The sequence below is a fragment of the Manis pentadactyla genome, chromosome 11, assembly GCF_030020395.1.
Source record: "Manis pentadactyla isolate mManPen7 chromosome 11, mManPen7.hap1, whole genome shotgun sequence".
Lineage (NCBI taxonomy): Eukaryota > Metazoa > Chordata > Mammalia > Pholidota > Manidae > Manis > Manis pentadactyla.
In genome coordinates this window covers 50,004,268-50,142,551 of record NC_080029.1, presented here as the reverse complement: position 1 = coordinate 50,142,551, position 138,284 = coordinate 50,004,268, and the positions used below count along the sequence as shown (strand labels likewise).

Genomic DNA, 138,284 nt, shown 5'->3' with positions numbered 1-138,284 from the left:
GCTTTGGGGGAAGCCAGCTGCCCTCAAGTCTATGGAAAGGTCCACGTGTTACATCAAGTTCTTTTGCCAACAGCCAGCACGAACATACCAACATACTGTGTGTGAGCAATTTTAAAAGCAGACCTTCCAGCCCTAATGAAATCTTTAGATGACCACGGCCCTTGCCAATATCCTGACTACAACTTCGTGAGAGACCAGAGACTGAACCACCCAGTCAGGCTGTTCCCAAATTCTCAACCTACAGAAACAGTGAAAGATGATAACCATTATTTATTTATTTATTCCTGATGTAATTCAGGAGTCTTGAATATGAATTGGATATTGAATTATATGAAATAATAATTGTTAATTATAAAAGTGATAACTTAGGTGTGATAATGACATTATGGTTGTGTATGTGCATGTCCCTGTTTTTAGGAGATGGGACTGAAGTGTAACCTTATACACGGGGAAGTATAACATAAATGTGCCTGTTTTTAGGAAATGCATGCTGTAGTGTAACTTTCAAATAATTCAGCAAAATGAAAAATACATACAAACAAGTATAAAGCTATTATGGTACTATTAATAATTATTAAGTTTAAGTGGAGGGAATGCAGGTATTCCTTGAACTATGTTTTTCAATTTTTCCTGTATAATTTTCATATTAAGAAATTGAAGATAAAAGAATTTATCCCAATTTCCCAGCTTCCTCTCACAATCTGAAAATTCTCTTTTTTCCATAAATTTTTAATTTCTGCCCCTATGACTCCTTCACCTGGTCACCTCATGAAGTCCTAATACTTCAATGAACAGCTATATGCTGATGACTTGAAAATCCCTATTTCTAGCCTCTGTTTTTCTCAGACTTCAAATCCAACTCAACATGCCCCCAAATGAGTTCCCATCAATCCTCCCAAATCTACACCTCTTCCCCTGTTCACTACCCTACCCCTTCACCTGGTGACCAGGCTGATAAAGTAGGGCATCCCTGATTGCTGCTTCTCCTTCACCCCCATAAACCAGTTAGCCACTAAGTACCTTCAGTTCTGCCTTTTATGTTCAGTACCTTCAGATCCCAAAGCTGCCCACTTCTCTCTGTACCCATGGCCAGAGGCCTCGAACAGGACACTAGCTTCTCCAGCCAACAATGACTGACCTACTAACTAGTCTCTTTGCCTCAAATCTTGCCATCAGAATAAACTTTCTAAAACAGTTTGGTCACTTCCCTGTTTAAAACACTTCAAAATCTCCCCACATTAGGATAAGGTGAGCAAGTCATCTCTTTCTTCCTCTCGTCTTCCATCTGCCAGGAGGAACACTTACTCTCTCTCCCCTCCATTTGCCTGAACAGCTTCCACTCATGCTTCAGTTCTTGGCTTAGGCTCTTCTCTCAGGAAACTTCCCTGACTCTGCCAGATCTGAGCTAGGGACCCTCCTCTGTAGCTCCAGGATGCCTGGACTTTTGTTATCATCACACTACTGCACAGTATGATAGTTGTCTGTTTGCTGGTCTCTAGCACCCTCTAGACTTTAAGGTGCAGGAGGACATGTGGGCCATTTCAAAAATGCAATATCAATATTACAAATAACAAGAAAATGATAGCGTGGGGACTTAAAATTTTTTTTTGAGATATAACTTACATTGCACATATCTGAAGAATGCATTTCAAAGAGTTTTGATGAAAGTTTAAGCCCATGTAAACACCCCCCAAAACAACATGTAGAAGATAGAACACTCCATCACCCCAGATTCCTTTGTACTCCTTTCCATATATCCTCTCTCCAAACAACCACGTTTCTGCTTTCTACTGCCATAATTAGTTTTGTATGTCTTCATTTAAATGAAATCACAAAGCATGTATTCATTTATATCTGGCTCCTTTTTACTCCTGCTTTATGAAGAATAATTGATAAATAAAAATTATATATGTTTGAGGATACAATGTGGTGTTTTCATATATGTACACATTGTGAAGTGATTATCACTATCAAGCTAAATACGACACCCCTTACCTCGCATAGTTACCATTGTGTGTGTGTGTGGTGAGAACACTTAAGATTTAATCTCAGCAAATTTCAAGTATACAATACATTATTATTAGCTCCAGTCACCATGCTGTCTAGGTATCAGAATTTATTCATTTTATAACTGAAATTTTGTACCCTTTGACCTATATTTCCCTTTCTCCCACACCCCTCAGTCACTGGTAATCATCATTCTACTCTGTTTCTATGAATTCATCATTTTTAGGCTCCACATGTAAGTGAGATCATGCAGTATTTGTCTTTCTGTATCTGGTTTATTTCAATTAGCATAATGTCTTCCAGGGCCATCCATATTGTCACAAGTGGCAGGATTTCCTTTTTAAGGCTGAATAACATTCCAGTGTATATATATATATGCATATGTATGTACATACCACTTTTTCTTTATCCGCTCACCCATTGATGCACACAGGTCACTTCCACAGCTTGGCTATTGCGAATGATGTGGCAGTGAACATGGAAGTGCGGCTGTCTATTTGAGAGAGTGACTTTATTTCCTTTGGACATATACCCAGAAGTGGGGTTGTTGAATGATATGGTAGTTCTACTTGTAATTTTTTTTGAAGAACCTCCATACTACTTTCCATAATAGCCGTTTATATTTACCAATTTACATTCTCACTAACAGTTCACAATCATTCCCTTTTCTCCACATCCTCACCAGCACTTATTATCTTTTGACTTTTTGAGAATAGCCATCTTACTAGGTGTGAGGTGATATCTTATTGTGGGTTTGATTTGCATTTCCCTGGTGATTAGTGATGTTGAACAATTATTCATCTACTTTTTGGCCTGTATTTTTTCTTTGGAAAATATCTATTCAGGTCCTCTGCCCATTTTTAAATCAGGTTATTTGGTTTTGTGCTATTGAGTTGTATGAGTTCCTTATATATTTTGGATATTAACCTTTATCAGGTATATGGTTTGCAAGTATTTTCTCCCATTCTGTAGGTCACCTTTTCATTTTGTTGATACTTTCTTGTACTGTGCCAAAGCTTTTTAGTTTGATGTAGTCCTTCGTGTTTATTTTTGCTTTTATTGCTTGTGCTTTTGGTGTCATCTCCAAAAACACACTGCCAAGACCAATGTCAAGGAGATTTCCCCATTTTCTCCTGCAAGTTTTATGGTTTTAGATCTTCTTTTTAAAGCTTTAATCACTTTCGAGTTGATTTTTGTGTACATTAAGGGTTCAGTTTCAGTCTTTTTCATGTAGCTGTTCAGATTTCCCAACATTTATTTTCCGTTTATTAAAAAGGTATATACTTTTACATAAAATTTATAGCCTTTTATTTTTAAAAAAGATATCCTTTCCCCATTTTATATTCTTGACTGCTTTGTCATAAATTAATTTACCATATATTCATGGGTTTATTTATGGGCTCTCTGCTATTGATCCATGTCTGGTTTTTTTTGTTTTGTTTTTTTTTGACGATGACTGATTTTTTTTTATTAAGGTATCATTGATACACACTCTTATGAAGGTTTCACATGAAAAAAAATGTGGTTACTACATTCACCCATATTATTAAGTACCTCCTATACCCCATTGAAGTCACTGTCCATCAGTGTAGTAAGATACCACAGAGTCATTCATTACTTGTCTTCTCTGTGCTACACGGTCTTCCTCATGACCCCCCCACCACACCTCATGCTTACTAATCATAATACCCCTCAATCCCCTTCTCCCTCCCTCCCCACATGCCCTCCCCGACACCTCCCCTTTGTTAACTGCTAGTCCCTTCTTGGAGTCTGTGATTCTGCTGCTGTTTTGTTCCTTCAGTTTTCCTTTGTTCTTATACTCCACATATGAGTGAAATCATTTGGTACTTGTCTTTCTCCGCCTGGCTTATATCACTGAGCATAATACCCTCTAGCACCATCCATGTTGTTGCAAATGGTAGGATCTGTTTTTTTCTTATGGCTGAGTAATATTTCACTGTGTATATGTACCACATCTTCTTTATCCATTCATCTACTGATGGACACTTAGGTTGCTTCCATATCTTAGCTGTTGTAAATAGTGCAGTGATAAACATAGGGGTACATCTGTCATTTTCAAACTGGAGTGCTGCATTCTTAGGGTAAATTCCTAGAAGTGGAATTCCTGGGTCAAATGGTATTTCTATTTTGAGCATTTTGAGTAACCTCCATACTGCTTTCCACAATGGTTGAAGTAATTTACATTCCCACCAGCAGTGTAGGAGGGTTCCCCTTTCTCCACAACCTTGCCAACATTTGTTGTTGTTTGTCTTTTCGATGATGGTGATCCTTACTGGTGTGAGGTGATATCTCATTGTGGTTTTAATTTGCATTTCTCTGATGACAAGTGATGTGGAGCATCTTTTCATGTGTCTGTTGGCCATCTGAATTTCTTCTTTAGAGAACTATCTATTCAGGTCTTCTGCCCATTTTTTAATTGGATTATTTGCTTTTTGTTTGTTGAGGTGCATGAGCTCTTTATATATTTTGGATGTCAACCCTTTATCGGATCTGTCATTTATGAATATATTCTCCCATACTGTAGGATACCTTTTTGTTCTATTGATGGTGTCCTTTGCTGTACAGAAGCTTTTTAGCTTGATATAGTCCCACTTGTTCATTTGTGCTTTTGTTTCCCTTGCCCGGGGAGACATGTTCATGAAGAAGTTGCTCATGTTTATATCCATGAGATTTTTGCCTATGTTTCTTTCTAAGGGTTTTATGGTTTCATGACTTACATTCAGGTCTTTGATCCATTTCGAATTTACTTTTGTGTATGGGATTAGACAGTGATCCAGTTTCATTCTCTTACATGTAGCTGTCCAGTTTTGCCAGCACCATCTGTTGAAGAGACTGTCATTTCCCCATTGTATGTCCATGGCTTCTTTATCATATATTAATTGACCATATATGTTTGAGTTAATGTCTGGAGTCTCTATTCTGTTCCACTGGTCGGTGGCTCTGTTCTTGTGCCGGTACCAAACTGTCTTGATTACTGTGGCTTTGTAGTAGAGCTTAAAGTTGGGGAGCGAGATCCCCCCCACTTTATTCTTCCTTCTCAGGATTGCTTTGGCTATTTGGGGTCTTTGGTGTTTCCATATGAGTTTTTGAACTATTTGTTCGAGTTCGCTAAAGAATGCTGTTGGTAATTTGATAGGGATTGCATCGAATCTGTATATTGCTTTGGGCAGGATGGCCATTTTGACAATATTAATTCTTCCTAGCCAGGAGCATGGGATGAGTTTCCATTTGTTAGTGACCTCTTTAATTTCTCTTAAGAGTGTCTTATAGTTTTCAGGGTATAGGTCTTTCACTTCCTTGGTTAGGTTTATTCCTAGGTATTTTATTCTTTTTGATGCTAGTGTGAATGAAATTGTTTTCCTGATTTCTCTTTCTATTAGTTCATTCTTACTGTATAGGAAAGCCACAGATATCTGTGTGTTAATTTTGTATCCTGCAACTTTGCTGAATTCTGATATTAGTTCTAATAGTTTTGCAGTGTAGTCTTTAGGGTTTTTTATGTACAATATCATGTCATCTGCAAATAGTAACAGTTTGACTTCTTCTTTACCAATCTGGATGCCTTGTATTTCTTTGTTTTGTCTGATTGCCGTGGCTAGGACCTCCAGTACCATGTTGAATAACAGTGGGGAGAGTGGGCATCCCTGTCTTGTTCCCGATCTCAGAGGAAAAGCTTTCAGCTTCTCGCTGTTCATTGTGATGTTAGCTGTGGGTTTATCATATATGGCCTTTATTATGTTGAGGTACTTGCCCTCTATGCCCATTTTGTTGAGAGTTTTTATCATGAATGGATGTTGAATTTTGTCGAATGCTTTTTCAGCATCTATGGAGATGATCATGTGGTTTTTGTCCTTCTTTTTGTTGATGTGGTGGATGATGTTGATGGATTTTCAAATGTTGTACCATCCTTGCATCCCTGGGATGAATCCCACTTGGTCATGGTGTATGATCCTCTTGATGTATTTTTGAATTCGGTTTGCTAATAATTTGTTGAGTATTTTTGCATCAATGTTCATTCAGGGATATTGGTCTGTAGTTTTCTTTTTCGGTGGGGTCTTTGCCTGGTTTTGGTATTAGGGTGATGTTAGCTTCTTAGAATGAGTTTGGGAGTATTCCCTCCTCTTCTATTTTTTGGAAAACTTTAAGGAGAATGGGTGTTTATGTCTTCTCTGTATGTTTGATAAAATTCTGAGGTAAATCCATCTGGCCCGGGGGTTTTGTTCTTGGGTAGTTTTTTGTTTACCGATTCAATTTTGTTGCTGGTAATTGGCCGATTTATGTTTTCTGTTTCTTTCTGAGTCAGTTTTGGAAGGTTGTATTTTTCTAGGAAGTTGTCCATTTCTCCTAGGTTTTCCAGATTGTTAGCATGTAGGTTTTCATAGTATTCTCTAATAATTCTATGTATTTCTGTGGGGTCTTTTGTGATTTTTCCTTTCTCATTTCTGATTCTGTTGATGTGTGTTGACTCTCTTTTTCTCTTAAAAAGTCTGGTTAGCGGCTTATCTATTTTGTTTATTTTCTCGAAGAACCAGCTCTTGCTTTCATTGATTTTTTCTGTTGTTTTATTCATCTCAGTTTTATTTATTTCTCCTTTGATCTTTATTATGTCCCTCTGTCTGCTGACCTTAGGCCTCATTTGTTCTTCTTTTTCCAATTTCGATAATTGTGACATTAGACTATTCATTTGGGATTGTTCTTCCTTCGTTAAATATGCCTGGATTGCTATATACTTTCCTCTTAAGACTGCTTTTGCTGCATTCCACAGAAGTTGAGGCTTTCTGTTGTTGTTGTCATTTGTTTCCATATATTGCTGGATCTCCATTTTAATTTGGTCATTGATCCATTGATTATTTAGGAGCATGTTGTTAAGCCTCCATGTGTTTGTGAGCCTTTTTGCTTTCTTTGTACAATTTATTTCTAGTTTTATACCTTTGTGGTCTGAAAAGTTGGTTGGTAGGATTTCAATTTTTGATTTTGCTGAGGCTCTTTTTGTGGCCTAGTATGTGGTCTATTCTGGAGAATGTTCCATGTGCCCTTGAGAAGAATGTATATCCTGTTGCTTTTGGATGTAGAGTTCTGTAGATGACTATTAGGTCCATCTGTTCTAGTGTGTTGTTCAGTGCCTCTGTGTCCTTATTTATTTTATGTCTGGTGGATCTGTCCTTTGGAGTGAGCAGTGTGTTAAAGTCTCCCAAAATGAATGCATTGCATTCTATTTCCTCCTTTAATTCTGTTAGTATTTGTTTCACATATGTTGGTGCTCCTGTATTGGGTGCATATATGTTTATAATGGTTATATCCTCTTGTTGGACTGACCCCTTTATCATTATGTAGTGTCCTTCTTTATTTCTTGTTACTTTCTTTGTTTTGAAGTCTATTTTGTCTGATACTAGTATTGCAACACCTGCTTTTTTCTCTCTGTTGTTTGCATGAAATATCTTTTTCCATCCCTTGACTTTTAATCTGTGCATGTCTTTGGGTTTGAGGTGCATCTCTTGTAAGCAGCATATAGATAGGTCTTGCTTTTTTATCCATTCTATTTTTCTGTGTCTTTTGATTGGTGCATTAAGTCCATTTACATTTAGGGTGATTATTGAAAGATATGTACTTATTGCCATTGCAGGCTTTAGATTCGTGTTTACCAAAGGTTCAAGGTTAGCTTCTTTACTACCTTACTAACTTAACTTGTTTATTGAACTAATATAAACACAGTCTGATGTTTATTTCTCTCCCTTCTTATTCCTCCTCCTCCATTCTTCATATGTTGAGTGTTTTGTTCTGTGCTCTTTTTAGGAGTGCTCCCATCTAGAGCAGTCCCTGTAAGATACCCTGTAGAGGTGGTTTGTGGGAGGCAAATTCCCTCAACTTTTGCTTGTCTGGGAATTGTTTAATCCCTCCTTCATATTTAAATGATAATCATGCTGGATACAGTATCCTTGGTCCAAGGCCCTTCTGTTTCATTGCATTGAATATATCATGTCATTCTCTTCTGGCCTGTAAGGTTTCTGTTGAGAAGTCTGATGATAGCCTGATGGGTTTTCCTTTGTAGGTGACCTTTTTTCTCTCTCTGGCTTCCTTTAATACTCTGTCCTTGTCCCTGATCTTTGCCATTTTAATTATTATGTGTCTTGGTGTTGTCCTCTTTGGTTTTCATCTGTTGGGAGTTCTGTGTGCCTCTGTAGTCTGAGCAACTATTTCCTCCCCCGGTTTGGGGAAGTTCTCAGCAATTATTTTTTCAAAGACACTTTCTATCCCTTTTTATCTCTCTTCTTCTTTTGGTACCCCTATAATGCAGATATTGTTCCTTTTGGATTGGTCACACGGTTCTCTTAATATTGTTTCATTCCTGGAGATCCTTTTATCTCTTTCTGCATCAGCTTCTATGTGTTCCTGTTCTCTGGTTTCTATTCCATCAATGGCCTGTTGCATCTTATCTATTCTGCTTATAAATCCTTCCAGAGATTGTTTCATTTCTGTGATCCCCCTCCGGACATCTGTAATCTCCTTCCGGACTTCATCCCTTAGCTCTTGTATATTTCTCTGCATCTCTGTCAGCATGTTTATGATTTTTATTTTGAATTCTCTTTCAGGAAGACTGGTTAGGTCTATCTCCTTCTCAGGGGTTGTGATTTTGGTCTGTATCAAATTTTTCTGCCTTTTCATGGCAATAGAGATAGTTTGCGGAGCTGGCACAAGTGATGGCTGGGAGAACATCCCTTCTTGTTGGTTTATAGCCTTCTTCTCCTGGGAGAACAGCGACCTCTAACGGCTTGTGCTGGGCAGCTGTGCGCAGATGGGACTTCTAATTCTTGCTGACCGCTATGGAGTTTAGCTCCACGTTGCTGTGGGCATGGCCGGCCTCGGGCTGTTGCTCCGATATGGCGGAGCCACATTAGAGGTGAAAGAGCCCGGAGGATTTTTATCTCCGTGAGGAGCCTCCATGCTCCCTGCTGCCTAGGGGGTTACAGTGCCCAGAGTTCCCCGTGATTCCCAGCTGTTCAGCTAAGTGTCCCTGGACACTTCCGTCCAGCTGTGGGGTCCCTGTCGCTTTAAGACTTTCAAAAAGCACTTGCTTTTCTTTGTCCCGGGGGTGCCGGCTGCGGGGACCTGCTCACAGGTCTTACTGTCCTGTTTCCCTAGTTTCCAGCACCCCATGCACGCCCTGTGTCTGTGGTCCGGTGCGGATGGCTGGGGCTGGGTGTTTAGCAGTCTTGGGCTCCCTCTCCCTCCCTGCTCCGAATCCTCTCCTCCTGCCGGGAGCTTGGGTGAGGGGCGTTCAGGTCCTGCCAGGCTGGGGCTTGTATTCTTACCCCCTTTGTGAGGCTCTGGGTTCTCACGGGTGTGGATGTGGTCTGGCTGTTGTCCTGTGTCTTCTTTTCTCTCTTTTAGGGATAGGTGTATTTGTTGTATTTTCAAAAATGTGTGTGGTTTTGAGGAGATTTCCGCTGCTCTACTCATGCTGTCATCTTGGCTCCCTCTGACATGTCTGTTTTTATGACAGTATCATACTGTTTTGATTACTAAAACTTTGCAAAATAGTTTTAAATGAGAAAGATATACAATTTTATAGTCATGAGATTGACAAAAATTAACAAGGCAGATAATATCAAGGATTAAAAGCAGTTGGATTTGTTACCCACTGCTGATGCGCATGTAGATTGTTATGATTACTTTGGAAAACAGCTTAGTATTATCCAGTAATCCATACCTTATAATCCATCAAGTACAATCCTAAGTATATTTTTTAGATGAAAGATTAGAAAACTACAGCTGTGGGCCAAATTTTGTCCTCTACCTGTTTTCATACAGCTCAAAAGCTAAGAATTGTTACATTTTTAAATATTTGAAAAAAAATCAGAAGAATAATGTTTTGTGATACATAAAAATTATATGAAGTTCAAATTTCAGTGTCCATAAAAAAATTTTTTTAACACAAACTTGTTTGTTTCTCTTGTTTATGGCTACTTTCATGCTACAAAGGCAGAATTGAGTAGCTTTGATAGAAAGTATGGCATGGAAACCCTAAAATAACTACTATCTGGCCCTTTAGAAAAAAGTTTGTTGACCTCTGATTTAGAGAAATTCTTTCATATGTCCACAAAAAAAAACATGTCCAGGAATGTCAACGCCAGCCTTGTAATAATACAAACTAAGAATAATCTAGGTGTCCTTTAATGGTATAAATGATAAATATATGGTGAAATATTCATACGATAAAATGCAATAGTAATGGAAAAACAGATTGATACTTCTACATATGTGAATTAACCTCAGGCACACACTGAGTGAAAAAAAGCAAATGTCAGAAGAATAAATATGTAGCATTCTACTATATCAAGTTCAAGAACAGTGAACACAACACAGGGTAAAGCTATGAAAAAGTGCTAGGGAATAACTAATGTGGAATTCAGCTAGTAATTACTGTGGGGGTGCGATGGGATGAGAAGAGGAGACAGCAAAGGGGTTCTGCTCTTTTTCTGAAAGTGAGTGGTGAGTACCAGAGGTGCTTATTTTGTCACTATTATTTTTGCTTTTCAACTTAGAATATTATTTGTCCCTCCTCATTATTAAATGCAAACCAATCGTTAAAAATTGTAACTGCCCCGAAAGGAAGTTGGATCATGTTAATGCCTTTTTGTTCTCCAACACTGATGGGTTTAGACAAGGAACTATGCCCTTACACCCAAATTAGGGAGTTTGGAGAGGACTTTGGTGACTGAATAATAGAGAGAGAAAAACTTAGCATTCTTTGGGGACAATCTTGGAGGGAGGGAATGCTAGAGAGGAGTCAGCAAAATGTTCTGAGTCTGGGGACAAAGGGGAAAAGGCCAGTGAAAAGGTGATCAAGACCCTTCTCTTGACCGAATTTTAGCCAGGCTCCTCTGAGCCTTCTCAACAAGTCCTCAACCTCGGCTTATAAAGACTGCAGACTCAGCAGAAGTGATTTTGTCCTCTCATTGCCTGCTCCTTCACACCAGGAGACTTGAACAAATCCTAGCAGAGTTCCTAAAAGCCCGAGGCCACACTCCCTACAATGGACCCAGTCCTCCTTAGGATGCCTTCCTTAAAAAGCTTAAAGCTGAGAAAATAAAATCACACCAAAGAAAGCAGACCAACCAAACACTAACTAAAGGCAAAAAGTAAAATCAACTACTCACAAAAGCAGTCAAAGGAAACACAAAAGAGTACAGAATAAAACAGCTAACATAAAGAATGGAGGAGAAAGAATAAGAAGGGAGAGAAATAAAGAATCATCAGACTGTGTTTATAATAGCTTAATATGAGAGTTAAGTTAGACGGTTAGATAGTAAAGAAGCTACCCTTGAACCTTTGGTAAACACGAATCTAAAGCCTGCAATGGCAATAAGTACATATCTTTCAATAATCACCCTAAATGTAAATGGATTGAATGCACCAATCAAAAGACACAGAGTAACAGAATGGATAAAAAAAGAAAACCCATCTATATGCTGCGTACAAGAGACTCACCTCAAACCCAAAGACATACACAGACAAAAAGTCAAGGGATGGAAAAAGATATTTCATACAAACAATAGGGAGAAAAAAGCAGGTGTTACAGTACTTGTATCAGACAAAATAGACTTCAAAACAAAGAAAGTAATGAGATAAAGAAGGACATTACATAATGATAAAGGGGTCAGTCCAACAAGAGGATATAACCATTATAAATATATATGCACCCAATACAGGAGCACCAATATATGTGGAACAAATACTAACAGAATTAAAGGAGGAAATAGAATGCAAAGCATTTGTTCTATGAGACTGAAACACACCACTCACTCCAAAGGACAGATCCACCAGACAGAAAATAAGTAAGGACACAGAGGAACTGAACAACACACTAGAACAGATGGACCTAATAGACATCTATAGAACTCTACATCCAAAAGTGGCAGGATACACATTCTTCTCAAGTGCACATGGAACATTCTCCAGAATAGACCACATACTAGGCCACAAAAAGAGCCTCAGTAAATTCAAAAAGATTGAAATTCTACCAACCAACTTTTCAGACCACAAAGGCATAAAACCAGAAATAAATTGTACAAAGAAAACAAAAAGGCTCACAAACACATGAAGGCTTAACAACATGCTCCTAAATAATCAATGCATCAATGACCAAATTAAAACAGAGATCAAGCAATATATGGAGACAAATGACAACAACAGCATATAGCCTCAACTTCTGTGGGACGCAGTGAAGGCCGTTCTAAGAGGAAAGTATATAGCAATCCAGGCCTATTTAAAGAAGAAGAACAATCCCAAGTGAATAGTCTAAAGTCACAATTACAGAAACTGGAAAAAGAAGAACAAATGAAGCCCAAAGTCAGCAGAAGGAGAGACATAAGACAGTTCAGAGAATAATTAAATAAAATTGAGGAGAATAAAGCAATAGAAAAAATCAATGAAACCAAGAGTGGGTTCTTTGGAACAATAAACCAAATAGATAAGCCCTTAGCCAGACTTATTAAGAGAAAACGAGAATCTACACACAACAACAGAATCAGAAATGAGAAAGGAAAAATCACAATGAACCCTACAGAAATACAAAAAATTATTAGAGAATACTATGAGAATCTATATGTTAACAAGCTGGAAAACCTAGAAGAAATGGACAACTTCCTAGAAAAATACAACCTTCCAAGACTGACTCAGAAAGAAACAGAAAATCTAAACAGACCAATTACCAGCAAAGAAATTGAATCGGTAATAAAAAAAACTAACCAAGAACAAAACCTCCGGACCAGATGGATTCACCGCTGAATTTTATCAGACATATAGTGAAGACATAATACCCATTCTCCTTAAAGTTTTCCAAAAATAGAAGAGGAGGGAATATTTCCAAACTCATTCTATGAAGGCAGCATCACTCTAATACCAAAACCAGGCAAAGATACCACAAGAAAAGAAAATTACAGACCAATATCCTTGATGAATATACATGCAAAAATACTCACCAAAATATTAGCAAACCATATTCAAAAATACATCAAGAGGATCATACACCATGATCAAGTGGGATTCTTCTCAGGGATGCAAGGATGGTACAATATTCGAAAATCCATCAACATCATCCACCACATCAACAAAAAGAAGTACAAAAACCACATGATCATTTCCATAGATGCTGAAAATGCATTTGACAAAATTCAACATCCATTCATGATAAAAACTCTCAACAAAATGGGCATACAGGGCAAGTACCTCAAAATATTAAAGGCCATATATGACAAACCCACAGCCAACATCATACTTAACAGCGAGAAGCTGAAAGCTTTTCCTTTAAGATCAGGAACAAGACAAGGATGCCCACTCTCCACACTGTTATTCAACATAGTACTGGAAGTCCTAGCCACGGAAATCAGACAAAACAAAGAAATACAAGGCATCCAGATTGGTAAAGAAGAAGTCAAACTGTCACTATTTGCAGATGGCATGATATTGTACATAAAAAACCCTAAAGACACCACTCCAAAACTACTAGAACTAATATCTGAACTCAACAAAGTTGCAGGATACAAAATTAATACACAGAAATCTGTTGCTTTCCTATACATTAACGATGAACTAATGGAAAGAGAAATCAGGAAAGAATTCCATTCAGAATTTCAGCCAAAAGAATAAAATACCTAGGAATAAACCTAACCAAGGAAGTGAAAAACCTATACTCTGAAAACTACAAGACACTCTTAAGAGAAATTAAAGAGGACACTAACAAATGGAAACTCATCTCATGCCCTTGGCTAGAAAGAATTAATATTGTCAAAATGGCCATCCTGCCTAAAGCAATCTACAGATTCAATGCAATGCCTATCAAAATATCAACAGCATTCTTCAATGAACTGGAACAAATAGTTTTAAAATTCATATGCAACCACAAAAGACCCTGAATAGCCAAAGGAATCCTGAGAAGGAAGAATAAAGCAGGGGTGATCTCACTTCCTAACTACAAGCTCTACTACAAAGCCACAGTAATCAAGACAATTTGGTACTGGCACAAGAACACACCCATAGACCAATGGAACAGACTAGAGAGCCCAGATATAAACCCAAGCAGATATGGTCAATTAATATACGATAAAGGAGCCATGGATATACAATGTGTTAATGACAGCCTCTTCAACAGCTGGTGTTGGCAAAACTGGACAGCTACATGTGAGAGAATGAAACTGGATTACTGTCTAACCTCATACACAAAAGTAAACTTGTAATGGATTGAAGACTTGAATGGAAGTCATGAAACCATAAAACTCTTAAAAGACCACATATCCAAAAATCTCTTGAATAAAACATGAGCAAGTTTTCCTGAACGCATCTCCTCGAGCAAGGAATACAAAAGCAAAAATGAACAAGTGTGACTACGTCCAGCTAAAAAGCTTCTGTACAGCATAGGACAGCATCAGTAGAACAAAAAGGCATCCTGCAGTATGGGAGAATATATTTGTAAATGACATATCTGACAAGGGGTAACATCCAAAATATATAAAGAACTCACATGCCTCAATACCCAGAAAGCAAGTAACCCGATTAAAAAAATGGGTGGAGGATATGAACAGACACTTCTCCAAGGAAGAAATTCAGATGGCCAACAGACATGAAAAGATGCTCCACATCGCCAATTATCAGGGAAATGCAAATGAAAACCACAATGAGAAATCACCTCACACCAGTTAGGATGGCCAAAGTCGAAAAGAGTAGGAACAACAAAGGCTGGCGATGACGTGAAGAAGGGGGAACCCTCCTACACTGCTGGTGCAAATGTAAACTAGTTCAACCATTGTGGAAAGCAATATGAAGGTTCCTCAAAAAACTCAAAATAGAAATACCATTTGACCCAGGAATTCCACTCCTAGGAATTTACCCAAAGAAAACGATTTCTCAGATTCAATGACTTTTGCACCCCTATGTTTATTGTAGCACTATTTACAATAGCCAAGGTATGGAAGCAACCTAAGTGTCCATCAGTAGATGAATGGGTAAAGAAGATGTGGTACATATACACAATGGAATACTGCTCAGCCATAAGAAAGAAAGAAATCCTACCATTTGCAAAAACCTGGTTGGAGGTAGAGGGTATTATGCTCAGTGAAATAAGTCAAGCAGAGAAAGACAAATACCAAATGATTTACCTCCTTTGTGGAGTAAAATAACTTCAGTAAAGTAAAACTGAAGGAACAAAATAGCAGCAGACTCACAGACTCCAAGAAGGGACTAGTGGGTACCAAAGGGGAGGGGTAGGGAAGTCCAGGTGGGGAGGGAGAGAGAAGGAGATTGTGGGGTATCATGATTAGTGCACACGGTGTTTGTGGGGTCATGGGGAAGACAGTGTAGCACAGAGAAGACAAATAGGGACTCTGTGGCATCTTACTACACTGATGGACAGTGACTGCAATGTGGTATGGGGGTAGACTCGATAATAAGGGTGAATGTAGTAACCACATTGTTTTTATTGTGAACCTTCATAAGAGTGTATATCAACGACACCTTAATTTTAAAAAAGTGAAAAGGAAAAAAAATTATCATGAACATGTTTTCAAGGGCATTGTAAAAAAATGGGCCATTATTTGTTAGCATCTCTGATAATTGTAGTTAAATGGATCTTAAAAAAAAAGACACAGGTAAATTTTTTACATTGTGCAAGAACTCAGGGAATATTGCTCAAGTGAGCCTGTACTAATGAGTCTCCTAGAGGAAGAGCTTCAGACAATCAAATGATTAGAGAGTCATTGACATAAGAACTAGTGGTAAATATTAATTATAAGGTTCTTTTTGAACCAAAGCTGAATGAAGTGAAAGGAGATAGATTATAGTATGTAATAGCTACATGATCTGACAATGTAAATATAACATTATTAAGAAGTACAGAGAGAATGGGGATAATGTAAGCAAAAAATTCTTTGAAATATAATTTCAGTAATCATAATTTGGTGGTGGTAGTGGTTCTGTATCACTTTCATGTAACTTGTGCGTGAATAAAGTAGATAAGGCAAATGAGTAGTTATAGGATATTCTACCACCCCCTGTGTCCTTAAGAAACAGAATCTTTATGTGGAAAGGAGATGCAGTTGAAATACGATTATCAGGATGACCTTACTTTTGGAGACAAGCTGGGGACTATGATTAAGTTGGGCCATAAGGATGATCTTCTAAGATGTCTGGCAAAGTTCTAGTGCATGACCTGGGTGGTTGCCATAAGACTGTTCACTATATTTTACCAAGCTATAAAAATGTGTTTCTCCTAAAAATAATTATACATATAAATTATTGGCTAGAGAAATGTTTAAATTAATTTGTGGTTGATGAATGCAGTTCAAATGGTGCAGTTCCTCAAAGAGTCAAACATATGACCCAGCAATTCGACTCAGGTATGTATATACTCAAGAGAAGTGAAAACATGTCCACATGAAAACTTGTACACAAATGTTTACAGCAGCATTATTCATAATAGCCAAAAAGTGGAAACAATACAAATGTCCATCAACTAATGAATGGATAAATAAAATGTAGTAAGTCTATAGAACACAATTTTTTAAAATTAAAGTATCATTGATATACAACCTTATGATGGTTTCACATAACACAGTGGTTTCAACATATACAATACAATGTTATCCAGCAATAAAAAGGAATGATGTACTGATGCATGCTACAACATGTATTATCCTTGGAAATAGTATGCTAAGCGAAAGAAGCCAGTCAAAATACCACAATGTGTAAGTTTTCATTTGTATGAAGGTGGTTGCTTAGGTCTGGGGAGAGGTGGGAGATTTGAGGAATGAAAACTAATGGGTACGGAGACAAAAAATGTTCTAAAATTAGATTGTACTAATGGTTGCACGGCCCTGAGAACATTCTAAAACCTGAACTGTATACTTTAAACACAATAAATTGCATAGTACATCAAAACAAAAATAAAAATAAGAAAATAAAAACATTGGTAGTTAACACACACGCACACTGTTCTTGCGGATAACCAGCTCTGCTGGAGGTTGAACGGAAAAGGCAAACCCTCAAAAGCATGTTTTTACTATACTGAGTTGAGTCATAGCAACATCAACCCCGTGGACCGTGAGTCTGTTTATCCAGTGAGTGAGACAGTTGGGTTGTACGGCCAAACCAGCGCAACCCCAAGAGAGAAGAAATCGGCAGACTGCAAAGGGCTGCGCGTGAGCCCCAGCACCGCCTCGCGGCTCAGACCCAAAGCATCTCTAAGCCGCGCCGCCGCCCTGGGCCGGGCTTCCCTGGCCGGTTGCCAGGCGGCGCAGACGCACTGGTTGCGTCTCCCCACCAATCTCGACCCTCGACGCGTTCCGTTCGTGCGCGGAGGAGCCGGGCGGAAGGCGAGGCAGCTCGGCGGGCAGGGGCTGCGACGCGCCGACCAGCTGGGCCCAGCGACGGCGCGGATGGCGGACTCGCGGCTCTTCCGCGTGGCCGAAGAGCGCAGCGGCCACTGCGCCGTGGTGGACGGAAACTTCCTCTACGTGTGGGGGGGCTACGTGGTAAGGGGAAGAGGCAGGCGGGGCGGACTCGCGCCGGGAGGCCGTCCGGCCCGAGGGGACGCCGAGCGCCCGCCCACGCCGGCTCGTGGCGAGCGCCTGTCACGGCCCGGGTCCGCTCGCCCGGCGTCCGCGGCGCCCCGCCCGCCCCTCCGCCGTTGGCCGTTCTCCCAGCCCACCAACGGCTTGACGCCGCGCCGCCGTTGCTTCCACTGTGACAGCTTCACACCCGGGTTCTGAGGCTCTTCCCACCTCCAGCCTCCCCACCCGCGCCACTGTCCAAAGCCCGGTTTGCCCAGCACAGTCAGTTACTGCGCGATGGTCATCTTTAAATGGTTGGCACAGAGTTGAAAGCACGCTATGCTGTATTATTTTGTCAATCATTCCTTATTGTCACGGCGCGATTCGAAATAAAATGCCGAAATTACTGAAGCACTTAAATGTTTCTAAGCAGATTTGCCGGCATTTCTTCACCAGTGGGTAATTACCAATTTTTTTCGAGTCTCAGACTCAGCAAAATATACTAGAGTATTATGCTTAACAACTTTTATTATAATGGAGGCATTTGTTTTGTTTCTATAACCATAGGATTCTAAAATCAAGGCTTCTAAAGCTGGAAAACAGTTGAGGAATATATACCAGCCCGTTTAGTTGACCGATGGCGGTGGCGGGGGGGTTGGGGGTGGGGGTAACGCCATCTGGAAGTTTTGCTGGAAGTAGAACCTACATTTGTTGACTGTCTCAATACTGTGATGTGACAGATGTAACATGACTGAATCACTCCCTGAAATAAAGTATATACTGTCTACTTTAAATGATTCTCAGATCCAAGTTGGTTTTTGTTCTGTGTGTTTATTTTTAACTTGGTGCAGTGACTGTGCAGGAAAATTAGAATTTACCTTTAAGTACCTACTATACCTAGCATGTTCTAGGAGCTCTCATATCCCTAATCTTATATAATCATTACCATACCTTGTAAGGTAAGTGTATAGCCATTTGAAAAATAAGAACGATGTGTAATGAGAGTGAGTGACTTTAATTTGACCTCTAGTTATATTGGATTTCCAGAGGCCAGTTTTTTCTGATAAGTTAGGTGACTATGCTTTCTTAATGTCTAATATTTCCACCTTTTGTTCTTGGTGGAAAGTAGGTATAATAATGGTTTTATGCAGAAGATTGCTTTTGAACTCTGCCACTTGAAGATGTAGGAGTGCCAAACTTCATTTACCATATTGATTCCTGATATTGGAGAAGTTAAGTGAAATAAATTTTTCATTTAAAATAGTAATCTCTAATATCTTGTATCTGGTGTAGTACAGAGAGAAGGATACAAAAAATTCAGACATTTCATTCTGGACCCATAAATGAAATGTCTGAATTTTTTGTATCGCATTTTAATCTTGGAAATTATAAAATTCATAAGATTCCAGGTCTTCTTCAGGCAGCATCATTGTATAGAAATCCTTCTCTCTCTACTACTTATTGATCTGAGCCTATACTGCTGTAAGAACCACCCTTGAAAATAACCACACAGACTTAAACTGAGTCTCCTACTTTTTAAATCCCAGGGATAATCAGCAGTTAAAATATGTTGAAGGCATAAGTGGAAGGAAAGGGAAGGTGGAAGGCAAAAAAGAAAACATTACAAGTCATGAGAAGTAGAGTCCTTCCAACAATTGTTTTATTTAGATCCTTCTGAACAGAAAATAGCTTAAAGGTCCTGGAATCTGGAGGTAATCCAGTAGTCTGAATAGTGATCAGACGATTCCAGATTATATATTCCAATCACAGTTTTCCCCCTAACAAAAGCAATGTGTGTTAAAATTGACAAACATATATCCTAAAACTTGAATGGTCTACAGATATCTGTCTAAATAATTTATTAATATATACTCTATTGTCCTACATATTCTATAGGACATTGAATATGAAAACAGCCCTACCTCTAGAGGTGAAAGTGGCAATGCTGAGAAAGTTAAGTGGTAAATTCTACTTGGTGCCAGAATATTCTTTTGCTCTGTTTCTTCAATATCCTCTCTGCTTTTACTGAAATTCATACAAACTTAGTGCTGCTGCTAGGAACATTTAAAAAGTGTGAGTTGTTTTCCCAAATTTTGGAGGAAAAAACATAGTGTTTAAGCACATGTGCAAATGAGAGCTGTCTTCTTAGGGCTTAATCACATCAATAGTTTTATTTCCATGATAAAATTGATGTTAATATATTTTGCCCTGAATTTATAGAAAATATCTGCATAAATATGCTTAACTACATATTTATGTTTTGGATATGGACTTAGAGGGAAGAAGGATCAATTTAGAAATTGTTTGAAAAGAAGATGGGAGGCTTACAGTGTCAGATATTAAAACATCACAATACTATAAGAATTAAATTAGTGCTCCTGATGCAAGTTGAGATAGCATGATGTAATGGAAGAGAAATTACATAAACAGGCAAGCATACAAGACTTTTGTATTTAAAAGGTAACATTTCAATTCTAGGAAAACAATTTATTCAGTAAATAATCCTGGGATGGCTGGAAGAAAATGACAGTGTAACCTTAGGATTGAAGAGTTAAATGTAGAAAAATTAAGTTATATAATACCAGAAGAAAATATGTGACTCTTGTAAAATCTCAAGTTGGGAAATTAAAACTGAATTGGAAACAACTATAAAGGAAAGAGATCAAACTTCAAAAAAACCCCTGTGCTTTTTAAACACCATAAAGTACTTTTTAAACAACCTAGTAAAGTGAAAAGACAAATTTCAAACTGGGGGAAGTATTTGCAACAGATATGTTAGGCAAAAGTCCTGTAATAGAGAATATCTCCATTGGAAAATGAGCAATGGATATGCACAAGAAATACAAATATAATATGAATCAAACCTGGATGAAAATAACAATGAGATTTTCTCCAATTTGCAGATATTAAAAAGGATTTTTGAGAGGAGAATGGGGAAATGAATTATTCATACACTGGTAATGGGAGCACAAATTTGTGAAAACTTTTTGAGGAGGAATTTATCAATGTATATCAAAAGCCTTAAGTGTATATTCTCTAACCTCATAGTTCACTTTATTCATAGATGGTTACATAGTCCATCTACGTCATATGGAAAACATTTATTCTTTTTAGATGCCCAGAATTTGAACCTCCTTTCTCTATTTGTAGTATCCCCCACCGAGTAAGTCTTGCTGGGATATTTACTTTAGTTGTCTATCTCCTACCTACCCCAATGGAATGTAAATTAGATAGATAGGAGGCTAGCTTTCCAGCTTCCTTCCTGATTCTGTGAGCTACTTAATATTCATATCTTAACATTTTATTCTCTTAATTTTTCAATTTGAAATGTATGTACAAAAGAATGTGTAAAGTAAGTATCATTTAAAAGTAAACAGGTTTAACTTCCAGATTTAAGAAATCAACTAGAACCAATACCTTAGAAGCTTCCTGTCTATCCTTCACTTATAACATTGCTCCTCCTACCCCAGCAGAGTGCCACTCTTTATTTCTTATTAATCATTCTTTTCTTTATAGTTTTACCACCCATGCATCCATCTCTAAATAATATATTATTTGATTTTGGACTCATAGCATTTGTTTTCTTTGATAATTTAATTTTGATAGTCAACATTATGTATTTTAGAATCACATATTGCTTGTATTGAGCTAGTGTGCCCTTGTATGGCTGTACATGTTTTTACTTAGTGTATATTCTGATTGGTCAGTTTCTATGCTGCCTAGTTAGTAAATACTTTTAAAATCACCCCTCGATTCATCCATTTAATGTGTGCCCTGTATAATAATCTTCCATGTGAAATTACTGCTATTTATCCATTCCACTATTGATGAATATTTGAATGTTTCTTTTTTAGAATTATAAGCAATGCTACATTGAGCATCTTATAACATGTCTGATTACACATGCATAAGGGCATGTACGCTCTCTAAGGCATATACCAAGGAATGGAAAACTGGGTCATTTGGTACACAGATCTCCAACTTTACTTGGAAATGTCACTGTTGCAAAAATATTTCTATCAGTTTACACTCCCAGCAGTCTCTTCCTTGCTTCACATCTTTGACATTTCATACCATCTGGCCTTAAAATTTCTGCCAACCCAGTGAGTATGATGTGATGTTTCATTGTGGTTTTTGTTTGCTTTTTCTTGATTACTAATACAGTTGAATGTCTTTTCATAGCTTTATGGACTGCGGTTTCCTCTTCTGTAAAAATGCTGATTCATGGCTCTTGCTCATTTGTCTATTGGATTCTTTATCTTTTTACACATTTATAGGAATTTTTAAAATACAGTTTTAAGAGTCTAATATGTCTACCCAGGTTGTAGCTTGTCTTTGTACATTTTTTTATTGTCTTTTGTTCAGCAGAAGTTCTTAATTTTAATGTGACTTCAATCTTTTCCTTAATGCTTTGTGCTCTCTTCGTTTTAAGAAATCTTTTCAATGTGGAGATCATAAACTCTCCCATATTGTCTTCTAAACAATTTTGTTTTGCCTTCCATGTTTAAATCTTCTTTGTAATCTGAATTTTTTGTTTGGCTTAAGGTGGGGATCCAATTTCATTGTATTTTTTATTTGGATAACTAGTTGTCCTTGTGTCATATATATAATAGTCCCCCTTCTAATATGCAAACAGTCTGTCATGCATCAAGTTGTTGTGTGTGTGTGATCTGTTTCTAGTTCTCTGTTCTGTTCAGTTGGTCTGTTTATTCTTGTGACAGACCACATTATCTAAATTACAACAGCTTCATTAGGAGTCTAAGTGTTGGGTAGTAAAAGCCTCATCCCCACTCTATCTTGTTCTTGTTTTGGTTATTTAGGGCCTTTGGTTCTTTTGTATAATTTTCTCTACTTTTAAAAATTGTACTAAAATACATAAAACATATAGTTTGCCATTTAACCATAGGTTAGTGTACAATTCAGTGGCATTAGTTATATTCACGGTGTTGTACAATGTTACCACTGTCTAGTTGCAAAACTCTTTATTACCCCAGTCAAACTCTGTACCCATATTCAGTAATACTCTGTCCCTCCTTCCCCGAGTCCCTGGTAACTTCTACTTTTTCTGTCTTTATGCATTCGCCTTTTTTCTGTCCATATCTAAATGGAATCATACAGTGTTTGCCTTTCTTAGTCTGGCTCATTTAGCATAATGTTTTCAAGTTCCGTCTGTGTTCTAGTAGTGTCAGAGCTTCATTGTGTTATGGCTGAGTAAGATTAAATTGTATGCATAGACCAACCACGTTTTGTTTATTCATCTGCTGATGGGACACGGGTTCTTACCAACTTTTGTGTATTGTGAATAATGCTGCTGTGAAGATGGCCATACAAGTATCTGAGCCCCTATTTTCAATTCTTTTGGATACTTAAGAGCAGAATTGCTGGGTTATATGGTTTGTCTACATCGAACTTTTAGAGGAGCTGTGAAATTGTTTCCCACAGTGCTTCCTCATTTGTATAAACTTTAGAATCGGAGTGTCAAATAACATACACTTAAGGATTTTATGTTACCTTATTGAATATTTAGATTATTTGAGGAGAATAGACATGTTATGAAATTGAGTCTTCTAATCCAATTATGTATCCCGATCTATATATTCAGGACTTTTAATGTCTTTCAATAAAGTTTTACAGGGATCTTGCACGTCTTTTGTTGAGTTTATTCTTAGCTTCCTATTTTTTATTTCTATTGCTAGCTTTTTAAAATCTAAATTTCCTGATTGTTGCTGATGTTTTGAAATGCAATTGACCTTTGAATACTTTTGATTCTGGCAAGCTTTTTGAACTTACATTAATTCTTAGAATTCATCTGTTAATTTTCTTTTTATTTTCTATGTACATAGTTAATATCATCTACAACTGATGATAGTTTTGTTACTTCCATTCCAGCCTTTAGCCTTTGAATTTCCTTTTCTTTACTGAACTGGTAGAATTAAAATACAGTATTAAATAGAGTACTTTTTTTTTGTTCCTAAACTCAGTGCGATTATTTTCAACTATTAACCATTAAGTTTGATGTTTCTTTTAGGGTTTCATTTGTTTGTTTGTTGTGGGTGGTCTTTTTCAAATTAAGGACGTTCCCTTCTATCTGATTTTCATGAATGAATGTTCAATTTTGGAAATTGGTTTTCTGTATTGTACTGAAATAATCATGTTTTTTTCTCCAAATCTCTTAATGTGATGATTTATATTAATAGTTTTGTAATATTAAATCAAGTTGCATTCCTTGGATGAAACAGAAGGTTTTAATACCTTTTGATATTGGATCCTGTTTGCAAATTTTTTAAAATGATTTTTACGTTTATGGTCATAACTGGATTGGATAGTGTTCCTTCTTTCATATTCTGAAATAGTATTTGTAAGATAGAATCATTTGTTTGAATGTTTGGAAAAACTAATGTGTAAAGCCTGTGGGTGGGGTTTTCAGTTTCTGAATCAGTATATTTATTTATTTATTTTATTTTGCTATCATTAATGTACAATTACGTAAATCACATTTTGGTTACTAGAATCCCCCTATTATAAAGTCTCCACCACATACCCCATGACAGTCACTGTCCATCAGCATAGTAAGATGCTATAGATTCACTACTTGTCTTCTCTGTGCTATACTGCCTTCCGCATGTACCCCCCCCTACATTATACGTGCTAATTGTGATGCTCCTTTTTCCCCTTTGCCCATCCCTTCCCACCCATCCTCCCCAATCCCTTTCCCTTTGGTAAATGTTAGTCCATCCTTGGGTTCTGTGATTCTGCTGCTGTTTTGTTTCTTCAGTTTTTGCTTTGTTCTTATGCTCCACAGATGAGTGAAATCATTGGGTACTTGTCTTTCTCTGCTTAGCTTATTTCACTGAGCATAATACCCTCTAGTTCCATCCATGTTGTTGCAAATGGTAGGATTTGTTTTCTTCTTATGGCTGAATAGTATTCCATTGTGTATATGTACCACATCTTTATCCATTCATCTGCTGATGAACACTTAGGTTGTTTCCATTTGTTGGCTGTTATAAATAGTACTGCGATAAACATAGGGGTGCATATGTCTTTTTCAAACTGGGCTGCTGCATTCTTAGGGTAAATTCCTAGAAGTGGAATTCCTGGGTCAAATGGTATTTCTATTTTTAGTTTTTTGAGGAACCTCCATGCTGCTTTCCACAATGGTAGAACTAATTTACATTCCTACCAGCAGTGTAGGAGGGTTCCCCTTTCCCCACATCCTCGACAACATTTGTTGTTGTTTATCTTTTTGGATGTTGGCCATCCTAACTAGTGTAAGGTGATATCTCATTGTGGATTTTTTTTTTCAAATTTTTTAATTTTGATATCATTAATGTAAAATTACTTGAACAACATTATGGTTACTAGACTCTCCCCATTATCAAGTACACCCCACATACCCCATTACAGTCACTGTCTGTCAGCGTAGTAAGATGCTACAGTATCACTACTTGTCCTTGCTGTATATACACTGCCTTTCCCGTGTTCCCACCCCCCTACATTATATGTGCTAATCGTGATGCCCCATTTTCCCCCTTATCCCTCCCTTCCCACCCATCCTTCCCAGTCCCTTTCCCTTTGGTAACTGTTAGTCCATTCTTGGGTTCTGTGAGTCTGCTGCTGTTTTGTTCCTTCAGCTTTTTCTTTGTTCTTATGCTCCACAGAAGAGTGAAGTCATTTGATACTTGTCTTTCTCTGCCTGGCTTATTTCACTGAGCATAATACCCTCTAGCTCCATCCATGTTGTTGCAAATGGTAGGATCTGTTTTCTTCTTATGGCTGAATAATATTCCCTTGTGTATATGTACCACATCTTCTTTATGCATTCATCTACTGATGGCACTTAGGTTGCTTCCATTTCTTGGCTATTGTAAATAGTGCTGAGATAAACATAGGGTGCATCTGTCTTTTTCAAACTGGAGTGCTGCATTCTTAGGGTAAATTCCTAGGAGTGGAATTCCTGGGTCAAATGGTAAGTCTATTTTGAGCAATTTGAGGAACCTCCATATTGCTTTCCAGAATGGTTGAACTAATTTACATTCCCACCAGCAGTGTAGGAGGGTTCCCCTTTTTCCACATCCTTGCAAACATTTGTTGTTGTTTGTCTTTTGGATGGTGGTCATCCTTACTGGTGTGAGGTGATATCTCATTGTGGTTTTAATTTGCATTTCTCTGATGATTAGTGATGTGGAGCATCTTTTTGTGTGCCTGTTGGCCATCTGAATTTCTTTGGAGAAATGTCTGTTCAGCAAATCTGCCCATTTTTAATTGGATTATTTGCTTTTTGTTTGTTGAGTTTTGTGAGTTCTTTATATAATTCAGATGTCAACCCCTTATCAGATATGTCATTTTGGAATATATTCTCCCATACTGTAGGATGTCTTTTTGTTCTACTGATGGTGTCCTTTGCTGTACAGAAGCTTTTTAGTTTGATATAATCCCACTTGTTCATTTTTGCTTTTGTTTCCCTTGTCTGGGGAGATATGTTCATGAAGAAGTCGCCCTTGTTTATGTCCAAGAGACTTTGCCTACATTTTTTTCCTAAGAGTTTTATGGTTTCATGACTTACATTCATGTCTTTGATACATTTTGAGTTTACCTTTGTGTATGGGGTTAGACAATAATCCAGTTGCATTCTCTTACATGTAGCTGTCCAGTTTTGCCAACACCAGCTGTTGAAGATGCTGTCATTTCCCAATTGTATATCCATAGCACCTTTATCATATATTAATTGACTATATATGCTTGGGTTTATATCTGGGCTCTCTAATCTGTTCCATTGGTTTATGGGTGTGTTCTTGTGCCAGTACCAAATTGTCTTGATTACTATGGCTTTGTAGTAGAGCTTGAAGTCAGGGAGTGTAATTCGCCCTGCTTTATTCTTCCTTCTAAGGATTGATTTGGCTATTTGGGTTCTTTTGTGGTTCCATATGAATTTTAGAACTATTTGCTCTAGTTTGTTGAAGAAGGCTGTTGGTATTTTCATATGGATTGCATTGAATCTGTAGATTGCTTTAGGCAGGATGACCATTTTGACAATATTAATTCCTCCTATCCATGAGCAAGGAATGTGTTTCCATTTATTGGCGTCTTCTTTAATTTCTCTCATGAGTGTCTTGTAGTTTTCAGACTGTAGGTATTTCACTTCCTTGGTTAAGTTTATTCCTCGGTATTTTATTCTTTTTGACACAATTGTGAATGGAATTGTTTTCCTGATTATTTCTCTTTCTGCTAGTTCATCGTTAGTGTATAGGAATGCAGCAGATTTCTGTGTATTAATTTTGTCTCATGCAGCTTTGCTGAATTCAGATATTAGATCTAGTAGTTTTGGAATGGATTCTTTAGGGTTTTTTATGTACAATATCATGTCATCTGCAAACAGGGACAGTTTAACTTCTTCTTTACCAATTTGGATGCTTTTTATTTCTTTGTGTTGTCTGATTGCCATGGCTAGGACCTTCAGAACTATGTTGAATAACAGTGGAGAGTGGGCATCTTTGTCTTGTTCCCGATCTTAAAGGAAATGCTTTCAGCTTCTCGCTGTTAAGTAAGATGTTGGCTGTCGCTTTGTCATGTATGGCTTTTATTATGTTGAGGTACTTGCCCTTTTTAGCCATTTTGTTGAGAGTTTTTATCATGAATGGATATTGAATTTTGTCAAATGCTTTTTCAGCATCTATGGAGATGATCATGTGGTTTTCGTCCTTCTTTTTTTGATATGGTGCATGATGTTAATGAATTTTCACATGTTGTACCAACCTTGTGTCCCTGGAATAAATCCTACTTGTTCATGATGGATAATATTTTTGATGTATTTTTTTAATTCGGTTTGCTAATATTTTGTTGAGTATTTTTGCATCTATGTTCACCAGGGATATTGGTCTGTAATTTCCTTTTTTTGTGGTATCTTTGCCTGGTTTTGGTATTAGAGTGATGCTGGCCTTGTAGAATGAGTTTGGGAGTATACCTTCCTCTTCTAGTTTTTTGAAATCTTTAAGGAGGATGGGTATTAGGTCTTCACTAAAGGTTTGATAAAATTCAGGAGTGAAACCACGTGGTTCAGCAGTTTTCTTCTTTGGTAATTTTTTGATTACCAATTCAATTTCCTTGCTGGTAAGTGGTCTATTCGGATTTTCTGTTTTTTCCTGGGTCAGCCTTGGAAGGTTGTATTTTTTCTAGAAAGTTGCCCATTTCTTCTAGGTTATCCAGTTTGTTAGCATAATTTTTCTTAGTATTCTCTCATAATTTTTTGTGTTTCTGTGGTGTCTGTACTGATTTTTCTTTTCTCATTTCTGATTCTGTTTATGTGTGTAGACTCTCTTTTTTTCTTGATAAGTCTTGCTCAGGGTTTTTCTATTTTGTTCATTTTCTCAAAGAACCAGCTCCTGCATTCATTGAGTCTTTCTACTGTTTTATTCTTCTCCATTTTATTTATTTATGTTCTAATCTTTATTATTTCCCTCCTTCTACTGACTTTGGGCCTCATTTGTTCTTCTTTTCCTAGTTTCTTTAATTGTGAGTTTAGATTGTTCTTTTGGGATTGTTCTTCTTTCCTGAGGGGGCCTGTATTGCAGTATATTTCCCTCTTAACATAGCCTTTGCTGCATCCCACAGAATTTGCAGTGTTGAATTACTATTGTCATTTGTCTCTATATATTGCTTGATTACTGTTTTTATTTGGTCATTGATCCATTGATTACTTAGGAGCATGTTATTAAGCCTCCATGTGTTTGTAGGCTTTTTCGTTTTCTTAGTGTAGTTTATTTCTAGTTTCATACCTTTGTGATCTGAGAAGCTGGTTGGTACAATTTCAATCTTTTTGAATTTACTGAGGCTCTTTTTGTGGCCAAGTATATAATCTGTTCTTGTAAATGTTCCATGTGCAGTTGAGAAGAATGTGTATTCTGTTGCTTTTGGATGGAGTGTTCTGTAGATGTCCGTGAGGTCCATCTGTTCTAATACGTTGTTCAGTGCCTGTGTCTCCATCCTTATTTTCTGTCTGGTTTATCTGTCCTTTCGAGTGAGTGGTGTGTTGAAGTCTCCCAAAATGAATGCATTGCACTATATTTCCCACTTTAATTCTGTTAGTATTTGTCTTACATATATACATGCTCCTGTGTTGGGTGCATAGGTATTTACAGTGGTTATGTCTTCTTGTCAAACTGACTCCTTTATCATTATGTAATGACCTTCTTTGTCTCTTGTTACTTTCTTTGTTTTAAAGTCTGTTTTTTCTGATAAAAGTACCACAACTCCTGCTTTTTTCTCCCTATTAGTTGCATGAAATATCTTTTTCCATACCTTCACTTTTAGTCTGTGTAAGTCTTTCGGTTTGACGTGAGTCTCTTGTAGGCAGCGTATAGATGGGTCTTGTTTTTTTATCCATTCAGTGACTCTATGTCTTTTGATTGGTGCATTCAGACCATTTACATTTAGGGTGACTATCGATAGGTATGTACTTATTGCCATTGCAGGCTTTAGATTTGTGGTTATGAAAGGTTCAAGGGTAATTCCCTATCTAACAGTCTAATTTAACTCACTTAGTATGCTGTTACAATTACAGCCTAAAGGTTCTTTTTTTTCTTTCCTCCTTTTTCTTCTTCCTCCATTCTTTATATAATGGGTATCATATTCTGTACTCTTTGTCTATCACTTGACTGGATTAATTGTTCTACTTTCTTTGCTTGGTATTATTTCCCCTGGTGACAGCTATTTAGCCTCAGGAATACTTCCATCTATAGCAGTCCCTCCAAATTGCACTGTAGAGGTAGGTGGTTTGTGGGAGGTAAGTTCCCTCAGCTTTTGCTTATGTGGAAATTGTTTAATTGTGACTTCAAATTTAAATGATAATCTTGCTGAGTAGAGTATTCTTTGTTTGAGGCCCTTCTGTTTCATTGCATTAAATATATCATGTCACTCCCTTCTGGCCTGTAAGGTTTCTGTTGAGAAGTCTGATGATAGCCTGATGGGTTTTCCTTTGTATGTGAACTTTTTTCTCTGTCTAGCTGCTTTTTAAAGTCTGTCCCTATCCTTGATCTTTATCATTTTAATTATTATATTTCTTGGTGTTGTCTTCCTTGGGTCCCTTGTGTTGGGAGATCTGTGCACCTCCATGGCCTGAGAGACTATCTCCTTCCCCGGATTGGGGAAGTTTTCAGCAATTACCTCCTCAAAGACATTTCCTGTCTCTTTTTCTTCTTCTGGTATACCTAATATGCGAATATTGTTCCGTTTGGATTGGTCACACAGTTCTCTCAATATTCTTTCATTCTTAGAGATCATTTTTTTCTCTCTGTGCCTCATCTTCTTTGTATTTCTCTTCTCTAATTTCTGTTCCATTTACCATCTCTTCTACTGCATCTAATCTGCTTTTAAATCCCTCCATTGTATGTTGCATTTCAGATACGAAATTTCTTTGTGACTGAATCTCCATCTTGAATTCATCCTGAATTCTTGAATATTTTTCTGTACTTTCATGAGCATGTTTATGATTTTTATTTTGAACTCTCTTTCAGGAAGATTGGTGAGTTCAGTTTTATTTGGCTCTTTTCCTGGGGTTTGTGAGATTTTGGTCTTAACCAGTTTCCTTTGATGTTTCATATTTCTATGTGGCACCCTCTAGTGTCCAGAAGCTCTAGTCTCTGGAGCTGCTCAGTCCCTGTAGTGAGGTTGGGAGTTGCAGGAGAGCCGCGCTGGTGCCTGGGTGAAGAAAGAGCTGTTCCCTGCTTCCTGGCTGCAGTACCTGTCTCCACTGTCAGAGCCAGTGGTCAGAGCACACAGATGTAAGCCTCTGTGGTTTGCGTCTGTAGCTGTCATAGTTGGGGCCTCCCTCTGGCTGGCCTGACACCAGGGCAGGGACTCCTGGTTTGGTTTGCGAGCCAGTGCCGGCAGGCCAGTAGGAAGGCACAGCAGGCTGTATATCACAGTGGGGAGCCTCAGAGCTGAGTAGCCAGCCAGGGGAGTGGAGTGCCTGAAGCTTCTGAAAGTTCCCAACCTGCTGGGCAGAGTGTACCCAGGCAAACTTGTCCACTTATCCCTTCTCCCACACAGCAATCTCTGCAAATCCTACCCCTTAAGCAGCCCTCTCGCTGCTAGGAAGCCTCTGAGACCACCCGCCTTTCCTTTGTCCAAGAGCAGCCAGATGTGGATCCCTGTTTTCCACAAACAGCTGGAATCTCAGTCTATCCAAGTATTCCACTTGTCTTAGCTTTCCAACCCCACTAATCTCCAGAACACCATGCAATGTAGGTTTGTTCTCCCAAAGCAGATCTCCAGGGCTAGGTGTTCAGCAGTCCTAGGCTTCCACCCCGTCCCTGCTGTGTTTCTCTTTGTCCCACCTGTGAGCTGGGGTGGGGGAAGGGCTTGGGCCCTGCCAGATCATGGCTTTGGTATGTTACCCTGTTTCATGAGGTCTGCTGTGTTCACCAGGTGTATGCAGTCTTGTGCAGCCTTCTTTCCTGTTGTTGTTTTAGGATTCATTGTATTAACTATATTTCTGTATTATATGTGGTTTGAGGAGGAGTTCTCTGTCTCACCTCTCACGCCATCATCTTGAATTGATCCTGAATCACATTACATGTATTTTTAGGCTACATTTTTGGGTGTATATGAATTTAGAATTGTTTTCTTGTTAATAAACATTTTATAATTTTGTAATTGTCCTCTTTATCTGTAGTAATGTCATTTGCTTTTAAAATCTATTTTGCCAAAGTTAATACACCTCCACCAGCTTTCTTTTGGTTAGTATTTGAATGGTATATCTTTTTCTACCTTCTGGTGGAAACTTTGTATATTTTTACATTTTAGGTGTGTCTCTTATAACCTGAAACTAGCTGGATATTATTTTAATCCAGTTGGACATTATGTGTATTTTATCTGGAGAGTTTAGACCTTTTTCACTTAATGTAATTCCCATATACTTTTTTCAGCATATGTGCTTTATATTTACCCCTCTCTGTTTCTTTCTCCTCCTCCTTTAACTTTCTCGTTTTGAGAATTGTTTTAGGAGTTTGTTTTTCTCTTTCCATTGTTATCTGCTTGTGTAGATATTAATATGATTTTTCTCTAGCCATCTAGTCTCTACCCTATTTCAACACGAATACTTAGTAGAGGTCAAAGTTAATCATTTCCCTCTTCCCATACAGTTAAGACTTCAGAAAGTTTTAAGTCTGATCACACCTTTCCCTAGTTAGTCCTGTCCTGTTTCCCCCCTCAAATTAGGCATCAAAAAGAGGTTAGCCTTTTTTTATGTTTAAATCTACCCACACACTTACCAATATCTTGTCATACTATTCCTTGTTGCATTTCAGCTGTTTAATTTCAGATCATTTTTCTTTTGCCTGAGGAAGCATGGCTGTTAGGATTTCTTTAGGTGAGAGTCTGTTATTGGCCAACTGCCTCAGTTTTTGTCTGAAAATTTATTTCACGTTGGCTCTTAAAAGATATTTTTCACAGTGTGTAGACTTCAAAGGTTGACAGTTACTTTCATTAAACACATTGGCTAATACTACTTAGTCTTGTGTTTTGAGAATTTAGTCATTAGCTTCCATCTGTTTGAAGGTGATTTATCATTTCACTGGCAGTTTCTAAGAATATATCTTTTTCTTGAGTGTTCTATAGTTTTACTATGATGTGTCTAAGGTTTGGACTTCTGGTTTTTTTTTATCCTGTTGGAATTTGTTAGGAGTTCCTAGATTTTCACCAAATTTTTGTAAAACTCTTAGCTTTTGTTTCTTCAAAGATTTCCCCTTCCTCACTCTGTTATGTCTTAACGTTATTCTGATGGGACTTAGTTCTTCTTTTTCTCCATGTCTCTTAACTTCTTTTAAAAATATATTCCATCTTCCTGAGCTATATTTCTGTATGAATCAGTTAATTAATTCTCTTTATTAGTGTGACCTTGACAAGAGCAATTTTAGTGGAATGATGGGCTCCGAAGCCAGGTCAGACTGGACTGATGAGAAAATGTAAGGTGAATGATTATATTCACTGTAGTTAACATGGTATGGAAGTGTTGTTGTGAAGGGGGTAGAGAAATAGAAGGAGTTAAAGAAAATGCTTTTTTAAAGTTAAATGACATTATGGCAAGTTTGAATATTGATAGGAGTGATCTAGTGGAGAAAAGTCTGATCTAGTGGAGAAAAGTGAAAAAGGACTGAGCCCAAAATGTCCTCTGTGCTTCATCTGTGTTTCTGCACCACTCTCTTCAAGATTAATGAAAGGGACTTCTTTAAAAAATCAGGCTGAGGTGAGCATGCTGTCAGTTTAATGATGTTATTTCACTTACTCAACAATCATCCATTTACATTTTATGTGCAAGGCACTGTGCTAGGCTCTGGAAACAGAATTATATAAAAAGATAAACATGGTTCATGTGCTCATGAAGCGTATAGGCTAGTGGTGGTGGTGAGTGGGTGTAACCAAAGACTTCAAAGGGGAAGTATAGGACTCTATGAGAGCATTTAATGGGGACCTTAATCCCTTAACCTTGCTATGGAAGATTAGAGAAGCAACATTTAAACTGATTCCTAAAGAGTAAGCAGTTAGCCAGGCAACAAGAGCATAGATAAAGGCCCTAGTAAAGCAAGGAATGTGCAGAGATTTAAGAATTGAAAGACTAGAGCATAGTGAGTAAAAGACAATATGACCTTCGGAGGAATAGCAGGTACCATATAGTGCAGAATCATAAGAATGTTATACTATCCTGAGAGCAGTAGGGAAGCATTGAAGGGGCTTAAACAGAATAGTAACAGAATCCATTTTCATAATACTTCTGTTATAAAGGTGTACACATGAGGGTACTAGAGCTTGATGCCATTAACCTTAGAGTCATACAGTTAACTCCCCTTACAATTATTTATTTACTTAGCCATCTAATATAGCTTCCTCAGTCAGACATTAGTGGAAGTTCCCTTGGAATTAATGGAATGATTTTCTGCTGTGTGTATGTGTGTGAGAGAGAGAGAGCGGTTGTATGGGGGGAGTCTGATAACTTAGTCAAGATACTATTTAAAAATTTTAACTAACATAGCAATGACAAAATTAGCTAGAGCTACTTGGTATGTTAATAATTTATGCATCATGCAGTCTTAGAAATCCTTAGCTGCTATCTTTTAAAATGACCTATTTTTAAAATGATTTTTTAGATTCTAAGAAATTATGATGAATTTATATAAGGATTTGTTTTAACCAAGTTTTAAGTTTTTAAACTTAATGTAAATAAGATTGTTATTCTGTTATTTCACTTTTTATCATAAATGTCAGAATGTACTATTCTATTTGTGTTATCAGCTTCTTTAGAAATTATTCAGATTCTGAGTTGTCATTTTGACTAATTAAAACTTATCTTGATTCTTAGATTTTATATTTAATGAATACCTAACACTATGCCTTAAACATAATAGGTGGTCAAAATATGTACTCAGTCAAGGTATCTCATATAGTGCCCTAAATTACACCTTATAAAATTTCCTTCCTTAATCCCTTCCCTTTACCCAAACATTTTGCCATTTCTGGATGTTCCTTTTCTTCCTGGCTTTATAGTCTTTAGTATTCTACTCTGAATGTTGTTATTTTGCTCTTTTCCTTTACTCAGAATGCCTTTTTAAGGTTTAATTGGCCTGAATCTTTTCTTTGAGACTCATGTACTTGCTATTGTGTATTCTAGACCTTTATTGTTTGCCAGTTTTCTCTTAGAAAATGTCTTTTTTCCTCTTCTCTTTTGATCTACCTTAATTTATACTGAAAAAACCATCCTAGAGCCTGTTTATGATATTGTGTTTTACAGCATTTTAATTGCAGTCTTCCCATACTGAGGAACTATTTGATTGTAACTGTGTAATTGATAAACATAATTTTATGTATTCTGTTTTTATTTAGTCTATTGAAGACAATGAAGTATATTTGCCTAATGATGAAATTTGGACCTATGATATTGATAGTGGTTTGTGGTAAGTAATTTCAAATTGCAGAATGTCCAATCTTAGTATCTATTATAAATGTTTTCATAGACTACAAGGAATTTAAGACCATACTTCGAACTTACTAAAGCATTCATTATCTCCCTTTCCTTTTCTTCCAGTGCTGTATTCTCTGTGGCTCTTCCTTTCTCCTACTCCCTTCCTCTTTCCACTCTGTCCTTTACCATTTTTCTCAAGATTAAGGCTATCTCTGAAGAATTTGCTTTGTTCTAATTAATTCCCAGTTCAAGTGACACATATGAAAATTTGTCATACCAGTAGGTTAAAAAATCTTTACCATGGATCTTCTTAAAGTTTTTACAGTATTGGCCATCATTACATTTTAGTTGTAATTGTCAGTGACAATTTTCATTGAAAAGGTACTCATGGAGTTCAAAGGGAATTTTAATTTGTTTTTGGGAAAGTTACAGAATTCATTGTTATTTTTGCTGCAGGACGGTGCATCTCATGGAAGGAGAACTCCCTACCTCCATGTCAGGAAGTTGTGGTGCTTGCATTAGTGGAAAGCTGTACGTCTTTGGAGGATATGATGACAAAGGATACAGCAATCGAGTAATATTTTTTTTCAGTTCAGGAGTGCAGCAAAATGTAAAGTTTAATGTGTCATTTCATCTCACAATTTTACAAATATTTTAAAAAGAAGATATATGTACAGAATTTGAGTTTTTACCTATGAGATTTTTAAAGATAAAGTGAAAATTTTATCCATAGAGCAAGAATATGATGGAAAAAGGGTCATTTCAGTATGTTTTATGTATCATTTTTTGCTTAAAACAGTCTCATTTTCATTAACTCTATGGTTAAAATTTTTACCTTTTAAGAATAAAGAATTACTATTAATTTTTGGATCACAGATCCCTCAGATGTAGATTTAATTTTCAAATGCCCTGTCTGTTAATGGTGTTCTTCTCTTTTAAAAGCTTTATTTTGTTAATTTGCGAACAAGAGATGGAACCTATGTTTGGGAAAAAATCACCAACTTTGAAGGACAACCACCCACACCACGTGATAAACTTTCTTGCTGGGTATATAAAGACAGGTAATGAAGCAAAATCATCTCATTAATTGAACTTAAGTAAGGACTATAGCTTGTGGCCAAAAGAGAGAAAACTTGAAAGTCTGAATTTTTTTCAAGGTAGGACTACATATTTGTCTTGGCATTGATGGTAGTGGCAGTTCTGAATCCTGGATGAGAGCATGCCATAAATACAAACATTATGGGAACAACTATTTGGTTTAATGCAATTAGTTGATTATTTAATTAAAATTTCTGAATAGTTAATACATTCACATGGTTCAAAACCTGAAACCATATTAAAAAATATACAATGAAAATTCAGGGGATATGACTTTTTGAAGTTCCTCAGGTGATTCCAAGATACAGACAGGTTTGGGAACCACTGCCATCAGTGTTACTTCATGCACATAGAAGCAAATATGTATGTAGATATGTATATATGCCTCTTTTCCCCCTCCTCCGCACACAAATAACAGTGTACTCTGTATACTGTTCAACACCCTGCTGCTGCTTTTAGTCAACAGTATACCAGTGGAGATCATTCATCTTTTTTTAACTCTATTTGGAAAACGTTCTTGGGGTTTTTTTTGCAGCTGCATAGTATTCTCCTCTGTGAATGTAACATAAATGCCTTTCCATCTTAGATGAAACAGCAATTAGATTCTTTCAATTTCTTTGCTATTACAAACTATGCTTTAGTGAGTATCTTTATATGTGCGCACACACACCTGCATGTAAATATAAATTACAGATCTGTCTGTTAGATAAAATTTCAGAATTAGATTGCTGGGTCAAAGGGTAATGCATTTATAATTTTGATAAATGTTTAGTTTGCTAGGTCTGCTATAACAAAGTAACATAAACTGAGTGGTTTAAACAACAGAAATATATTGTCTGATGGTTCTGGAGACCAAAAGTTGAAGATAGCATGTTAGCAGAGTTGGTTCCATTTTGGATTTTGAAGAAGAATCTATTCCCTGCCAGTGACAATTTTCATTGAAAAGGTACTCATGGAGTTCAAAGGGAATTTTAATTTGTTTTTGGGGAAGTTACAGAATTCCATGTTATTCTTGCTGCAGGATGGTGCATCTCATGGAAGGAGAACTCCCTACCTCATGCTCTCCCCTAACTTCTGGTGATTTGCTGGGAATTTTTAGTGTTCCTTGGCATGTAGAAGTATCACTCCAATCTCTGCCTTCATCTCACATGCCATTCTCTCTGTGTGTGCTTGTCTGTCTCCACATTTTCCCTTTTTAATAAGGATACCAGTCATATTGCATAGTGCCTACCCAAATTATTTCACTTTAACTTTACTGCCCGTGTAAAGACTTTATCTTCATATGTCACATTATGAGATACTAGGGATTAGGACTGCAACAGAGAAATTTTGGGAGAACACAGTTCAACCCATTACAATGGATTTTACCAACTTTTCCTCTATAGAAGTTGTACTATTTTGCATTTTCTGCAATGGAATGCTTATTTCTCCACAGCCTTGCCAAGAGTTTACTGGCAAACTAAGATTTTTTTGCTAAACTGATAGGTGTGAAATGGTGTCTAAGTCTTATTTTCATTTTCATTAAATTTTTTTTCTCAGTTTGAATGTATTTTTTATGTTTAAGGGCAATTTTCTTTCTTTTTCTCTGAACTGTTTGTTCATGCCTTTGCCATTATTTTCTATTTGATTATTGGCATTTATAGTCTCAATATATGAGAGTTATTTATGTATTAAGGAGATAAGTGTTTGACAGTGATGTAATATGAAAGTATTTTCCAGTTTGTAATTTGTCTTTTGACTTTGCTTAAAGTGAGTTCTGTGTGCATTAAACAGCTTTCTCAGGCTGTTATTTAGACAAATTTATCAATAATTTCTTTTGTGGCTTCTTGATTTTGAGTCTTGATTGCAAAGGCTTTTTCCGCTCCAGGGTCACACACTAATTTTCCCCTCATACTTTTGTCATTTTATTTTTCACATTTGAATCAGACTCACTTGCAACTTACCCTGTGGGTGGTATGAGATATGGGTCCAGGTTTCTATTTTTCTAGATGATTACCTGTCTGTAACTCAGTTATTTCAGATGCTACCTTTATCATGTATTTACTAAAATTCCTTCAGTATTTGGATCTGTTTCTGGGTTTTCTATTCTATTTCATTGATCATCTGTCTATCAATATACAAATACTTCAAAATTTAGATGTTGAAGCTTTACAGAACATTCTTGTAGGACTAGTATGAATCATAGGTGTACACCTTAAATGACTCTCATAAAGTGAACACACTTATGTAACCACTACCCAAGAGAAGAAAGAGAACATTATCAATACTCTAGAAACCTCATTACGTCCATTCCCAGTCACAATGCTCAGCCTCCTTCCTAAAGGAAGCCATTATCCTGACATTATCATTTCCATTAGCCCCCTATTCCTTTTTTTATATTATATATATGTAATCCTATAGACTTTATTATTTTTTTCAAAAATTATATTTTTGAGATTCATTCATGATGTCATGTGACCTATAGTTTGTTTTCTCTCCTCTGTGTTACTCTGTTGAATGAAGTACTACAATAGATTTATTAATGCTATTGTTGACAGATCCATTTGGGTCATTTCCACTTTTTGACTTTTTGGAATAATGCAGCTATGAACATTCTATGTATTTTAGTACATAACGGTAAACATTTCTGTTGGATAGGTATGTCTTCATTCTCTTAATGGTGTAATTTGATTTTAATATACTCTAATTTGCCTATCTTTTCCTTGTAGTGCTTTTGTGTCCTAGAAATTTTTCTTTCCCCAGGGTCATGAAGATACTCTTCTAAGTTATCTTTTAAAAACTTCATTATTTTATCTTTCATGTTCAGTTTCACAACCCAGCTGGAATTGGTTTTTGTGTGTGTTGTGAAGTAAGGGTAAGGTTTCATTTTTCCATTTGGATAACCAACTGAATAACCAGTTGATCCAGCAGCACTGACTGAAAAGATCATACTTTCTTCATTACTCTGCAGTGCTATTTTTGCCATAAATTCAGTGTCCATATATTGATGGGTCTGTTATTGAAGTCTCTTATCTTCTGTTGAACATTTGCCTGTCCTTGTGCCAGTACCATGTTGTCTTAATTTCTATACTTTTATAATAAGCCTTGAAGCTGGTAGACTTATATTTATTCTCAATTAGAGAAAACTGCAAAGTGTAAACATATTTATTCTCAGTTAGTTCTTCTCCTGCAAATGTGTTCTGGCTCTTCTAGGCCCTCTGCATTTCTGCATAAATATTGAATTACCTTGTTAATTTCCACAAAACCTACTGGAATTTTAACTGTAATTGTATTGAATCTAGAGTTCAACTTGGTGAGGACTGACATATTTACAGTAGTGAGGCTTCAAGTCCACAAACATGGCTTCCTTCTGTAACCCTCCATTTCTTTAGACATTTTAGCCTTTCTTTCTGAAGTGTTTTATAGTATCTATGTAAAAGTCATACACACTTTTCATTAAAATTTTCTTAGGTACTGATTCTTCTGGTTGCTATTTTAAATGGTATCTTTTAAATGTTTTCATGTTCTGTTTCTGGCTAGTATATAGAAACAATTGATTTTCATATGTATTGGCCTAGTATTTAGCACACTTACTAAACTCTTTTATTAATTCTAATAGTTTAGCAATAGATTTTTTTTATTTTCTAAATAATCAGAATATCTTTGGATTAGGTAGATTTTCTTTTTTCTTTTCCCAATCCTTATACTTTTATGTGTGTATATGTGGGGTGGGGGGCACTTATTACACTGTTTAAGACCTTCAGTAGTTCCAATGCTTACATTTATATTTTAATATACTACCGTTAGCTTTCTTTTTCTTTATACAATATCTATTGTTTCCCTACTCTAAGCATCAATAAAATTAGATTGCAGCCTCTTTTTCCCTCCCCCACTCCTTTTCATTCAACACCAGTTTTGTTAAGTCATGTTTTTTAACCTTCTGTTACAACTTGTTATACTTTTACCTCTTCTCCACCAGTTTATCATTTTCTCACAAAATTTTTAATATATTTTTTTGCTGGCTTTTCTTATTTCTATCCTCTGTGTCCTTTACTGTATTTTCTGTGATGCCTGTTCTTTGCAACTTGATCTTCATTTCCAAAAAGGATTTTTCTCCTTCTATTTCATTCCTAACTCCTACCAATCTGCTTCTGGTTATCAACTCTGTTGTTTGAGTTCTTGTATTTTTGCTCTGAAGGTTTCCTTCAGTTGTTTGATTAAATTGTTCTTGCTTTAAAATATCATGTTGTATATAATATTCAGTATTCAGATTTCTCAGTTTGTCTTATAAATTAAAAAAAAAACAATTTTAAAAATAGAGGATAATGGTAAGATCTATCCATTGCAATTGATTGATATGTCTCTTAAATGTGCTTTCATTCTAGAAGATTCCTTTTTGATCTTTGTTATTGTTTTGGTTCTGAAATTTACTTGAAAAAGAAACCAGGTCATTTGGCTGTAGAGATTCTAACAGTCTGCATTGCGTTGATTTTGTCCCTGTGGTATCTTTTGACATGTTCATCTACACTTTGTTCTTTCTGTGAATTGGTACTTAGATCTGGAAACTTGATCAGATTCATATTCTTTGGTTGGTTGTATGTTTTGGAGAGAGACAAAGTTACTTTATAGTAAGGTATTTCCATTAGTGGGCACATAATGTCTGATTGTCTCTCTTTGTTAGCAAGAATTGCTGATTGTTGCCTAAATCCATTTATGCACAAGAGGATGCAAAGTATTGATACAGTAATTCTATAATTTGTTCTTCATTTACTAGTAGAATACTTCTGTGAAGAGAAACTTTCCTTAATTGTTTATTAGTAACTGAGATATAATTTGTGTTGGAAAATCTGGATAAAGCCTCGATCCTTTCCCTTGATTTTCCCTTTTCCCAGTGTTCAACAATTATTTCTCTAGCATTGTCCAAAGTAACCAGTAAGTTTAAAAATTATCATTAGGAAATCATGAATTCAAAATATTTTAAGTATTTTAATCTATAGAGTTATTTCTCTTATTGAAGCATAAGCTATCCCATCTTTGTCATGGGGGAGCCTCTTCAAGGTGACTCCTGAATCCTTTTGAAGTACCACAGGGTAATTTGTATGCTTTGCAGTGGGATGAGATGTTCCAGGCTCATCTTGCGTATTTCCTGTCCTAGGTCACTAGTCAGCCATTTCTGACCAGTAGTCAGGAATTCTGATTCTGTTTAGTGGTAAGTGGTGATTAGAAACCTCAGTCCCAGTGCAGTGCCATGTGTGCCATTGATGCTGGGTGTGTTATTATCTATACTTTTTAGCAGCTAGAGACAGGAAATAAAAATTTTTTTAATGAAACAATATGCATTCATACAGATACTTCCATTTCATATTCGGAACTACTAAGTGCTTAATCCCCAACCTCACTACTTTTAAATACTCCTATGTACTTTTTCCTATGTTGAAAATCCTGGTTCTGTGTCACCAACAAAATTTCTCATTTGCTTTATCCCATAATTCACACAATGCCAATAATACCACAGAAAACATGATTACTAAAAACAGTTTTAATTTTGTTATAATTCTTTTACTTTTAGATTCTATGCCATTACAGATGTACAATCATATATTGTATTTTGTAGTTGCCTTAAGAAGGTCTCCTTCCTCTATGTAATTATGTTGCCCATTTGACACATAGATTCATTTGTTTATTTTGCTTTTTATTTTTAGGATTTATTTACATTTTGTTTGTTGTCATATATTTTACATCATTCCAAAGTCAAAAGTTTATGATTTTTTACATTAGATTTTTTTTACTTCACTTGAAACATATTTGTATATACTGTAGGGTAGCTTTAACTATACATTTTCTCCAGCTCAATTATTAATTGTTCTATCATTATTTATTAAATAGTTCAATTTTTTTCCAAGAGATTTGACATACCACATTAATATACATTTAATTTCCATGTTTGTATACAAGGAAGGTATGTTATTCTGTTCCTACCTTTTTAAACATGGATGTTTATGAGCAATGAATATTGATTTTTTTAAATACTTTTTTCCTCTCTTTTGAGGTGATCAGAGTTTTTTTCCCAATTTAAATAGTGATGTGATACATTTTCTAATATATATCTGTATTTTAGATATAAATCTTACTTGGTTGTAAACAAGTATTTCAATATACTGTTGAATTCTATTTACAGATGTGTGCAGAATATTTTAGAGGAAGTAATTGATAACTTTGTATATGCTTCTAGGTTAGGCCTTAATTTCTTCTGTCATGTCAGCTTGGAAGAATCATGGTAGGGACTGGAACTTAAAATTGAACTGAACTCTATTGCTGAGCTTTGAGTGGCCTTGTGTAAAGGGATGATCTCTATGAACATAGGGGCAATGAAGTATATTCCTGTAAACCACTCGGTTTTTCATTTTTGTTTTTCCAGGACTTAATCAACCCAAACCTACAAACTATTTTTGGTCCTTTAAAGTTTTTCTTGTTCATGTATACAAGAAACTGGTAACAGTGGTTGCCCTAGGCGGGGAATTGAGTGACTAAGAATAGAGAGATAGACTTACTTTTCATTATACCTTTTTAAAACAGTTGTGATGATATGTAACATAAAATTTGCCATTTTAATGAATTTAAGTGTATAATACAGTGACATTGGTTATATTCACAGTCTTATGCAGCCATTGTCTGGTTCCGAAATTTTTCATCACTCCAGAGAGAAACTCATTAAGCAATACCTCTCTATTCTCTCTTTCCTCAACCTCTCCCAACGTCTTATCTATTTTGTTTCCATGAATTTGCCTATCACAGATATTTCATATAAGTGGAATCATACAATATTTGTTTTTTGGTGTCTGGCTTATTTTACTTAACAAAATGCTTTCAAAGATCACTGTGATGTAGTATGTGATGTAAGTATCAGAACTTCATTCCTTTTTAAGGTGAATAATAATGATGTTGAACATTTTCATGTGTTTATTGGCTATTTGTATATCTTCTTTGGAGAAATGTCTATTCAAATTGTTTGCCATTTTTAAAAATTGGGTTGTTTGTCTTTTTGTTTTTGAGTGGTAGGAGTTCTTTACTTATGCTGGATTCTACTCCCTTATCAGGTATGTGTAGTTTTCTTTTTTGTACTGTCTCTGTCTGCCTGATCTGTTAGAATGAATTAGGAAGTATTCCCTTCTCTTTAATATATTGGAAAAGTTTCAGAGAGATTGGTATTAATTCATCTTTAAGTGTTTGCTAGAATTCACCACTGATGCTTTCCAATCCTGGATTTTGTTTGTTGGGAAGTTTTTTGATTACTGATTCAATCTCTTTACTTCACATAGGCTTATTCAGATTTTTGGTAGTGTATGTCTTTTCAGGAATTTTTCTATTTCATCTAACCAATTTTATCCAACCTATTGGCATATAGTTTTTCATAGCATTTTCTTATAATCTTTGGTTTCAGTAATGTGGATAGTAATGTCCCCTGTTGTCATTTCTGGTTTTAGTAATTTGATTCTTCTTTTTTCTTAGTCAACCTAGTAAAGATTTGTCATATTTGCTGATCTTTTCAAAAGACCAAATTTTGTTTTTCTATTCACTGTTTTTATTATTTCCCCTTTAATTTTTATTGTTCCTTTTTGTGTGTTTTTTTGTGGGTTTAGTTTACTCTTCTCTTTCTAGTTCTTTAATGTGTACAGCTATGTTATGGGTTTGAGATCTTTTTAAAAAATTTGTAGATATTTGCAGCTATAAAATTCCCTCTGACCACCACCTTCAGTGCATCCCATAAATTTTGTTTCATTATGTTTTTGTTTTCACTCATTTCAAGGTAATTTCTAATATCTACTGTGATTTTTTTCACTCATTGGGTTGAGAGAATTGTTTTATTCTTTCAGTGCTTTAAAGATTTTATTACACTGTCTTTTGGCCTCCATTTTTCTGGAGAGAAATTCACTCATTTGTGTTTTGTTCCCCTGTATATAATATGTCTTTTTTCTCTGGCTTTTTTAAATCTGTTCTTTATTTTTGCTCTTCATTGATTTAATTAAAATGTGTCTACATATAGTTTCCTTTGTATTTATCTTGCCTGGAGTATGCTGAGATCTTGGGGTTGGTGGGTTTATACAATTCATCAGTTTTAGGAAGTTTTTAATAATTATTAAATATTTCTTCTTTACATTTACTTGTCTCTTCTCCTTTTGGGACTCCTGTTATTATTCACATAAGACCATGTGACACTGTTTCAAAGAGCTTGGGCTCCCTACCACTTCCCTCTTTTCTTCTCTTTGTTTTTTAACTTGGATACTTTTTATAGACCTATTGACCTGTCTTCAAGTTCACTGATCATTTCCATTGCTATGAATTCTTTATTTATGAAATCTTATTTTCCATTTTTAGCATTTCCATTTAGTTCTTTCTTACAGTTCCATGTCTCTGATTAAATTACCCAGTTCTTCCTACATGTTGTCCATCTTTTAAAAACTAGGTTGTTAGCATTTTTATTATGGTTATTTCAAAGGCAGTGTCTGATCATTCCAATATCTGGGCCACCTTGGGGTCAGCTTATATTAACTCTTTTCTGTCTTGATCATGGGTCACTTTTTTTATTAGCCTTTCATTTATCTTGTAATTTTTTCATCATATGCCAGACATTTTGTATGGAAGAGTAGTAAAAATTGGAATAAATGATATTTATCTCCAGAAAAAGGACATGCCTTTTCTTCTTTTTTTCAAGTTGCTAGAGTGGAAGTTGAGACAGTCTAATCTGTAGTTGATCTGTGTTTGTGCTTTGTTGCAGCTTTAGTTTAATTCAGTTGAACCATGACTGCAAATATTTTGAGGCAATCAAGATATTCTTTCACCAAGAGCCCATGTTTGAGCACTAAAGGTTGTCTGGAGATTTTTCAACTGTGCTTCACAGCTGAATTCTCACTTTATAGATCCCTTCCTGTTTTATAGCTTAATTGGTAGGTCTTTGGGTTACCAAATAGTTCTCTTAGCTCTCCAATCCCACTTTATGCTTTCTGTACCTTGGGAGATCTCTTTCAGCCCTACAGCTCCTCCCCTGAACTTTTGAGGGCAGCCACCCTGTGTGCTGTAATGGTTTAGCATGCTTCTAGGGTGTTTCCTTTAGCTCTCCTGCCCTGATCCCAAACTTTAATAGGTGAAAGCTCAGGTTGCCTAAAGGAAGTTTGCTCATCTCTCTGCTTCAGCTATTCGTGACTAATCCTGAGTCCTCCTGAAGACTGTGAAAGAGTTGTTCAGTGGGCCCAAACTCCCTCTGCGGCTTTTTTTTTTTTAATTAAGCTATTATTGATATACACTCTTATGAAGGTTTCACCTGAAAAAGCAATGTGGTTACTACATTCACCCATATTATCAAGTCCTCCCCATACCCCATTGCAATACTATCCATCAGTGTAATAAGATGCCACAGAGACACTATTTGCCTCAGATCACGGCTTTGGTACGTTACCCTGTTCCAGGAGATCTGTTCTTTTCTCCTGGTGTATTCAGACTGATGCAGTTTTCTTTCCTGTTGCTCTTTCAGGATTAGTTGTATTAATTACATTTTCGTATTATATGTGTGGTTTTAGGAGGAAGCCTCTGTCTCTCCTCTCACGCCACCATCTTTAATCCTCCTGGCTGAATTTCTTAAGATTTTAATTTGCCATGCCAGCCAACATGTGGGTTTTAGTTTTGGGTGGGTTCTTTTACAAACTCTATGTGTGCTGGATTCTTCTTCCTCCTATTGTATCAAGAATGAACATAGCTATGGGTCTCTTCTCTCCTATGGGAAGCTCACCTTTAAATGGAATTAGTTTATTTTGTTTGCTTTGTTCCTTTAGCCCTTTGATTGTTTTTTTTAAATATGTTTTCATAGTTTTTTTATTAGAGTGAGAGAAATGATCTCTTTCATCTTTCTATGAACAAACTGGAACTAGAGCCCCTAAAGTATGTCCTTTTGTGTTTGTTTTTCAGATTAATATATTTTGGTGGCTATGGGTATAGGAAACACAATGAACTCCAAGACTGTTTTGATGTTCATGATGCATCTTGGGTAAGAGTAATCACTGTATACATTTTCTCTCATTTAGTATCATCTTAAAGTACTTAGAAATAATGAGCCCAATCTTTCTGATTTCAATTTGTCATAATTCACACTATGGAAAAATGTTTTTTCTGTTTTGGATTTGGATTCAGTTAGAGAAGGTTCTCTCACCTAGTAGTATTAGCCTTCATGGCTACTGGCAGAGTACATTCTTACATTGTTAATTGCTCATACATGTTTAGGTTAGACAAGTAGAGGTTTTAGCATATGTGGAAAAACTGGTCATAGAGGCTGTTACTAACATACACCTTCTTTTGTGTATGTCCACCAGAACTGTTCATAGCTCAGACTGGCCTCTATGTGAGAGCAAGTTGGTAGTGATATTACCTTTCCTACTTATTCTTACTACTTATTTCCTACTTATTCTTGATTAGAGAAGAAGCTATTATTAATGAAAGAAGACATGACTTAAACAAATGAAATCTTTTAAAAGATAACTTTAAAAAATCATTGATCCCACCATGAAGATACACAGTAGCTCTTCCATTTTACATTCTACTAGCATATCTTATTATTCTACAATTATTAATGTATATATATATGTATCTTTTGCATATATCTCTTCCTATATGAGTATTTAAGAAATTCTCCATGTGTTTACATGGTTTTTGAGTTTTTAAAATGAAATATTCTTAAAACTTTGCTACTTACAATATTACTGATAATTACCAGAAATAGAACTTCCTATTGTTTATGTCTAATTATTTATACTCATCAGTGAAATTTCTCATTTTTTTCCCCATAGTACAGTTAGGTTTATAATCATGTCCTGAAGTTTCTGGTGTACAAGTACATTTTTTCATTTAGATTCTAAAATAAGCAAATTGTTTCATTTATTTGACTTGTTTGGCAAGTTCTAACAAAAAAGAATGCTGTATTTCTGACATAGAGCATAAAAACAGCACAGAAGTAAACTAGAGTGGTGATAGGAGATTTCAATAATCTGAAAGATGCTAAATACAATGTAACTGCTAAATCTTTTCCTTAATGATGGTTTTGTCCCAGAAGACATAAAAGAGAGTGAACATAAGTTTGACCTATAATGACAAATCAGTTAGATAGAAATGTTTGGAACTTTTTGGAAAAAGGAATCATGATCCCCTAAAGTTTCTAGTAGCACAGATTAGGAATTCTGAGCATGTACTTTAGGGACACAGATTTTAAAATATAAATATCATTGTGTCCTCTGCAATTTTAAAAGAGACAATACTTTAAGAGAATTAGATTATTGTCAGCAAGTAAAATTATGACTCATTGCAAGCAATACTATGAGAAAAAAGCTGTCAGGTGCTTCTGCTATTGGTTTGGGGACCACATTTTGTGAGCCACTGGTGTATGCATTTGCCTTATGACTATGGTAATACTTAACTCTATTTTTCTAAAGATGTCTAATATTTCTTCAGCAAATACGCAATGAAACTACAACAATGATTTAAAAATTATAAAGGCTTTTAAATATTTAAAAATTTTCTGTCTTAGGAAGAAGAGATATTCTGGGGATGGCATAATGATGTTCATGTATTTGACACAAAGACACATAGTTGGTTTCAACCAGAAATTAAAGTAGGTATTGTAAAAAGTTACCTTTATATTCATATATTTATTGATACCTTCAAAATTATTTTTTACTAATTTATTTGGATTTTAATAACTGAGTTTGCAATCACAAAGGGGTTCTCTTCAGTGCTGTCACTAGAACTATTTTTTTTTTAATCACATATTTTTCTCCAGGCTAATTCAGGTTTTCTAGAAATATCTAAAGAGGGGCCATCATCATTCTTTACTCCCAAATGTGATGCCCTGATTTAATAAAGGCTCTTTTAAAAAGTCCTTTTGTAACAAAGTCCATAATTTTAAAAAGCTCTTGTCTCATGACTCCTGAAGTCAGCACTACATGAAGTTATAGCATGACAAAAAGACATCATTACTACTACTACTTCATGTGCTAGTGAGCAAACACAAATTCAAATTGGTTAAAGCAGTAACAAATTCTTCTATAGCTGGAAAGTGTATTTTGATGTGGCTCATATAGTGAAAGAAAGAGCTGCAGGGACCAGGGCCTTAAGAAGTGGAGCAAATGATTTATCCAGTCACAATGCTTTCCGTCTGTCTGTGTCAGCTTTTCCCTGCTTCTCTGTGTGTGCTAGCTTCATTATGTCTTCTGCAGACTGACCAGCTCAATTAAGAGGCAATATGTCAGAATGTCAGAATAACTTTCAGGTATAGTAAGTTCTTTCTATTGGTGCTGTATTCTCTTGATGTCTATATAATAGAGTCCTAGTAAAGGACTCTGGCTACTTGGGCACGTTCCCACTCTTTACATCAGTCCCTGTTGCCAAGGGAATACTTGGCCAGGCCTGAGTTTCAGGCCTATCCCCTGGGGAGCAAGGCATTGTGATTGATAAGCTCACCAGAGCTGTTCAGACTGGAATGCTGAACAGGAAAACCAAAAGTGTCCTGAATGATAGGCATTCATGACTAAAATTCCTTGCAGTCTAACTTTTGCTGATGGAAGAGATGAAAGGTTCCATGCCAAGTAACATTATCAGGTTTGACCCTTCTCAACGTTCTCTTTTCCAAGCAGTGAATTTCAGGTTCCCAGGGCTCTTCTGGCCTGTTCACCCATTTCTAATTTTAGAACAATCAGTCATTTATATTTGTCAATTGAGTTTTCCTTCACTCAGCATTTGAATTTTAACATTTGCTTATTTTATTAATGAAATAAAGGCATTTTATCTCTGTTGCAGTAGTTTCATGTCAGCAAGCAGGTACAGAGAAATGTTGAGACTGCATCTACTGAAGCTCATCCTAGATCTCTTTCAGGCCTCTTAACCCTCTACTTCCTTAGAGAATAAGCAAGGGCCTGGAGCGCCTGACGGTCCATTTTTAGAATGTGCCCCTGCACATAAAAGAACTGAGGCAGCTTGTAATTATTTCTTTTGGACTTAAAGTCTTTCTCTGACTCCTTTTCTCTCTCCTTACTTTAATCTATATCCCTCCCCTCTTTCTGCCTCAACAGTCTTACATGCACATGATGCTATTTTAGTTAGTATTTAACAATATATTCACTACAATTTATTTGATGATTTCTTCAAATAAATTCTTTGATTGTTTTATTATACCTGGAAGTTATTCTGATATGACTGTGGCTGGAATTCATTCTCTGTTTTTTAGAGACATTCTTTATTTACTTCATTATTCCCACATATCTGCATCACAAGGCAAGACAACACGGTAGGCAACAGTTATTGGTGTTGAATTAAAAAAAAACTGGACTTGTGTTCTAATTGTGTCAGAAAAGAGCCATGGGCTTTAGGTAAGCCATTCAGTGTGTCATCTGTAACATTGAGGGATTGAAAGTGTTTTCCTATATGGGATTTTTAATGTGTTAAGAGCAATATAGTAGCAATAGGGATCTTTGAGTTATTTTCAGTATTTCAAACAACCTAATACACAGTGTACATTATTTACACAGGCACACATGCTAATGCAAGTGCCATTTTTGTTTTGTTTGTTTGTGACTACATTATTCAGAAGCTTTGGTTGGCTAGTAAATGTATTTGATAAATTAAAAGGGGGATATTTATATTTATTTCATAATAAATATGTATGTAATAGAAGAATTTTTCCAAAATTTCAGATCAGGGATGGTGTAATAATAAAACTTTTGTTTTGCTGGAATGTCTGGGAACCCACAGCTCAGATAGTTCTCTCTCATTTATTTGTTATATAGGCAATATCTGAATGATTTCTTACCATATTGACTTGAGCAGTTATTCAAGTAAGCCTGAAAAGTCTAGGAGGTTACTGTATCGGAAGTAGAGCTTAAGTTTCTTCTGCCACATTCAGTAGCCAATGGACTGAAAATGTGGGGTTCTTTCAAAATTTGGAATGAAATATGCACACAAAGGCATTCTCATGAGCACATGGAAATTATGCAGAAAATTCTTTCTTCCAATCTTATTCATTCACTTACCCATTATACTCTTTTCCCAACAACCCAAAACTTCTCAAGAAAAGATGTGCTGTTTTTTAGAGTATTTATTCAAAGTAAAATACAGAGAAGCATTATCAGTTAATGTGAAGAATTTTAGTAAGAGATAAAGTACTGTTTGCCTTAAGCCAAGAGTAAAGTTTCTTATTGTAGAACTGAAGCACCAAGAGTTTTGGGGGGCAGATTTAACTTTTTGGAGTCTCAGAGATCATCACACTGTGAACTGTTCACTTATAATATTAACTCTGTACGTGTGTGAGAGAAATAATTTTTTAAATTTGACTTTTAAATTCTTGTATTTCAAGGTAAAATTTATGTGAAATTTTATTTTGCTAAATTGTGTCAGGCATTTAAGAAAAACACTTTAAAAAGGAAAGATCAGGATGAATAAATTTCATTCTTGAGGAGTAGTGTTCGTCCATAATTATTACTATTTAGAATGAACTTTTGCACTAGGGTTTTAATTGAAATACATAGGAGATGGTAATTTAGTGGTCAAGTATTTCTCATACTGAGCACAGGAATGTGACTTCAGTATAGATGTTTCAAGTCTTTGAACTGTTTCCTTTGAACTGTTGATTGCAGGGTGGAATTCCACCACAGCCACGAGCCGCGCACACCTGTGCAGTTCTTGGAAATAAGGGCTATATCTTTGGCGGACGTGTTTTGGTTAGTGTTTTTAATAGAAATCATATTTTTATATATGATGCCTCTTATAAAAATTACCCTCTGATTTTATAGAACTGAATATTCAAATAATCTAGAGATCAAAATGCCATTCAATAATAACTTTTATTTATCTTCTATTCTCCAAACAGTCCATTCATGAGTAATCACAAATTATTGTAAATCCTATTTTAATGAGAGTAGTTCATTTCAGTGCATTATTAGCAAAGTTTAATTTCTTATCCTCTAAATCCTGTTAGTTTAAAATCCATTTCTTCCTTCCCTGTTGGCACATTAATTTGATAGCTCTATGTTAATTTTATTAATGTTTAGCATTGTTCCCCAATATATAAACTTCTGATGTTAAGTAAAATAGGGATAGTCTATTTTTAATCTAAACTTATTTTAAAACCAACATTTTAGCCCATAAAAGATGTAAAACACTAACCAATTCGACATACTTTTATTTCAGCAAACTAGGATGAATGATTTGCACTATCTAAACTTAGATACCTGGACTTGGTCTGGAAGGTAAGTTTGAAATTGAAGTATTTTTACTCTAAAGTCATTTCTGTGTGTATGTGTGTGCATGTGCATATGTTTGGGACCTTAATCTAAATTCTAGTCTCTAAAACTGAACTGATATTTTTTTCCTTCAGATTATATGTCTAAGGAAGTAAATTACAGTCTTAAATGCAGAGTTTGTTCTTTAAATAAACTATATAAAACATGAGAATACCAGCAGTTGAAAATTGATTATATGAAAGTACTTGTTTTATACTAAATATTCTTGAGGACTGGTCAGTAGAAAAAATGAAGGAACAATTTAATGGGGTCATCACAGTGGGTAATAGACTGGGTAAAGTCAGATTTTATTTATGTTTCAAAAATATATTTAATGATAGAATAAATATATTTAGCTGTGAATTCAGCTGTTCATGTAATGAGATGGAATGAGAGCAATATATTATTCCAAACTACGAATACCATTAAAGGTAAAACTACAGAAGTGCCAGAAAAAAATACAGCAGATTATCTTTAAATCTTGGCATGGAGAAAGCTTTTCTAAAGATTACATGAACCCAAAATTCATAAATGGAAGACTGATTGATAAGACCACTTAGGAATTAAATGTTTCTGTATAGAAAAATATACCACAAAAAATTAAAAAGCACATTGGAAAATGAAAACACAAAATAAACTGGAAGTAATACTTGCAGTATTTTTAAGAGCTAAAATCTATTAGAACTCAGAAATCAGTAAGAAAAAGACAAATGATCCAGTAAAAAGTGGACAAAGAACATGAGTAAGCAACTTATAAAAGCAATACAAATAGGTAAAAATTATTTTAAAAGGTATTCAACCTCAAAGAATATCAAAGAAATGGACCTGAAATAAAGTTTTCACTTATCTGATGAAAATAATTACAGGTTTAACAACACAATTAGTGGGACTATAATCGGTACAATTTTTCTGGAAGGTAGTTGGCAATATGTTTAAAATAGAAAGTGGAATTTCTACTTTGATCTAGAATTTCTCCTAGGGCAGTAATTGGGCAGCTGTGTGTGTATTGCTACATTATTTATGGAACCAAAAACTGGAGGTCAACCTTCATGTCCACAAGTAGAGATTGTTTAAATCAAGGTATATTTGCCCAGTGGGCTGACATGCTTACATTACCAAAGGAAACCATACTTCATAGAAAAATTCCACAATGTATTAGTTGAATGAAAAAAAGTTACAGAATATATGATTCCATTTATATTTTTAAAATAAATGTTTATGTGTGTATAAAATCCTGGAAAAATATATATGCCGAATTATTATTTCTTGTTGCTAGAGGACAGGATTATGGCCCAAATTATTCTGAAACATTCCATGCTGGAGAGTGGTGTCTTCTCAATTCCTAAATTAGTTAAACTTTTATACTTATGTTTTTATTTTTTTAAGAATAGGATGTTATTTGTTTAAAATCTTTAGTGGTTTATCCTGGATCTGAAATGGCTTGCATGCTTTCATGGTGAAACTTGAGTAGCTAGTATTTTCAGGCAAAGATAATGCTTTAGGAAATTGTAAAAGTAGACCAAAGTAAAAACAACAACAAAATACCATAATATCCTTGAGGAAATTGGCTGTAAACAAAATTAAACATGAAACAACAGTAAAAAAGTTATAGACATAAAAACACATTGAAAAACTAGAAGTTGTATTGATTAACAAACAAGAATAATGTGGAGTATACATTGTGAATTAACTGGGAATTGACTTTTTAATTTTCAGTCTGTGTTCTGTGACTAGGGTAGAACAGATGCTAAGTGGAAAGATTATTTAAGTTCATCTAAGAATTTAAGAATATTTTTTAAACATTCATGCAAGTAAGAGTAGTAAAATCAACTTTTTTTTTAAGTAGTGAGAGCAGTGTTTTCCTTTAAGATCTGAGATGACCAAAACCCTTTTATTTTGACTAATACAGTACCTAGATTTTTATATTTTTTCCCCTTGCTGCAGGATTCCTATTAATGGAGAAAATCCCAAACATCGGTCATGGCATACTTTAACACCAGTAGCTGATGATAAACTTTTCCTATTTGGTGGACTAAGTGCTGACAATATTCCATTAAGTAAGTCAATTTAAGTTTAGTCTATAATAATTATTATCTCATTCTTTTTTCTTACTGTATTTGATTTTTAAGGTGTCTTCCTTTTTTTCCTGATTTTCTGGTTTACTTTTATCGCCAGCTATATGCCTGCATTAAGAATTAGAAGACTCCTTTGCTTTTGTGCTTGACTGTCCATGCTCTGCTGTCCCTGAGGTAGAGAAAAAGAAGTATGGCTGAACCAAGATAAATTAAAGCCCCTTTTAACTATAATATTCTGTGATTTTTGTATCCTGATTTTTTACCCAGATGCTTATACTGTAGGCTGGGAAGGGGATTAGAAAAGCTGCCTTTCCCAGAAGATTCTGGGAATACAAGATGGGAAGGCCAGTTGCTTCTCTTTTTGTTCAGAACTATAAAGGAAAGTGCTTAACTAATATTCTTAAACTCTCACTGCTGATCCCGTGGCCATAGTTTTGTAAAGCAGTTGTTCTTTAAGCAGTAAAATTGTGGTATCAGGATAGACAAATGACCAAGAATTACCACTTCCTAGTTGGACATGTTAAATGTTTTTGTTTTCTTAACTCAGAATTTTTATTATGGCTATAGATGTTTTCATAAGAAACCTTATATGCCATGGAAACCATTTATATGATTTTATATAGGATCTGGAAAAACATTTTATTTTTCTACAAAAACGTATTGAGCATCAACTGTGCATCTAGCAGTCTGCTGGCTAACAAACTCCAGAGGCCGGTTGGAGAAACAGGGGAAGTTAGTTATTGCAGATTATTATCCTATTCAATTTGTGGGGTTTATTTTTTTAATTATAAAAGACTTGAAATATAATTTTAAAGAATAACATCTACTCATTTCAGTAGGGTTTAATAGCATATCTTCAAGAGATCTAGTGTTTTTCATTCCTATTTGCTGTTTTTTGTCATTGACTATGTCCTACCTCCAGTCAGTTTCCTTCCTTGCAGGTTCAGCTTCACGTATGATTATGGGTACTAGATGATACCAAAAAATTATTTTTAGTTTTGTTGACTATGATAATGGCATTGCAGTTATGTAAAAAATGTCCATGCTTACTGAATGCTTACTGAAGTATGTATAGAGAAATTATAGGAGATTAGGATTTACTTTAGAATAATTCAGCAGCAAAAATAACAGAAAGAGATATGGAGCACATGTGGTCAAATCTTGATAGTTGTGTGGGGGGTGGTGAGTGAAATAGGTGGAAGGGATAAAGAGGTACAAACTTCAAATTATAAAATAAATTAGTCATAGGAAGAGAAGTACAGCATAGAGAATATAACCAATAATATTGTAATACCTTAGTATAGTAACAGGGTACCTACACTTACTGTGATGAGCATTTAGTAATGTATATAATTAGCAACTCACTATGTTCTACATCTGAAATCAATATAATATTGTATATCAACTATATTAGAAAATATATTGATAGGTGTTAAATCCAGGATATGTGAGAGGTCATTTTCATGTTCACTCTACTTTTGTAATATCTCTGAAAATTTTTATGAGAAAATACGAACACATAAAAAAGATAGTCATATAAATGTAGTATTATAAATTTGGTAAAAAATTAAAATTTTATCCCAAATCTAGTCTTAATTTGTGAACTGTCATAAAATTGCAGGTGATGGTTGGATTCATAATGTTGTAACAAATTGTTGGAAAAAACTTACACATTTACCTAAAACAAGACCCAGGTAAGTCTCAAAGTTGACAAATAGTAAAATAGTTAAGAATTTTTTAATTATTAAAATATAATCCTTAGTTTATAGTGTTTGCTGTTAAAACTGTAAATCATAAGGAAGAATAGCTTTCAAGTAAGCTTGATGTTACCTAAATAATTTATCATTTTAATTATACCTGATTGTTAGAAATGATCTATTCCATTTCTATCCATATTTAAACATTTGAAAATGTTATTCTTTTAGGTAAGTGCATAATTTTGTCTGATAAATTTGAAAAGAAATTGAATGTATCATATTATGTTAATATTTTTAATAAGTTGACAAGAATAATGGGGTTGGCTTTAGTTATTTGTTTTTGTCAGAAATTTAGAGCAGTTTAATGAGGAAATTGATTTCATGTTGATCAAATCAATGGCAGATTTCTGTTTTTCTTTATTAACTGTATGATATGGTGATTAATGTGACTTCTTTCAGAAAGAAACATGTTAATTGTGGTATAGAGTAAAAACTGTAGAAACAATATACTATTATTAGTCTACAAAGAAAACTACATTAACATTGTAATTAATTTTTTCTAATTTATTATTATAATAAAGATACTCAGGAAATTCAAATTTAACACAACAGTCACAGTTAGTAATAGATTTTGTTCTTTTTCATGTCATGTGTTTCACAATTCTTTTTATTATAGATGACTTATACTAGAGTGAAGTCAACTTAATGAAGTGCATTTCAGAAGTTTAATAAATGACAAGTAGTTTGAGAAGAAACTTGAAATTTTTTTATATATATATCTGTATATATTAATATCACAATGTAGTTAGAGTTCATCCTAACTACAAATGTGATTCTTATATTTTCATGTGTAAAAATTAATTGGAATTTATTATTTTAGCAAATCTGGATCTTTTGAAGTACACTTTTTTGTTTAAAAAGTTTTATATTAAGATGTGGGAACCCAGAGTTCTAGTCCTTGCTCAGCTACTACTTAGCATTTTGGCTTCGAGAAAGTCATCTAAAGAAACTGAGCACAATTTCTTCATCTGTGGAATGAGGGAGCTGGACTAGATAAACTCTTAGTTCTCTTCCAGTTGTTTGTTTGTATGAATGCATTAATTATGGCTCAAAGTGGTAGTAAGTATATGTTTAATTTTTAAGTTGTTCCTATTTATATTTCAATCTTTAATAAGTAATTAGAACAGCTATTATTAATAATATACTAGTTAGAACTGAGCTATGTAAAGAGATTTCTTTGAATTCAGCTAATGTGTCATGTAAATAATATGTTTTGTTAGAATGTCTAGGTGATAAGTTTAGAGCAGCCATGAGAGGACATAAACTCAGTCTGTAGGAAAAACATCAGGTTGCAAGCTAGATGTCACCAAAATCAAGTCAGGAAAGGCTTTCCAGTGTTCTTCGATGATGAAGTCCAGGCCAGAGTTTCCCTCAGGCAGATAAGACAGAGGCAGATCTATCTTCAGGTATGAGGTGAGGAGGAGAACAGTTGGGATGGGATATAATTTAGTGTAAGGAGAAAATATGTGTGTGTGTGTAAATATATATATATATACTAATTTTTTATGAGAATAAGAATTTGCTTAACATCTAAATGCATTTTATGCAAACTTTCCGAGTTATAATTTGGAATGTAAGCTGCCCAATTCTCCTCTTCTAATTCTACAGCAGGGTTTCTCAACCTTAGCACTATTGATATTTTGGAAATGATTCTTTGTTGTTAGGTTGTCCTGTGCATTATAAGGTGTTTAGCAGCATCGCTGGCTTTTACCCACTAGATGCCTATACTAGCTGGAGTTGTAACAATCAAAAATATCTCAGATATTGTTAAATGCCCCCTTGGGGGCAAAATCACCCTTGGTTGAGAACTACTGTTCTGTATTGTAGCACTCTCTTCTCTTAAGTTTTATCTAAGGCCTCACCTTTTTATGTAACTTAGATAAAACTATGCTTGGATTAAAATCATCTGTATAGTTATATCTGATAACCTGTATAGGTGGCTGTCACTGAGGGCCCTTTCTCATATCTGTAGAAGATGTCTAATAAGGTGTTGGTGTGTGTAGCCTTAGAGGCTCTTGGATTCCATGAGTATTGCCAAGACATGGTCTTCTTCCCAGGAAATGAAATTATTCCTTCCCATATATGAGGGAATTCATTGTTTTTTATATCCTTTATCCAATCCCTCTTTCAATTCTCATCCCCTGCAACACAATCTGGGTGTTGTTGTTGTTGAATATTTATATCAATTTATAGTCTAACAAATAAGTTGGAGAATTGGGCAGAATATTTCCCAAACAAAACTGATGACTCAGTTCTATCCTGGGTCCCAAGTGCATTTGTTATTGTGTTTGAGGAAAGTATTTGATTAGCAAGTTGTGCATAATCCCATCTTTTGCACTTGTGGAAGTTATATAAAAAGGATTAATGTGCTAAAAATAAGTTATGTGGTAATAAAATAAATGGTAAGTTGTAATTATTTGGGGCTTCTGTTGCTTCAGCAGTTTGGTCTATTAAGAAAAGTAAAACACTGTCAGAGTCAAAGCAATGGCTTGTAAAACCCTAGAATTATCTTCTAAAGTTGAGAAATTTACTTGTACTTTTCCTCTGAGAGTTAGGGTCCCTGGAAATATTGAACTTTATAAAGCCACAAAATTATTCTTGGTAAATAATGTGAAATTGGAGATGAATATGAGCTGTCAGACCATTTCCAAAAGAACATTAAATGCTCTACTGCTTTATGAAATAATTGGTTTATTTAATCACTGAATAAATTATGCTGGTATTTTGTGTTTGTTTTCTTTAATCAAAAGTTTTTGAGTACCTCCTGGGTGCAGAACACCATATTAGGCATTTTTAAGAAGCATAAGATTAGATTACTCAAGGTCTAGTGGTGTGCCGGTAAGCAGTTAACTGCTTTCCAGGAAGAACAAAACAAAAAAGCCCTAATTTGTAGCATTTGCTGATTTCCACCACAGCCAATTTCAAGCTACTGACATGATATCTCTGAACATGGAGTTGGATGGCACAGTGACTTCCACTAGTGGTTAAACTGGTTCCAGCACACCACTGTGGCAATTTTTGACCTCAAGCACTAGAAGACCCACACATCAAACAATTAAAGTAGTATACACACAGCAGTTCTTCCAGTGCAAGTTAGGAGGTTGTTAATGTTAGGGAATTGTAAAGGAGCATGTGAATGTTGAAAGTTGCTGACTAGACAGGGTAACAGAGCCAGTTTGGATGAGAATTTTGAACATTTCCTGGGAATTTTGAGCCTGTGTTTAAGGTTCTGAGAGAATGATTTATCATTCTAAGCATAAGAAACAGGGTGAACAAAAGCCTGGAGATAGATAAAAGTTTTTCTCTTAGGGAAATGCAAATAAATGAACCTGGCTGAGGTAGAGGGTTCATTTGGGGAGAGGGAAGAATTAAGATTTATGGGAAAAAGAAATAGCTGTTGATCATGATTATTAGGCTAAGAAAAATAGCTCAATGCTTCCTGACCAGGGCATGTCCATGGTTAAAAACATCATTTGAAAAATATTACTATCAGCTATAATGTAGCTATAATGTATAAGGTAGCTGAAAATATACACCATGAGTTACAATGAGAGAGATGAGAGACAGAGAAACTAGGAACATGTTATGGTATTCTGTACTCGAGGTGATAAGTAGTGTGACAATGTAAATGTAAAGGGAATGGGCCAAATTGAATTTGTCCAGTGATGAGGAACAGAGAACTGGAAAGAAAGAGTAAAAGATGATGAGAACAATAACATGGCAAATAGTAATAAGAAAATTGGGATAGGTGTCTATTGGAGCAATAGCCTAATTAGTTCCTTTTTAATTCATTTCATTTCAGTGATTATATCTATGAAATAAAGGGATTAAAAGAAGGTTGGGGGATATAATAGAGTTGAGAGTCATCTTCTTAAATGAAATGATATGATTTAATGAGAATCTAATCTCTAATGATTCTCTGAAGAATCTTTATGGTCTAACCTCTTTGAGGATATGTCAAAAGCTCAAGTACAACATGAATCTTCTGAAATAGATTAAATTTTAGAATGGGCAGTGTAAAGTTGATATACGTAATGTACAATTTTGTCCTTCATAGTATTTTATCCTGTTTATAATTTTCAATCATAGGTTATGGCACACAGCCTGTTTGGGAAAAGAAAATGAAATAATGGTATTTGGTGGGAGCAAAGATGATATACTTTCCTTGGATACAGTAAGAAAATTTCATATGTAAAATTTCCTCTAAGTAATTTTGTTTTTCAAACTAAGTGGCTATTCAACAAGATTGCTGATAGTCCCACATTCCAAAATATGGAAGGCATGAAATGTTACTCTGTGGTGCGATTAATCTTCATAATGAGTGGCTTTTGTGAAGCATTACAGTATATTTTGAGTTTACAAATCAGAATAGGTCTATAAACTTCATTAATCAAAGTATTAAGAAGAGCTTTTAAAGGATGACTGTACCTTTTCTCTGAGTCTCACCATACTATGGGTGCTTATAATACTATTGAATTAAAATATTTATAAATTATATTTGATGCATAAAAATACATACAATGTATATGTAAACTACTAAGTATAGTAATAAGTACCCATAGAGTTTGCTACCTAACTTAATAACTAGAACTTCATCAATGCTAGCTTCTCCCCTTAACAGGAAATTACTTTGAAATGTTTTAAGTGTATTTTCTTTTTATTTTATGCATCTTATGCCATTGCTTCACTCCTATTTTACATTTCAGTTTAAAAGCATTCCGGTTTTAAAACCTGATAAAATTAAGGTCAAAGGAAGAAATGAGTAGCATTTGGAGAGGATTGTTTTTTCACTCCTAGCAACTTGGGAAATTCAGAGGAGGGTGGCAATACTTACACAGTGTCTTTGTTGGAACGGGACTTCAGGATTGGTTCCTCTGGTTTGCCTAAGACATTTGCAAATAGCAGAAATCTAAGCTGTCAGGGATGGGGTACACTCCAGAATTCAACCAAGATGGTGCTGGCTCCCTTACGTACATCTCTTCAGTTATCTCAGAGTGGTTCCTGGAGTGGTGAACCCTGAAATGAAGTGACTCCAGAGAGTTTGGTTTATTTTATAGTTCTGAAGCTTCCAACTTAAATATTACATATGTTGAAGGTTTTAGAACTTTCTTTGGCTGAGAATTCAGTGCTTCAACAAAGTGTTACAACCACAAATTTGCATATAACTAAAAAGCAAATTTTGTAGTTCGTTTTCTTTTTCTTGGCACTAGAAATCTTTGGGATGCAAAGTTTATCATTAAAATAGGAAGTCTGATTGAAATCAAGATCATAAATTATGAAATTTTAAAGACTTATTTGAAGGGATTACAGAAGTTTTCTGCTGACTCTTCCATGTGAATTTGCAGATGAAAGAATCATTTTTTAAAAATCCACTGTGTCTGTGATTTTCAAATGAAGGTCTCAGGCAACCCTGGGACCACCTGAAAAAGGGAGACAGGATAAAGAGGAGATGTTAAAACAAGGATCATTTAAAAGAAAATGTTCTGCTTCAGAAACAAAAAAGCTTGAAAACTACTACTAGTCTCATTTTGAACTCACTGTTGAAAAACACTTTTCATGATTTTTTAAATTTGCAATTATATAGACTGTGGTTAGGTAAAAATTTGGTCACTGATAAAATGGTAAACATATCCAAAGTTTGTGTGCACATAGCGGGTATGTGTGCATGTGCGCTTGTGTGATTGGAGACAGAGATTTATTTGTTCCTTTACGTAATTTAGTTTACATTTACAAGACAATATTCAATTATTAATGCATTGTTATTTTTATTAAAAAATCCTGATAACTCCTTTTTTATGTTGATTAGGGTCACTGTAATGATTTATTGATCTTTCAAACACAGCCTTATTCACTACTCAGGTAAGTAATCCATTATTTTTGCATATATATGCTATCAATATATGATAATTTCTAATTTCCTCCTTTTTGGGAATATCTTTTGGATAGTTTATGACTTAATTTAAGAAAATGTTTACATCTACTTAAAAGTATAAGCAAACTTATAATGGTGAACCATATGCCAGTGATTTTTAAAAACTAAATTACAGTACAGTCACATTTTTGTTTTGTTTGTAAAATTGCATTTAGTTCATATGGGAATATTAGACATACTGCACTCCCTTGATTCCACATCTGACTTTTTTCATATTCTGAAATCAGAGTGTGTCTAATGATAGACAAACATACAATATGCATTTAATTTAGGAGAATTTCTTTAATTGGTCTGGTGTTTGGCCCAAACTTTGGAATTTTTGAAAGATGCCAAGGTTATTCTAAAGTACAGGCATAAACTTTGAAATTGCTGCTGTCATGATTTGTACTGCTTTGTACTGTTACTTAATTTTTTGCTGTGAACATGATTTTTCCTAAGTACATTGCAGGCACAGAAAGCAGATGATCGGCTGAGTTTCGCCATGTTTGGAGTTTAGCCAGGGTGGTTTAACAGAGGGATAGTGGAGAAGGGGATTAAATTTGCTGGCAAGAGAATGGAGCACATGTGGACTACGTGGTTTGGGAAGGAAGTTAAAACTGGAGGGTCTTCTTACCAGAAGTGGGAAGAGTTAAAGGAGTAAGAGATTGTAAGAGTTGAAAGAGTACATCTTATAAAAATTAAAATGTATTTACCAAGAACATTCATATAGTCTGAAAGTATATGGTAATAAAAAATTACCTGTGAACCACAATGATCATTGTTATGAGTTTGGTGTGTATCCTTCCAGACCTTAAAATGGAAAATGTTGTGGATTTAACTGTCATTTTTTTAAGAGGTCATTGGAAGCCTTAGAGTAGTACACGTGTGTGTGTGTGTGTGTGTGTGTGTGTGTGTGTGTAAAGGGTCAAAGGGTCAAATGATGCATGCTGTTTACCACCTGCTTTTAGAACTCACATTGTGGATATCTTTCACGTAAATGTAAAATCATTCAGTGTAATAGAGCTACGTTTATGTTTGTAGTGGCTATATAGTGTTGTATTTCATGGAAGTACAATTTATTTATTAGTCTATTGAAATATATTTAGGATATCTATAATTTGGGGCTATTATAAAAACTATGTGTATAATATTCTTGTATACGCCTATAGAAAACTTGCATACCTCTTCAGGAGAATTTCCTAGAAGGGAAGTTGATGAATCACAGCATATGCACATTTTGTATGGTGAAGACTATTCAGTGGCTCCCACTGCCCTTAACAAACTGCAGATCCCTACCAAGGTCTTCAGGGCATCCACCTCCTCTCTGCCTCATTTCTTGCTGTGCCCCACTCTCACATTCTGCCCTCCAGCTGTTTTTGAACCACCAAACTGCAATTACTGTATTAAATCTTATTTCTCATCTCTAGGGCTTTGCAGGTGTGGTTCCTCCATTGGAATTCCTTTGTTTAATTTGTTGAGTACCTCAAGGGGTCTAGAAAGTTTCCTCTGGCTTGCTGAGGTTGTCTTGGTTTGTCTTCCTATCTGATTCCATTCTATCCCAGTCACAACATTTATATAACACTTAATTGTTAATTGTTTATCTTCTTCACTAAACTGTAATCTCCATGAAGGTTGAAATAGGATTTTTCTCAATATTGGGCTTCCTGCTCCTAGGTAGCGCCCGCTCATGCATAAGTGGTGAGTGAGCGACCGAATGGTAATGACGGAGCCCCTCCGCACCTGACCCTCCCCTTCCCCACTGTGCAAGGCGCACAGGAGCTCTTGATTGTGCCACCGCAGCAGCAGAGTTAAGTTTACACCAAGTATAAAACTCACTTCATTTTCTTGTACTTCCTCTGTACCTTTGTGGAACATTTCACTCTTCTTATTTAGAGTTTTCATGGAGAGAAAAGCCTTCATGAAATGGAAGATATAAATCTCTAGAGTGTACATCCTTGTAAAAATGACCACTGAGGTTAACCACTGCAAAATCAAATGAATCTTTTTTTTTTTTATTTCAGAAAGATTTACTTACCTTTTTGATTTAAAGTTTATCAGTTGAAATAGAAGTTTTTTTTTTGTTTTTTGTTTTTGCTAATTCTCTTGAACAAACTTCCTTTGTTTTTAAAGTACAAAACCCTCTTGAAGGTAGCTTAAGAGGTAAAAGGGGAATTGGATTTGGGGGGACGCGGCTCTCTAGGGGAACCTGAAGGGAAAAAACGAGCACCCAGGCCCCCAGGAGAACCTCAGGCGGTCTCCTTGTCTTTTTCTGTACTGGCGCGGCATTCCTCTCTTCAGACCTGTTCTCTCTGGGTCATCGTTAAGTCAGGTGTGGGATCCAGGGCAGCCATTTATAGAGGGCGGGTGGGGAGGACCAGGTCACGCGGTACAAAAATGGATCCCACATGCTTCCTCTTGGGGTAGTGGAAGCAAAAGTTCTCATGTGAAGGGCTGGAAGGGCAAGTGTAAAAACGGCTGCTACAGATAAACCTACTTTGATATTAAGTGTGAATCTTTTGTGAGTTAGAATTTCTGTTTCCATTGATTTTTTGTCAGATATAGTCTCTAGCCTATAAAAATAGACAGTTGTTATGGTGCTCTGAAAAGATCATATATCCTATCACGTTCCCAACAATACAAAGGAAATACATTATCATGTAAAATTTTTATGATGATTTTTTTTTTAAAAACACAGACCTATAAATATAACTTCACGTTCAAGAACTAATAATTCTGTTATGTTTGTTCACAGGTCATGCCTTGACTGTATTGGTAAAAATGCTATAATTTTAGAAAGTCAGATATCTTTATTACCTCCTAAGCTTCTGCAACAAGTACTCAAAAAAATAACATTTTGGGCTGCAGCTAATCACCGAGAAGAACAAAGAGCCCGAAAAGAAGAAGGAGAAAATAAGTATCAGTGGATCAGTAGCAATTAACTTGTTATATGCTGTCTATATTTAATATGCTTAAACATTTTAATCAGACCATATCTCCCAAATTGGAGGCTGTATGTAAATGATAAAATTTAAAACACAAATGCTATATTAGAGTGATTATATGACATGGGATATAGGGGATAAGATGTTAATGGCAGATTATATTTATATTTGTAAACTAATTTACTTGTAAGCAGAAAAAATATGTTCTAAAAAGTAAGTACAATTGTAAGAGATTCTAATTCACTGTGTACTCTGTATTGGAAAGATTATGCAAATTTGAGAAGAATAAGAAATTACCACAAGGACTTTAGAAATCCCCGAACTTGATAGATGAAAGCACTGAATATCAACTTCCAAAAAGAATACCACTTCTCAAGTCACTTAAAAATTATCCAAGGCATCTCATTAACTCATTTTTTAAATTTCACCTTAAATAACTGACACAGCTGGCCAAAATTATAAAATAGGGAAACTCTGGTAGGGTATGAAATCCTGAACTATCCTTTTAGCACTTACCCAGTCAAATATTCTTAAGCAGCCTCATAACTTTTCCTCACCTTTGAGTGGGAGAATAAATGTCTTCAGTTGTCTTTCTGTTGCCCCTACGTTACTAGTTTGTCCAATTTTATGTATACACACACATACACACACCATGTTTTAGTGTCTAAAGTGGAGGTTTATAAATCATACAGGCCTTGAAATATTGAGAAGCAGTCTATTTATTAACTTTTGTGACACATTAAAGTACATTTTGCCTTGAAGAGTGCTTCTAAAGTAACTTCATAAATAATGAAATGGGAGGGTAACCTAGTTATTTGCCTTTATAGAAATCCCTTGATTTGACCTACACCATTCTACAGAATTGGGGCTTAAGACCCAAGATACTGACAATGTTATCTTCCCATTTATTTTCAGTGTTAACTGCCTATACAGAAATGGAACACTATATTTATCTTTATATTCCTTAAAACAGTATTTTTTACCATAATGAACAAGTTGTCAGTTATACCCCTCCATTGAATTACAAGGAATTACTAAAAAGCTCAGTATATAAAATTATTCTTCACAATACCACCATTGCAAATTATCTCTGAAATTTAAAATGTTTTAGAAAATATATTTCTATGTTGACATATACATGTAGTTTATAATGAAATTACAGGAATTTGTAGTATTTCACTAAATTTTATATATATATTGTATTTTGGATGTGTAAAACTTCTATTTATGTATTGAAATATTTTGTTTACATTTTATTTATTGTACAAACTATATAGATTTACTATTTTCCTAGTTTTGTTAGTGTGAATCAGTCATTAGAGTTGATTGTGCAAATGATATTTCAGTTTTCATTTTTTCATACTATATTTAGGCTGAATAACAGATTTAGAAAATGAATCTCACAGGTAATATACATCTTGGAATTAATTATCTTATTACTATGAACTTACTATAAAGTTTATACTATATTTAGGCTGAATAACAGATTTAGAAAATGAATCTGTATCAGCATTTTATATTTAGGGGAAAAATACCAAAACCTATTGGATAGTGATAGATGATGATAATTGGAATGAATGCTTTTTTTCAATGGCTTCTGGATTGTGGGGATGCCTTCTCTGGTCTTTTAGAAGAACACTTCTGTTTTTAAATGGTTACTTAGAATATTAAAAGTTGGATTAGTCCCCTCAAAATACACACTATCATGTAAGCTTCAAGAGAATGAAAATCTCTGTATATTGTCTGTGGCACACAAAACTGGTGCTATTCTTATATGACTTAGTATACTGTGTTGCTTCAGAAAGTTACATGTCCTGAGGCAGCCCCACAGTAGGTGTGACAGGGAATTCTGATTATTACCTTCAATTTCCAAAACATGGCTTAAACCAGGGCTTCCCTGCTGTTAGGAGGTACAGAAAATCTGGAAGCTGGCAAAGCCTGTTGTGAAGTTTCACACCAAGCAGTATTCATTCTTCACTTCTCAACAGCTGATGGTTTATGAACTTTTGTGCTGACCTCTGCAGTCTACAGAAACCCAAGACATGATAGCCTCATAACTTTATCTCTGAACTCTCCCTTATTGGCTCCGTTTGAAGATGAGTCTAGAAGGGTTGACTTTTCTCAGGTGGCTCACAAAATAGTCTGGCTCTAAGGAAAAGGAATTTCTGGCCAACTTTATTGTCTCTCATTCCAGTTGCCAGGAAAAATTCTTTTGAGGCTATTATCATTTTTAGTATGATACAGTAAATAACACATCAAAATTTGTGTACATTTTTCCAGATAGTATCTTTGCACAAATGCCTTTCAAAAAGTTACTAACCTTTTGATAGAAGCTTAAAAATATTCTTTAGAAATTGATATTGTCAGCCCAGGCACAAAGTAATGTGTTTACCAATACATTATTTTATATGTATGTGTGTGAGAGAAACACTATAAAATAAATTCACAAAGATAGAATAATTTTCAGGGTAAAACATACTGTCTGCCAAATTAAAACTTTGATTTCAGAAAATTTCAAAGGAAAAGAAGTAATTTCAAGAAACAATGCCCCCTGCCAACTTTTTCCCCTGGTACCTGTGTTTCCGTGTATTGATGTGATCCTATTGAAATTCCCAATTTAATGAAGTCACCATACAGTCCAGCATGTGAGTACAGCAAGCACATTTTCTAAATCACTCTGTTAATGGGCCCCATATTTCCCCCCAAATTCATGTTAGAGCCCCAATCCTCACTGTGATAGTATTTGTGGGGTATTTGGGAGGCAATTGAGGTGGGATGAAGGTGGGGACCCCGTGATGGGATTACTGTCCACGTAGAAAGAGAAAAGACCAGAATTCTGTCGCTCTTTCTCCCTGCCATGAGGCTGCCCTGGGAAGGAGGCTGTCTGCAAGTCAGGAAGAGGGTTTGCACCAAGACCAAAGCTGCCTGCACCTTGATCTTGGACTTTTGAGCCTCCAGAACTGTGAGAAATAAAAATCTGTTGTTTAGCTCGTCCAGTCTGTGATATTTTGTTATAGCTGCCTGAGCTGAAAGACACACCTGAAATCCATAGTTTAGGGTTCCCTCTCAGTGGTGGACCCTCAGTGTGCTTAAACAAATATAAAGTAACATGTTTTCACCACTATAGTATCATACAAAATAGTTTCACTGCCCTAAAAATCCTCTGTGCTCTGCCCATTCATTCCTCCCTCCCCCTGAATTTTGGCACCCACTGATATTTTTACTCTCGCCATCGTCTTGCCTTTTCCATAATGTCGTATATTTGGAATCATACAGTATTTTGCCTTTTCAAATTTACTTATTTCATTAGTAATTTGCATTCAAGTTTCTTGTCTTTTCATTGTTTGAAAAGACAGCATTTCTTTTCAACATTAAATAATTAATTCCATTGTCTGAATGTACCACAGTAATTTCTCTTTAGTATTTTCTATATAGATGATCATGCATCCATGAACAAAGACAGTTTTACTTCTTTGTTCCCAACCTTTTATTTCCTTGCCTTATTGCATACCTAGGACATCCAGTAGTATGTTGAAAAGTAGTGGTGAGAGGGGATATCCTTTCCTTGTTCCTGATCTTAGTAGGAAAGCTTTCAGTTTTTCACCATTAAGTGTGATGTTAACTGTAGATTTTTTATAGATGTTCTTTATCAAGTTGAGGGAGTTCCTCTCTATATCTGGTTTGCTAGGAGTTTTTATTATGAATAGATATTGCATGTTGTTAAATGTTTTTTTTTTCATCTATGATATGATCATGTGACTTGTCTTTTTTGGCCTGTTGATATGATGGATTTCATTAGTAAATGTTTGAATGTTGAGCCAGCCTTGCAGGCCTGGGATAACCCCACTGGGTCATGGCGTATAATTTTTAAATTTTTTGGACTTGATTTGCTAATATTTTGTTGGGGATTTTTACATCTATGTTCATGAGGGATATTGGTCTGTTTTGTTTTCTTGTGATGTCTGTCTTGTTTTGGCTGGTCTCAAAATGAGTTAGGAAGTATCCTCTCTGCTTCTATGCCCTAAAAGATATTATAGAAAATAGGTATAATTTTTTCCTTGAATGTTTCCTAGAATTTACCAATGAAGCTATGTTGGCCTGATGTTTTCTGTTTTTGAAGGTTATTAATTGTTGATTTAATTTCTTTAATAGATGTAGGCCTCTTCAGATTGTTTCTTCTCATGTTTTGGCAGATTGTGTCTTTAAGGAATTGGTTCTTTCATCTCTGTTATCAAATATGTGGGCATAGAGTTGTTCTTGGTATTTGTTATCCTCTTACTGTCCGTGGCATCTTCAGTGATGTCCCCTATTTAATTTCTGATATTAATAATTTGTGTCTTCTTTTTTTCTTGAATTAGCCTGACTAGAGGCTTATTGATCTTTTCCAAAAGCCAGTTTTTGGTTTTGTTGATTTTCTCTGTTTATGCCCTGATTTCAGTTTCATTGTTACTGCTCTAATTTTTGTTATTTCTTTTCATCTGCTTACTTTGGCTTTAATCTTTTCTCGTTTCCTAAGATGGAACGGGTGATTGATTTTTAGATTTTTCTTCTTTTTTAATATATGCATTCGATGCTATAAATTCCCTTCTACACACTGCTTTCACCCATCCCACAAATTTGGTGAGTTGTAAACATACAGGCTAGGGGAAGGAATTTCAGGTCATGAAAATTTGAGTGGGGAAGCCTTTTTTTTTTTGTAGGATTGCCAGGAAGAGACTTTAGAGATAAAGTGAGAGGACAGAGCTCCTGGCTCACGCCAGGAGGGGACAAGGGAGCCTGGGGTGGTGCGTTGTCTAGGGGATTTATAGGCAGTTGAGGATTTGGGGGAACTGATAAAGGGCTTAGGGGTGTGGACTTGTTAAAAGTGGTGTTAGGATGTTTTTCCTTGATGAGACATTAAGTCCCTTTTAGCATGCTAAAGTGAATAATAAAAGCATGGGCTATGCTGAGATACTTTCCTTTATGTGGGGAATATTAACTGATCTCACTGAAGAATGCCTGTAGAGCTTTATGTTTAACACGGAGTTTTGGTAGGGCGTTTCCTTGCATGTTGTTACACTGCTCTGACTGTAATTATCTTGCCTTGCATTTTCTGGAGGCCCTCACCCTACTCTGACTATACCCACGGTCCCTGTCTCATTCCCCCCTCTATAGATGGATACCCTAGCTACTACTAGGGGAAGGGGGCGACGACCGTTCTGGCTGCTTCATGCTGAGAGGGGTGCAGTATGGGGTGCAGTTAGGTCTCCATCAGTGGTCAGTTGAGAGGGCCTTGGAAGATGGGCATTTCTATTCCGGGTTCCATTTCGATTACTATTTGCAGTTTTATGGCTTCTAGGCAAGATAGAACAAATTGTATTATTAGGTTAAGTAGCAACATCTGGAGTTAGATTTTTCCATTTTGGAGGAATAAACTTGACAAGGAAAAACGTCTGGAGAATCATAGTCAGATATTTTGGGGAAACTAGAATTCTGGATTTAGTCTATGTCCCAATGACTAGTATCAGGACTTAGTATAGATAAGGCTGCATTATTGAAGCAATACTTTTCTCTAAAATCACCCTCATTTTTTTTTAGAAGTAACCAGATTAACAAAACAATTAACACTTGGCTTGATTATTTGCTCAGTGCAGCAAGAAGAGCAATTGATTACATAAGCTCTTTTAAATGTGCTTTGCTGGAACTTTTTATAAGGAATTTCAGACTGGACTTTTAAAGGCCTCTCAAGGCCAGAAAGCCAAGCCAGACTTGCCATCAGGTTTTGCCTGCAGTACCTGTAGATTTGGGTGACTTTCTCTCTTCTTGAGGTCCCCAAGACATTCTGAGGTTCCTGCACCTGCCAGGAAATGACCTTCCTTACTCACCTGACAAGACTGCTGGGAACCCTGTAAGCAAGATAGCAGGCCAGTTCTTCCAAGAGGCTTTTTGTTGGCTCTATAAAGTCAACCTTAGTTCCTTAAAGCTCTCTGTTCATATCTATTTACGCACGTCTCTCTCAGGTACGACATTCCAGTCAATATAACCAGTGTTTTTATTTTTTTTTATTTTATCTTTTTTTTTTTTTTGAGAGGGCATCTCTCATATTTATTGGTCATATGGTTGTTAACAACAATAAAATTCTGTATAGGGGACTCAATGCACAATCATTAATCAACCCCAAGCCTAATTCTCAACAGTCTCCAATCCTCTGAAACATAACGAACAAGTTTTTATATGGTGAACAAGTTCTTACATAGTGAATAAGTTCTTACATGATAACCAGTGTTTTTAATTGGTTCTCTTACAAGGAAAGAAGATTCTTATTGAACTTATGCAAATAAACATATTGCCATAAAATATGAAAATAGTCACTGAGAGTTTTTAAATTCTGGAGGGATCGGGTAGAGAAAGATAAATGCTTCAATTCTGAGGAAGCCTTTTTTTTGTTGTTGTTCGAAGAGGACCCAGAGTGAAGATGGGGGAGAAAATAAAGTACACTCCTCACCAAACACATCCAAGCACAGAGACACCATCAGATGAGGGATTTAAGATGTATTAGGGATTTAAAATGTCCAACCACATTTTACAGGTGAGGAATCAAGTTTAGATTAAAAATAATTCTTAATTTTCTCTTGACCTAGTTGAAATATATATAGCATATAAAATCAAGAGAAAATAGTGTGTGTGAACTAGATTCGCTATCCTCCCTGAAGGACTGGGCAGTGATGGTTTCTGAAAAACTTTTTGAGCACAATTTTCCAAACTGGGAGGAAGTTGCAGCGGCAAATTAAGATCTCTTCTGCACCTGAACCTAGCTGAGATGCCAGGAACCGCTCTGCGAGCACAGCCGGGTGCGCGAAGTCCGGGAGCCGCTGCGCGCACCCGCGGTCACCTCTGCCGGGAAGCAGCCGAGGACCAGCGCTGGGACCATGCGGGATGGGCGGCGCCTCTCCTGTGTCCGCAGGGAAAGAGCTTTGACCCTCTCTAGAGGAGGGGCTCAGACCAGAAATACACAAGAGCAATTTTACTACCCCTTTCCAAGCTGCGAACCCTTTGAGAACATTCCTCAAACAAGCACCTCTCGGGAAGAAACACTTTTTGCGAGAATCTCGCTAAACGTCAACAGATCCTTTAAGGGCCGCAGTGGGGGGAGGCTCGCGGCAGGGCGGAGCTCCAGTGCCCAGGACGCCGCGGAAAGGCCGGGGCGGCTGGGACTCTGGCCCGGGAGCCGCGGGTCAGACCGTTGGGCGGCGGCGGCGGCGGCGGCGACGGCGGCAGGAGGACCAAGCGCTGGGGGCGCTGAGCGGCGGCCGCGCCCCCGGAACCAGGCGGGCGGTGTCAGCGGAACGGGCGGTCCCAGCCGCGGCGTAAACAAGGGCCGCCGGCGGCTAGAGGCGAGCGGGAGGCGGGGTGGACGGGCTGGAAGCTCGTACCAGCCGGACGCCGACCCCTGCCCGTCCTGCCCGCGACCCCGGCCGCCCTCCGCCCGCGCCCCGCTGCGCAGGCGGCGGAGAGGCTGTGCGCGCCCCACCGGGGCCGGGAGGACGCGAGCGCACCCGCGAGGGAGCGCCCCTACCGCGGCTCCTGCACCGCCGCCGCCTGCTCGCCTGGCGCCGCCGTGCATTTCGTTCTCCCTTTTCCTTTGTCTTTTCCCTCCTCGCGGGTGTGGGAATTGTTGGGAACAAAAGTGCAGCCGCAAGATGGCTGATGGCAACGAGGATCTGCGGGCAGACGACTTGCCGGGGCCAGCCTACGAGAGCTATGAGCCCATGGAGCTCGCCTGCCCCGCCGAGCGCAGCGGCCACGTAGCCGTCGGCGACGGGCGCCACATGTTCGTCTGGGGCGGCTACAAGGTCAGTGGGTGGCGGCGCCGCCGCGGCAGGCCAGGCGGAAGGCTGGAGCTGCTGCCGCGGCGCTTCCCGCGCCCCCCCCTCCCACGCCCCCTCGTCTCGACTTCGCCCGTTAGTTCATTTGCTGGCGAGTGGGAATCTTCTCACGGGTCCTCCAACCCGTGCTAAGGCTCCTGGGCTGTTGTCACGCCGACCTTCCGCGCTCTCAGTCCGCCCCCGCCACCCCCATGGCTGCGGGCGCGCCCCGGTTCACTCTGACCCTGGAGCGTTATTCGGGGTGGGGGTGGGGCATGTCGGGCGGTGCAGGACTACGAAACGTTTTATTTAAAAGGGCTGAGGGATGTGTAAGAGGTGACAGCGATGTCACTCACCCTTTATCGGACTAGGATCACTTTACCCCCTGGAGGCGGGGTCATTTGGCTCTGGGCCAGCCTGTACTGCTGCCCACTTACGGCATGACAGAGGTGTAGGAAGCCCCCTGGAATTCCGGCCTAAAGGCCACAGGGATCGCTTAATCAATCTTCCCACCGGTTCAGCGATCCCAGCTACATCTCTGCAGATGGCCCCCACACTGCTGTTTGAACATTTCAGGTCTATGTTTCTTAAGGATTGGAATTTTTCCAAAAAAAACTCTTATTAAGAAAAGTAATGGAAATGCTCCACCAGTAACCAGAAAGTCAACAGGAGCTCTTTGACCCCTGATCATAAACATTGTGATCAATTACCAGTTTAAAGCCAGTTATTTCTTGACCCCAGTCTGGGAATCCTAACCAAGTGCCTCCTATTTATACTTTGCTCTCTAGTTCTGCCCTTTTGCTTTTAGTTTCCCAGTAACACTCCACATTCTGGAATTGTCTTGTTTCATTTGCTGGGTGGCTGTGATCCATTCCTATCAAAAATACTCTTTTTAGCCCCTTTTGGTCTTAACAAAGATTTGCAGTCTGATCCACTACACCTGTGCCTTCAATGACTTGACGACTGGTAATAGACTTTAGCTTACAGTACAGTTGACCTGATCATAGTTGACCACTTTTGAAATGACTCTCAAAAGAGTTGGGATAAATTGCTATAGCTAGCCTGCTTACTTCATTCGGTTTAACCACAAGTCATTTTTTGCCAATCCTAATTAATCTGCAATATTTTCCTCAGCATCCAGTAAGTAGGTATTTAGAACATGGTATTTGGTAGGAGGAGGAATGGGGTAGGTATGTGGTGACCCTTAATAATTTCCCTTGTAGAAAAGTAAACCTGCTGGTCAATCACACTTAAATCTAAAACTACTTTTATTCATAATTGTTTGTACAAATCAGCATTGAGGGAAGGGGACTTTCCTTTAGGCGTGGGGAGAGGGAGGCTTGTCAGGGTGGGAGATTCCTGATGGTGAGGTTTTGAGGCCTGGAAGCCTAGGTAGGGAGGAATGATCCATGAAGTGTGTGATTCAATACAGGCTATCTACCATATTTTGTCTCAGACCCTGAGAAGTAGCCACAGGAAGCCATTGGAGATTGTTTTAAGGGCAATAAACCATAGCCTCCTATACATTAGTCAGTGTTCCTTCCCAGGCCAGGCTGATCTGAATCAGCCTGCTGTGTTGCTTCCAGCCTTTCTCTTTAAGTGGTAGAGTGGAAAGAAATGGCCAGCTACACTTTTTCTGTATAATACTCAAGCTTATTGGACGCTGACACCCATTCTCAGTGAACCTTACTTGTTTACTGTATGTTGACAGTGTTCAGAAAGTGGCCAAGGAGGCTGAAAGATTGGAGAGGTCAGGCAGTGGTTGAAGTTGCAAATTAAGGGAAAGGAGATGGAATCCTGGTTCCACTGTTACTTGCCAAGTAACCTTTGGTAAATTACTTAGCTCTGTTAAAAAACAACAAAAAACCTGTCTTGTATTATGAACTTTTAGGGTTGTTAGGATTAAATAGAACAATCCATGGAGAGAACTCAGCTCATGCTGGCATATGATAAGTCATTCTGTTAAAGAGTTATTACCTTAAGGGAAATGGAGAACAAGGAACTTAAAAATTTGCATAAGGAAAGAATGGCTAGAAAGTGATACATCAAGTGGTAAGTGTGGGTCAGGCACTTTAAAGGTAGGCCTTTCTTTAGCCTGCCAACCATGGCACAAGTAATCTCTTCTGAAGTCATGCAGCTGAAATTTGGCACATCATCTGTTCAGGATAAAGTGGCCTTAAAGAGATTTCCCAGAAGTCTCTCAAATTCCTGCACCACTGTGACTACTGTATCAAAATTAAATTAATAGCTGTCTGTATTAAGCATTACCTTAAGTATGTGGCGTAGGGCAGGGAGGATTCTGCATTTGATAGACTTGAAGGCCTATTTAACTTTTTGTAACTCTCATTAGTATCTCAAATAAGATAGGAAGAATACACAGTCATGCATCTCAGAATACCAGCTATTTTTTAACTTGATTTTTTTTCTTTTGTTTATTAGAGTAATCAAGTCAGAGGATTATATGACTTTTACTTGCCTAGAGAAGAGCTCTGGATCTACAACATGGAGACTGGAAGATGGTAACTGGATATGCAGGGGGAATAAAAAATGCAAATAAAGTTGCAAATAGAAACTGTAAAACCCATTCTGATAAATAAAATACTTTAAAGATGCTCAATGTTCTGAAAACAATGCTCTGCTAGTTCAGCTTAGCTGCTAAGCTTAGATACTTTAGCATCTCTCCAGAAATAGTTCAATAATTACTAGATGCTTTTATGACCTTTGAAGTAATTTCTATTCAGGGCTCTGTAAAGCATCACAGTAATATTAAAGATGTAAAGGCTTCAGGTCCTAGAATGGAAATGTAATAAAAGTTCCATGTATATATGTACATACACCCGGCAAGATGTCTCTGTTACATTGTTACCTTCAATGAGAAAATAATTTTTAAATTGTATCTGGTAGAAATAAAGTTGGTATTCTATTTTAATGAGTTTAACACTAAAATTTCTATGCAAATCTCTGAAATAGTATGTTTCATTAAAAATAAATAAATTTGCCTTCCATACAAAAGGGGATATCTGAAACAAACTTTTGCTAAGTCTTTTTACAGTGGTACTCAAGAGTATGTCCTTGGCAAAGTGATGTGATTTTCAAAAATGCTAAGATGCCATATTTGGGGGTTTATAAAGTCTTCCTCATGTCTTGCACTGTGACAATTTTGTGCTGTACATATTTTGTATACGTAAACTAGAACAGTAGTGCTACTTGATTTCATGAATTAAACTGAAAATTTAAGTATTATTTCTGTAGATAGCAAATCAGTGTTAATCTGAGCTCTTTGCTAATCATTCTAGACAGTTGGAAACTTATAATAGTATTCCTTTAATAGGGGAGTTCTACATTTTTTTTCATAAATTTTTAAAAGATAACCCTACCAAAACTTGAAGCTTAGTATACATAAAGTCATATTGAGGGCAGAAGACCTTAAGTGTCCCATTAATATTTTGAATCGTTCTTAGGCTTTAGATTCAGGATGTGTTAAAACATGCGAAGCACTCAGAGGAGTGCCTGGCCTGTAGTAAGCACTAAGTGTCTGTAAGTGTGACATAAGGTCTGAATCAGGTTCATCTGAACAGCTAAAAGCTATTCATTTGAATAGAAAACACCTATTAGTAATCTGTCAGCACCGGGATGTTTTACCTTTCCTTTTAGGTTTCTGGCCCACTCAAAAAAACAAAATAACCACTTATGGCCACTTAAGTAAACAATTTAGTTTGAGAAACAAAATGCTGTGCTACTAGATTAAAATATGACTTAGGCTTTTAGAACCTTTCTTTCTGCCTATGTGTAGGGCCAGTTGGCATGGCCTATGGAATGGGTAAAGAGAGAAAAACTTATTCTGTGGATCACTTTTAGAATTATTAGAGACCCTAGACAGTATCTAATCAGCTAGCTCATTTTATTTTCTTCTTTACTGTGGGATAGAACTAGAATAATAATGAGCTTCTCCCTTTTAGGAAACTTATTTACGTTCAGTTTTTCCCCCTCAGGAAAAAAATTAACACTGAAGGAGATGTTCCTCCTTCCATGTCAGGGAGCTGCGCTGTATGTGTAGACAGGGTGCTGTACTTGTTTGGCGGACACCATTCAAGAGGCAATACGAATAAGGTTAGTGTTTCTAAGGATTATGGTGCAAGGCAATTCTGTTCTTTTTCAGACAACTTCAGATTTCCAAGGTTAGCCCATACTTATTCTTGGCCCAGCTTAAAAAAAATACATACTTGGTTATGGTAAATGTGTATTTTAGTATTTTATTTAGGAGGCTGTATTCACCTAGGCCTTTTGTAAAATCAGTTTTGGTTGGTAACCTGTGTGTAGTAACTGCCTAGGTTGTTTCTGTGTTCTTTGCAGCTACCTGTTCTCTTAGAATGAGTATTAGATGAATATTAGTAGACTAAATGAAAACAAGATATAATCATGGGGGGCAGGGTAAAACTTAACTGACCACCACTAAGCTATGTGGATAAATTAGCACTGATGAAATTTTATATACTAACATTTTTATAACATGGTGCTATAAGGTACTGTTGTTCAGACCTTGTCCACGTTTTTCCCAAATAGGAGAAAAAGATGTAAGTTGTTATCTCAAGCCAGTAAGAGAGAGAGATGAAGTCAGTCAGAAAGGGGCATATGGTATACATAGTTTCTTATAAAAGCATTTATTTGGCAACTTAATAACAAGCACCTTTTATGCCAAGCACTTGGTTAGACATTGGAGACATAGTTCCCACCTCTAGGAGCTCACATTCTAGAAGGGACACATACAAGTAAATGATTTCAGTAGCAAATGATAAAGAGATACACAGAGCCTGGTTCACAGTAATCGCTCAGTAAATACTGTTGACTCTGAAGGGAAGTCATCACTCAAGCGGTGATGCTTGAATTGAATCATGCAGTTGGGAGAGGTAGCCAAGATAAAGGTATCAAGATGCAGAGGTATAGGCAAATAGGTCTTGTTCATCAAGTGCCAAGCCCCACTTTTGTCTTTATATATTAATATAATAAGCTTTTGCTTAAGATTTTGTTGGAAGAAATGGTTCTGTGCCTAAAAGATTTTGTGAGGCACTGCTTTAGGTTGTTGTAGAGCCATGTATTTTACAACTGTGTATTATTAAAAAATAACATAGACAGAACATACGGACGCTTGGGAAAGAGAAGCTGTGGCTTATAGGGAGTGGTCGGAGAGAGATGGTAAGAGCTGGTATGTCAAATGCCTAGAGTTGAGTATTTTGATTGAGAGGAAGCTTAGGAGTCTTAAGAGAAGTAAAAAAACATATAATGGTCAAATTTATTCAAGTACCTGGATGTGAATGCTTTGAAACAAACCAATGCTTAATCTTTTAAGATTTGTCCTTGGTTCCTAAAGTTAAGCAGGCACTTAAGACATCTTTCTTAAACTGAATTTGAAGGTGAAATTGCTAAGTCTGACTTTTTTGGTAAAACCATCCTGATACCCATAAATTAGATTAGTACAACTCAAAGTGCCTATCTAAGGCACAGAATGTGAATCAACACACTACTTACTATTCTTCCATTGAAAAGGTGTGGCTATGGGGAAGAAATTAGTGAACTGAACAGGGTGCTTAGTGACATATTCTGGCACAAGTTCCTTCCCTAGACTCAGACCAGTAACAGTTTGCAGACTGGCAACCAGTCTGTAGTTAACACTTTTAGTAGCACTGAATTAGATGACATTCTTCTTATCATAAATCACAATGAAATTAAATGCCAAGGTTGAATTTCTTTCACATAACCAAATCTAATTGAAATAATTGCTTCTGACAGTTCTACATGCTGGATTCAAGATCTACAGACAGAGTATTACAGTGGGAAAGAATTGATTGCCAAGGAATTCCTCCATCATCAAAGGACAAACTTGGTGTCTGGGTATATAAAAACAAGTGAGTTAGAAACAGTATTGGTTTGGTTTTTATGTGGGACGTGGTCTGCCAGTAAGTATACTTAGCCAATCATAATAACAGAGTAACTACGGAACATACCTCCTAGGGCCCATACAAGGATTAAGCAAATACATGAAGCACTTAACATAGCAAAAGACATAGTTATTAGCTATGTTATCCATTAGTATTTGAATAATTATTTTCCTATACTCAAGTGTGCCTTCTCAACTCATAGCATGTTACAAAATATGAGAAATTTCTCGTATCCCAACTGTGGATGTTTGAATTTTTGGTATCTCGGTTTTTTATCAAACAGGTTAATATTTTTTGGAGGGTATGGATATTTACCTGAAGATAAAGTATTGGGAACTTTTGAATTTGATGAAACATCTTTTTGGGTAAGATAAGTTTTAAATTTGCATGTAGGCCACTTAATATGTTAAAATAGTACACTTTGTTTGCTAGTAGTTCCATTCATTTTGCCTTGCTTAATCAAAGGATATGTAATAATTTTACAAACATTATCTGTAAAGTAACTCAGAGATTCTTATTTTTCTGTAGAATTCAAGTCATCCAAGAGGATGGAATGATCATGTACATATTTTAGACATTGAAACATTTATCTGGAGCCAACCTATAACTACTGTGAGTTACTGAAGAATAGTGATAAAACAAGGCCACTTAGAGGAGAAGGGGAGTTGGGAGGTGGTGTAAAACTGGCAGTTCATTCCTGTTATTTTCTTACCCATAGCTTTTATTATTCTCCAAGGAGTCTAGAATTCAAAAAAGTTCAGTGAATGTAGAGACTAACTGACCATCTGTTATCTAATAGGTGGTAAGTGGTATTGTTTGTAACTAAATGACCTAGCACTAGATTGGAATTTAAGTTACTCAAATATTAGATTCCTTTTTCCTCTGACACAGATATCATATAATGTGCTAGCTTTTATTTTAAAAGAAAAATAAAGCAAGCATTCTACTATATTAACTAACCCATTCAGTAATACCTCTCAAAAATATGAAATTAAAATTCCCAGTTCTGGTAACCAGCCTTTAGTAATACATGACCAGAAGTCTACAGTTCAGCTTAAGAGCTAAAGTTTCTGCAAAATCTTATCCCACATCCAGAGAAGACTCTAGTAAGGTCACTTAATTCACTAAGTTGCTTTTCTGACTTTTGACAGGGTAAAGCCCCTTCACCCCGTGCTGCCCATGCCTGTGCGACTGTGGGAAACAAAGGCTTTGTGTTTGGAGGTAGATACCGAGTGAGTATGCACAGTTTCAATGACTTGTTTTTGTATTTTTCAACATGATAATGACTTAATTATCTTTTTTAGGATGCTAGAATGAATGATCTTCACTGTCTTAATCTGGATACATGGGAGTGGAATGAATTGTAGGTATCACTTCAGATAAGTTATTTTTTTTAATTTGTGTTTTTTTTTCTTTTATAATGTATTTGCTTAAATTTTCTGTAAGTATGAATTTAAATAGACTTGATTACTAGATCCTTAAATAAGGAACTTAACTTTTTAAAATTTTCAGTTCCCATTAACTGTGTTCCTGGCCACAGCATGTGCTCAATGTTTGTTGAAATGTCTAAAGTTGACTCTACATTCAAAGAAAATAGTAATTCTAAAGCATGTAGTTGTTAATACCAAGAAGCCTTTTTTAAGGTCTCTTTTTTTCAAAAGTTCATATACATTTGAAAGGAAAACTTCAATATTTCTCTGCCTTAAATACAGCAGCCGTTTTTAAATGTAGATATTGTAACTTAGCTATTATTTTCAGAATTCCACAAGGCATATGCCCAGTTGGTCGATCTTGGCATTCACTAACACCAGTTTCTTCAGATCATCTCTTTCTCTTTGGAGGATTTACCACTGATAAACAGCCACTAAGTAAGTCCTTTAAAAATATGGTAAGAAATCATTATATATACATATAATATACAAATAGCTGAAAAAAATCAATTTTAGATATATCTGAAGGCTGTAAGGTTGGTTGGAAGGTTTGTTATTTTGATCATATAACACAGTTGTTTTCTACTATGACATACATCCATTCTGTCCAGTAAAGAAACGACCTGAGGCACTTAAAGTCCCACTATAAAACGCAAATGGCTTACTTGGTTAATTGCAGAGAATAAAAAGAAAATATATTTTCTGTATTTACTCACAATCTGATTAATTACATATCTTGCTAAAGCTGTGTCCTTTAAATATTAATGTTACATTGCAGAATAACTTCCTCATAGCTCTTTTTTCTTTGTTTCAATCAGGTGATGCCTGGACTTACTGCATCAGTAAAAATGAATGGATACAGTTTAATCATCCCTATACTGAAAAACCAAGGTATGAACTGTTTAAAGGGTAATTCTTACACTGAATAAATGAGGTCCATAGACATGTATAAGACTGGTAATGACTGAGAAATTTTTGGTTGCGTTAAATCTTACCATTCGTAATTTGAAAAATCCTAGCATTCACTAAGTTTAACATCATCCCTTTTTGAAAGAAAAGAAAACCAATGTTATCTATATGTCACCTGCTTTCTTTTCTGTCATCCGTGTATGAAAAATGTGGCTGGATTTTTGATTTTTGCCTCTTCATCATGAAATTTTTGATATAAACTTATCACCAAGCTCTTTACCCGTGTGAGTTTGTCTGCATCTAGGTATGTCATTTAAGAAAGAGGAACAGGAAAGGAGAGAATTTCAATACCTGAAACAATGTACATGGGGGGTAAAAATCAAGGACTTTCAATTAGTTGTAATAGTAGCTCTATAAAACAAAAATTAAGAAATCACATCATCCAAAAAGAAGAGTATATTAAACATTGATAGTTATTTTTCCAAAGGAAAGGATATAGTCAGATTTGGTGTTCAAAGCACATTTAGGTATGTCAGCTTGCTTTTTTTCCCCAAGCCTCCAAGTAGAGTCATGCCACTAACACTTCATTTGGCACAGAAATTCTCTCCATAGTACACCAGGCCCTCAGACACTGTTTACTTAGGCAGATTCAGCATCCCTTGGAAGTTTGTTTAAGGCCAGTTGGCCCCACCTATGAAAAGGAGGGGGCATATACCTACCACTTATCTCCTGTAAGATTTTTACTGCTAACAAAGACCTAGAGGACAGATCATTAAGTTCAAACCCTCATTGCACAAATTAAGACTGAGCCAGAGATATAAAACAGTAACATCCAGTTAAGGACATTGATTTTTCTAGATCTTGCTGCTTTTCCTTAAGGTAATTGCTTCTCACCATGATGTTTACATCTGAACTAAAGATTGCTTGTCTTTATGTCATTGTCTTTAAGTCATACACTATTCTGTAGTGTAGATTATCAGTTTGATGTTTTGGGTGACTTTAAATACTTTTCCTTTTAAATCCAGATTATGGCATACAGCCTGTGCCAGTGATGAAGGAGAAGTAATTGTTTTTGGTGGGTGTGCCAATAACCTTCTTGTCCATCACAGAGCTGTAAGTATAGTACACTGTGTTAAGGCCGCTCTGTAACACTGCTGGGGCCTCCTTGGGAAGAGCTTGCTTTTTTGTGTTCTTCCTCTGTTTTTCAGGCACACAGTAATGAAATACTTATATTTTCTGTTCAACCAAAATCTCTTGTAAGGTAAGTAACTTTTTACTTGGTCCTTAGCTTATTTTAAATTGTGTTTCCTAACAGTTTAAATTAGTGCCCTTGAAAAACCAGGTTTAGGGACAACTTAAGGGCACTACCATGCCTTCACTGATGCAACTAACCAATTCCTATGAAAATCTTTAAAGAAAATGTTTTTTTTTTTTTTTTTTGTAGTTCTTCAAATGAATGTACTTCTAAACAGCAAACTGAAATTATTTTTCTTTCCCTGTCCACTTTCAGGCTAAGTTTAGAAGCAGTCATTTGCTTTAAAGAAATGTTAGCCAACTCGTGGAACTGCCTTCCAAAACACTTACTTCACAGTGTTAATCAGAGGTTTGGGAGTAACAACACTTCAGGATCTTAAGGCTTCAGAGATAATGTCTCTGATCATCTTGCATGGACAGCAATTCTGTAAACCTCACAGAGTGGCAGCGTTTGTATAGTATGTGCATTGTGGTAGCGTGCAGCTTGTTGGTTTTAATGTGCATGTGAATGGCCTAGAGAACCTATTTTTGTGTCTAAAGTTTACAATAAACGTATTTAACACCAGTAGTAACTGTCTTCTATTAAAGGAAAAGAAAATTAATACTTAGGTTTTTTACCCCAAGGAATGGTTATTGTATTTCCTTTTTGGTAACTTCAGATGTATATCTATAGGAACATTATACTAATTATTCTTTCACTATCAAAATGGTAAAAAGTTATTTTTTAAAAACATTATTTTAGATTTTTTTTTAAATGACGAGTGGTCTATTATGTTGTATTTACAACATTAGGCTATATAATGTTTGCTTTTTTTTTATAAATTTAAAATGGAAAAAACATTTTCAGTAGGACTAAGCTGACCAAAGAAATTTTGTAAGGACCAATAACTGTTTAGTAGTTTGATCTTAATGCTTTGGTATAGGGGCTGGGGCTTGCAATCCTGTTGATATAGGCTGTTGTCTAATTATTTAAAAATTAACAGAATTTTGTAGCTCATAAAAGAATGGAAATAATGTACAACTTGATTCTCCATTCTGTTAAGGAGCAGAAAACTGGTTCAGGAGTCTTTAGTTGGTAAGCCTAAAAGTGCACTTTTATGTTATAGGCTCAGGTGCTCTGTAACATGCTTCTGGTACTTACTAGAGGTGGAAACTAAAACAGTATGGAACTGAATGAGATAAGGAAAATACTAAGATGAAAAGTGAAGGTGTATAAATGCATGGAAATGATCCACACCAATTTCTTCTGTGTTCTTTCTTAAGCTGAGTCATGGGACTTAACCTGTATTTTAAGTCTAGTCTGATTGATTTTTTTTTTGTTAAGTATAAGTAAAGGTAGAAGGAAATTTGCTCAATACTTAGGATTTTCAAGAGTAATCCTAAATGCTTAACTCCTCCAACCACCACCAGGAAAAACAAAACAAAACTAGTGATTGGCCTATAATAGATATATATTATATACAGTAGACAACCAAATCAATAGTCTAAGCAATTGAGCCACTTCACTATTTGGTTTCTTTACAACATGAAATTAATACTTAATAAATTTTAAGAGAATGCAGAACTACAGATGTATACAATTAGCATGTAACTGTCCACAAATCTTTTAGGGACTCCTGTTGTAGACAGTGTTTCCATTTAGTTCATTGCTAAATGTGAAAGTCTCCTTACATGGTGTTTTCATCTCTGAACCTCCAAAAGGCTATAAAATTGGCTCATCTCAAATATTTTAGGATTTCACTTCTGCTATTTCCTTTTTACATTCAGAAGATTGGGTGCAGATACTTTCACTTTGCCAGGAATGTTTCTTGACAAATCCGTGTCCTAAAAAAAGAGAATTGCTGAGTATCTTCACATTCTATAAGGTCAGTCATGTTTCTTTTATGACAGTTATGTATCCTCTGCTGTCAAAAATATTCCCCCGATTTTCACCTGAAATTACTTATCATATACAGCATTTCCTCCCAAAATAATAGTTACAGTTGGCACCCACTAAATAAAGCCAGAACAAAAAATAGGAAACTATAATTGCTAACATTTTTAATTGCACCACCAACATCCAGAGTTCCACAGGAATACTTTACCTTTACGCTGCGGAATAAGTCTTTTTCTCTTACTGTTGCTTCTTTGGAGTGCATGAAACTATTCAAGGCTGTTTTTGCAGCTGAAAGTAGAACATAGGAGAATCTACTTCTGTTCAGTCAAGAAATATTTAAAATTGCAATTGAAAAAAAGATTTTTAAATACCTTTTCCCTTTTTCTGAACTCCAGGAGTAAGTTTCACTTTGTATCTTTAAAAAGGAATTGCATGTGTTATTAAATAGAGATAACAAAATAATGCCTACGTCACTACTGTGTGAGCTGTTTTGAGTAAACCAATGGTGACTTACTTGTAGTTTGTCATGGTGGTGTAAGGGGCACATATTGGAATGGCAAACAGTAACACGTCTTCAGGATGTGGCTGCCCTGTCAAAGAGTCAAACAGATTCTCCTAAAAAGGGAAAACAAAAACAATTATAAATGTAATTTATATCTGTCCTAAAAAAGAATTAAAACAGTCAAATTAGTATCTCAGCATATTTTTATACTTTTCTCATAGACATACAGTCTTAAGCTCTGCTTTAAAGCTCCAAAGGGTTTAAGGCCAATGGTATTTAAATATATATTCTTTACACTTATTTTTGCTTAGCATAGTGAGAAATGAGAATGATTTTCAAAATGGTGCTTGTAGAACCATTTAAGAGAGTGAGAAAAAACTTGTTGGATATTACTTGAGTTGCAGAAGACTACTACGGATTAAAATGATGCACAATAAAAGGAGCCTGATGCTTTGGCTAGACCAGTGCTTCTTGACTGGGGGATTTTGCCCACAGAGGACACTGGTCAATGTCTGGAAACAGTTTTTGTCATCACAACTGGGAGACGGGGGTAGGAATAGAGTGATACCAACATCCACTGGGTAAGGCCAGGAATAGGACAGCTCCCCATAATAAAGAATTATCCATCCCAAAATGTTAATAATGCCAAAACTGAGAAACCCTGGGCTAGAACAGCCTTCTCTCTTGCCTGTTCTTAAGGAGAAATCCTAGGGCTTCTTAAGAGTTCCCACTTGGTGGGCTGCCTACAACACTGCCCACCTTTATTCAAGAAGAGTAAATTTAGATTTAGGACAACATGCTTGGTGCTGATGTACAATGTACTATGTGCTATGAACTTTTCCTACATGCTCTACTTATCTTAGTTCTTAAAACAACTCCCTACTGGTAGAGAGTTACTATCCCTGTTCTTCAGATGATGAAACTGTGGCACAAATGTTTCCAAAGTTATAGTTACATGAGGCGAAGCTGGGATTCAAACCCAGAATGTGTGACTCCAGAGCCTGTAGGTTCTTGTCATGTCACGGACTTAATAGTTAGAAGTTGTGTGTCAAACATTCTGGGAACTGGATTGCAGAATGTTGTAGCAGGGACCCCCAACACAAAATCATACCTCATTTCCTTGTTGATCCAGATCTTGCTCTTCTTCCTGCTCCAAACAAAATTTTAAAAGTCAGCCATAATTTAAATTAAATTTTCACACTGTTAAAAACTATGAGAAGAAAGAAATAGTGATGTAACAAGACTCGCTTCTAACCCACAGAATAGGGACTGCAGACTGTTCTTCAGTGTCCCGAGACTCTGAGTGAATTAATTTGTGTAATAGTTCAGAAAGCAATGCCATTCAAAGAAAAAAAGAATTGTTCTCTGAAGTTTAAAAATAACAAAAACAACTTTCACATAGAGTATATGCTAAAGCAGCGAATGTTAATGGGCAATTTAAAATGACAACTAAGCTTGATATGTCTTTCAGGGGAAAAGAAAATGAAGAAGTCTGGCAAGGAGAACTTCTGTTTAGTCTCTGTTCAACAGTTTTAGGATACATTTTTCACATATTAAAATAAGTGTAATTCTTTGTGCTTACATTAAAAAATCTGGAGATAACCTTACTGGGAAAGAACACTCACAGTTAAAACCTTTAATGGGTATTTATGAGAATAGGGCTTACAGAATAAACTTAAAAAATTAGCATAAAAATTTGAGGATCGAGATGCTTTTATTATTACTAGACAATAAGACTGTTCAGCACAGGGAAAAAGAAGCTAGTAATACATTTAGAATCCCCATAAGCACTACCTTACTGAATGGATCACAAAATTATAACCAAAGCTTTAACTGCCATAAATACACAAGCTGAATCAAAATCTGCTGATTTATTAACAATAAATCCTTTGCTCAGGATTTCAAGAGGTATACATTCCTGCCAAGAGATGTACTTAAGCCTGGGTTTGCTGTATTCAGTTTGCTAGAAAGACCATCTTAACTGTAAAAATGTCCTCTGATTTTGCACCCAGGGCACTTGGGTGCTTTCACAGTACAGTCACTTCGAACATTATGTGAGAAAATAATACATTCCTATAGGAAAACCTAGATAAATGCAAATTTATTTTCTACTCATCTTTAAAACAATCCCAATCATTTGTCTTATTTTAAGTTCCCACCAGAATTATAAAGCCTCTCTATAAAATTATTTTCTAAAGGCTAATGATAAACTTTTTGTCAGCTATAAGTACTATTTTTGTGCTTATACACTGCAATTTTAGTCTCTTAGGTTGTATTTCTAAGATGACTTACCACTAACCATAGTGCCCTAAGTCTCATGTCCTGGGAACCCTGGGATAGTTGGTCACCCTAATCAAACAGCAAAAGCCCCTGTGGATCTTAGCCCTACCTTGTCATCATGTGGATCATCTACAGCCATGTCTTGTAACTCATGAGTTATAACCTCAAGGGATGGAGTTTCTCTCTTTATGCTGTCAGAAACCCTTGGTCCACCTCTAGGTTTCTGGGGCTGTTTCTTCACTGGTTCATCCTTTGTTTTTCCTTTTTTCCCTTTCTTCCCTTTTTCTTCTTTGTTTGAACCTGCAGACTTATTCACAGGGAAAAACCAGTTAATATCAGTATTTTCAATACTGTATTGAATACAAAATACAAAATTGAATACAAAAATGTATTTAATGTCTGCCATATGATAGGCAGTGGTCTGGATGCTTCTTTAAAAGCAGAAGAAAAAAATGTTTTTAGATGTTACTTACTCCCAGCAATTTCATGATGAGTTCCCGTTCTTCTTCATCTTGGTCTTTGTATTTTTCCTTCATTTTTTTCATTTTGCTCTGAAAAATCAAAGCATCTTGGTTGAAAAACTGGAACAGTAAAAAAATGTCAACAAATATTTGTAAAGAAAAGGTACAACAAATATTTGTTTAATTCTCTGTCAAAAATACTTACTGAGCAAGGTACCATTACACTAAACAATATGGGTGGGGGCTAAAAAAAAAGGATGGCTAAAACATAGTCCTCACCCTCAAGGATTAACCATCTGGTGGAAAAAGAAGATATATAAGGAAAAAAATTAATGCAACATATTCTAAATGTAAACATTATTTCTAAGATAATTTAGAGACATTTATTTCAGCTTAAGTAAGAACTATGGGGAAGAAATAAAGCTGAACTTGAAAGTTAACCTTAAAGGAAATCAATTTTACATAGTACCTGGGAATACAGAAAAGGCAAGATGATGAGGTAAAGACAGACAAAGTAGTTAGTAATAGCAAGTCATCTCATTTGGTTGGAATCAGGATATACATATAGAGAAAGAAGAGCAAATCAGACAGCAAAACTAAGGTGGGTACTTATTGTAGAGGCTCATAAGACTGAATTTTATCAACTAAACTAATGATTTGTTATTCTGGTTACACATCCCAAATCACCCCAGTAGTTTTTTAAACTAAAGACTTCTAGACCTCACTTCCGAAGAATTTTGTATTGATTAGTCTTAACTGGAGTCCCAATAATAAAATTCTAAAATGTTAAAGATTTCTTTAAAGAGGACATACAAAAAAAACCACTATATAAGAAAAGATCGATAAATCAGACTTCACTAAAATAAATGCTGCTCATCAAAAAGCATGATTAAAAAAGTGAAAATAGCAAGACTCAAAATGTAAAAATTATTTGTTATATATATATCCAAGAGAAGGCTTGTATCCAGGATTAAAGAACTCCTATATACATCATGAAAAAGCTGGGTGATCCAATTTTTAAAATGGGCACTTCAAAAGGAGGATATTCAAAGGTTTATTTAATACACATGAAAAAGTGCTCAGTATCCGTAGTCATCAGGGACATGCAAATTAAAGCCAACCTGAGAATTCAGTATATACACACCTGAATGATCTAGAAAAAACTAACAATATCAAATGTTAGGACATGGAGCAACTGGAACTCTGATATACTGCTTGGTGGGAAATGGGTAGTATCTGTTTGTTAAAATCTACTAAACTGGTAATATCTACTAAAGCCAAACCCAACATGTACACTCTAGCCCAGCAATATCATTCCTAACTATACACAATAAAAATGCACACCTGTGGACCTAACAGATATAAATTGTGGCAATCATACAATGGAATGCTATTAGTAATGCACATGAAGCTGTTACATACAAACATGGATGACTCTCAATGTTGACAGATGCCAGACAAAAGCATACATACCATAAGATTCTTTTTATATAAAGTCCAAAACAGGCAAAATAATCTATAGTGATTAAAGTAAGAAGAGCATTTTCTTTCTGCTGGGGATATTTATATAAACGCAAAAAGGGCATTTTGGAGTACCCACAATGTTCAAGAGTCTTGACCTGGGTGGCAGTTTCACACATACGTATTGTGTAAAAATTCATTGAACAAAACACCTAAAATGTGTGTCTTTCTATATATACCTCAAAGAAATCTTGAGAATAAGATGAATATCACCAATAAACTGAACTAAGAAATGGAAAACCTGACAAAATGAAAAATTTCTTGGAAAATATGTTAGGAAAACCAACTTCAAAAAAACAGATATGAATGTACCTTTAATCACTAAATAAATGTAATTAGTACTTGAAAACCTACTCACAAAACTCAAATTATTAGGCCCAATTTTATAAGCAAATGCTATCAAATTTCAAGGAACAATCAATCATTTCACAAAGTTCAAGAGAGCAGAAAAAGAGGGAAAGGTCCCAAACTTATTTTGTGAAGCTGGTATAACCTAGATACCCAAACAAGGCAAAGTATGAGGAATTAGAGGCCAATTTAATATTTTTTCCAAGTAATTTCCCTTATTACTGATTGAAGGAGAAAAATAATGCAGAAAAAGCATTCAATAAAATTTAACTCAGCTTTGTAAAAATAACCTTTCTTAAAGGATGTCTACCAACAACCCATAGGAAACACCCCACAATGATAAAAAATCTTAGAAACAGTCCCTTTATGTAATAAAGATGTACTTTGTTAATTCTAATTAGTGTTGAGAATAAAGTAAATATTACCAAAAAACTGAACCAAGAAATGGAAAACCTGATGAAGTGAAAAGTTTCTTGGAAAATATAAGTTAGGAAAACCAACTTCAAAAAAAGTTGATATGAATGTAACTTTAAATCACTAAATAAATGTAATTAGTACTTGAAAACCTACTCACAAACTCAAATTATTAGGCTAATGTCACTTCTGTGTAACACTGTACTGATGTTTGAACCACTGGAAATAACGTGAGAACAATAGTAATAGATATCAGGATTAGAAAGAAAAGGCGATTATTTGCAGATAATATGACTGCCTACACATGAAGTATTAAAATATTCAATAGTATTTACTCTTACTAGATCAATATATAAAAATTGTCTTGCCACATACCAGCAATAACTAGGAAGTGAACGTTTTAAGAATATACCATTTATAAAAAGAAAAATAAGGAATAGATGAGTCTCCAGGGGAAAATATATCTTTATTGAAGAATATAAAATATTCTTACATAATTATAATACATATTTATGGACAGGAAGACTCAATGTGTAAGATTTCTGAAGATGAGTTTTCCACAAACAAAAAATTTAGTGTATTTTAATTAAAAAGTTCCATCAAGATTTGCCTTAGAACTTAAACTATCTGTAAAATAGTTCACTGCATAAGTGCACCATATTATTTATTATTTTATATCATATATTAATCATCCACATGATTTTTTTTAGGATAAATTCCTTAAAGTAGAATTGCTGTGTCAAAGTGTAGATGTGTTGTTAGGACTTCTGCTGGTAATTCCCATGGTATGCACTCAAGCATTTCCTGAATGACTGAATTATCTACTAATCAGGTGGGTGAAAAAATTCCCCTTGTTTACATAAGCATTTTTATATTACTTTTTTCTCCTTTTTTTCAGTTTGTCTTGAAATTTTATTGACAGTTCTTTTCTCCACCCTGAATTTACTTTGGTATTTTTTAAACATATTATTTTTAGCCACTAATTTTGAATATTTCATACTTTCCCATTCTGTAATATTATTTTATCACATATTAAAAATTTAAATAGATAATCAATGGTCCTGTGCCCAGATTTTTATTGTTTCATTTCTCTATCTAGTTGTTCCTATGCTAATACCATTGTGTTTTAATAATTCTAACATTAAATGTTTTGCTACCTAGTAGGGAAATCCCTCCTCAAAAGTCATTCCCAAGATTTCCTTAGCTATTCTCTAGGATTTACTGTTTCAAATGAACTTTAGAATTATTTTATCAAGTTAATTAAAAATCTCAATTCTGATTAAAGTCATGTTGAATTAACATATTAATATGGGGAGAATTTATATTCTTCCTTTCCATATGTGTATTACATCCTTCATTTATTTGAGGCCCACTGGAAAAAATAGGAAATTCTGACTATTACGGTTGGAGGAAAGATCGTAAAACATGGTCTTCATTAAGATTTCAAAGGAATTTCACTTTTATAAAGATACACTGATATATTAGTTCATAATCCCCTCTTTTTTACATTGCAACAGTATTTTTAAATGTATATTCTATACTCTCAACCTCTTCATCACCCACCTTTGATAAAATAAATAAGAACTCTAACCAAAATTGCATCAGTAACTGAAAAACTACTAAGTTATCAATAAGGATTAGCACTCCCACTTACTAGCTGAGTGACTCTGGCAAATCACAATCTCCTTCTCCTCTTCTACATAAAATGAGAGCTTCTGTCTAGACGACCTTAAAGGAACACAGAACAGCAATCTCTACGATCCCTAAATTCTGTATCTTTTAAATTTCAAAGGACGTCACATAGGATTATCATGATTTTACCTACATCTTCTGTTTTACTTAAACTTTTAAAAATTCAATGAAAAAAAAATTAGAAGAGAAACCTCACAACTTTATTAATAAACAATATAGTACTAACTTTAACAGTCCACCCCAAGTTTTATTACCTTCTGTCCTCGCTTCATTGGCTGCACAGCTGGGACATTTTTGCTTGTGTTCTGATGAGTTTCCATGTGTAGAGTATTTTCCTTTTCTTTGTCCTTTCCCTCTATCACTTCTAAATCCCCTGAGTCACTTGGAAGCTTTTTCTTTTTCATTTCTCTAAATACAAATGAAATGAAAATATCTAATCCTTAGAATCTCAAATTCTTAGTGCCCTAGAAAAGTTACATGGGGAAGGGAACATGTACAATATATAACAGACCATGGCTTCTCAACCTAAGTGTCCATCAGTAGATGAATGGATAAAGAAGATGTGGTACATATACACAATGGAATACTATTTAGCCATAAGAAACAAATCCTACCATTTGCAACAACACGGATGGAGCTAGAGGGTATTATGCTCAGTGAAATAAGTCAGGCAGAGAAAGACAAATACCAAATGATTTTCCTCATTTGTGGAGTATAACAACAAAGCAAAACTGAAGGAACAAAACAGCAGCAAACTCACAGACTATGAGAGAAGGGACTAGCAGTTACCAAAGGGGAGGAGTGTGGGAGGGTGGATGGGGAGGGAGGGAGAAGGGGATTGAGGGGTATTATGTTTAGTACATATGGTGTGGCGGGGTCACAAAAAAGACAGTGTAGCACAGAGAAGGCAAGTAGTGAATCTGTGGCATCTTACTACACTGATGGACAGTGACTGCAATGGGGCATGGGGGGAACTCAATAATATGAGTGAATGCAGTAACCACATTGTTTTTCATGTGAAACCTTCACAAGAGTGTTTATCAATGATAACCTTAATAAATAAAAATAAAAAGATCATGGCTTCTGCTTACCTTGGTAATTATAAGGCTACAGTAAATAAAGAAGCACAAATCATCACACAGACAAAAGCTGAACATTTTTCTCTATCATTCTTTCTGTCATCCCGGCTCAACACATTGTCACCTTGACTTATTCTTACTCATTAGCTACATTTGGTCCCTCAACATCTTGAGGACCAGACACTAGGATTTGTAGTCTTTGTATCAAGCATGGCCTTGGCAGATCTTAGGTATTCAATAAAACATTGGTTCATTTGTTTAGCTGAATAAATAGATAAAAAATAAGCAGACTAAGGAGAAAGGGGGAAATTATATTGCTGTAATGCTTTCCATGGGCAATCTCTTCTATTCCCAATACCAATGTCCAGGTCTTCATTGCTTCCCACCAAGACTTCTTCCAATGTTTCCCCCATAATCTGTTCTACAATAACTTCTAGATTAATCTTCCTTGTTATCCAATATCCAAAATTTCAAAATGTCTCCTCACATCACTTTCAGGATAAAGTCCAAAATACTTAACTTTTTATTTTAATTTCTCCACTTTGGGCCAAATTCACTTTGCCAATCTTATCATCTACCAGTTCACAAACATGAACTCTGCTCTTTTCACCTCAGTCTATCATTTCCCCCAAAGCACTACACATATTACTTCCTGCCCCCAGTTAGTTCATGCTAATTTTCCTTGGAGTCTGAGACTGTATCTGCAGTTACCTAATCCTAGTATTATATCTTCAAGGTATATAGTCTGTTGGCTATTTCCCAAAACACCTAAACTGAGCAATTTCTTACTCCTGAAATATTTATATATATATATATATATATATATTTTTTTTAATTAAGGTATCATTGATATACAATCTTATGAAGGTTTCACATGAGTAACATTGTGGTTTCAACATTCACCCATTTTCTCAGTTCCCCCCACAACCCCACTGCAGTCACTGTCAGTGTAGTAAGATGCTATAGTCATTACTTGTCTTCTCCATGCTGTACTACCATCCCTGTGACCTACCTATATTGTGAGTGCTAATTTTAATGCCCCTTAACCCCTTCTTCCTCCCTCCCCATCCACCCTCCACCACCCCTACCTTTGGTAACTGCTAGTCCCTTCTCAGCATCTGTGAGTCTGCTGCTGTTTTGTTCCTTCAGTTTTGCTCTGTTGCTACACTCTACAAATGAGGGAAATCATTTGGTACTTGTCTTTTTCCACCTGGCTTATTTCACTGAGCATAATACCCTCTAAGCTCCATCCATGTTGCTGCAAATGGTAGGATCTGTTTTCTTTTTATGGCTGAATAATGTTCCATTGGATATATGTACCACATCTTCTTTATCCAATCATTTACTGATGGACACTTAGGTTGCTTCCATATCTTGGCTATTGTAAATAGGCTGCGAGAAACATAGGGATGCATATGTCTTTTTCAGTCAGGGATTCTGTTTTCTTAGGGTAAATTCCTAGGAGTGGAATTCCTGGGTCAAGTAGTATTTCTATTTTTAGTTTTTTGAGGAACCTCCATATTGCTTTCCACAATGGTCGAACTAATTTACATTCCCACCAGCAGTATAGGAGGGTTCCCCTTTCTCGGCATCCTTGCCAGCATTTGTTATTTCTTGTCTTATGGATGTTGGCCATCCTAACTGGTGTGAGTTGATATCTCATTGTGGTTTTAATATGCATTTCCCTGGTGATTAGCAATGTGGAGCATCTTTTCATGTGCCTGTTGGCCATGTGATTTTCTTCTGTGGTCTTATTCCTAAAATATTGTATCATTAGGGACTGATGGCTGTTTCTTAAATCCCAGACTGAAAAGCTGAAGGCACAAGCTTTGTATTTTACCTCTTTGCATACTTGGTGTCCAGCACAGTGCCATGTACTTACTCAGAGAGTTCTCTGTAATTGTTTAATGATCTTCTCTTTCAAACAAAACGGTTTATGATCCATTCCAACCTAGGGCCTCTTCCTGAAATGCTTTATGTTTCAGACTTTTTCACTTTATAGTAATTCCTTCATTGTCCCTTTCCTTCCCCCTCATCTTTCTATTTGCCTCCTGAGACCTGCTATATTTTAAAATGAAAGAAACCAAGACTGCTCTTTTAGAAGAACTTTCCTAATTAATTTCAAGTACTACTGTTTATTCCTGTCAATATTACTCTAGAACCAGCCTGTCTATTTACAGTGTAATCACTATACATACTTACATATAAAAGATCTGTCTTGTGTTACTGGACCTACCTCGCTTACTCATTATAGTGACATATTAGGGCCCTAAGACAGAAAAGCCTCCTAGAGCTGAATGTTGAAAACTGAACAAGATTTATGCTGAATTTTCATGATTTTAATGAGAGGTGTTTAGAATAGCCAAGTGGTATGTCATAATTGAATTGTTAATTTAAAAAAATTTACATGCTTTTCAGTTAGAAAACACAAATATGTTTACCTTCTTTCCTTGGCTGACAGATGTCTCCGGCTCTGTAACTTACTTTCACTCTATTAAAATTAAACAAAAAACAAATACAAACAATAACATCACTACTATTAGTTTTTCAAAAAGTAAAATAAAAAAACTAGAAAATTACTCTATTCAGTGAGAAGGACATGATAAATGTCCTTTATAAACTTTGAAAATGGCTTACCATATTAGAAGATTCCTCTTTTGAAGCCAATTTCTGGAGGGACCTATGAAAACAAACAGGAAGAGTCCACTAGCCTGCAAAAGACGTTCATTTACAAAGTCCCAAAATATTCTATCATATACTCTTAACTACTGGCAACCCTATGAATTTTCAAATTTGGTAAAATTAGAAAAAATATAATCAAATTTCTCATCTCACACTTTTAAATATATTCTTAAACAGCTGACACGTACTGAACACTTACTATGTAGCAGGCACTTTGAGATGCTTTGCACGTGCATATAACCTTCACCAAAACCCAACGAAAGGGGTACCATTCCATTTTTTACCAAGAGGAAAACTGAAGCTTAGTCATAAAGTAACTTGCACACCTTGAAACTCAACTGTGGTCTGACTCCTATGCCATTCTTAACTACTCCAATGGTAAGACTTTTATAACTATTGTATTGTTTACTTGGTGATCAGTAAGACATTAAAGACTAAAACAACTTATTTTTTTTAATGGAATTTCCTTTCTTGTATTATTAGCATTTATAACCATTTTACTTGTTTTTATTTTGACCTAGTTTGGCCACTTTCATACTTACTGTATTTTCCTACCCTGATTCCTGGGAATTTCTTCTGAAAGATCTTTTATACCCCCAACCAAATGGTATAAAAATAGTAAGACCATAGGACAATGAAGGATAAAAGAACTAAAGTTAATCTTGGTGTTACCTTTGTAAAGATTAACTCTTCATCATTCCCAGATTACAAAATAAAATTTAATATTAAGGGGTTTTTAGTTACCTTTGGGATTGAAGGTGGGACAAATCAATGGTAGTATCAGGATAATTCAGTGTCTCTTCTTCTTCATCCTTCATTTTAACAATAGCTTCCTGATCTTTTACCACCTCTTCAGATTCTCCTTCATCTTCAGAGCTTTCTTCCTGAATTAGTTCTTCATTAAGTTCATCTCCACCACTCTGAATAGTAATATCCTCTTGGTCAACGTGAGTCATGAGTTCCACGTCCACAGGGGTTTCTTGTAATTCCTCTTTATCTTCCTCACTGCTACTGTCACCTCCTTCTGTAGAGTTACCATAAGAAAAGTCAGAGTGCTGGCGCAACAAAACTAATGATTTCCTTGAGAACTTCATAAAAATATTTTATTGACTCCTCTTTTCTCAAAAATATCACCAGAAAAATGCCTAAGCATCCCAAAGGATACTCTAACGTGGACAAAGGAGAGTCTGTATCATGAATTGGCTGGAATAAATGATCTCCAAGATCCCTTACCACAATTAATTTCTTGAACATTGCAACCATTTCTACAATGAAAACTACAAGTTGTCTTGGTTAGGTATTTCCAAAAAGGAAGACAAGAGAAGTCGTTCTATAAATTCTGCCACTTTTATTATAATTTGCACATGAGAACTAAATGAGACAATACACGTTACAGAACTGGCACACAGCAGGTGTTTATACTTTTGCAAAAGGAACACTTGTCTAGTAGCAATAATATGGTTTGGTTGGGTCACCTATAAAATGAAAAGCCAGCACCCCACTTGCTGATAAGGATGGTTGTGAAAATTCAATAAAAAATAATGTAAATAATACACTTTGTACTGTGTTAGGAACATGGTGAAAATTCAAAAAAATAGTATTATGTACTACAGTAGTCAACAAACAGTGCAATATTACTCCTAAAAAGAATGGCCCTATGACAAAGAAAAACTAAAAATTTTTTAGAGGGCGTACTTTCCCTAGTTCCTTTCAGTAGGTAGGTAACCAACCACTGGAATAAAATTGCCCTCCACTTGAAACAAATATACTATTAAATCAAGCTAAATTCTCCTGAGAAATTGCAGTTGTTATAAACTCATCTTTGTATCTCTTCTAAATCTTAAACTTAAAAGTAAATGCTCATTGATATCCACCTGAGTCTACCTCTGTTAAGCACATTTACATATTATCCAATAAACAGTGAAAATACATTTTACTATGTAAACATACACTCAAGTATAGTAGTTATGGACCGAATACTTTATAATTCACTAAAATAACTATATTTAACATGTCCAAAACAAAATTCAGTAAAATTTAGCAAGTGTTTTTTTGAAAGTTCAATGATCCTAAAGGAGGTATGATCTTCTAAAACTTTAGAAAACTAGACAATAGAGAACAGTATAAGCTACTTTATTAAAATCTGTAAACTACCTAGTTGTTCCATTTCTTCTGATATGAGTTCACTTGTGCAACTTGCCAGTGTCTCCATGTCTTCATCCTGCACTCTGACTTTTCGTTCACCTCGATGTCTCCAAATACAAGACTCATCTACCTACGGAAATAGTTCTTTTTCAGTTATGGAACTTTTAAGTAAGAATAATGAAAATCAGAAAAAAAATAATGAAGAAGATGAAGAGTACCTTAAAGAGGAAGCTAAACCCCATCATTAGATATGAAGGAGGGAGGAAATTCTTTTTTCCTACAAAAGATAATGTACATAAACGTTTTAAAAATCTATTTTTTCCATTTTATGCTTGTAAAATATCTGACACCAATGGTCACATTTTTTTGCCTTTTCTCTGTCATGAAGAATTTGGCATTATATATAGGAACAGGAATTAAGAAAAATATGAATGCTTGTTCTCATCTTTTGGGTTAGTTGGACCCTGAATAATCTATTTTTAGAAAAAAGGGCATGTAATACTTTCTTACCCTGGTAACTTTATAAGAAAGAATATTTTCATCAATAAAAATACATATGGAGATGACATGATAAATGCGAAATCTGCTCACTAGGGCAAAATTTTCCTTATTTCATAGCAGAATATGAAAACAGAATAACTTGTTTCTGTTCTGAGAATGTTAACAGATGGTCTCTCAACCTATCTCCATAATCCATTGACAAGTCATTACCTCTTATCATGAAGCTTCCTGTTGTCAAATATTCTCCAGTTGGTGCTGTTTTAGACACCTGAGGAACACAATAACATTTATTCTTATCTTAAGAAATACAGTTATTAAACTTCACTCAAGAAGGTAAAATCATATTCAAGTAAACAGCACTATGTCCTGAAAAGTTTATAATTTAGCAACAATTCTCAACAATAAAGGGATAGAAATCTCTTCAGTGATGGATGTATCTTTGGCAGTAACAAAGAGAAGAAATAATGAAGGACACACTTCATCAATAATTTTCAAATGCCATGGACTAGAGCCAGAACTGGTCCACACATTTCCTCTAGTATGAGATAAAAGGAGAAAAATAAGGATAGTTTAATATGCTTACCATTTGCTAAAAGTGATATATTTACTTTACTAAAATAAAACTGTACTTTTTAAATGAAGTCCTTTTCTGAGATACTTTTTTTGGTAACAAATGAAGGTGTTAAAAGATTTTAAAATATATATTCTAATTTGGCAAAATAGGAAATAAGCAAATTCAACAATTTAAAAAAGATTTATACATCTGTATAAAAATTTTATACATTTTATATATCCCTAAAATCTGAGAGTTACCTTTATTAGCCATAGTTATGTGAGAGGTTAAAAACACCAAATTTCATCCAAAAAAAAAACCTACTCATGAAAGAATTAAAGCCACTTTTATAATAGAACTGAGGCAGAAAATATAATCCCAGAAGTGATATTAATTTCCTAAATACTCAGTATCAGAGCACAGAAGAAAATAATAAATATAAACAGATATAAAATGAGACTAAAACTAAGGGAGGATAATGGTATTGAACTCCTTTTATCTTATTGCAGCTTTAGGACTTTGTAAAAGTACATCATTATCAATTATAATTCTTGAAAATGTACAATCAATAGCAATGTGAAGTCAAATATGGAATGAAGTATCATCAAATCAAAGAGCACTAACCACAAAGAAGGACAATTGCTAAAAGCCAAGTGAATAAAAAAACCACTGGATATACCTATTTTTCTAGAAGGGCCAAGAGAATTCAGAAAACTCTAACAAAGATGAACAGGAGAGACACCTCTTAGGTCTGTGTGCCAGTCATAACTGGCCCATTCTTTATGCCACGTAACTACATACATCACTCTCCTCTCTTCATTTTAGGTGTCTGCTCAAATCTTATCTTCCCAGAAAGGCCTTCCCTGATGCTTTATTCAAAATGGTAGTCCCTACCACTCTCTCTCCTTACTCTTGACTAAAAAACAAACAAACTTTATAACACTTGTTACTTGACATTATGTATATATTTTTCTTCAACACCAAAATATCAGCTCTATCAAGGTAGGTACTGTTGCTTGTCTTCTTCATTTGTATGTCCTCAAAATTTGTACACAGTAGGTCTTAATAAATTAAGGAAAAGGACCACAGCCCTCATTACCTGGTGATGGTACACCCACCAAGCACTGGTGATGACACGTGCATCCCAAGCAGCACTGTAGCAAAGTGCCATTGTGCCAGCTTCAGTCAAAGTCCGAGGGGGCACTGGTTCTCCTGCAGCAATGATACGACACTTCACTACCAAAGCATAGACTCTTTACAGAACAAGATATGAGCATTACATGCAGCGTGACAGGCACCACCCTCTTATAGCTTAAACACTAATGCCACATTTTTACTTCAATATTACAGGAAGATTGTGTTAAAAATGTATTTACACAGCCAACTTTTAAAAAGTCTAATAAAACAAGTTACAGAAGAAATATCCTCACTTATATCAATAATTCTAACTTCATTCCAGAAAGGATAATTTAGAAAAATCTACTGAAAGTTTAGAAAACTTCCAGAATTACTACAGATCACCTAAACCCTCAAAATGAAGATCAATTATTAATATATTCCTACAGTTAGGTCTCATATATTCTTTATCTGGGATATAATTTACAAACCATAAAATTCACCTTTTATAAAGTGTACAATTCAGCGACTTTTAGTATATACATAAAGCAATGCAATTCCACTAATTCCAGAACATTTTCATCGTCTTCAAAAGAAACCTTTTATTAATTATTAGCTCCATTGTTCCAGACCCTGGCAATCACTAATCTACTTTCTGTCTCTATGGATTTGCCTATTTTGTAATTTCATATAAAAGGAATCATATGGGTCTGACTTTTTACTTAGCATGTTTCCAAGGTTCATCTATTTTAAAGCATGTGTTAGCACTACATTTCTTTTTAAGACTGAATAACATCCCATTATATGGATACAATCATATTTTGTTTATTCATCAACTGACAGACATCTGCATTGTTTCCATTCATTGGCTATTGTAAGTAATGCTGCTACGAATATCTGCAAACCAATTTTATGTGTACATGCTTTCAGTGATGTTGGGTATATACCTAAGAGTGGAATTCCTGGGTCACAGTATGTTCTGTGTTTAATTCTTTAAGGACCTGCCAAACTATTTTCTGTTGAAGCTGCATCATTTTCCATTCCCAACAGCAATGTAGGATTCGAAACCCTCCACATACTCACCAACACTTGCTATTGTCTGTTTTTTTCATGATAACAATTCTACTGGGTGTGATGTAGTATCTCACTATGCTTTTTTTTTCATTTTCCTAAAGACGAGTGATGCTGAGCATCTTATTGCGCTTATTAGCCATTTGTGAATCTTTGGTAAAAAATCTATTTGAATCCTTTGCTCATTTTTAAATTGGAAATTTTTTTTCTTTTTCTTGTTGAATCTTAAAATTTTAGATACTGGTCCTTTATCGGATAAACGATTTGCAAATATTTTCTCCTATTCTGAGGGTTACCTTTTCGCTTCCTTGACAGTGTCCTTTGAATTAAGGTTTTTAATTTTTACTAAGTCCAATTTATCTATTTTTTCTTTGGTTGCTTATGTTTTTGGTGCCATATCTATAAAACGACTTCCAGGCCCAAAATTATGAAGACTTACACCATACCTGCTTCCAATAATTTTATAGTTTTACCTTAAATAAATTATATAGTTTTACCTTAGGTCTTTGAGGCATTTAATTTTTGTAAATGGTGTGAAGTAGGGGTCAAACTTCATTCTTTTGCACATAGGTATTAGTCCCAGTACCATTTATTGAAAATATTACTTTATCCCCAACAAATGGCCTTGGCACCCTTGTTGAAAATCAACTGATCATAAACAAGGAATCCCAATTCTCTTCACTGATCTATCTGTCCATCTTCATGCCAGTACCACACTGTCTTGATTACTGTTGCTTTGTAGGAGGCTTTGAAATCAGGACGTGAAATCCTCCAGTTTTGTTCTTCAAGAATGACTTAGCTAATCTGGGTCCTTGGTATTTCCATATGAATTTTAGGATCAGCTTGCCCATCTCTATAAAAAAAAAATGCAACTGGAATTTCAAGAGGGATTGCACTGAATCTGCAGATTAATATAGGAAGTGTTGCCATCAGAACAATATTAAGACTTCTAATCCACAATCACTGACTCTTTCCATTTATTTAGGTAGTCTTTAACTTCTTTCAACAATGTTTTATAGTTTGGGGTATATGTCTTGCACTTCTTTTTGGCAAGTTCATTCCTAAGTATTTTATTATTTTTAATGCTATTATCAATGGCTGTTTTATTAATTTCCTTTTAGTATTGATCATTGATAGTGTATAGAAATACAACTGACTTTTGTATTTTCATCTTGGACATTGCTGAACTTACTAATTATTAATTTTTGGTGGATTCCTTAAGGTTGTGAATATTTAAGATCATGTCATCTACAAAAAAGTGAGTTTTACTTGGTCCTTACCAATCTGGATATTTTTTATTTATTTTTATTGCCTGACAGCCTACTCAGAACTCCAATACAATATTGAATAGAAGTGGCAAGGACAGACATGCTTATCTTGTCCCTGGATCCTAAGGGAAGGGGTTTCAGTCTCACCATTAAATACTGTGTTAGCTGTGGGTTTTCATGGATGTTCTTTACCAAGTTGAGGAAGTTTCCTTCTATTCCTACTTAGAATGTTTTTAATCACAAATCAGTGTTGGATTACTACCAAGGGCTTTTTCTGCATCAACTGAGATGATCATGTGGTTACTATCCTTGATCCAGTAACAGACTATATTACATATATTTTCAAAAATTAAACCAGCCTTGCATTCCTGGGATAAACCCCATTTTGTCATGGTATACAGTCCTTTTAATATAATGCTGGATTCAGTTTGCTAACAATTTGTTGAGGATGTTTGTCTATATTCATAGGCAATAATGGTCTTTTCTTGTGATGTCTTTGTCTGGTTTTGTTATTAAGATAATACCAACTTTATAGAGCAAGTTCAGAAGTGTTCTCACCTCTTCCATTTATTTGGAAGAGTTTGTAAAGGACTGATGTTCAATCTTCTTTAAAAGTTTGGTAGAATTCACCAGTGAGGCCATCTGGGTCTGATCTTATTTTTGTGAGCAGGGTTGTTTTTCTTTTTCTTTTTATTACTAATCCAATCTTGTAATAAAACCTACTTATTACAGGTTTGTTTTGATTTTTGTACTGCACCTGCAGTAAGCTTTGATAATTTGTGTTTTTCTAGGAATTTGCCCCGGTCATCTAGATTATCTAATTTGTTGCCATATATAACTGTACATAGTATGTCCTTATAATCCTTTTTTTCCCCTACAAATGTAGCTTCTGACATAATTTAGTAAGTGCTTCAGGTACAGACTATGGATTTGACTGTTTATCAATGTGAAAAGTTCCCTTTTCAGATAAAGAGGCCACATATGCAAAAACTAAGTTCTATTGTCTTATAACCACATGGCAGAATACAAGTAACTCTAAAATGGTATAAGAGGAAGCTTGTGTACATTTCCTTATTATTTTTTAATTTATCCTTTTGATTTCTGTAAAGCTGGTCATAATATCGCCTCTTTCATTCCTGAATTGGAATCTTATTTTTTTGGTCAGTCTATCTAAAAGTTGATCGGCTTCGTTGATCTTTCCAGAGAACCAAACTTGGTTTGGTTTGATTTTCTCTATTCTTCTATACTGTGTTTCACTTATTTCCACTGTGTTTTTCTTATTTCCTTCCTTTCTCACTATGGGTTATTTGCTTTTCTTTTTCTAGATCGTACCATATAGTTTTGTTACTTTTTAAAAAAAATATGGTTGATACACAATATTATAATGATTTTTGGTGTACAACAGTTTTCTGTTTTATTATAAGCATAACAGCTATAAATTTCTCTCTGAACACTTCTTTAGTTGCATTTCATAAGTTTTAATACAGTGTGTTTCCATTCCACTCATCTCAAAGTATTTTCTAACCCACTGTGATTTCCTCTCTGACCCACTGGTTATTTATAAGTGTGTTATTTAAATTTCCACACATTTGGTAATTTCCCAAACTTTCTTCTATTGGCGCCTTCTAATTTCACTCCAATATAGCCAGAAAATTAACTTTGTATGATTTCAATAGTTTTAAATTTATTGAGACTTATTTTATAGACTATTATATGGTCTATACTGGAGTATGTTCTGTGTGCACTTGAGAAGAATGACTAATCAATCTCCTGTTGTTAGGTGGAGAGTATTAGAGATATGTGTTAGATCTAGTTAACTGATTGTGTTCTTCAAATCTTCTGTTTTCTTATTAGTACTGTATCTAGTTATGGTATCTATGATTGAAAGTTAGGTACTGAAGAACTGAACTATTACTGTTGAATTGTCTATTTCTCCCTTTGATCTGTCAGATTTTGCTTCATGTATTCTAGGGCTCTGTTGTTGGGTGCATGTATAATTGTTATATCTTATTGATGGAATGATGTTTTTATCATTAAAAGTGTTCTTTTTCATCTCTGTTAACAATTTTTGCTCTTTAACTATTTTGTCTTATAGTCAAAAGTATCTTAAAGAGAAGAATTAAAGTTCGGAATAACAGAAATGTATTACCTGTTTGATTCTTAATTACACAACTAGTAGCTCCATGAAGATCAGCATGTACATAAATGTCCCCTTAAAAACAAGTAAGAAATGATACTTTAAGTCCTGTTTCTTTTTTAAAGTTGAATGTATGTATGTATTTATTTGTTTGTTTATTTAATGGGTTCAAAATCTAAAAGGGATAAGAAAGCATATCAAGAAAAGTCCATGTCCCATCTCTGGGTAATTTCTCATAGGCATCCTTGTAGGAAAGCAATGCTAATTGGTGGATTACAAAATGGTCACAGTTCTTTCCCTCCCTCTATCCACACCTCTTTGCTCTGTGACCTTGAAGATTCTCCCATCAAGGAGTAGAGCCCACTTCCCCATCCCTTAAATGTGGGCCTTCCCTGTGACCTGCCTTGGCCAGTAGAATGTGGCAGATGTGACCAATTGCCAGCTTCCAGCCCAGGCTTTGAAAGCTTTGGGTGCTTCCTCTTTTTCTCTCAGAAACTGCTGAGATGCTTTACCACGTAAGCAAGCCCAGGCTACCCTGCTGGCAGATGAGAGATACATGGAGCACAAAGGTCCTGAGGACTGTGGATTTTGATGTGTATAAGTAGCAGTCAGGAGACCAAACTGAGGGGAGAGTGGTAAGAAATATGCTAGAGAAGAAGCCAAGGGCCTTATAAGACATAAGAACTTTGCATTTTATTCTAAGTGTGTGATAGCCGTGAATGAACAAATGAGCAGAGATTAATTCAGCAGTAAACGGTCAAACAAGGAAAAGGAAAGTGCATGGTTCCTAACAGGTAAAACAAGCAGCCATTGCTTTCCATGGGCAGTCTAGGATTTGACACTCAAAAGAGAACAAAACCTACACTGCCCCACAACAGCCTCAGCTCAATGAAAAGAGCTAGAGGAGACAAACCATGAGGACCATGCACCCTGTTACTTTCTTTCCTGGTTCAAGAACTTTAGTGGACATCAGATTAACTCTGATATTGATTAATGATTTCTGATACCCACACTGAAGGTTCAACCAGTGAGGTGGTAGTGATCAGCCAACAAATAAAAATAAATGAGAGGCCTATGCCACAGAGTTCAAGTCCTGTTTCTAAATGGGAAAAAAAGGTTACAACCTTCAGCACTGAAAAAATAAGCCTTTACGTATTTGCTCTACAATGACTTTGGAAGATTGAAAGTTTTGTTAATGTAGTAAAAAATCAAAAGTCCAATACTGCAGATTAGCTCAACATTACTACTTTAGGAATATTCACTTAAATGAGAATTAAGTTTCAAAGCACACATTCAGCAATTAGTAAACCATCAAGCATCTAACTCTGATTCTGTCAAACAAAGGAGTATAAGATGAAAATCTACATTTAATACTGAAATAACCGATCTAATTACTTAAGAGAAAATTCTTTAGAATTTTCATCTTACCTACCTGTTGTCAAATATCTTTTCACAATTATTTCATTCTGTTGCTGATCTCGTCCACCTATAATTAGATAGTTCTCTGAGCTAATGAACCACAGAAATTTCTCAAACCTGTCAAATCGAAGAAAAAAAGTTAACATTTCTTTTCTTTTATAGTCACCTGAATTTTACAGACAAAACAAAACATAAAGCTATCCTACTTGTGTAGGTTAAGATAACTTGATGGTTTAATTTCCTAAGGCATCAAGATGAATTTTTTGAAAACCTGTAATACAAATTGCCCTATGATTTTCTTAAGACAATCTTAGAAGAAAGCAATTAAATTCTGTTTAAAAGAAATGTTCTCTCCTTATCTCCCTCTCATATACATAGCCTTCTTAAACTCAAAGAACTTTTGTATGACATTAGAAAATAACAAGCAATAGAGATGAACACAAATATTTCCTACATCACATACTATGACTACCATGATAACATTCTTCATGACTTAATCTACAATTTAAAAACTTGTTTGAAGATGATATTGAGCACAGACATTAAACTACACTACCTCATACTTGCAAAATGTAATAGAAAAAGGATTTTATCCCTGTTTCCTAATCTGATTTTTGAATAATATGTAGTTCAAAAATTTCTTAATTACATTATAAAGTATACAGAGAGATCCTGCATCCCTTTAGTTCTCATCACCACTAAGAAACAGGGAGCCATTGTGATTAGCCTCCTATGTATTCTTCTCCAGAATTTCTGTATACATACAAAAGCTAAAATTAAATGCTTATTCTAAACCTTTTCTCTTTATTAGACACACAGATAGTGCTCTGCAAATGGCTTTCTTTTTTCATTTGAAAATACATCTTCTCTCATCATTGAGTGAATGTACTATCCTTGTTTAAACACTCACTTACTGATGATAAAGAGCTTTGTAAAAAGACATAAACCCAAAAGGACAAAGTGAGAAATATAAATCAAGGATGTATTTTGTAATTTTCCTAGTAAAGGAATGTATAACTAGCAGACCAAAAAGCAAAAAATATCAATTAAAAGAAAACAATGAGGCAGACAAAAAACACAGAGCAAATGGGACAAATAGCAAATAGTAAGATACATATATTTAAACCCAAATATATCAGAAACTACATTAAATGTAAATGTGGTTAATTCTCCAGGTAAAATGCCAGGACTGTTAGACTGGAAAATAACAATGACATATACAATCCTTTAAAATATAAGGATATAAAAAGGTTGAAATACAGTAATGGAAAAAAATATACCATGCAAACACTAACCAAAAGAAAGCTGTTTAGTTTTAATGTCTCACACAGAAGGAAAAAAATAGTTACAAGCTAAAAGATCACTTTATTAAAGTTAATAACAAGGCTCAGTTCACCAGGAAGATGTAACTGTTCTAAATTTTTTCACCTAATTATACAGCCTCAAATATATAAAGCAAAAACTGGCAAAAGTAAAAGGAGAAACAGACAAATCCACAATTGTATGATATTCAACACCCCCTCTCTCAGTAATCATTAAAAGAATTAGTAAAAATGACAGATTTGAACATGATTAATAAGTGACCTAATGAATATTTAGAGAAATGTACCCAACAACTATAGAATAGAGACTCTTTTCAACTATATATGAAACATTTATAACTAAAGCTGACCATAAATATGCGGGGTCATAAAGCAAGTCTCAAAAACAAATGTCAAAGAATTGAGGCAGTTCAGAATACCATCTCTGACCATTACGCAAAGTAAACTAGAAGTCAGTAACAAAAAAAAATAGCCCCACATGTTGGGAAGATAATAAATACATCCTTCTAATAATGCATGGGTGAAAAATCCTAGTAGAAATTAGGATATATTCTGACATAAAAGTTAATAAAAATATTACATAACAAAACTTTTTAGATGCAGTTAAAGCCAGGCTTAAAGGGAAATTTCTGCCTTAAACATATATTAAAAAAGAAAAGCTGCAGTAAAAATAAAAAACAATAACTAAGTTTCTATCTCAAGAAATCAGAAAGGGAACTACAAATGAATCCCGAAGAAAAGTAGAAGGATGAAAATTATAAAATAGAGAACACATACCTAATAGAGGAGATCAACAATCAAAAACTGGTTCTTTAAAGACAATACAACTGAAAATAAAATTGAATATCCTCTGGTAAGAATAATCAAGAAAAAGAGAAGGCACAAATAACAACTATCATGAATGAAAAGGAAGATTAATTAAAGATCCTAGAGATCTTAAAAAGTTATATGGGAATATTAAAAAACTTTTTTGTATATTTCAACTTCAGATAAAATAGACAAAGTCTTAGAAAACAACTGCTAACCAAAACTAAAAAAATCTTAATAATCCTTATTATCTACTGAAAATTAGAATCTTTAATGGAAAATTTTTCCATAAAGAAAATTCCAGGACTATCCAGCTTCACAGGTGAATTCCATAAAATATTTAAGGACAACTGTTAAAGGAATACCTCCCAATTTGTTTGATTGAGTAATATAATCTTGATTCCAATACCTAACAAGAACATTCTAAGAAGTGAAAATCACAGGTCAATTCTATTCACCAACATAGATGGGGGGCAGTGGTGGGAGGAACAAAAAAATTTTGAAAACTAAAATAAATGGATGAATGATCAGACTCAAGATGCTGAATTTTGAGCTGGCAGTGGAAAAAGCCAAGAAACAAGTCCATTTACACTGTGTGACCTAGAAAAAGCTGAAAATAGCAGCAGTTGGTACTGCTAGATGTAAGGCTTCAGATGGGGTTGAAAACAGGACTGGCTCAAAGTCTGATCAAAAAGCAGTTACTTCGCTAGATCTTCTTTCCAGCTCTGAACATGGTGACTCCCTCTTCCACACCAGTGTTTAATAGAAGGCCAGAAATTAATTCTCTGGAAGGGATACAAAAAAAATTTCCCTTTAGACTAGGGGAAATGTGGCACAGTTGTAAGTAAGGGAAATATGTAAAACAGGGCAATGAAATAAATATATGGATTACTGGATACTACGACTCCCCAGCCTATTATCCTCACTGAGCTCCCAAAACGCTGACAAGCCAGGTCTTCACATTACAAGCAGGAGAGATAAAGCAATCTTTTTTGGGAAATGAGTCCAGCTGAATAGGAAGAAAGCTAAAGACATCCAGTTTCACACAAAATGGTCCACTCAGATCATTTTATAAACCACCCGCAGAGAACTTGCTATCACCACTTCAATGCTCTACTTCACAACAGAAGTCATCAGGACCCCCAGACATTAGCAGTGTCTCCAACAGAGACTTTAAGATGGAGACCAAACCAACAAAGAGAACAAAACAAAACAAAACAAACTAGCAGAAGACAGAAATCTGTGAAAAGGATACTAAATAAAATTTAATACACCTCAGCCATTCTAGTATAAAGAAACTGAGCAGGAAGTTTTTAGAAAGTAAGATTCAAAGAATCAACAACAGCTTAAAATTAGAAACACGATAGGAAGATATAAAAAAATTAATGGAAGGATTGACAGATGAAGTTGAGGAAATCTTTCAGAATATAGAACAAGATAAAAATTGAAAAACAGAAAATACAAAAAAATTGGAGAACCATCCAAGGGGTCCCACATTTTAAAAATTAGACTTCGAGAAAGAAAGACAGACAACAACAAAACAGAGGGCAGGCAATTTGCTAAGAAACGTTTCAAGATAATTTCTCAGAACTGAAAATTTCCAAATGAATAAAAGCTCCCCAAGTATCCAGCATAATGTTTAAAACATCCTCACCAACCTACATCACTGTAAAATTTTGTAAATTGAAAAGAAAAAAGAGATCCACAAACTTACAAAAAAGACAAAAACAAGTTTCCTATAAATAGCCACTACCAAAGTGATACCAGATTTTCCAAGATCAAATCTGGAAGTTAATACAATGGACAATGCCTTTAAAAGTCAGAGAAAAACATACATTCAAACTAGAATTCTATACTCCACAAAGTATTAAGTAGAAGAGTAAAGTAATACTCTTACACATTGGAAATCTCAAAACCTTTACTTCCTATACACACCCATTCTCGTGAAACTTTTAGAACACATACTCTATCAATCAAGAAAAAGAAAGTATGAGATCCAGAACAGAGAATCCCACACAAAGAAGGGTAAAGAAAACTTCCAGGATAATAATAAATGGAGATCCTAAGATGCTTAAAGTAACCAATCTAGATCAAAGCAAGTCAAAAAGCTCCAGGAGAGATTACTGCAAATGACACTGACAAAATACCAATGTGTTTGAACACACTTGGAAGAGAATTTGGAGATGAATTAATAGTAAGAACAACAACAACAAAAAGCAAACAAAATAAGGGTTACTTACTTCAGAGAAGACAAAAAGCTGAGCAGGGAAGGAAAAGAAAACAATACTGCACGACTCATCTGTGACTATAATTTAAATATTCATAATAATATTAATGCTGAATATCAATCTTGACAAAATTTGCTCTACCTATACTGGAAGGCTGGGTAGTGTGGGTGTATATAAGAGAGCACAAGTGGAAAGACTAAAATCTTCATCTTCCATGGTGGGGAATTAGTAATAGAGTGTAAAACAGAAAAATTAAGAAGCAGCAATATAAGCATATTACTAAGAGAAAAGGAGGTATATGCCAAAAAATCAGCTAAGAGAGCTAAAAGTAGTTTCCTTGGGAAAGGGGTCACAATAGGAGTAGGGGCAAAAAATTGCAGGGCTACTGGTTTTATAACAGGTTTTGTAGAAATAGCTTGATTTTCTAAATAATGTGCATGTATAACTTTGATAAAAACAAAAAGTATACTTGAAAAAAGTAGAACTTACCAATACACTTTCCTTGCTTTTTGAATAGAGGTAACTGTTTGGACTTCTTTTAAGGTTTGTTTTGTTTTCTTTTCTGCTGACTTGAATGCCTATTTTTATGAAAAGAGCTTTTAAATAATTTGTTGAGAATTAATTTAAATAACACCAAGTAAACAATAGGGCAAGAAATTATTTTCTAAATGTCACAAAATACACTATCAGCACACACACCCCCATACTCACATGAAAATAATGAATAAATGAAAAGACTTTTACCTTAAGTATTAAAACAACTTTAGTCAAAGATTTACTGTATACAAGTATTTGCCCCAGAACTACAAATTAAAAAGTGTATTTGTTTAGAAATACTGAGTGCCTATCATAAAACAGGTTCTGAACTAGATACTGGGGATACAACAGTGAACAAGACTAAGTTTCCATCCCTACCCCACAGAGTCTAGGAGAAGAGACAAATATAAAACACAGAATTATTCAAATAAACATGATGATGCATCTAAGGATGCTATGAGAGTAAAATAGGAAACCTAACTTATAACTGATTATGGTCAAAGAAGGTATTTCTGAGGAAATGTATGTAGGCTGAAGCCTGAGGGATTAATGGAATTATCAAGGCAAAGAACTGAAAGAAGAGTGCTATAATCAGAAAGAAAAGACTAGCTTGACCAGCAAGCAGTGATCACAGGGTAAAATGCCAAGAAAGGAGGTTGGAGAGGTAGAAAGAGGGCCAAGTCATCAGGGCCACTCATTTAACAGCTATTAATCTGACTGTGTTCTTTCAAGGTAATATTCTAGGGACGGGAACATAGCAATGAACAAACCACACAAAAAGCCTTACTTTCATGAAATCTACAATCTAGGGGAAGACAGATGAACACATGTTGGGAGGGGTGTTTTTTAAGAAGAAAAACAGAGTAAAGAGGGAGTGATTGAAGGTAGTACTATTTTAAGTAAGAGTGGTCAAGACAGGTCTCTCTGACAGGGCCTCATATAAGTAGACAGCTGAATGAAGGGAGGGATCAAGCCATGGAAATTTTGAGGAAAGAGCATTCCCAGTAGAAGCTGGAGCAGCAAGTGCAAAGGCCCTGAGAAGGCAGTATGGGCCACTGCTATAGAAACAGCTAAGATCCCAGTGTAGCTGGAAAAAGCATGGAACAAGAGGCATGCAGGTGATGAGATCAGAGGAGTGCAAATCACATAGGACCTTATAGGTCAGAAGGCCTTTGAATTGTCTTGAGTATAATGGGAAGTGGAAGATATTTTGAAAAGAAAAAAATGACTTCATTTTTTAATTAAAAAGATCACTGTGGCTGTTTTGTGAAGAACAGATTGTCACGAGGAAAGGGTAAGAGGAGAGAGATCCAGTAAGAGGCTACTGTTATAGGCCATGTGAATAGAGATGACGGAGGCCTGGGCTAATGAGAAATCATCAGACTCTGGTTATACTTTAAAGGAAGAGCCAAAAAGAATTGCTCATGGATTGAATATGGTTTTATGACAGAAATTCCAGGATGACTCCAACATTTCTGACCTGACCAAATGGAGAAATCAAAGTGCTATTTGCTGAGATGGGACTGGGAATGAATAAGTTTGGGGAAGAAAATAAATACGGGAAACACACATTTAAAGCAAAATTAAATTTGAAAGATATTTCTGAATTAGAAAACCACATTTAAACAGAAGAATTAAGGCCATTAAAGCAGAGAAAAACTATCAATATTCACTTTAAGAAATATTAAGTACCTTCTCAGCAGCTTCAACAGTCTTTTGTGTTTTCTTAGCAGCATATCTCTTGTGATCATAATACCTAGAAAAATATATTTCTTGTAATTTTAGCAAATTTTTGTTTACTTTTCTAATTATGTTATCTCTAATTTTAGACTCTCAAGTCATACACATAAGTTTTGTGCATCATGCAACTTTGTTTTATATGTTCTGTTTGAAAACAAAGTTGTATAATGAACAAAACTAGATTTTAATAAGTATTTTCACCCAAGGACATACAGGCAAATAATGATTCTTCTTATCCTTAATACCCATTTTACTGTAGCTGGTATTTTACCTAAACTTTATACTTAAATTTAAGACTTACTTTTTGGCATTGGCATATGCTGACAAGCTGAGATCAACATCAACAAGTAATGGCCTATTTTTCTGAGGCTTCTGCAGCTGCTTATTCTTTTGCTTTTTTTTTTTTCCTTTTGGTGGTTCAGTTTCATTTTTCTCCACACTGATGTCACCATCAACATCATCATCTTCCTCCTCTGATAACAAGTATGGATTTCTATTAAAAATATCCAATAGTATTTCACTAATGTCAATGACATCACTTTTTTATTTTCAATCTTCCTCAATGAAATTATAAATGGTTTACAGCATTTAAATAGTAGCATTATTTTCATGTAATTTTTTTCTGTATCTTCAAGGATAAATTTCCAAATAAAAAATTTTTAATAGAGTTAATAGTTAAAAGCAAAATAAAGACAAGCACCAGCTACTTAACTAAGAATCAAACTTACCTTAGCAGCATTGTAACATGATTTGTTTGTAGTTTTAATTCTTTGATTGCATTCGCAACAGGGTCTCCTTGAGCTTGCGCTTCTTTCACAATTAACCCAATTTCTGTCCAATCTATCTGGTTGGCTAAAGCACTTCGAACAACCTGAATGGCTCTGTCAACTATCTGTAGGTTCATTTCTATGAGCTCTCCTTTAAGTTTGTCTATTTCCTTAAAAAATAAACCAAAAACATTTACTATAATGCCAGTTAAAGTTACCACTTCTAAAAAAGCATCTGAAAGAGCTAAACATGATACCTGAGCTTGCTGAAGAGCTTCTAATCTGTTTTCATGATCCTTTCGGACATTATCTAATTTCTTCAATGCTTGTTTTTCCTTTTGTGGATAAAACAGATTTTCAAAAAATTGTATTTCTCTTACCTCCTGCACCTTTTCTCTTACCTCCTGAAACTCACTATCGCATTCCCACTGCTATCCCCTCAATGTTGTTACCTAGCTAGCTAAGTTCTACCTCCCCACGTCCATCCTACCCCAAAGTGTTTCATGCTCCAAAATTACCTCTCTGTCCACCTGCTTCCCATTTCCTATGTAAGAAGGTATTTTGCTTACAGGTTACACTGCATGTAAAATATTCCCCTAATGCCTTTGCATTATTCAAGTAGGCAGAATTCAAGATATTTTTTTCCTATGACAAAAAAGTAAAATTTGGGGGAATGCATTCTTAGAAAGCACAAATTACCAAAGTAGCTTCTTTTTATGTTATTGTTGCTTTTAACTGTCTCAGCATTATTTATAGTATTTTACAGACTACTTTTTTCCCTCAGTTTAACAACACAAAGGCTCATGGTAGTAATTTGGCCTTTTTTATAGCATTTTATCATATATAATTTATATTTCAAGATTATTGATTTTGGGGCAAATATTTTAACACTTGTAAGAGCATCACCAATTCATGAATATCTGAATGCTAGATGTCATATTAAAAAGATTTAAATTATAAGAATAGTGACTATTAAAAGAATGCACAATGATTACTAAAGTAATTTATGGGGATTCTGATGCACATAAAAAAAACAAAGGGTTCAATGTGACGGCCAAATATGTTAACCAGCCAAAGTGCTGCCACCAGGTGGCATGTCATCACACTGTTTAATTCATTTGACCCAACTGCTTTGAAATTGTGCTATTGAGGGAAGAAGTCACATAATTTCAAATTTTGTGCACATATTTTAAGATTTCCTTAATAATTTTGAAAAATCAAATCCCCTTCAAATTGAGGGTGACTGTAGCCGATTTCTGAAACTGTTCTGCACAAAAGCCTCCAAAACACAGTCAGATGTGGTAGGAAAGCATGGCATATTAAACTCTCCCTGTGGAGTCATGACACATGCAAAGTATATTAAAGGCCTGGTTTAAAAATCCACTAAAAAAAAAAAAAAACAGTTTAAACAAATATACTTGTTTGTACAGAAAAAAAACTTTTTCCTCTCCTTTGGCCTATTTACAAATCTCCTTAGAACAGTATTCCCTTTAACATCAAAGTTTGAGAAGATTTGGGTTATTGTACAAAAGCAAATCATAAATAACAGCCTCACCTTCCCACTGTATTTTCCACTTTGGAGATTATCTGACATACTGATGGAACAAATGAGGATATGCTTTTCAATACTGAGCCCCACCAGCCCTTATCAGAGCATTCCCATACTGCTTCTGAATGCTGCCTATTACTACAAGAAGACATTGTCAACCCAGCAATCTATGCTAACGCTAGATGGTTTAACATAAATTTTTTTAATAATACCATACCTGTTGTAAAGCTTTTAAATCTATTTTCTGACCTTCTATCTTGGAATAAAATTCATCCACAGCCTTATTAAAAAAAAAAAAGACAGTAACTAGCTGAAAAAAGAGTATGATCTCTATTTCAACTTGTACATACAGAATTTTAAAGTCCACTTTGTTTCATAATACCACCCAAATAACTTAAGCAGATTTCTAGTAAATGTGTTACACAGCTAAAGTCAAGAATCAAGTTAAGTTCAAATTTTTGGTCCTTCATCTTGAAATAAAAGTGGCAATAAATGTTTCCAACAGTTTGTATCTGTGACTGCATTGATTTTTAATGCCCAGATTCACTGTAACTGTAAAGCAAAAAAGAATTTTCAATTTCTTAATTAAAGCAAGTTGATAATAATTTAGCAAGACATATGCCAATTGGTCAAAAAACAGAATCAGAAAACCCACCTTGTCAAATGATTCAAATTCTATATATGGACATTGTGAATGTTGAGAAAACAAGAAAGGATGAAATTCCTCATACCTGTAAAACATATTTTTTATATCACATTCAAGAACATTAATAAACCTCCAGAGCAAATTGATCCATGCCTACATGCTTACGTGAGTATGTCTTCAGTTGGTTTATCTACTTCCAGGCTTGGTTTTATTTCTCTTTTCTGAATGATATACCCCTACAAAAATCCAACATTGAAACTCATTTCTACCTACAATTAACAAAGGTTATTTTCTATGACTGTTATTAATTTTATTAATTTAACTTACAAAATTATTCTGGTTATAGTCAGCTGCATTTGTCTGCTGATTGTACCACTTCTCAAAAGAATGGTTTTTAGTTAGACTCAGTATTATTAGAAAACACTGGTTTATTCATTAGAGGAAGAAAAAACAGGGAATAAAGAAAATGAAAACTAGTGATTTGATAAAGTTGTGGGATTATGCATGTGCCTCTGGCTTTTTTCTTTACATTTTTAGATACTCTGCAATTTAAAAACACCAAAAGCACTTTACCTCCAGCAGAAGAAATATTTCACTTTTTTGGAAGGAAATTTTAATTCATTTTAAAAACTGGGCAGGTATATTTGGCCTGAATTCAGCCAAAACTCTTTCCAAATTTTTTTTGTTAGTTATATTTTGATGAGGGAAGAAAAACAAGGTATGAGGTAATTCAGAGGATTTTATTAGAAGGATGTAAATCACCAAATTTTTTTAAAATGCCGGCAAATTAAAATGCACTTCTCTATCTAAAAACAATTTATGAAGAAGTATTTTCAAATTCCTCAACTTTTCTGGAATGATACTATTAACTCTACCTAGGATTATCTGTAAAAGGTAAGGACCAGAACAAAAATTACAAACCAACAGCAATTTTTAAAAATACCTTAGAATAAGCATATTACAGATATCATATTTCTAAATTACAACATTTATATCAATCCTTTAATGAAAATTTAAATTCTGAAAATGTAAATAAACAAAACCACAACATTATACAGTAAGTATATGTGATGCTCAACCTTTCCACTGAAGCTGGACGTTGTTTTCATATAGCCTTCAGCTTTCTGCAGACAAACAAGTACTTTTTCAATATCTAATGGGGGAATAAAAAAGGAAAATGGGAGTGCCAATCACTTGCCAATTAACTACTATTAAACAAACATGTAGAAAACAGAAGTGTGCTTATGAAATAATAAATACTCAAGAAAATTAGATATAGTTATTTCATGTTTGTAATCAGAATATGTCAGTATAATCTGCATATGAAAACCAGGACGTTTTGACCAGCCTATTGTCCAATAAATAGCTTTTATTGAATCCATCTTTCCTCTCATTATCTGAAAGGCATTTTATTCGGAATTCCCATATATATTTGGGCCTATTTCTGAATTCCTTATTGTGTCTATTCCTTCTTCAAAAACTTATTAATTACTATAGTTTCATGATATATTTTAATCAGTGAAAGGTTATTCTCCAACATAACTACTACTTTCCAGAGTTTTCCTAAACATTTTGCATGCTTTTATTCCACATGAATATCAGACTCATTTTATTTAAAACAAAACTGCAATAGCAAAAACAGTACCACTTACAGGCATTTTGATCAAGATTACAAGGATTAGCATCAAATCACTCACTAAAACATTCAATTTGTGCTTTTAAACACACAGAAAAAAATTGTAGCATAAAAGTTATTATCCCTAAACTTTAAATGACTTCCAAAATATAAATATCAAGGAAGGTTTTTTAAAATTTTACATGAGAATCTGCAAGTAAAAATTTGTCAGACTAAATCTTCCATTTTCTTTGTATTTCCTCTAATTTTTTACTATCCTCATCTGGCAGGTAAGTTGGTTCCCTTTAGTATTTACAAAGCCTAATTCATCTTATGGCCACACTACAGTACTTACAAAATTAAAATGCATGAATATTGTTACTTCTAGCAGCACTCTAGGTTCTGAGTCAGAAGATAAATTATTCAACTCCTTCAAGCCTGTACCAGAAAATGTCTCAAGTTCAGTGACCACTTAAAAAATTTAGGAAGAGGAAGAGAATATTCTGAAGTTGAAAAGTAATAAGGTATGTCAAGAAATTGAACTACATGTTACTAGGGATAAAGTGCCATATTAGACTAGGAAGCCAGAATACCATGTGGCTTGAACATGCATAGGTCAAATTCTTAAATTCTTAAGTCTAGAACTACCTGCTCATTTATTACTGTCCCAGAAACAATCTTCATAGTTTTTAAAAATAAATGAAAATGAGCAAAACCTATAGCATGCAGGCATACCTTTACTTCCAAATTTTTCATCCACTTTGACATTGCCAGAGAATCCATTTTCTATAAGACAGTGTTCAATGAGAGCTGGTCCATATGCTATAAAAGCAAAAGGTATTATTTTTAGTATCTTCCTATAAAATTTAACATTCAAAATATAATATGAACTTCTATCCCAAAATAAATGATATACTGAATCTCCAGTGGCCAGTGAATATAAGTTTACTTATTTTGAAATATTATTAGAAATGACAATTCAAGTACTTATAAAAATTTGAGACTAGAATAAAATTGTAGAAGTCAGTAAAAATGTTATAGGAATTTAGCCACATATAAAAGGGATGATAGAACAGGAATGCAAGTTGGTGTAGCAATGAAAAATTGATTAATGTAATATACTGTGTTATACGAATAAAGAATAATAAAATCAAACTTACAAATTTTATGCATCCTATACTAACAGTTGGGAAGTTCTAAAGACAATTTTTAAATGCATTCTAATTTCATAGGAGAGGAAGAATAACTCTACAATGTTCAGAAATCAAGGGTACTTGCCTGCCCATATGTTCTCCCCTGATTTCCTTAGCACAGGGATAAATAATGATTTTATCACAGTATGAAAGTTAGCTGGATTATCTTTGTTCTGGTTATCAAAAAAGTACCTGGCAGATACTGGGATGCCCTGAGACCACCCACCAATTACAAGGAAAACAACAACCAGCTAAATAATTATTAAGCTGAAGATTCACAATGAAAAAAACTGATTTCTAGAATATTACAGCTAGCACCAAAGTGCTAGATAACATACTATTAATTTATATAAATATTACTTTAAATAAAATCTAAGCAATTTAGAAAGGTCAAACTTCATGTGGTATAACAAATTTCTCTTCCCTTGAAAACAAACTCTTATTTACTCAAAAGATCATTTAAAACCCCTTTCAACATTTATTATGTAATTTTCTACTAGAATTATAAAAGATGTAAATAAGTCCTGAAAACCATCTTGCAACCATTTCATTGCTCTATGTAGGATTACTCACGAAGTAATGGGTTAAGAACTCTCTTCAGTAGTTCGCCCTTAGGTGCACTGGCTATTATTTCCGTCAATCTGTGAAACAAAATTGACACTCCTCTTACTATCTTTTATTTAATGAACCTTACAGCAATATTCATATTCCCAATTCTTTCATATGCATCATTTTACCTGATCTTCACAATACTTTAAAATGTAAGAGGAATTAGTTCCCTTTGTAAGAAAATGGGTCATAAAAGTAATCAATCCAAGGTTAGTAACTTTCTGAAGAGGAGACTAGAACTTGAAACAAGGTTTGCTATTAAAAAAATCAATACTTTTTCAACTAAGTCATATTGCTAATCATCAATTTACCCATATATGACATGAAAGAGACATTTCTATGTAACAGGTAAATGCTGTTTGTGGAGCCTGGTGATATATCTTAACACCTGTTTATGGAGCCTGGTGATACATCTTAACACCCAAAATGGCTTTACCTAAAATAAGAACTCTTAAGTCTGCTTTGGGGGACCCTATGGTCCCCAAATCAGGATCAACATCACCTGAGAACTTATTACATTCCTGGGCCTTATGCCTGATCTACTGAAGCAGAAACTCAGTGGGCAAAGATCTGTTTATCAAGCCCTTCAGGTGATTCTGATGGATACTAAACTTCAAGAACCACTGCTGTAGCCTATTACTCTGCAGTCCTCCAGCAAGAATACAGCTACAATTAGCACCTTATCCTATTGTACTTCCTTCTTAGCTAAATTTCTATCTCCTTTGCACTCTGCCCAAGATATCCACCTATCTTCTCACAAAATAGCGAGTAAGTCTCCTCATTTTACCAAGAATTCATAAACATCTGAAGTAACACAAAACTTGTATTAAGAAGACATGAATTTGCTACTTCCAAATAAAGCTGAGTTGCTTACATGCACATTTACATAGTTCGAGCAGTCCAAACTTAATTCGTTTATGCAAGTAAACAAAATATTTTCTTAAGTGGTAGTTCTCTCATATTCTGAAATATGACTTATTTACCTTTAAATACAATATGAAATGAGCTTATAAACAAAGTATGTTACCTTTCCAAGGTCAGCAAAGGTTCGGCAGCTCTAGCATGATCAACTGGGTAGTGTTCACGAACAGCAAATTTAACATCATCTGACTCATCTGTTCGAAATCTTAGGATATTTAAAATGAGGTACTCATAATCTGTAAGAACAATGTTCCCCTGTAATAGAATAAAGTTAATGCTTTTCCCAAATCATTCTTGAAACTTCTTAAAAATTGAGAAAGAAAATGTAGTCTCTTAAAAACCTAATCAAAGCTACAGAAGGGAAGTTACAAACAAAAATCATTTGAATCACTACTTGCACTTGCCCAGCACAGACTATGAAATAAGATGAACAGATCTTGTGGAGAAAGTAAGGGTTCCTATGGCCAGGATTCTCACCTGGCCCTGGTTGGCCGGCTCACTACACACGTGTGGGCAATACATTATTATTGACTCTATATAAAGAGCTGCAGGAGAGCAGAGGCTTGAGTGGTGGCAGTGCTGAGGACAGAGATAGACGGCTGCGGGACAGAGAGGCCCAGAGGCAGAGAAGCCAGGAGGTAAAGACCAGCTTGCTGCATGCAAACTTGCTCTGAGTGGTCGGCATTCTAGTGATTACCTGCCACCATGGGAATAAAGTTGAGTATAAACCCTTTCACCCCAAGAACATTCCAGTGTCATTTTTTCGGTCTCACTGAATCCATAGTGAACTTGTCCTGGACTGAAACCCATTGGTAAGACAGATCTAAAGACCCCAAGTCTGAAACATAATGAAGAATCGAGAGCAACTTTAAACTTATCTGATGGCTTTGCAGAAGTCACTGACAAAAGAAATTACACCTTGACACCCTAGTAATCAATTAACATGTTGATGACCACCAGCTGAACTTAGTGTTGCTTGCATGAATAGGTCTACAAACACTGGATTATTAAGGAAAACAAAACAGACGTGTGTATGAGAAACCAACCAAAGAGCTATTTATACTTTCCCTGCAATTTGTCTTTAATAGCAATTGTTATGTGGCAAAATCAATAATGATAGTTATACCCTTTGCCCAAGTAATTCCATACTTGGTAAAGTAGCCTAATACACTAACTCATTAGAACCAAAAGCCACATGCTCAAAGATACTCACTGCAAGTTTATACTCAATAGAAAAAAATTTAAACACCCTAAATGTACAAATTGAGGAAACTGTTAAATTAATGGTGATATAACAACAAAGTATTTCAAAGTTGTTAACTTATGAAGACTATGTTTAAAAAGTAGGAAAATGTTTATAATGTTGAGTAAAAATTAGCAAAACACAAGACTGTCTTGCCTGAGGGTTTCAGCCCTGGGCAAGTTCACTACGGATTTGGTGAGACCGAGAAATGACAATGGAACATACTTGGGGTAAAAGGGTTTGTACCTGACTTTATTCTCATGGTGGTAGATCAAGCACTAGAATCATGTCTGTATCCAGCAGTCTGCAGGTCCATAATCCACTCTGTCTCTGCCTCTTCCCAGAGCATAGCTCTGGGCATAGCTTGTTATTTAGCGACTCAGTCAATAATAGCTCAGCTAATGGGTGTGGAAGCATTAGCCTAACAGTAGGCCAATTACATCATCAAGTAGTTTAGGGTCAGGTGAGGATCCTGGCCATAGGAACTTAGATTTTCCCTACAAAGGCAAATAGAGAAAAAATGAAATTATTTATTAAACAGAATTAAAAAGACTTTAAAAAATTTAGTATTGTTACATAATCAGTTCAATAAAAAAGAGGGGGCAAACCTAATGAAAATAAAATTGCCCAAAGAATACAACCTTCCAGGTTTATTATGGACAGTGAAGATAGGGCATATTTTATAATTAAAATACAAGGAGGCATCCATGAAAATAAATAGTCACAAATGCCTTAGCAACTACTTAAATGAGGGTGGGAGTAGCCCCAATCTCCTGAGGAATGACAGAGTGTGAGATAAGTGGTTTCAGTAACTGGGGCCACCATTCACCTGATCAGAGATATAGATAAACACAAGTTAGCAGGAGTTAAAGAGTAGTACCTACTGCTAATGGTTCTGACTTCAAAGCAACCATGCATTTAAAGTTTTAAGCATTTATTTGACTTAAAGAACGGAAGTTAACTGGAGAAGGGAAGTAAGTATGGGACTTGATAGAAGTCCACATTGTGTCTGGTTCAGGACGATGTGACCTGGCAATAGAACCTAGCGAACAGAACATGCTCAATAAATGTTTGCTGAATCAAACTGTGTAGTTATCAAAAATATATGAAAGATTTCAGTAAGGTTGTTACTTCCTTGAAAGGGCTTTCCTTAACCAAGGTCTCCCAAAAGTATTCTGTAAGATGGTTACACCTACCATTTAATTAAGTTAATTTAAAAAGAAAAAGAACTATGTGATCAGTAAGCTTTGGAAATTCTTCTTAATATATCCTTCTCTGGGGGATGTACATATCAATTATCATATCAAAGGCACTAATAAGTCCTGGAATTAAGAAATATTTTTACCTTACTTTATTCTCAGAGTTCCTCAAACGTTTATGACTCTGGGACCCATTTTTTTAGGCATACATATTATCTTACAGAAGTGGTGTTCAAGGAACGTATTTAGGGAAATACTGCATTTGACTGACATACTCAAACCACTTTCTGGTCTTAACTTACTTTCTCCAGTCTTTCCTATTAGAACCTTCTTATTACCAGTTAATAAACTGAATTTCTTAAATGAGTTTGAGCATCAATACCCTCTTTCCCAAGGTCTGATCAACTCTAGATAAATCATACATCAAAGTGCCGGACATGAAGGCTGGAAATTCAAACCCTGCTATAAAGAAAGAGCAATCTTCAAGACCTACCCTAGGTATCAACCAACCTACCCCTCTTAGATACCATAGTAACTACTGAAAATCCCCAAGCATAGACTCTCAAATATAAATCATTATATCTACTCCAAATTCATCACTAACTGGACTTCTGAAACCTCTTAGTATGCATGGAAATTGCTCAGAGCCTTCAAGATAGAAAGGCCCTAACTGCAATGGTGTATCACGGATTAGATCTTGGAACAAAAGAAAAGGACATGAGTAGAAAAATGTGAAATCCAAATAACATCTGTAGTTTAATAGTAATGTGCCACTGTTTATTTCTTAGTTTTGACAAATGTGTCATGGTTAAGACATTAACATTAAGAAAAATTAAGTGAAGCATATATATACAGTTTTTGTATCACCTTTGCAACTTTCCTATAAATCTAAAATTATAAAATAAAAAGGTTCTTTAGATTTTTAAATGATAAAGATTATACAAAGTCATGCTATGGAAAGAATTTTTACTTGTCATTAAGTGCTAAGTTTAAATTGAAAAAGAAAAAAAATGGAAAGGCCCAGGCCTGATATATAAGCTTAAACTCAGAATGCAAGTATATTGACCTAAACCTGAGGCAAATCTGCAATTCATCAAATCTGAGATTTTTTCCCCCAAAATGAAGAAAACTTTTTTTTTTTTGATGGGCTGTGGGGAAGAAAGAGACCATAAATAGTACATTAAACATAACAGTAGTTACCTTGGGATGAGGAACTGGTTTGGCCTAGGAATGGTAAGACCTTCAATTCTAATTCTGTGTACTTCCCTACATACTGATAATATATGCATGCACTACTTGTATAAATGTTTAATTTAAATGGTAATCTAGATAATTCCAATCACTGTCCTACAAAGAAACAGAAAAGCTGGACAAAGTATACAAATCATGTCTCTTAAGAAAAAAATGCAAACAGGAAAATAAACATTTATAGGACCAAAATCTAAGAGAAGCAAACTCAGAAAGGTAAGTCCCACACTTGGGACTACTTTTCCCTTAGTCTCATTTGTCTAATAGTTAAGAAACAGCTGTCAGGCTGACAAGCTGAGCATAAATTTTGATTGACTCATAGGACAACTAAAGGGAATAAAAACTGGAGTTCAGCATCCAAGTAAAGGTAGGGGCAGGGGAATATCCCTGGTAAGTCCAGATATGAATAGTGACCCCAAAAGGCTATAACCCAGAAGAAGGCGTAAACTGGAAACACACCAGTTTTCCCAGGCCCAGCTTTGATCAATTCACATCTTGATTGGAGTAAGGTAACCTGGGATTACTTGTGCCTTTAGCTACCTTGTAAAGCAAACAAATACCTTCTCTAAAAGAATGCATCATTCCAGGTTTCACCAGTGTAAATACTAGTTTTCCTCCTCAATGCCTGGCACACAATATAAGAAGCAGGGATGTGAGGAGACAAGGCAATGCAATTAAGATCAAAAGAAACAACAAACAATAAAAACAGACACTCAGAGGAGTCAGAAATTAAGAATAATTCCAAATGATTCTTATCTGATAGCAATAAAATTAGTGAATTGGAAGATAAGTCAAAAAGAAAATTGGCTGAATTTCCCAAAACTGATGAGAACAGGAGCAGAGACTCCAGAAATACTCAGAACCCCACAAAGATAATTACAGAAAAACTCAACTACCCACATCATAGCAACACTACTAAAAACCAAAGACAAAGAGAAAAAAATGTAAAGCATCCATATAAAAAGCTCAGATTACTTCAAAGGAGCAACAATACAACTCACACTGATTTCAGTAGAAACAATGGTCACCAGAAGACAAGATTATACTTTTTAACTCTCAAAAATTTATTAATTAATGAGAGAAACAACTAGATGGCAAGGCTGGTTCTAAGAGATATGAAGTAAGTGAAGTACTTAGAGTGGCTAAAAGTAGAATTATTGTGTAAGATCCCAATTTAGAGCAATAAAACTATAACTTTGGTAGAGGTTATTATGCCCAGTGAAACAAGCCAAGTGGAAAAAGACAAATACCACACGAGTTCACTTATTTGTGGAATATAAATACAAAGCAAAACAGAATGAACAAAACTGCAGTAGACTCATAGACACTGAGAATTGACTGGTGGTTACCATGGGGGGAGGGTCTGGGGTGGGTGTGTGGGAAGTTGAGGGGGATAAAGGAGCACAAAAATTCTCAATCATAATGTAGGTTGGTCATGGGGATAGGAGTACATCATGGAGAACACAGTCAATAATTCTGTGACATCTTCCTATGTTGACAGATAGTAGCTGTACTAGCAGGGGGGAGGATTTAATATGAGTAACTGTTGAACCACTGTGCTGTATACTTGAAACTAATATAAGACTGTATTATCAACTATACTTCCATTAAAAAAATAACTATAACTTTGGGGATATCTTTTCTCTGTATAGATATTATTTTGGGTGAAATTAATTTTCATTGCTCTCAGGTAAAAATTATTTGCATTGCTATCAGTTTTCTACTAGTTCAAGTCTACCCTAACAGAGGTGTACAGAAGCCTAATCAATTATAAACAGCGAATCAATCAAAGATAATTATCTCTAGAGAAAAAAAATAATCCCTAGGAGTGCCTGCTATTCTATACGCAGCAGGAAACTAAAATGAATGACATTTCCTCTTTTTTGTCTTTTTTCAAATTTTAGATAATTCTTAGCAGTCTCTTCCCATGATGATAGTGTGTAAAATTATTAATTACACATATACACACACAAAAGCTACTCTCATTGCTTCCTAGTCTGATTTATTTCCACAGGTACAGCAAGAAATGTTAATACACATAAACCTCCTTCAAGAGTAAATCTAGAACCACACAGTATTAGGCAATTACTAAAACCATAATAATCACTGCTGCCTGGAGAATTCAGAAGAAATTTGGGATTGTATTTTCAATAGTCTCTTACTATTTCAGATACTTAAAAATGATGTGCTTCTAACTTAAAGCTATGAAACTAACCAAATTATTACTCAGTTTTTTGTGTGGTACACCACAAATGTAGGTAAATTCCTCTCTATTTAAAAATCACTTAAATCTGCAGGAAGTGACCTTGTTTACTACCTATAGGCTAGGATCCCATATGCCACAGAATAGGTACAAGACCAGGGTTCTCAGAAGGACTTTGTGGACACTGGTTCAAATATATATGAAGTATAAACTTTGTTCCTTAATGTTGAGCTTGTCATACCTAATTAAATGAGATTTATTCTCAAATATGACACTCTGGGTTTGAACTTGGCTGCACAATTTGCCTAATTATATCCCAGTAAAAGGAAGGACAAATTTTTATTGTACCTATGTAATTATACACATTGCTATTAGCAGTAAAAGAACCTCAGTTAAAGGCATTTGTTCCTAAACTCTACAGGATCAATGACAGCAAACTATCATTTAAAGAATATGTCACTTTAACTTGCAAAAGTGTAGTTTACTAAATGAAACGTCAAAGAAAGGTAAAGGGCTTTTAATTATCATAAGAAATGGAGAAAACAAAAAACAAAGACATTTAGGTTCTTTCCGTTTTAACTATCAAAGACAATACAATGCATTGGTATGCTCTTTCTGAGCACTTGGCTTCTTTGCTTCTTTTGATAAGTTTCTAGAAGTGGAATTCCGGGGTCAAAGATTATGCACATAAATTTTTAAGATCATGTTATAAACTATCAATAACATTCTAATCTGCTCTTGATTCTGGTTATTATCAAACTTTCCAATTATTTGTACATTGACAGAGAAAAGAAAGGAGGAATAAGAAAAATATCTTACTCCTGTTCTGTGAGAAATCTTCTGCATACGTGGATGTTTTATTGCCCTTGTCTAACTTGGATTAACACATAGTCTACAGGCACACACTTGATCATCTACATTTGCTCTCTTACAACACTAAACTATGTTTTCTACCTTTATCTTGTATCTACCTACCACTTCAGCATTTTATTAAAAATAATAATAAAGAGAGAAATGTGGTATCCACATATAAATCAAGTATAAAAATCAAATGAGTATTCATATTTGAACTGTTTATAGTTCATAATGCATGAGCAAAACCGAAAGTTTCTGTGATGACTGCCCTTGTACTGTTCACCATGTAACTTATTCACTATGTAAGAATTTGTTCTCCGTGTAAGAACTTGTTTGTTATGCCTCAGAAGATTGGAGACTGACGAAAATTAGGCTTGGGGTGGATTAATGATTGTGCATTGAGCATTGACTCCCCTATACAGAATTTTATTGTTGTTAACAACCATTTGATCAATAAATATGAGAGATGCCCTCACAAAAAAAAAAAAAAGTACACACTTCCAATTGTAAAATAAATAAGTAACCGGGATGTAATGTATAGCATAAGGAATATAGTCAAAATATTGTAACAACTTGGTATGGTGATAGCTGGTACCTAGAATTATCATGTATATAAATGTTGAATCACTATGTTTGACACCTGAAACTAATGTAATGTAATACTGTGTGTCGACTACCCTTCAATAAAAACTAATTATGTAAAAAAAAAAAAGAAATCCACGGAGTAGATGGTAACTATGGTGGTAACTACATTGTGGGCAGAGCTGCTGATGAAGATGTTAAATGTCACAGCTACTGTTAAATGATGACTTCTGTATGTCACATTGGAAGTATCCTGGTTTTGTTATTTCAACCAATCGTGAAGTGATTGTTTTTTACTAGTTTACTGATATATAATGGACAAATAAAAATTGTATGTATTTGAAAAAAAAAAAAAAAAGAAAAATATCTTACTGTTTTTATTTTCCAGTACTCATGAACTCAAAACATGTATTCATGCATTTGTGAGCCATCTGTATTTATTCTTTTCTGAGTTGTCTAATTAAGCACTTTGCCCATTTTATACTAGTGTGCTTTGTGAAAACTGCATCATAGAGTTATGAGCATTTTATTTATCACACAAGTTAAAAATATTTTTCCCCAGTTTTCCATCTTCTGATATAGTTCAGTGTTGTCTGCCTTACAGTTTTAAAATTAAGGTCCTATCTATTAATATTTCTTTTCACTGTTAGGCTTAGATAATTTTTCATCCCAAATTCATCAATCTTAATCCATATTTTCAGCTGATACTTCTATGGTTTCACTTTTTATATTTAAATTTTTGATATATGGGTTTTATTTTGTTGTTAAGTAGCTCACAAAACATTTCCAAAATAGAATTTGGTGACCAATGGAAGGAATAAGAGGCAAGAAGCAAGAATGATGAAGCCATCAGTAGTCTTCCTCTTATGACTGAGGACACTATGAGAACATGGCAATGTCCCTGAGTCTCAATTGGCCGTCTTATTCATGACCCAACTAGCTATTTTCTGGTTGCACCATACTAGTCCTAAAATGTAAAGTACAAGATAATTTCTTCAATTCTCAGATCTTCATCTCTTACATTCATAATGCTATTTTAAATAATTAAGGTTTGCCTGAATTCTGACTTCTAGATAAAATGAAGATTACTACTGGAAAATTATGTTTTATTTGTAGAGCACTCAAATACTACCCTACTGTATCAATAGTCTTTGACACAGAAAAATGTTCTCCACCCATGTTTTACAGCCTATCACATGAATAATTAACATAAAGATGAATTGTCCTTCACCCCATCCCCCGAATTTAACTTACCCTATCATAGAGCTCAATGATTAAGTGATAAGCAGCTTCATCACTTCCAAATTGAAAATCTACAATTCTATCCACACCAAGCTGTTTTGCACTGACTAATCTCCGACTCTTCAAATGTTTTCGGCACTAGAAAGAAACAGAATAGAGAGGCATTTATATAATGAAAGTGAATTCCTAATCATTTGGTATTTATAAATAAGTTTCTTCTTTTCATTACCATCACAAATAATAACTTATCAGTAGCTAATAAAACAGGATAGTCATAAAAGCTTGCAGCTAATTATTGGAGGAAAACATTTTATTTAGATAACTTTGCTAACTCTGAAACAGTATTTTATAATTAAATTTTTAGTAGACAATGACAGCCCTATAGACAAGGTTATTTTGTTGCTTTATACCACTGCTGAATTCCTTGTTCTTGCCTGATGACCTCACTCAAAGCTGTAACCTTTTGTTTTTAAGTCTCTTTCTACTCAAATCTTTTAAATATCCCAAACTTCCTTTTGTGCGCTCCTGTTCAAAATTAGTGTTTCCACTAATCTTCCACTTCAAATACAAATTCTGAACCATGAGCTTGCTGGTTTTATATAAATCAGTCTCCCAACTTACATCTATTTACCCTCTATTCCTACAAGCTTTATCAATATAACCCAAACAGAAATTTTCTGCTCCTGTCTCTAAACTTTTGATAAAACTAACTCAAATCCAAATGAAATAACTAAACCAAATGAGTAAATTTTTATCCAACCCCATTCCTATCCCTAGTCATAAGGCTTTTATTCTTATTAGCAATGTTATACCCAATTACAAGTCACCTGGCAAACACCTATTGTTTTAGTTTACATGTACCATCCTTCGGTACAAATATTTAAGCACGATATGGACCAGAAACAAGACTACTCTTAGCCCCTAAAAAAATCTTTAATTGCTTCTAATTTTTGAATTTGAAAGACCCCTTAGAGAAAACCAGTAAGAATGCCTTCTTCTCTTCAAGACTCAAATTCAAGACAGATTTTGCAGAGTTCATCTAAAAGCTTCTTTAAAAAACAAAACAAGAAATATAGAGTCATTCTTAGACTTAATTATTGTCAACTCTCTCATGACTAAGAAGAGTTCTTCTCCAGACCTTATAGTTCAAATTGACTAAAATTCCCTTTTATGTACTTTAAATCCCCAGGAGAAAATCACAATACCTCCAGAAGGGGAAAATCACAATCCCTCCAGAGTTCCCCAATAATATTTTTATTCAAGAAAAATGAAGAAAAAAGGCATTAGCAAAAGGAACAGAGATCTGCAACAAGGAATGGTGAAAAAGGGCTGATTATTTATCATGAGTATAGGTGGACATATAGCACATAAGTAAAGCTCATTTTTTATCTACTTCCCTATTAGTTTGGTGAAAACAACCTTCTGTCAGTGCCACAAAACTAGTTATCATCTGCACATGTGAGGACTAGGAACAACTGCACTGAATTACTCTGCCTGTGCCATACAACAGTAACAGCTCCTTAAGATATTTGTAAAATGCTTAACATTGTTTCCTCCTTTGGAGGGAATCTCTCTACACATTTAGACTGACATGTGTAAATAACTCATAAAATTCTAAGATTAAATTTTAGAGTGTTAACCCTTCTATTGGTGTAGCCTGATTTAGGGATGTTTATGTAATCCCCTTATCATACATCTTATTATTTGTTACCTCATTTGTAAAACTGTTACCTCATTTTTTCTTTGTATCCACTGAGTTGTTAAACAACACAAATGAAATATCTACCTGCAAAGTGCTATACAAATATAAAATGCCATTATTATTAAGGACAATCCCCAAAAGAACCATTTTGGGTTACTATTAAGTAATTTTTAAGAATCTGATCATTTTGTGACAGGCCTTGTGATTTGAGAAACACTTACCTAATTTGTAATCCAAAACAGATTCTAAGTTGCTGGGGATAAGGTTCTTCTCTGTAAAGCCTCTAATGAAATAACACAATGCCAAAACAAATAAATTTCTGAAGGAAAGTGAGGAGGAGAGGAAGAAGGAAATTAATACATATGGAGCCCTAGTATGTGTCAGGCATTGTGTTAGGTGCTTTACATGTTACTTCAATTAATCCTCACCAATAACCCCATGAGGGAGGTAGTAACCACATTTTAAATTTAAATAAACTAAGTTCCAAGAGATTAAATAACTTTTCCAGGTTATAAAGTTATTTAGTGGCACAAACATTAATTCAAGTTAGGTATATCTGATTCTAACGTCTTTCCTCTGTACCACATGAACTTTCAGCATACCTGTCAATAAGTGAATGGTTAACATGTACAAAAATGCAGGATCACAGTTTTAAGAATGAAAATAAAAGGAAAGAGGGAAGTGAAAAATAAAAAGATATAATATTGACAACATACCACTAACTATTGCAACAAAATACAGATTGGTAGCTCAAAGTGAGATGAAGATAAGATTGGTACGGGGGTGGGGGATAAGGAGCTGGGTGGGATGCAGATCATAGAAAGTCAAGAATGTTAGGATATAGGATATGGGTTCAGAAATCAGAGGATCATAAATGGTAATACAACTAATGATACATTAGAAAAATCAATGTTGATCTAATGTTGTTCTGACAACATTAGTGGGAGGTAGAGTATACAGTTAAAGGACTATAAGGTCGAATATTATAAAAGCCAGAACTAGAATGGTGACTTGGAACAGCAAGATCTGGAGCACAATGAAGTATGAAAGGTAAAGAGAGAAGTTAATAAATAAACATCTACTTTATTCATCCCAGTATCTACCAAATACTGTATCTCTACTTTATTCATAACAATGAAGGAAAACCAAACGTTTAAAACTTCAATTGTTAGTGACAAGCTCAGGGCCTTAAAATTTAGCTTCAAGTATAACTTAAAGTTTACCTTCATGGCAAAACTAGATGGCATCATATTCTTAGGCCACTCAAATTCTGTTGTGTGAATTCGTATGCCGGATTCAATTAAAAGTGTAGCTTTAAAGTCTGGTCTGTAAAAGAAAAAAGTCAAATTTTTCTTTAGGTCATTTGTCAGTGCTAACTTGGTGAACCAAAATACTCATGTTGAATTGCCAAAAATTAAAAAAAGTCTATAAAATGCTCTTACTTTTGAAGACGAATAAGATACGTCTTATTATCCACATCATAAACATTGTTTACTCGCATTCCTAACAAGCTGCAAAGGAAAAGGGAAAGCAACATATCATACTATTTGAAACACAGAACTTCACATAATTTAAAGCTGAGGGCTGAAGCAGAGCCTGCAAAAGACAAGATCTTTCCCTCTAAGGACAAGGAGTCAACAGGGAGCAGTCTGAAGGCCATCAGGCATTCAGCCCAAAACTTAAGTGTAATTATTTAAGAACAGTAGTGGTTTACCAGCCCAAGGAACACCATACAATGGCTTGGTCTTTGCAATAACCCAAATATTTTTTAGGATATACAGTAAAATCTAATCTACTTAATTTATTTAAAAAGGGAAAAAGGCAAACGAGGCCCTGGGAAACAGGACAAAACTCACACAACTCAATAATAGAAGCCAGACTAGAATCCGGACCTCAGGCCAAATCTGTTGCCTCCAGCTAAGACGGCGATACTCCCTCTCTTAGGGGTGAGGAGGCGTGTCAAAGAAACCAGTCTTCCAGTCTAGCAACCTCTGGAGCAAATGACTACCCTGGCGTCCAGGTGTCCACCTGGTGTCTCGCGTTTTACCGAACATTTGCTGCCAGACCCGGGCGACTCTGGGTGACAAAGCGAGAGCCCCCGCACCAGGGGGACACGAGACCTGGGGAGATGAGCAGCCCGCGCGAGCCCAGGTACACTGAGGACCACGGGAAAGATGTCACGCGCTCGCCCACCCAGGCCTAGCCAGGTCCACTGGGGAGAAAAAGGGGAACATCAGACTAGTCTTGCCTCCACTGTGGGTCCCCGGCCACTGCCTCCCGCACTCCTTGCACTAGCCGCGTAACTTGCCGTACAGTACCTGGCGTTCAACTCAGCGAGTACCGCGCGGAGATCAATGGTGCTGAAACGGGTCTTCATGGCGAGGTTCGACAGTCACTACCGCAGTTTTCCCCACTCGACTCCCTGACTCAACGCCACTACTCTTCTGCGCAGGCGCGCTTGGCAGAGCTCTACGGCCGCGCAGAAGACCCAATATTCCTTGGTGCGAATTTGTTTGCGTCACTTTTCTGAAGAATTCGGCTGTAAAGTTACTGTCAGATCGCTTTCTGTTGTATCAAAACAATTTGAAATAGATCCAAACTATTCTCTTGAAAGTGCATTCCTTCCCGTAAAGCTTAAGGACTAGCCCGATTACCTTGGCCTCTGTGCTTCGAGACCCAAGCTCCCCTTCATGGTGACCCCTGCTGGTCGTAAAATTTTACGAGGAGCTTCCTGGAGGATTTCCCCGGCTGGGTGGTAGGGCTCTCCGCAGATCAACGACCCCTTTCCGTTCGGTTACTTGGAATTTTGTGCAGAATTTTGATGTAACGACGGGGAACTGTTTCATTCGCCCTACAACTACCACCAACGATCAAGGCGAACCAGGCTCAAAAAAATGTTCACATTTAATGGGCCCTACTCTCCAAAGAGCGTTTTGCGGTGTATGATGGGAAGCTCATCCAACCTGGGGCTCCGTGTTCCCCTGGATCGGCGTAGTACCCTGTATACAATAGGGGCTCTGCCACGCTTGGCAACAATATTCAAATGTTTCCCTAGGTAATGGTGAAGTAAGATAAAAGTAAAAATAAGACAAGATTGCCCCACCATGGGGGATAAATGGTGTAGTGGGAAAACAGTCGTTCAGAAGTGTAAACACAGCACTTTTTGTGTTGTTATGGCAAATCGTGGGGAAGAAAGGCAAGACTCAAAAGAGACGGGGTCTCGCTATGTTGCCCAGGCTGGAGTGCAGTGGCTATTCACAGGCGCGATCCCACTACTGATCAGCACGGGGGTTTTGACCTGCCCCGTTTCCGACCTGGGCCGGTTCACCCCTCCTTAGGCAACCTGGTGGTCCCCCGCTCCCGGGAGGTCACTATATTGATGCCGAACTTAGTGCAGACACCCGATCGGCATAGCGCACTACAGCCCAGAACTTCTGGGCTCAAGCGATCCTCCTGCTTCAGCTTCCCGAGTAGCTGGGACTACAGGTACGCACCACCACACCCGGCAAGGAACTGGGGCCTGGAAGAATTCTCGAGCCTGCCAGCTCCAAGTCGTGGCAACGAGAATTTCCACCAACAGTGGGTGACTCTAAGTAGAAAGGGCTCTACCATTTGGGAAGAAACCAGACATTGTAGACAGTAAAGGGACCATTCTAGCTCATGTGGCACAGCATTACATGTAAACCATGCAGAATAGCTCAAAGTAAAATCAACCAGGGTGTAAGGAATGACTGGGAGCAAAGCTGACTGTAATCCAAACTGTGAAAGTGAGAGGTCTAACTATACATAAACAATACTAAGGTGCTTACGTTGGCTTTCAAACACTCCCAAAAGAATGTTTAAATGTTCTGTGTAAAAACAACCCGTGTAAAAGCTCCACATTGAAAGGGTCAACACTCAGGTGTTTCTTTAAGAACAAAAACTGAAATACTTTATAGCAAAACTCCCACCTTAGGTCCCTAGATGGAAAAGATAGGAGTAGGCTATGAATTTAAGTTTTGAATGGGACAGTCAGCCCATCAGCTAACTCATGCATTGCTTCTGCTCTGTCAAGGAAAACAGGCATCAGAAGGAAAATGCAAGAAAATACCTAAGTGGGCGAGATAGATCAAGATAAGTGCAAACATTGCAAGGGACTGGCATAATTTACTACTGAATACCATCATTTCTAGTGTTTGAAATAATTTCTCTATTTTGAGAAAATTCTGAACCAGGAATTCTTAAGAACTTGTAGAAAAGATAAGAGGCAACAGGAGGTAGGCAAATCATCTTCTGATGTTCAAATAGAAGATGAAAGTGAATATCTGAAACCACAGACAGGTGCTATTGACATTTGTCCCAACCAAAAATTAAGAGGATATTATTAGTGGGAGACTTACAGGCACCTAGAGCTGTGATTCTCTTTAGGACATTCAGTAATTACTGTGGAGATAATTAAAGCAAATTCCGGGGCACCACACACAGAGATTCTAAATCATTCATTAACTGGCTCAAGGTATCTGCATTTTCATTTGCCAAGATGAAAGGGGGCCTGTAGCCCATCATTGGAAGTTCACTGATCTCTAGAAGATGGAGTGATGATCACTAGGAACCAATATAGTTTCACTCTAAATAAGATATAATTTATTAATCTTATTTTCCACTCAACTTATGGAAATATTCTATTCAGTCTTCTAGATGTTTTTCTTAACTTTATTTTTATTAAGGTATCATTGATATACACTCTTATGAAGGTTTCACATGAAAAACAATGTGGTTACTACATTCACCTGCATTGTTGAGCCCCCCTGCCCCCGCACACACCCCATTGCAGTCACTGTCCATCAGCACGGTAAGATGCCACAGAGTCACCACTTGTCTTCTCTGTGTTACACAGTGTTACACTGTTCTCCCCATGATCCCTCCACACTACGAGTACTAATTATAATACCCCTCCCTCTCTCCCCACCCGCTCTTCCCCACCCCTCCCCTTTGGTAACCGCTAGTCCCTTCTTGGAGTTTGTGAGTCTGCTGCTGTTTTGCTCCTTCAGTTTTGCTTCGTTGTTTTACTCCACAAATGAGGGAAATCATTTGGTATTTGTCTTTTCAGTCTTCTAGATGTCTTTTTAATTGAGATAAATTCAAAACATAACATAAAATTCACCATCTTAACCATTTTAAAGTGTACAGTTCAGTAACTCTTAAAATATTCACAGTGTTGTGTAACCATCTGCACTATCTAGTTCCATGAAACTGGGGTGCATATGTCATTTAAGTCCTACTCACCCATGCTGGAAGGATTCAGAGGACACGCCTCTCACCTAGTAAGAAATAAATGCGTGAGGAGAGCCTCTGCATCCTTGAAGACTTACAGTGGGAACTGCTGCCACTTAATTGGGAACTTAAATGCAGTGAGTAATTGGAGTGGCAGGGTCCAACACTCCACTGCCAAAAGGCAAGTTGGGCGTGATTACTATAGCCAGCAGCAGAATCAAAGCAGCAAGCAGAATAGTCTTTTTCCTGGAAACTTATGGTGTTGGCTATTTGATCATGCTATTCCTAGAAGTGAAATATGTGGGAAGCCTACTGAATTATTTACTTGATGTGTATAAGCAGAAGAGTTCGAGCTCAAGTGAACAAAAATCTAAGTTGAATAATAAAAACAGAGTGACAGCCCCACAATTCCTAGAACCCCTTGAATGAAAGGGAGTCCAGATCCCCTTGAGGGAGGACCCTAATACACTGCCCAAAATTTATACTGTTAATCTTTCTCCCAGCCTTTCCCAAAGGGACCTACAGCCATTTAACAGGGTAACTATATTTTAAGGAAAAGGAAATGATCAGAGCTTTGTTGGATTGCTGGACACCAGTTCTGAACTGACACTAATTCCAGGAGACCCAAAATGTAACTGGTCCACCAGTCAGAGTAAAGGCTTGTAGAGGTTAGATAGATGATCAATGGAGTTTTAGCTCAGGTCTGTCTCACAGTGCACCCAGTGGGTGTCAACCCCATCTTGAGGCTATTTCCCCAGTGTTGAAAAGCATAATTGGAATAGACATACTCAGTGTAGCTCCAGGCCAGAGGGTGTTCCCAGCTCCAGGCAAGTTCACTTTGGATTCGGTGAGACCAAATAACAACATAACATTGAGGGGGTAAATGGATTTGTTCCAAACTTTATTCTCACAGTGCTAGGTCGAGTGCTAGAATCATGTCTGTATCTGGCAGTATGCATGCAGCAAGCCTATCTGTCTCTGCCTCTGCTCCAGGCTCTGCACAGACCACTGGGTGGAGCTCTTTATATAGCAACACAGGCAATAATAGCTTATTGCCAAGGGGAGTGTAAGCATTAGTCTGGCAATAGGCCAATTACATCAACAGGTTGATTAGGGTTAGGTGAGGATCCTGGCCATAGGAACTTCCATTTTTCCTACACTCAGCAACAGGAAGAACTCCTACCCAAGTTCCCTGACCTGTGGAGTGAGGGCTTTTATGGTGGGAAAGGTCAAGTGGAATCCAGTCAAACTGCCTCTACCTAAGGAAATAGTAAACCAAAAGCAATCCTTCCAGGAATGCAAAGATTAGTGTCACCATCAAAGTCTTGAAAGATGCAGGGGTAGTGACTCCCACCACATTCCATTCAACTCGGCTATTTGACCCCAGGCATTGTTTTATATCGGGTATTTTCATCTCTTATGTGAAATGAGACTAAAACCATGTAATGCAAAAAATGGTTCAGGTCCTGATGGGTGGAAATTATGTTAAATCTCTTTTTTGTAACCCCAAGAGTTAAAGCTTGTATGAATGAGAAGAGATTTCTGGAAAATGAGTCAAGTGTTGATACAAAGAAGAACTTTTTAGCAGTCAAGAAGTTCAGAGAAGCAATGCAGGAAGGTAAAATCATCAAGAGTAAGAAGATAATGTCCCACACTTAGAAGAAGGAGAGGTATTTGGGTATTTTAGGAGACTAACAATTTCTATTCCTAGATTCCATTTATATAGTCCATTTCATAAATTTTAAACATTACATTGAGTTTTGTCTTTCATGTGTATGACATTTCTCACAAAAGTAGAACAAAAGTAGACAACAGCAGCAAAAGATAAATGATACTATATGGTGGGGATTAAAAATGTCCACAAATTCGTTAACACCCATAGGGTAGGTTCTGTTCCCTTCTCACCTATGAATCTAGGCTGGCCTGTGACAACTGCTTTGATTAGTAAAGCACAGCAAATAGTAATGCTATGCTGTTTCTGACTCTAGCCTTTAAGAAAACTGGTAGCTTCCAACTTTGTCTCTTAAAGACTGGGTCACTAAGTAAAAAGTCTCACAACCTGCCTCAGAGAGGCCTTGAGACTACATGGAAGGAGCATGGGTCTCATTGCAGTTTTACAGCCAAGTGTGTCAAAACACCAATCACTGAATTAAGTCATCTTGAACCCTCCAGATTAGACCGGCCATCAGCCGAATACTGCCAAGTGATTATAGCCAGTATCACCTGAAGCAGATTTGTCTAGCAGAATTTTGCCCAAATACCTGAACCTCAAAATAATGAGAGGCAGTAAAATGTTGTTTTTCAAACCAGTAAGTTTTGGAGTAGTTTATTATACATTGCCTTAGTCCCTTTTGGACAGCAATAACACAAATACCTTAGACTGAGGGGCTTGAACAATAAACATTTATTTCTCATAGTTCTGATAGTTCTGGAGGCTGGGAAGTTCAAGACCAAGGGGCCCAAGGAGCTGGTGTCTGGTGAAGGCCTGCTTCCTGCTTCATAGACTGTTGTCTTCTCTGTGTGTCCTCCTGTGGTGGAAGGGTAGTAGGAGCTCTCTGGGGTCTCTTTTCTAAGGTCACATTCATGAGGACTCCACCTTCAGAACCTAGTCATCTTCCAAAGGCCCCACCTCACAATACCATTTCACTGGTATTCGGTTTCAACATACGAATTTTGAGGCAACACAAACATTCAGTCTATAGTATAAACAATAGATAACACAAACAATAGGCAAATTTAAGGAAAAATGTTTAAAACAAAGTAAGGGTTCTAACTTTAATCGAGTTAAGAACAAAAAACCGTTTTGGAGAGACTTATTTTAAAATCAGTGATGTGTGTTCTGAAGATAAACGAGTCATAAACATTAATTTGAATATTTATATGTTCCTGGGATGATGACACCCTTCAAAGTAAAACACTGAAGGCAGAAACCATAAAGAAGATGACTAACAGGCTTGAATACATAAAACTTTAAAGTCACACTATATGTCAAAAAGATTCCACCATTAGCATAATTTAAGACTTACCAAAAGTGTGGTCAACTTCGTGATACACTGAACTTCTTTCAAGGATGTTGTAGGATCTTATAAAGTATAACTGTTAGAGTAGGCAGTTAGACAAAAGCAGAGGGGAGAAAGGAGGGTTTAGACCACTCCGTCTCCACCCAGGTCCACCCCAGAAATAGCCCTGTCTCGGACAACCTCTTTTGCTGTTCAACACAAACTGATAAGCAAAAGATACTGGTCACTGAGATCTTCCCGATTTTACAGCATACACACTTAAAGTTAAGAACTTCTCTCGATGACCCATCATAATATCATTATCATATCATTTACACTATGGTTTTGGCCCCACCATGGGTTTCTCTTAGACACTCATGGAGAGAATGATGAATACAGATTTGTGCAAAGAGGCTGAAGGGGAGGAAACAAGACGGATCCAAAAGATGTGTGAGAATGACAAAATGGGATGGAGGAAAACAAATAAGCCCCATAAGAGATAGTGTGAACTCCAGTGAGCAGCTATACACCCTGGGAGTGAGTCAGCCCACTCCTCTATCTTTGGAGCTTATTTTCCTTTTGCTTTGCTAAATAAAAAATAACCTTCACTGCTTTAATTTTCTATTGGGTCTCTTGACTGAATTCTTTCCTTAGAAGACAAGAACTGAGGAATTCCATAATCCACTGCCTAGCAACATAACCAAGTATTGGGTGGGTATTTGAAATAGGCATTCTCTAATGGTGTTCAGTAAATGCCAAACACAATACATTTGTAACTGAAAACCATGCTTTTACCCAAGAGAGAGTTTTTGGTATTGGAAATCTCAAGTATGCATGCAGATGAATGAGTTAAATATACTTGGCAAGGCTCATTTTTAAATGATTGTTGTTTGCATTCCCCTCCCACCCAAGCTGTACAAAGGCGATGATTTGTCTATACTGTTTCTGTTTATCAAGTATCAATATAAGATCTGGGCAATATTTGGCATGTAAATATTTTTTTAATGGATAGATGAATGAATGAGTGAATTGTTAAAATATTATAACTTAAAGAAAGACACATAAACATGGGAGAGAACATCAACCATTAAAATTTGTTCAACATGAAAAGTTTTTATTTTACTTTAGTATCATTAATCTACAATTACATGAAGAACATTATGTTTACTAGACTCCCCCATCACCAAGTTCACCCCACATACCCCATTACAGTCACTGTCTATCACAGTAGTAAGGTGTTGTAGAATCACTACTTGTCTTCTCTGTGTTGTACAGCCATCCCTGTGCCCCCCTCCCAGATTATACATGCTAATCATAATGCCCCCTTTCTTCCCTCCTCCCTTATCCCTCCCTTCCCACCCATCCTCCCCAGTCCCTTTCCCTTTGGTTACTGTTAGTCCATTCTTGGGTTCTGTGAGTCTTATGCTGTTTTGCTCCTTCAGTTTTTCTTTGTTCTTATACTCCACATATGAGTGAAATCATTTGGTACTTGTCTTTCTCCGCCTGGCTTATTTCACTGAGCCCTATAGCTCTATATAAACCTATAAAACCCTCTAGCTCCATTCTTGTTGTTGCAAATGGTAGGATTTGTTTACTTCTTATGGCTGAATAATATTCCATTGTGTATATGTACCACATCTTCTTTATCCATTCATCTACTGATGGACACTTAGGTTGCTTCCATGTCTTGGCTGTTGTAAATAGTGTTGTGATAAACATAGGGGTGCATATGTCTTTTTCAAACTGGGCTGCTGCATTCTTAGGGTAAATTTCAAGAAGTGGAATT

General features: G+C 35.7%; 3 protein-coding genes across 7 annotated transcripts; 2 read left to right on the top strand and 1 right to left on the bottom strand.

Moving 5' to 3' along the window:
* Positions 1-17,146: 17,146 nt before the first annotated feature.
* On the top strand, positions 17,147-64,190 carry KLHDC1 (kelch domain containing 1). 3 transcript variants are annotated; one of them, XM_036917090.2, is made up of 13 exons: positions 17,148-17,552; positions 34,446-34,516; positions 34,981-35,098; positions 35,467-35,585; positions 45,562-45,640; positions 47,171-47,254; positions 50,271-50,354; positions 50,824-50,882; positions 52,860-52,972; positions 54,612-54,684; positions 58,837-58,938; positions 60,554-60,606; positions 63,411-63,580. In XM_036917090.2, the coding sequence occupies exons 1-12, from the start codon at positions 17,457-17,459 to the stop codon at positions 60,573-60,575; spliced, it is 1,020 nt and encodes a 339-aa protein (XP_036772985.1). In that variant the 5' UTR covers positions 17,148-17,456; the 3' UTR covers positions 60,576-60,606; positions 63,411-63,580. The 3 variants fall into 3 exon arrangements, with proteins under 3 accessions (XP_057344465.1, XP_036772985.1, XP_036772974.1); XM_036917079.2 differs by having other exon boundaries at positions 17,152-17,552; positions 58,837-58,921; positions 63,411-64,190; XM_057488482.1 differs by lacking the exon at positions 50,271-50,354 and having other exon boundaries at positions 17,147-17,552; positions 58,837-58,921; positions 63,411-64,190.
* Positions 64,191-70,910: 6,720 nt separating this feature from the next.
* On the top strand, positions 70,911-81,538 carry KLHDC2 (kelch domain containing 2). The gene is made up of 13 exons (XM_036917131.2): positions 70,911-71,432; positions 73,884-73,963; positions 75,437-75,554; positions 77,232-77,347; positions 77,664-77,745; positions 77,909-77,992; positions 78,532-78,612; positions 78,685-78,743; positions 79,139-79,248; positions 79,629-79,701; positions 80,745-80,832; positions 80,928-80,980; positions 81,230-81,538. Exons 1-13 carry the CDS (start codon positions 71,280-71,282, stop codon positions 81,351-81,353), a joined length of 1,221 nt encoding a protein of 406 aa, XP_036773026.1. The 5' UTR covers positions 70,911-71,279; the 3' UTR covers positions 81,354-81,538.
* Positions 81,527-130,782, bottom strand: NEMF (nuclear export mediator factor). Of its 3 annotated transcripts, none has more exons than XM_057488480.1 (33): positions 130,565-130,780; positions 129,689-129,757; positions 129,470-129,572; positions 126,557-126,682; positions 118,079-118,227; positions 117,016-117,083; positions 115,985-116,071; positions 114,714-114,787; positions 113,800-113,870; positions 113,644-113,719; positions 113,206-113,268; positions 111,697-111,774; positions 111,401-111,609; positions 110,974-111,165; positions 110,625-110,688; positions 108,885-108,973; positions 104,052-104,155; positions 102,632-102,694; positions 98,127-98,239; positions 96,685-96,742; positions 96,192-96,250; positions 95,983-96,103; positions 94,573-94,852; positions 93,784-93,826; positions 93,588-93,637; positions 90,322-90,475; positions 86,105-86,182; positions 85,741-85,938; positions 84,463-84,498; positions 83,364-83,464; positions 83,221-83,264; positions 83,058-83,137; positions 81,527-82,797 (listed from the first exon to the last, which is right to left on the bottom strand). In XM_057488480.1, exons 1-33 carry the CDS (start codon positions 130,621-130,623, stop codon positions 82,720-82,722), a joined length of 3,237 nt encoding a protein of 1,078 aa, XP_057344463.1. In that variant the 5' UTR covers positions 130,624-130,780; the 3' UTR covers positions 81,527-82,719. The 3 variants fall into 3 exon arrangements, with proteins under 3 accessions (XP_057344463.1, XP_036773005.1, XP_057344464.1); XM_036917110.2 differs by having other exon boundaries at positions 84,463-84,495; positions 130,565-130,777; XM_057488481.1 differs by lacking the exon at positions 126,557-126,682 and having other exon boundaries at positions 130,565-130,782.
* Positions 130,783-138,284: the final 7,502 nt, after the last annotated feature.

What these genes read in the sequence shown, in the direction of transcription:
- KLHDC1 (XM_036917079.2), top strand. Translation starts at nt 17,457, where the DNA reads ATGGCGGACTCGCGGCTCTTCCGCGTGGCCGAAGAGCGCAGCGGCCAC. An exon ending in GATATTGATAGTGGTTTGTG is followed by an intron (nt 34,517 to 34,980) that starts GTAAGTAATTTC and finishes TTTTTGCTGCAG; the next exon opens with GACGGTGCATCTCATGGAAG. An exon ending in TGCTGGGTATATAAAGACAG is followed by an intron (nt 35,586 to 45,561) that starts GTAATGAAGCAA and finishes TTTGTTTTTCAG; the next exon opens with ATTAATATATTTTGGTGGCT.
- KLHDC2 (XM_036917131.2), top strand. Translation starts at nt 71,280, where the DNA reads ATGGCTGATGGCAACGAGGATCTGCGGGCAGACGACTTGCCGGGGCCA. An exon ending in CAAGAGGCAATACGAATAAG is followed by an intron (nt 75,555 to 77,231) that starts GTTAGTGTTTCT and finishes TGCTTCTGACAG; the next exon opens with TTCTACATGCTGGATTCAAG. An exon ending in TTGATGAAACATCTTTTTGG is followed by an intron (nt 77,746 to 77,908) that starts GTAAGATAAGTT and finishes ATTTTTCTGTAG; the next exon opens with AATTCAAGTCATCCAAGAGG.
- NEMF (XM_057488480.1), bottom strand. Translation starts at nt 130,623, where the DNA reads ATGAAGACCCGTTTCAGCACCATTGATCTCCGCGCGGTACTCGCTGAG. An exon ending in GGTGGGTGTACCATCACCAG is followed by an intron (nt 96,743 to 98,126) that starts GTAATGAGGGCT and finishes TGTGTTCCTCAG; the next exon opens with GTGTCTAAAACAGCACCAAC. An exon ending in ACTTATTCCGCAGCGTAAAG is followed by an intron (nt 82,798 to 83,057) that starts GTAAAGTATTCC and finishes CTCTTTTTTTAG; the next exon opens with GACACGGATTTGTCAAGAAA.